The sequence below is a fragment of the Equus asinus genome, chromosome 10 (genome assembly GCF_041296235.1).
Source record: "Equus asinus isolate D_3611 breed Donkey chromosome 10, EquAss-T2T_v2, whole genome shotgun sequence".
In the NCBI taxonomy this organism is placed as follows: Eukaryota; Metazoa; Chordata; class Mammalia; order Perissodactyla; family Equidae; genus Equus; species Equus asinus.
Window position 1 is genome coordinate 103,498,923 of NC_091799.1, and position 143,446 is coordinate 103,642,368.

General features: G+C 46.4%; 2 protein-coding genes, 1 long non-coding RNA gene and 1 pseudogene across 4 annotated transcripts; 3 read left to right on the plus strand and 1 right to left on the minus strand.

The window, feature by feature from the left end:
• The first annotated feature begins 22,828 nt into the window (after positions 1-22,828).
• LOC139046449 (uncharacterized) lies at positions 22,829-41,193 on the plus strand. The gene is made up of 4 exons (XR_011506544.1): positions 22,829-23,087; positions 24,316-31,813; positions 33,834-33,945; positions 39,653-41,193. It is a non-coding gene; the product is annotated as an uncharacterized lncRNA (long non-coding RNA).
• A 3,075-nt stretch (positions 41,194-44,268) lies between these two features.
• SRD5A1 (steroid 5 alpha-reductase 1) lies at positions 44,269-66,678 on the minus strand. The gene is made up of 5 exons (XM_014828417.3): positions 66,158-66,678; positions 59,480-59,646; positions 56,099-56,200; positions 53,553-53,703; positions 44,269-46,218 (listed from the first exon to the last, which is right to left on the minus strand). The coding sequence occupies exons 1-5, from the start codon at positions 66,436-66,438 to the stop codon at positions 46,152-46,154; spliced, it is 768 nt and encodes a 255-aa protein (XP_014683903.1). The 5' UTR covers positions 66,439-66,678; the 3' UTR covers positions 44,269-46,151.
• LOC106822989 (small ubiquitin-related modifier 1 pseudogene) lies at positions 52,273-52,821 on the plus strand (annotated as a pseudogene).
• A 285-nt stretch (positions 66,679-66,963) lies between the features above and the next one.
• NSUN2 (NOP2/Sun RNA methyltransferase 2) lies at positions 66,964-96,081 on the plus strand. Of its 2 annotated transcripts, XM_014828416.3 has the most exons (19): positions 66,965-67,153; positions 67,273-67,430; positions 68,614-68,718; positions 72,821-72,926; positions 75,678-75,749; positions 76,826-76,910; positions 78,184-78,376; positions 80,192-80,266; positions 81,095-81,225; positions 83,780-83,853; positions 84,408-84,538; positions 84,908-85,004; positions 87,717-87,901; positions 88,249-88,341; positions 89,162-89,297; positions 90,121-90,201; positions 90,579-90,717; positions 92,181-92,220; positions 95,119-96,081. In XM_014828416.3, the coding sequence occupies exons 1-19, from the start codon at positions 67,058-67,060 to the stop codon at positions 95,399-95,401; spliced, it is 2,280 nt and encodes a 759-aa protein (XP_014683902.3). In that variant the 5' UTR covers positions 66,965-67,057; the 3' UTR covers positions 95,402-96,081. The 2 variants fall into 2 exon arrangements, with proteins under 2 accessions (XP_070375984.1, XP_014683902.3); XM_070519883.1 differs by lacking the exons at positions 84,908-85,004; positions 87,717-87,901 and having other exon boundaries at positions 66,964-67,153.
• The last annotated feature ends 47,365 nt before the right edge of the window (positions 96,082-143,446 follow it).

The window sequence follows — 143,446 nt, forward strand, 5'->3', positions numbered from 1 at the left end:
TGGATGGAACTCTTTGCTTCTAGTGACTCAGGCCAAAATCCTTGGAGTCATCCCAGCCTCCTCTCGCTATAACCAACGGATCTTCTTGGCTCCACCTGCGAGAAACAACTGCTACCCTTCCCTCCATCCCTCCACCTACTTCCCCCTTCAAGCCAGCACAATTTCTAGCCTATTTTAAAACAGTCCTCCTAGCTGGGTTCCTACATTCCATTCTTGCCCTTTGGCATCTTCTCCACACAGCAGTTTGAGTGATCCTTTAAAAAAAAACCGTTACTCTTTTTAAAAAATCAGATCACGCCACTCTTCTGCTCAAAACCCTCCAGTAGCTTTCTTTCTCACTCAGCCTTACTATGACCTGCAAGGCTCTACACTGGCCCTTCTCTTTCTTCCCCCATCTCGTCTCCCACCTCTCCCACTAACCCAGCCTGCTGCAGCCACGAGCACAGTAGACAGTCTCCTGCCTCAGGGCCTTTGCACTTGCTGTTCCAGCTGTCTGGAATGCTCTTCCCCTAAATATCCACATGCCTGCCTCCCTCCCCACTCTCAGGTCTTAGCGGGGACTTCCAAGTGCCTCTATCTAAACTACAGACCTAACCCTCGGCACTCCCTACTTCCATTCCCTGCTTTATTTTTCTCTTAAGCGCTTATCTCCTTTGGTTTCCTAGGACCACGTAACAAAATGCCACAAACTGTGTGGCTTAAAACAACAGAAATTTATTCTCTCACAGTTCTCGAGGCCAAAAGTCCCAGATGAAGGTGTTGGCAGGGCCGTGCTCTTTCCTAGGGCTCTAGCTGAGAACCTGCTCCATGGCTTTCTCTTAGCTTCTAGTGTTGCCGGCAATTCTTGGTATTCCGTGGCTCATAGGTGCATCACTCCAATCTCTGCCTCCATCATTGCAAGGAGGTCCCCCATATCTGTGTCTCTTCTATTGTTGCAAGGGTACCATTCATACTGGACTAGGACTTACACTGATGGCCTCATCTTAACTTTGTTAAACCTGCAAAGACCCTCTTTCCAAATAAGGTTTCATTCTACTGGCACCCAGGGTTAGGACTTGAACATATTTTGGGGGCACACAATTTGACCCACTACACCATCTAATATAAATTTTGTTTATCACCTGTGTCCCCTCACCCCATTAGAATGTAAGTTCCACCAGGAGAGGAGTTTTTATCTGTGCTTCTTCCTGCTGTGTGCCAACTCGAGGTCTGTGTCTGGCACGTTGTGGGTCCTCAGTGAACATTGGTGGAACAACCAGTGGTCAGTTGATAGACCCAACGGGAATGAAAGCAGGCAGGCGCCTTTCCTAGCTTCTGGGATCTGCTGCAAGGCTATCATGTTTACTTCTTTTCAACGTCACGTTATTTTCTTCCCTGTGGCCTCCTGCTCTGTCTTTGCAGCTGGGCTCCAGCTAATCCCCCTCCTTTGGTTCATCAGCTTCCAGTCAACTTCCTATGAGTAGATTGGGGTTTTGTTGTTCACCTATTTGGTCATAAATCTTTTTATGTAAATTAGAAGCAATATATTTCTTTATGTAAATCAAGAAACAATACTAAGAGTAAAATCCAGTCCCTGTGACTCTGAACAGGGAGGTCTTTCTCGTTGCTTATCAGTTTTCACAGATCAGCCCAGCATTTTCCCTCCTTGGCCAAAACCCACTCTTTTCTCTTGCTCTCTCTCCTGTTATTAGAGGAAGGGTAATATTAGAGATTACATTATGGTTTTAGTGATTTGTTCTCGTGAACAAATGGCTTCCAGAGTATGGACTACCATGGATTACCTGTGCCAGGATCAGATGTGCAGGTTAAAATGCAGGCATCTGGGGCTCACCTGATCTACTGAAACTTTCTAGGAGTGAGGCTCAGGAATCCATATTTTAGGTAAATTCTCTGGGAAAGTCTTAAGCACAGTAAAGTTTGAAAATCTCTGCCTAATCCAGGGTTCCCAAGCTCAATTGCTCACAGGAACTGAATAGGTACTGTATGTAACTGAAAAAAAATCAGAATGTGTGTATATTAGTCAGCTACTGCTAGGTAACAAAACATCCCCAAACTCAGTGGCTTAAAATAAGTGTTTAGTATCGCTTACAAGTCTACAGTTCAACTGAGTTATTCTGCTGATCTGGGTCAGACAAGCTGATCTTGGCTTAGAGATCACTTACATGCTGGCAGGTGAGCTGAAGTGTGGCTGCTCTGGAGTGGCTGCACTCAACATGGCTGGCAATTGGCTGGCTGCAGCTGGGGCACCAGGGTTGACTTGCCTACATGTCTCTCATTATCCATCAGGCTAGTCCCAGCTTGTTCTCAGGGTGGCTGAACAGGATTTCAAGAAAATGAGCAGGCACACATGAGGTCAGAACCAGCATGCCTTCACTTCTTCACCAAGCAAGTGGTGAGGCCTTGACAAGATTCAAGGGGTAGGGAAATAGCCTCCAACTTTTGATGGGAGGAGCTGCAGTCATATTGCAAGGGTGTGGCATGCTGGGAGAGGAATAACTTGGGTCACAGTGTGATGTGAAGGAGGAGTGGCGGGGACTGAAGAACACCTGCCTGGCATAAAGGGGTCAAAGCCACTCCTGTCCAGCCGGCAGGAATGCAGGACCCATCCACCATGCCAGAGTCACCCTTTTCCATGAGAAACTAGAAATGCACGTGGGAGCCTGAAATCTCCTGTTCTGAAATGTCAACCCCTAGGCAGATTCTGCTGGTTGCCCACCCAAGTTCTTTGGCCCTGCCGCCCCTCTCTGCTCTAGCTGGCAGAACCCCGATTCTGCCCAGGTGTCTGCATGGTGAGGTACATAGGAAGGAGCCTCCTTCCTTGGACCAGAGGGCGAATCATGATGAGTCTGTGTCGCTCCTGGAGATCTCATTCCCCCTGTGAGTGATGACATAAGCACAGAATGTAACTCCATCCTGGAGGACAAGACCTTCAGGAAAGGCTGACCGGACACTCCTGGGAAGGCCCACCAGGTGAATAAGAAGAGCCATACAAGACAAAGCTCCCTTCCTCACCACCAGACACAGTTATATCTGCATAGGCTGCCTGGCACTGCTGCAGCCATCCTGAGGCCGCAGAAGAGATGTGACCAAGGCCCCGGGGCCGGATGATGTGAACAAGATACCTTCAATTACCTCACGCAGCAGCAGAATTAGCCACACCATAGCCCCCCTCTCCAGACCCTTGGCATCTGAGGTGATAACCTCCCTTACTAGCTGAGGCACTTTCTGGACGGGTCACACTCTCATTTGCTGAGAAAGCACCTTGATGCAGCAACTAATTCAGAAAATGCTAACATACCATGAGAACCAGACTAGAACAGTCCAGGGGTTGCATCCAGCTTGTGGGTAATCTCTGGTCATGAGAAAGCAAATAATATGATGGGGGAAAAAGAGAAGGGAGGAGAGAGAGATCCACCTGCGCTGTGCCCTAGAGAGTCTATGGTCGTGAAGAGAGGTTTCCTTCAAAGTGATTATGTTCCTGCGAAGGTGGGTGCCGAACTTTGTGAGTACCAAGCAGTGGAGTCACTCATCAAAGGAAGTCTTGGAAGTGCGTTTTTCTGTAAAATGAATGATCTTCCTTTTATCTTTAATTATGGCCAGTGTCAAACTTGTGTCGGGCAAGAGAACATATATAAAATGAGCCCCTGTATACCCATTACCAGCTTCAATAAGTATCAACTCATGGTCAGAAGTGTTCACCAATATCCTTACCCACTTTCTACTTCTCCAATTATTTTTAAGCAAGTCCCAGATAATATATCACCCATAAATATTTCAGCATGTATTTCTCAGTTATAAGCACTCTGTTTTAAAACATAATTATGGCATTATTTTCACATCAAAGTATTAATAATGATTTCTTGCTTAATATTATCACATATTGGATCCATAATAAATATCTTTGATTATCTTATAAAATTTTTAATTGGTTGTTTTTTTTAAAAAGATCTATATATTGCAATTGGCTGATTTGTATCTTCTAAAGCTTTTATTCTATGGTTTATCCCTCATCTTTTTTCTGTCTTTTTTTGGCAGTCTGTGTCAAAGAACACAGATGTGGTTTGTGTGTCCCTCAGTCTGGATTTTGCCAGTGATGTCTCCCTGTGGTGTCATTTAACATGTTCCCTGTCCCTTCTATTTCCTGTAAGTTTGTCTTTGGACATAGAGTCCTGACAGAATTCGTGTTCAGTCTTTTTTTTGGCAAGAAAACTGCAGAGGTGGTGCCGTCTCCCACTGGCGGCACACAGGGTCTGGTGCTCTCTCTTGTGGTGACTCTTGTTAATGCCCTTGATGAGCGTTGCCCAAAACCCTAGGTCAGTTGTTCCGTCTGGGCTAATTCCATTTACACCGCACAGCAATGCCAAGACTGCCCCTTCTCCTGTCATTTGAGAAGCAGGAGACGGACTGCAGATCATCGAGTCCACCTGTTACTTCCAGGTGAGGATTCTGAGGCTTGCCTGAAACTAGAACCCCGTCAGGATGACTGGAGAAGGGGGCTCAGGAAAGCAAGTCCTGATAACTAGACCTCATAGAAATCAACTTCGTTATGTCCCATGGAATGGGGCCTGGTGGAATATAGAAGGAATATTCCCATGGAGGGAATGTGTGACAGAATTGGGGAAGTGGTCTGTAGGGAATCTAGAAATGGGGAGCCCCCCAGTTATGCTTTGACTCTGTTTGTCCAAGAATGCCCACCCTGACCCCGGCAGGCAGACATGGTCCTTCACCAGGAGGCGAGCTCTGTGGAAGAGGAAGATTTTCAAAACGCTCCTCAAAAGAAAGGTAACTATGTGAGGAGCTGGGTATGTTAATTAGCTTGACTGTAGTAATCGTGTCACTGCATATGGGTATATCAAATCACCATGTTGTACACCTTAAATATATGCAATTTTTATTAAAATAATAAAATAAAGAAATGAGATTTAATTTTTAAAAATTCATGCATGAGTCAAAGCATGTTGAAGAAAAATTTTGGCTTTGAGAAAGCAGAAAATATATATTTCAAAAGCCCTCAAAATTGATATGAAATAGATATAGTGTAGAAAATATTAGAAGAAAGTTTGTGAACATAAAAAAAATGTAAGCTTCAGTTTTTTGTAATATTTATGTGGAAAGTCTTACTAGGAAATTCCTCACAATGCAACATAAATGAAGTGTTACGCATGTTGTTCTCCATTTTAAACGTCTCTATGATAAATAATAGATAAATTAGTGGCAAATATTTGGAGCCAAATTTAAAAAAAAAAACAAGAGCTCTACCTAGACTTAGAAGAAATGGGCTTCATTTCCCACCAAAGCAAACTTCCACTGGCTCCCCTCCTTCCTCATCCTCAGAGGGGCTCCTGGGAATGAGAACCCCCAGTGTGAGTCCTAACGTGGCCCTGGGTTTATGAGTGCGTGCATCAGTTAAGAATAGTCTCATCTAAAGTGACTGCGAACCTCACTAACACTGGCTGTATTCGTTTCCCAGGGCTGCCTGTAACAAGTCACCGCAAACTTCATAGCTTAAAACAACAGAAATCTCCTCTCTCACAGTTCTGGAGGCCAGAAGCCCAAGATCAAGTTGTCAGCAGGGCGGCTCTCCCTCCAGAGTGCCTGGAGGATCCTTCCTGCCTCCTCCTGCTCCCGGGGTCCCTTGGCTTAGTGGCCGCATTATTCCCATCTCTACCTCTGTCTTCAAGTGGCTTTCTCCCCATGGTCTCTCTGTGTCCTCTCCTCTTCTTATAAGGACAGCACTCATTGGATTTAGGGCCCACCCTAAATGCAGGATGACTTCATCTTAAGATCCTCAACCAATTACATCTGCAAAGACTTGATTTCCAAATAAGGTCATATTCTGAGGTTCTAGGTGGATGTGAATTTTTGCAGGACACTCTTCAACCCACTAGAGGGCCTTAAACAAAAGCAGTGAGTTATTTTTCTCCCATAAGAAGAAATCAGAAGATAGAGGGCCCTTGGCATGGTGGTGCGGTGGTGCGACTCCAGGATGCCTGAGCTGACCGTCTGTGACTCCCCTGGCCTTTGCTCCATGGCTGCCCCAGCCCTAGCTGTCTTGTCTACAGTCAAGGATAGAGGGATGTAGGGGGAGGGGAGTGTCTGCTGTTTGTGACCCTTTTCATCAGAAAAGTGGAAATTTCTGAGAAACCCTCACACTGGATTTCCCCTTGTATCTTGTTGACTAGAACTGTTATAGGGCCACCCCTAACTGCATGACACGCTGGGATACTGAGGCACAGAATGATGGAGAATGGCCTAACTAATCTCAAGACATTGCTTAGGCTGGGCACATGGCCATGTTGGAAAACACTGGGGGCTGTGGGCAAAGAAGTAGCAGGAGGTGGGTATTGTGTAGGCCTGATGTCTGCCACCCCCAATCTCTTCTGAATTTAGTTCCAATGAGACTCCTTCTGAGAGCCTATTTTGACAAATCCAGTTTCAGGTCAACATTTACTGGGAGGACCCCACCAAGACCACGTGCCCTCTGATTTCTTGTCAGGGTTAGCAGATGGTCCCTTCTCCCACATGACTCTAGAGCAGGGCTCCTCAAGCTGGGCCGATTTTGTCTCCCAGGGGACATTTGGCAATATCTGGAGACATTTTGATTGTTGCAACTGAGGGGAAGCTGTTGAGCCCCTGTTGTGTGTCAGGTGCACAAGGATGACCAACACAGTCTCTGTCCTAAGTGCTTGCAACATAGAAAACACAGTGACATGCTGGTGTGCAGGTTACTAAGAAGAATACAGGAGAAGGGGACCTGCAGGAGGTGTTGCCAGACTGGTCCTACAAGATGCAGAGAAGTTAAGCCAATAGAGGGAGGTAGAGGGTAAGCAGATGGAAGGATGTTCCAGGAAGAGGCATGACAAGAGAAATAGCCCGGAGGACAGAAATGCCCAGGGCTCCCTGTGGCCAGGTCCCCTCGATGACAACAGAAATCCAATATGAGGCTGGCCCCATAGACAAAAGCCAGGCCTGAAAAGAACATATGTAACCTTATAGCACTTTGGAGGCACCATTAAAGGATTTACACTGAGGAGTGGTATGGTCTTGCTGGTGTTTTAAGAGGCTTTCCCTTAGCAGAGGAAATTGTGATGGACATGGTTGCAGGTGGAGATAGAGGTGGGGAGGACATGGCCTGTTGAGAGAAGTAGAAAGTCGGTCATGGGCACATGTTGGGTTTGGAAAGGATTATTTAGAAGAAGATAAATTAGTTGGAGTAAGCACTCCACATGGAGGAAGCGAAGAGGGGGGATCCAGAGAGCTCCCAGGCTTCCAGCGAGGAGCTTGGGGCGGGACGCCTTAGACAGTGGACGCAGGACCCACTGCCTCAGCAAGTAAGACAATGGGTCTATTTTAAAAGCACCACAGAACACTTAACGTTTACTACCTGTTTGTGCAAAACAAGAAAATTCTCATTTTTCGGTATTTCATTCTTATCTAGTAAAGCCCCCTTCACTTCATTATTTCTCCTCGTTCCCTGGCTTTAAACTTTACAACAAAGAGTGCTTACTGAGTGTTTACCTTACACACTGGATCCTCTGCTGGCACGGCCATCCCTGACACTTGCTGAGGCTGGAGTCGTCCCCAGGCTGCTGTACCCATCTCTGACTGAGGTCACTGGCAGCCCAGGACAAACCTTGTTGCCATGATCTAAGGCATTAGTCAGTTATGACTCTGCACACGGAAGTAAACCCAGACTGCTCGTGTCATGGAGTGTGCTGAAATTTCCCTCTGTTTTAGGACTTTAATTGGGGCATACAGCCCATCCTCAAACTCAGATCTGCTTCTTTGGTGAAGAATAGGGGCTGTGGAGCCAGTTTACTTTGTAATGGCTCTGCCGTTTCCTGACTGTGAGACCTTGAGCAAGCTGATTAACCTCAATGGCCTCTGCTTCCTCATCTACAGAATGGGGACAAGAGTTGTAAGAGTTATGCATAAGATTGTGTGTGGATTAAAAGAATGAGTACACGTAAGGTGCTTACCAGAGTGACTGGCACGTAGCACCTGACCCACATGTATATTCGTGATGTTATTTCTCTGAGGTTCTTAAAGAAGCTGGAATTTTGTTTGCATCTTTAGTTTACTCCTTATTTCCTGCTCTCACTGAGGGGAAGATGCAGTTGAGGGCACTGCTCCCTGCTTTCTGCTCTTGGTCAGGCTCCATCTTCCCCATTGATAGAAGAGAATAACTTTCTGCTCCCCAGGTCTGAGGAACTAATTAATTTTTCCATTTCTGTAACTGTTCTCCATTACCAGTGTGAATGAAACGGGACCCCGTTCCCTGATCTAACAGGCAAATCTAGCAGCGAGCTGCATAGGCTTAAAGTCGCTACAATAAAAATCCATGCTGTGCTGTGACGCACACGGCTCCTCTCTCCTCTCTCGCGTGGGTCCCCTACAGAATTCCTGATCTAAAACTAAGCGAGTGGAAATGGGTAAACTTTTGACATAATTTGCAAATATAATGGCCATTCTGGGGAACCTCTGTTTCAGATAAGTCCACCTTAAGGGTCACCTGTAAAAGAAAAGATTCAAAACTTTTCACAGTGGAATGCAGTCTTTGATTAATATGCAGAAGCTTCCAAAAGACAAAATGACTTCAAAAACAGCTCTAGAAAGGATCCTTACAGCAAGAAAAAAATAATCTTTAGTAAAAATCTTTGGCCATCTGAGCAAGTCCTTCTGCCAGAAAGACAATTTGGATGCAACTATTCTGTTGAGTTTTGTACCTGAGACATGGTTGAAATTTTTTAAAGATCTCTGTCTGTGTCTATCTGTATGTCTATGCATGTAAGTCCCTCTATATATCTTTCTACCTCTGGATAATTTAATTTCTAAAAGAGTTCTATTTAATTGGCTTAAAGTAAGCACTTATATAAATTATTTCTAAGTGTAATAGAAACTAACCCGAATGTCTTTCAAGTTAACATGATATAAAATAATCTCCAGTAAATGAAAGCTTATTGAAGTTTGTTGGTTCGATTAAAATAAACATGTTTCCAGAGTTAGCTGCATTGACTACGATACAGACATGTTATCTCTGTCATAAAGTTTGTCAACAAAAAATAACAACTTGGAATAATAGTTGATTTTATCTAGTGTCTCATGAAGTTTTGTAGGTAATCTAAATATAATTATTGGGAAACTAAATAGATGTGATAGGATAAAAGTTTTTGGGTGAACTTTTAAACAACAATTATGAGTTATGGTATATGTACTTAAAATAACTTAGAACCTCTCAATAACTTAAAACCTTAGAGTTTTGCTAAGTTAAGTTAAATGATAAAAATTTATTGAGTATGTAAGTCATTTCCACATAAGATACATGTTAGACTTAATTACGCAACATAGATTTATCTACCTTTGGCTTCTTATTTCAGAGAAACTGGCAAAACAAGTTTATTAATAAACATGTTTTGTGTCATGCTGAGAAACTTTCTATGAGAAAGCACATATTTCTATACACCCTGTATACAAGGAAAGTAAAATGTATGTTTTCAGCAAAGAAGGTATAAGGAATGGAAATATTTTTGTTGTTTTGTTAAAAAAAAAAAATTTATCCTCAAGTATAAGAAAGAAAGAAGAGAAAACACAGGACAAATTCTGAATGTAAAAAGAAAGTGATAGACAGTTTGTGGAAATAAAACCCTGAGGAAAGAGTTTTGTGCATGGTCAAGTTGACTAAGATTAAAATATATTTAATTAAGTGAACACATTTTAACATCAAAAGGAAGCTAGTCTAAAAATTAGAATTTGGTTTTCTTTCTCTTAAAAGGATAATTTTCTTGAACTTTTAGTCTACTCCTGATAAATAGATTATAAAAGGTTTTTCTTCACCTTTGATTTCAAGAGAATGTATGAACCAACTTTGCTCAAAGGAGATATCCTGCATGGTTGTCAAGGTCTTGTTAAGACACTAAAAAGAAATGAAAAATTGGTAGCAGATTCTTTTCACAGTGAGCTCCCAGGAAACAAAGACCTTAAAGATCAGGAACTACAACATGGAGGTTTTGTTCATTAAAAGAGACACCAAATTGAAGACTCTTTGCAGCCTTGTTGGAAAGGACCATACCAGGTACTCTTAACCAATCTGTGCGCTGCAAAATTAGAAACATAAATTCATGGATTCACATTGCTCATTTTAAGAAAAAGCTCATTCTCCTGAGTAGACTTCAAATTCTGTTACTCACACCCAGCTTCGACTGACTAAGACTAGTGCTACCAAACCTGGATAGAAAGAAGCCAACATCTGAGGTAGTCAACTCTCCCAAGTCCGGACCAGGCCAGTAATTAAGGGACAATATATCTTACTTTTTTTTTTTTACTGGACTCACCTACTCTTGTTGCAGCATTTGTCTTCCCAAGCCACTCCAATTCTAAGACTCTAACTATTGGTCTTAGGGAAGGTTACCACTTTGAGTCCAAGAAACAGTGAGCCCATAAGTCAAATACTCACGTATAACTTTCAAACCTAGCGTTGAAGATCTATCTTCCCCGAACCTGTTCTAAATCTTCCTATTAATTCTGACTTCACAGGATGCATCTACTATGCAGGGCATGCCCTGAGAAAAGCCACCAGGGAAATTCTGCCAGAAAACATTTTTGGGAAAGAAATTATAAAAACTGTATTCACAATTATAATTTTGATTGTATAAATTATCATGTTATTCTGATGGCATGCTAGTTGTTGAAAGAGGCAACAACAGGACAAAGCACAGATCATGTTAGCTGGGAAGGAGAAGTGATCCAGATGCATTTTTAATAAATGACTTGTAGGATAAGTGAAAAAATGAGAGAGACCCCACCATGTGGGAAAAAAACAAAGGAATACCTCATTGGTTATAAATACAACCGTGGGTTGATGACGACCAAAAGGTGGGGGGTTGTGAATGAAACTGAGACCCCTCTCCCTGGTCTAACAGGCAAATCCAACAAGTGAGCTGCATAGACATAAGTTCAGTACAACAAAGATCTATGCTGTGCTGTGACACAGCTATGCAGGCCTCATAAGCCTGTGTCTAAATGACCTTGAAACCCCTCAGTTCATGACTGAGCACACCAGCAGGATGAATCAGCAACAGCAAGAGTAACAGAAACCTCACTCTCACATTTCCCGATGACATTCCTGATTGAGGGAAAAAAGGGACAACCCTGGTCCTTGCCTTCCTCCACACATAGATAACACCAACATTACAAGCCCTGTTTCATGAATAACCAAAAAGCTCTTGATATGCTTGAAGTAGATGACTCCTAGATGTGTAAGCCCTTCCCTGCACAGACGCTGCTTTGTTAAAAGGTATGTGAACTATACTCAGACCCATGGACCTCAGAGCAGTTCCTCAGAATACTCTGTCGGACTGTTTTCTGGGATTCAAATACCTCACTTTGGTTACTGAATAAACTCCTTTAATTAACTTGTACTCAGATTCTTTATTTCAGTGAACACTAGCCAAACCCTCTGGGTGTCTGTTTTGTTCCTTTGTGCAAACTGACGCTGGTGGGGGTAGACAGGAGGCATCTCTATTTCTGATCATTGCTAAACCAGCACTTGGGTCATGAGCTTCTGTACCTGATGTTTAACAAGAGACGAGTGTGGCCTCAAGACCCGCAGACATGCCTATCCTTCATCACAGGCCAGGGCAAGAGGTGGTGAACTGTAGGATGCTGAGCTGAGCAATCAAGATGGAATTTACATTCTCCAGCAGATCACTCCACGTGCTCTGTGAAAGGTTACTGGGCGGGGGGAGAATTGAGGTGGGGAACCAGTTAGGAGCCATGGCAGTTCCATGGGAAGAGGTATGGGTGCTGGTACCGCGGTGGTTGGGGCTGAGGGGACCAGGAGGCAGATTCAGCCTAGAGTTTGAAGGTAGAGTGATCAGGGTAGACTGGGGAGGAAGGCAAAGGAAAGAACACAGTGTCCATCCTAGGTTGATGGCCTGAGCAATTGACAGAAGTCTTCCTCTCCCCAGATGGAGCACATTGTGGGAGAGCATGGAGCATTCCCTTTTGGAAACATCGGGTTTGAGACGTTCCTTGACATCCCAGGGGAGACGTTGAGGAGGCAGTTGGACACGCAATTCCTGCATTTAGAAGAGGAGTCGGTCTGGAAACGCACGTCTGGGAGCAAACACTTCGGTGCTGGCGTCGCCCGGGGTCGGGGTGGACACAAGGGGAGGAGCAGGGCTGGAACCAGCCTGAGAGCTCAGGGTGCAGAGGCTTGTCATTTGTCTTTGTGAATTAGCTGCATGGCATTTTAAACCTGTTTAAATTTCTTGGTAGATTTAAGATGTGTGTTGGCGTTTTCTGAAGCCCTATTCAATAAAATATTTGGGTAATTACGACACTCGGGAAACTGGCCCAAGTCCACCAAGGCCTAAAAATAGCTAGTTTACAGACCTGTGGATTCTTTTCTCATGACAGCGAGGCCTCGCAGGCCCCGCCAGGCAGCCCGGGAGGTGCAGGCCCCCCTTAGAGGCTCAGACGGGGGCTGGACCTGGACACTTGCTGGCAGAGACCTTTCCAGTGAATTCCGTGCTGCCAGGAAGACAGACGTAGACAATGACTGAGCTTGATTAGTCGCCCAATCAGCTGTCTGTTGAGAAAAAGTGCTTGCCATACTATGGCCTACCTTCTGAATTCAAGCAGACAGGACAGTAGCCAGAGCGCCCATCATGAGGGGTGGCCACAGCAGGACGGGGGGAGAAGCACAGGATGACCACATTCTGTAAAACACTGGGCGGCACCCTGAGATGAGTGCGTGATCGAGGAAATCCATTTCTGAGATTTCAGATCAGTAAATGATGCTACAGTGCTTCCCTAATAGACCACTAGTTGCGAAAAAGGCATGTATTTCACCCCCAGCAAAGAAATGATGACAAGCACCGTTGTTTAAGAAAAAAATGCAGGACAGGATCCTATTCACTGCTGTTGTTCATTCGCTGACCGGGGGCACGCCATGCTGTATGATCTGTCCTCGCACAGACACTTCAAGGGAGGGCAACACCATAAGGTGGTGGGGGAAGGAGCCCATCCAGCACCGCAGGAGGTCCCATTAGCCTACCTGGAGGAGGGGAGGGTGGTCATCATGTTGGAAAGAATACACTGGTCCAACACAGGCTTTGTTTGACCTACACTATGTTGTTTAACATTTTAAAATATAAATCCCGTTACTAGCTAGCTTTTGCTCATTTATGCTGTGGTGACAAACACCCCTCAGATGTCACTGGCCTACAGGACTGTCACGGTACACATCAACAGCTCCTCTCCCTGGCATTATTCCACATCATACCTTCTTCATTTGGGGACCCCAGCTGGAGGAGCAGCTGTATCTCAGTCACGTGGCCAGGGAGAAGAGAGGCAGAGACAAGCCACACATGGCTCTCAAGATTCTGCTGGGATCTGGTGATGTCACATCATGTCACATCAAATCACATCTCACTGGCTGAAGCCATGCCAGAAAGACACTTCCAACCCAAGGGGGAGGGCTGGATGGGTCATCCTCTGACAGAGGGGACAGAGAACAGTTGGGATAATGGGAAGCTCCAGTATCATCTCCAACGATACCTCCAGACAAAGGATGCCACCTCACATGCACCATGCCCTGTGACTCTCCACATCTCACCACTGGCCCACCCTTCTCGTAGACAGCACCTCTGTGGTCTGAGTTGGCACTTGAGTGTGCAGCCAAGGCTAATAAATGGAGGGCTATTTGTTGCCTTGGTCTAGCTAACTTTAAAAACAGCCATTAACAAGTCCACTTTTTTTTGTCATAAAAATATTTAAGACTAGTGGATGTTCTGATCTCACAATGTCGAGAAACACTGTCAAAGTTTTGCTTCGTCATGTGGCTGAGTCTTTCTCGGTTCTTCCATGGATGCATTCATGCACTAATGTGTTAACTAGGCGATTATTGAACAAATCTACATGGAGTCCTTCTTCCCAGGTGATGAGTGCAGGATGGGCAGCAGGGAACATGGCAGGGATCCAGCCAGGGTGGTGCCTCCCACCAGAAGATCAGAATGAGGACTTGGGGCACACAGTTGGGAGTCAGACACCTACCTCAGTCCCCAAGGAAGCTCCCTCCCCCTCGAGCAAAAGGCAAATCCTTTGGAGCAGGTGCTAAATGTTCTGGGTATAAAACCTCGGTGTGACCAACCATGTGCACAATGGATGGAATATGAGCCATCACAGACGGACGTGAACTTGGTATTCTCCGCCAATCATCCTGATGTAAAAGAGTTTCAAAGGAATAGAAACAGGAAAAGAGATGCCCCATTGGCACGCATTGGCATTTGCGTTGTGCCAATGTGCTATTTCACATTTTGGATGTTGGGTCCTTGTATATTTACTCACTTATTTTCCTATATAAACTGCCCCCAGCTGGGGACAGGGATAGTGCCAACCCTGTCCACTCTTGTATGGCAGAGCACAGCAAAAAGCCTGGCTGAGAGCCATGTCCCACACACACTTGTTGACTGAGTAAAAGAACTGACCCTCAAGATCCTCCCCAGTCAGACCTCAATCTCCAGACCAGCCTTAATTCCAACCACTCTCTGACTTGCTGCAGTCTTGGAATTCTTTGCTCGCAACCCCTGAGCAAGCCACAGGCTTTCTTGTCTCTGACCTGCAGTTCAGGGTGCACCAATTTTCTGGAAGCTTCTCTCAATGTCTTCTCTACCTCTCCCAATGCAACCTGTGGCTTCCAGACCCAGGTCCAACTGAAACCTTTGTAAGGCTTTCCTGGTCATGTCAACTTAAAGTGATAAGAGTTAGGAGGTAGAAATTAACAGTCATTGTGAAAATGACTGGAGTGATTTTGAAAATGAATGATGGGCTTCTCTCATTGCCTTGAATTAGGTAACAATTGAACTATTTGGTTTTTCACTCTTTTGCTCAGTGTCCCAAGAGGACCATAAGCTTCGACACAGCAGAAGTCTTACTTCCTGAGAATCTGAGCCCTTCGCTGGCCCCAGCCTGGCCTGCAGGCAGGAGGCGCTCAGTATACGTGAGTGTGACTCAGATCTACCTGTGAGCCTCTCTGTTCCTTGTAGCTTGTGGACAGGGCAAGGATTGTCCCAAGAATGCAGCAGACAACACCAGCATGGCCTGGGAAGAAACATTCCTAATAGCAATTGGGTAGAGATCTTTTCAAAGAGCAATAGAAGTTCCAAACTAACATGAGACAAACAAGTGCTCCAGAAAACAAAAAGAGGAGTCTGAGGACAGAAACACATTCGGATCTGTAAATATTTAAGGAGTAATCACTCCGTGCAAAGGGCACCAGGCTCTGAGCCAGGCACTGTCCAGAAGACCTCAATTTAGGGGATGAGAGAGACAGAAATGTTTTTCACCCTGGTTTGAAAATGTAAGCACTTATTAAGTAAAAACTAAAAGATTGAAATGGGTTGCTTAACTAGTCAAGTAGTATTCACAAATTCAACCCAGGTACTGACACGTTGGATTACCTGGGTGCTAAAACTTTCAAAGAAAATGTCACTTAGATAAAAGGAGATATTCAACTTATTTTGTCTTTATCTTTGGCTCAATCAAATAATATTTCTAAAATTCACTTCTATGCCTTTTGAAACAGAATGTGTGCTTGTTCATTGGAACACTTACATTTTGTCTTAGAGAAAGTGATCTTGGCTAAGTTGTTTTCTCAGAGAAGCTGACTATTTTCAGGACAATACACTCTTCATATTTTAGAGACACGGATCACAGCACATCTTCCACAAGGCACGCAGATATTGGAGGCAGATAGAAGAAACTTTCTCCTTGTTCTTTCACCACTAATTTCTAAGAACAAGTTTGTGAAATTTGAAACGTCACAGGAAATATCTGCATAAATGCTGTAATTATGTTATTAACCAAGAAAGGCTTGAGGAGTGAGACAGATGAATCCATTTCATGTCTAAACAATAAAATGACAAACCATGAGGGTGTTTCTCAGATTATTTCAGAGGGAGATAAAGAGTTCTGTTCCAAAAACATCTTATTTGTAAAATGCCTAACGCAAAGAAAGCAAGCTGCCAAGGCAAAGGCATTTCTAGAATTCACCATTTTTAAATAGCTGTGAACAATTATTGCCAAAATGGCACATTATTTGTAGCCTGCTAGTGAAAGTTTTTAAAAGCTGGACAAGTTTAAAATCAAATGGCAATTGCTTAAGACCTAGAATCCTGATGTCTAAAATGTGAAATACAATTTCATGGGAAAAAAATATTTATGGTAAATTTAAGCCCAGTGTTGCAAAATATCTTCTATGCTTGTGAACTTTTTATGAGAGAAACACCTATACTGCTTTTAACGGGTGGATCATGAAACACAAAATAACAGTTTGATGGGTTAGAACAGTATTTTTAGAATAATGACCAACCAAAATGAAGGGAAGAACTATTCATAGAATGCTTTTTCTGTCTGTGAGTCATGCTTAGAATTCCTTCACCCAACCAAATACGTATATTTATTTCCACCATCTGCGTTCATACTTTACATCTAACACTTGAATGCATTTTGAATTGATTTTCGTATAAAGTATGAGGTAGGAAGTCTAATTAATTTTTCCAAATAATTAGTCATTCAGTCCAATATACTATTTCTCTGGTTATTGAGATTATGACACACTAAATTCTTACAAACCCTCGAGTATGTTTCTAAAGTTTCTTTCTGTTCTGATAATTAGTCTGTCCATTCCTCAACCAGGAAAATCCTGTTTTAATTATTAGATTGTAAGCTGATATGTTTGGTGTCTGGTAAGAAGGGGTTCCTCTCCTCCAAAATTGGATCTTATTTTATAAGAAACGAATTATCTTGTATATTCCAGTAAATATATTGTTCCAGGTAAACCTTAGAATAACTTAGTCAAGTTCAAAAAAAAAAAGAAAACCATTGGTATTGTATAAATTTAAATGTATTAAATTGTTACCTTTTCAGATTATGTAAAATTATTCTATTAAATTGTATTAAATATATAAAAGAATTAATGTAAGTCTTCCTACCCAGAAGAATGTCTCTTCACTTATTCAAGAATTTTACGTCTTGAGGTAAAGTGTTATTAATGACTTGACAGTGACTCTGCACATTCTTTTTAAGCTTCTTGCTAGTATCTTTATTTTTTTTACTGAAAAGTATGTAGATGGTTTTTCTAACTGTACTGGTTATTGCTGCAACGTCAGAAAGATATTGATTTCTGGGTATTGGATTGCTAACCAACTACTCCATTCAAGTGTGTTATTAATTAAAGTAGTTTTAACAAGTTGATTCCCTTGCGCTTTTCAGGTAGGCAATCAAATTGCCTGCAAAGACAGATAATATTGTCTCCGACTTCGCGGTATGCTGCTTCATGTTTTTCTCATCTTATTTCATTGTCTAAAATTTTCAAATCAATGATGAACCATACGAGTGATCGTAGGCATTTTTCTTGTTCTTTACTTTAATGGGAGTGCCTATATTTTTCATTGCTAAATATACTTTAATTGCTGGCCTCCAATAGGGTATTAGATTATTAAGAAAATGGCATTCTATTCCTAGTTATAGAAGCTTCTTTTTTAAATTCAGCAATGAATATTATTAAACACCTTTTTTATACTTAATCAAAAAATCATGTAGCCTTTCTCCCTTCACCTACTTATTCACTCAAGCATTATAGAACAGATTCGTTTAGGTTAAATCATCCTTACATTCCAGCAAAAAATACACTTAGACATGGCAGATTATTACTAGATCAGACTACTAGACAATATACATCAATATTTTATTAAAGTTTTTGCATCTGTGAGACTCTTACATAGTTTAAATAACGGCATTTTTTCCTCAAAGATTTCATGATAATGATTATTGAAGACATTTTTGATAACTTTTAAAATTTCAAGAGCTCTTTCCTGGTTTTCTATTTCTTATCAAATCCATTTGAGTTATGTGCATCTTTCCAGCAAAACATCAATGCTTTCAAGTTTATAAAGCATGAAGTTGTGTTTCTATCCATTTCTTTTTTGTATTTCTGAATAATTTTTGCCTTTTTTAAAAGCACTGTTGGCTGGTAACTGAAGATTCATTACAGTTATATATTTGTTCTGAACTGTACAATTTAACCACATGAAATGACCTCCTGCGCTCTGTGCGGTCCTCTTTGTCTCGTACGTCAGTCAGCATTCTGTCAGAGAAACAGAGCCGCTGTTAGAGTTGTGAGAATAAGGCATTCATCCTAGGAGTTAGGGCTTCCAGGCGTGGGAGGAGCTCCAGGAGTGAAGCTCTGTAAAGGGAGGTGAAGATCAGAGAAGCAGCCGCTCACCAGCTCACCTGAAGCACCAGAGGTAGTGGACATGTGGGAACCTGCAGGTCTAGCTCCCAAGTGGGACCGCAAAGAGCGAGCCCGTGGCGAGGTCTAGGGAAACCCCCACCTCGGAGGAGAGGCTGTCTCTGAATAACTGCTGCTTGGGCAGGTCCACAACCAAGGGCCTGGTGGTGGCCTGCGGACATGGCTGGTCAGCAGGGTCAGCAGTCAGGAGGATAAGCTGGACCCGGAGCAGAGGAAAGCAAAGACAAGCTGGGGTATATCAGTTGTCTCTGCATTTGTCTGTCGTTATATCCGACCATGATTAGTGACTTCTGTTTCTTTTCTTTTCTTTTCTTTTCTTTTTTGAGGAAGATTAGCCTGGAGCTAACATCTACCGCCAATCCTCCTCTTTTTGCTGAGGAAGACTGATCCTGTGCCAACATCCATGCCCATCTTCCTCTCCTTTATATGTGGGACACCTGCCATGGCATGGCTTGAGGAGCGGTGCGTAGGTCTGCACTGGGGATCTGAACCAGGGAACCCCGGGCTGCTGAAGCGGAATGTGCGCACTTAACCACTGCACCACCAGGGAAGCCCCTATGACTTCTGTTTCTAAGGTTAATGATTTCTGCCTTCCAAATTTTGTGCATTTCTCCTTTGCTCTACTCTGATTAGAACCATACAGAGAAGGGGGTTCTCAGTCTTCACCAAGCTCATAGAACATAAACGAACACACATTGAGTTATATTTTGTCTGGCATTAATTTGTAATTGCTGCTTTGCTCACATCCCCAGGACCCACTGCAGGGCCGACCCCAGCAGGCATTCAATGAATACGAAAGATGGAATAAATCCACTGTGAAAGGAAGGGTAACACAGATGAGGGTTCTGAGGGCAGGAATCTGCCATCGTGTTAGCGCCCCTCCAGTCCAGCCCCAGGCACATGGCAGCAGGCAGAACCCCAGGAAAGCCTGTGTGACTGACAGTGGCTCCCGGGACTGTGGGGCGAAGGCAGCGGCGCAGGTGCAGGCCCTGTGCCTCTGGCTCTTCCCTCTGCTGGAGGAAGCGGGCTGGCCTCCCCGGCCGCCTCCAACAGCCCTTCACTCAGCCTCTGCATAATTCCCGAGGCCTCCACCTGCCCAGGAATGTTTTAGATCCTTCTTATGAATTACTCCCAATTAAAGCTGCGTACATTTTTTTGCATCCATGGTGATGTTTTCAAGATCTGGATTTCCTGAAGGGAGCAGGACACTTGCTGGTAAAAGTTACTGTGATGGTTAATTTTATGTGTCGACTTGGCTAGACCACGGCCCATGTGTTTGGTCAAACACCTATCTAGGTGGCGGTCTGTGGCCATCGTGGAGAGTGGCTCTACATTTGCTGGAGGGAAGCAAAGAGAGCACAGACGCTCACACATGCCACAAACACACAAGCACCTCAAGGCCCGCGCAAGTCCAGTCCTGCTGACTGGTCCTCTCCCTTCACCGTTTTGAAACAAATTGCCTGTAATATTTCACCAGGTTAAAAATGTTCCCCTACCTACTCGCCACCTTTGTTGGAAATTACAGCTGCCAGATCCAGCACAGTAAATTCAGACAAGGACACAGACATTTAAAGAAATTCAAAAGCAATTTCTCCTGAAAAGCAAAGAATTATTTATTCCTTGAGAACCATCACTGCTTAATTTATTGTGGGTGTCCAAATATTAGGTTATCTTATAATAAAATATATCTTGAGAGTACTTTTAAATCCTTTTAGAAATGAAGAGTAAGTTTAAGATTTCCCTTTGAATGCAGGCGTGAAATAATTCACAGCAAATGGAGGCCTCAGGCAAGTTAGCGAGTCCCGAAGTGGTTTAATATTCTCTGAGAGGTTATAGAGGGTCTTTGCTGTGATACCACACATACATACACACACACACACACCACATCCATACCACACACACACACACACACACATACACATAACCCCCACCGTTTCCCCACAAGCAGACACACAAACACACACGTTCATACACATCACACACACCACATTCATACACACCACACACAAGAAAACACACACATAGACCATACACACCACACACAAGCACATATAATTTTCACATATGTAGACACATATACATGCAGTTGACCTTCATTATTCATGGATCCCATATTTGTGATTTCACCTCCCTGCTAAAATTTATATTTCACCCCAGATCAATACTTGCAGCACTTCTGTGGTCATTCGTGGACATGTGTAGAGCGATGAAAACATTGAGTCACCCAAGTCACACCTTTCCAGCTGAAGGCGAGCAAAGCACACTCTGCCCTCTCACTTCAGCTCTCACCCTACAAATGAGGGTCCTGTTCTCAGTCTATTTCATACTCCATTTTTCTCATTTCTGTGCCTTTTGTTGATTTCACTGTTTAAGGTGCCCCCCAAGCGTAGTGCCAACATGTGTCTAGTGATTCTAAGGGCAGGAAGGCTGGAATGGGGCCTGTAGAGAAGAGGCAGGTGTTAGAGAAGCTTCGTGCAGGCACGAGTTATAGTACTATTGACGTTACACAGTACAGCCAACGTTAACTGATCAACAGGACGTATTAAACAACGCGTCCTTAATAATCAATTAACAATAAAACGAGATTATGTAAGGACTGGTTGATGAAAATGCTATGACCAGAAGCTCGCAGGAACCTATCCCTGCGTTTCCCGGAGGGGAGCAGCCATCCAGGACCTACCCATTTGGGGTTTGCAGCAGCTTCTAGAACAAACCAACATGAATGACAAGACCAACTGTACACAAGGATGTAGAACTCTGACATGTATCACGTCACAGACACAGTCCGGTGTGGTAGCCCTTCCCTGATGCTAATGAAGGCTATTCCACAGCGTGCCCTGCTCACCTGAATCCCCAGCCTCGGTCTTTGGAGCCCAGAGTGGAGACATTCATACCCTCATCCTTTTCTCTCTTATCTGTTTGTCCTGGTTGTCGGCAGGGTGAGGCACATGTCAGGTCTCTAACAACTGGTTTTGTTCTGTTTAATTTTCTTTTTATAATTTACAAGTGTCCCAAGGCCCAGGTGAAGCCCAAGGACATGTACCATTTGGCCTGTGCAGTGTTTTTGAAATTTTTGAATTAGTTGCTCACATTTAAAAATCCAAAGATTTTACATGAAATCCTGAGAGGCTCGAGCACACACCTCTCCCTCACCCTTCCCCTTGTTGCCGCCTTCCAATCCCACACCTTATCATTCTCTGAGCTTCCACACGAGTCAGTAGCTGCCACCCACGAATGAGTGTAGATCTTTCCTTCTGGTCATTCTCAATCTAGACAAAGTGATGAGAAAATGAGCTCCTTGACATTCCGCCCTTTGGGAAGCTTTCCCTCCAGCGCAGTCTTCCTGGGACTTCCCTGATTGGATTGGTGTGCTGGAGCAGGCCACTTCCCATCAGGTTCTCCAGGGTGTGTGGAACCAACTATCAAGCAAACATGAGGGCTTTTGCTTCCCGGTCAACTGTAAGGAAAAGAAGGCAACACAGCAGGGCCAGGTGTCAGAGTCTGGGCCGTGCGCTTATGCAGCTTGCTCGAGCCTTCTGTACCCGGCAGAGGCCAATTACACAGACACGTCATCCATTCGATAATGAAGGGCTGCTGCACTCGCCCAAGCTTGGTAGGTCAGAGAGCACCTGGTGCAAGATGGGAAGTTTGCGTCTCGTGGACACTGATCCCATGATCAGAAGTTCAGTATTTTCCAGGGCCTAGTCCCAAGCCAGGGTCTTTTATTCAAAAAGCAGAATATTGCTCTGCAAAAGAGAAGTCTTGCTCCAAAACTCTATGGCTGTCCTAAGATTCTCTTGTTGGGCTTGTCAGAGACACCACCTGCTTGGAGCATCATTTGATCTGCTGGGTCAGGAGGCTCAGGTGGCAGTGCCTTTGGATTGCAACCTAGAACTGCTACAGAATCTTCTCTTGCTCCGAAACCCCACCGAAAACTGGCAGTCTTTCAGGTTATTCAGTAAATGGGCTGGAGTAGCTCACTAAATGTGGTACACGTTGTCTCCAAAACCCAGAGCCCCCTACGTATTGAACATCGTTTTAGTTGTAGGAGGAGCAACCTGCAGCAACTTTTCTTTATCCTTGAGAAGAACATCCTGACGTGCTCCAGACCACTAGATGCCCAGGAACTTTATCAAGGTAGTGGGCCCATGAATTTCCCTGGCATTTCTCTCTCACCCTCTGGTAGTCATGGATCTTAGTAAGGCAGCTGTTATGGACCGAATCATTTCCCCTTCAAATTCAGATGTTGAAGCCCAACCCCCAATATGATTGTATTTGGATAGAGGGCCTTTAGAGAGGTAGTTAAGGTTAAATGAGGTCATAAAGTGGGGGCCTAATTCTCTAGGACTGATGTCCCTATCAGAAGAGGAAGATGCATCAGAGCTCACTCTCTCTCCCCAGGTGTGTACAAAGGAAAGGCCACAGGAGAACACAGGGAGAAGGCAGCCACCTGCAAGCCAGGAAGGGAGGTCTCGCCAGAAACCAAACCTTGACCTTACGCTTCCAGCCTCCAGAACTGTGAGAAAACAAATATCTGCTGTTTAAGCCGCTCAGTATGGTATTTCGTTACCGCAGCCTCAGCTGACGAAGACAGAATCTAAAGTACTTGTTACTTCCTGATGATCGGATCCAAACTGCATATTTCCAGCAATGTGTGTGATATTTCATAGGCTATCAAAATAATCGAGTTCCCTACAAACTAGATTACGGCAGAGAAGGAAAGTGGACACAACTCTGAAGCAAGGCTGTGGAGGCATATTGCTGACCCTGCCAGGTAAGAGCAAACTTCTTCTGGTACTTGCAAGTTAGAAATACAGATGTATGAAAGCATTTGTCAGATCAATAGCCATATATCAAATTCCAGGAGCTGTGTTGATATTTTCCAGGAAAGGTGCCACTGTTTGGAACAGCAGCTGCTATTGGAGTTACCATGTAATTAGTTTATGATCATCCAAAGTGCAGTTACTTTCCCAAAAGGCCCAACAGATAAATTAAATAGAGATGTAGCAATAGTACTCAAAATGTAATACTCAAAAAGAGTAACCTGGTCAAAGTTTACTGCAGAAATACTACCATTATCCCTACCCCTGTGTCTTTCAAGTCTTTGATGATCATACTAATCTCAGCAATCCACTCAGAGACATGACATATACATGTATATATATTTATATTTTTTTGGTTTACTGTCCTAGAAGGAAGGAAGAGTTCAAGGGACTTCCACCTGTTGCTTCCTACCACACAAGCATCAGGGACCGGAGGTGCATAGCCTTCTAGTTGTTGATTGTATTCCAACTAGTACTGTCAGGCACTCGGAAAATAACAGGAAAGTGAGTCCATGAGCCAACTGGACCCATGGTGAGACTTGGGCCAAACCCCATTTATTATTTTATCAACATAAGCCTTTCCTTTGACTAGGGAAACACAGCAGCATTATTAATCCTACAAATTAGCATCAGTTCAGAGCCAGTGTCCATTGTGCTACAAAAGTTTCTCCCACTTTTCCCATTGTACTTCCATCCTATTAAATGGATGCTGGTCCTTTTGGGGAAGACTTGCAGAGATATTTACAGAATATGCTTGTAGCAATGTCGCAGAGTCCTCGGTTGTGTGATTGTTTAATTACTCTACTCCCGTTGGACTCCAAGGTCCATAAACACAGAAGCCATGTTTGCTGGCTCACCCTCACGTTCCCAGAACCTAGCAGAGTGCCTGACACAGAGGGGGCACATGAATCTTTTCTGGATGAATGAAGCAGGGAAGGGCTGTGGGAAAGGCACACACTCAGGGCTGGACCAACCTCACACAGAGATTTGGAACCAAAAGCCCTAAAGAGTTGTCATAAAGAGTGCCCTGTATCTAAGCTTGTGCATCTGTCTTCCTGAGGCTCCTTGTTGGTGACAGCTCAGCAGGACCAGATCCAGTGTTCAGAGTACTGGATCTTGGCCATCTCTCAACTCTTTTTGGCCATAGACAGATTGTTTTCCCCCTACTTTACCTCACAGGTCTCCACCTCCAGGTTTCCCAAGTCTCAACTCCAAGGATGAATCTTGGTTGAACACAAAAAGGATTGAAGAAGTGACAGCCCAATTTCTGAGGTTGAGTATCAAGTCACCCTTGACATCTATTTGAGTCTGGACTCCTGCCCCATACATGTTCGTGGGCATCTGGTGCCCCAGAGTCTGAGGCCTTGACTTTGTAACCTGTGTGGTCATTTGATGGCTAGGATTCTACTTGCCTCCTCCGTCTACCTCACTCATCTTACCAGCACCCCCCAACCCCTTGCCAGAGGCCCTTCGACAAAATTCCCTGATACCTGCTCAGAGGTTCACTCTGATACCATACCCTCCAACATATTTCTAATTCGTTTGCTTTTGTTTTGTAATATGTTTAGTTGATCGCAGAAAAGTTGCACAATAGTAGAGACTTCCCATAAACTCTTCGTGCAACTATCAAATCAGGAAATTGCCACTGGTAGAGCACTCTTGACTAGACTGTAGATCTTGTTGAAATGTCACCAGTTTTTCTATGAATGTCCCTTTACTGCCCCAGGATGCAACCCAGGACCCACATCGTGTTTAGTTGTATTGTCTCCAGTCTATGACAGTTCCTCAATCTTTTCTTGTGTTTCATGACCTTGACATCTTTGAAGAATATCAGTAAGGTATAACAGAACTTCTCTCCATTTACATCCTGTAAAATATTTTAAAAGGTAATATTAGGGGGCTGGCCCCAGTGACCTAGCGGTTAAGTTCAGCGTGTTCCGCTTTGGCAACTGGGGTTCAGTTCCCAGGCGTGGACCTACACCATGCTGCAGCAGTGACCCACATACAAATTAGAGGAAGACTGGCAATGGATGTTAGCTCAGGGCCAATCTTCCTCAGGAAAAAAAAAAAGGTAATATTACATCATATTATTTCTGGCTTAAAATTCCTGTTTCCATATCACTTACAGAAGAACGTCTTAAGCTTCCCATCTGGACATATGGACTCTTTATCATCTGCTCCTGCTGTCATTTCATCACTTTTCCCATAAGGCCCCAGCATCACCCAATTCTGCAGCCATCCTGAACCCCTTCTAACAAACATGTTCCAGCATCTTTGTCCTCACCACACCTGAAAGGCTTTTTTTCCTTCCCTTTATCTACCATGCCAACTCCTAATCATTATTCAAGACAATGTTATTCAGGTAACTAATGCTAGAAGCTACAATGACCCCTAAGTCTTAGTGGCCCACCATAATAACAGTTCACTTCTCATTCACTCAAGGTCTCACGTGGATGCGCCTGGTTGGGTGGCTATCCTGGGAAACTCCCCTCCAAGTGGAGGAAACATCTTGGGACACTGTCATGCCCAAAACATACCTCCTAGGATCACCACTGAAGGTGGGAAAAAGGAGAAGTACATGTGGAAGTTTTTGTTTTGTTTTTTCTATAGTACAAGCTAATATAGGCTCACATCATTTCTGCCCGTATTACATTGATCAAAACCAATTACATGGTCCCACCCATGTGCAAGAGAACATGGAAATGTAGTTTCCTGGATCCCAGGAGGAAAATGAAGCAGCTTAATAAAGTTATAGCATGGTCTCTGCTCCTGGCCACCCTTCTGTTTATCAAATTCCTTTATTTTTCTTCCCACATAATACAACTTGCTCACCCTCTTCCCAAGAGAGAGAACTTGAACACCCCTCCAGTTACAGCATCCAACTCAGAGCCCAGGATCTCTGAATGGATCAGGCCTCTCCACGAAGAACAGGGGCAGCTCCTTTTGGTCTGGTCTCCTGTGATCTGAGAAATAAGTTTTCTGCCACACTGCTTCCCAGATTTCCAGTCTATAGTGGTGGATCAGGACAGGAGAACTGCACAAACCCTTCCATCTGAGAAAGCAAGGATGGAAGCCTTGCATCCATCCCTGGTCCATCCTTCAGTCCTGCAGGACAGGTGTGGTGATGTTTCCCTGCTTTGGATGCTGGGGAAATTCTAATTAGACCCTGCGTTCGCTCTCCGAAAACCCATGGTTATGTCCCCAGACTTCACTCACACACTGGGAGCTCCTCGTTGCTCATTGTTATTCACAGCCACATAAGAATAGACTTTGGGTAGGAGGTCCTCCTTGGGGCAGTACAGTTTTGGGAGCTCACTTCCTGTTTTGGAAAGACTGAGGACTCAAAGATTGTTTTAAAATTCCAAAAAACCAAAGGATTTTTTGGTCTAGACTCATGGTATTCTTGGCAGTGCAATTGTCGCAAAAACTTAGTGACTTCTGATTCATTTGCCTCCTGTCGATTCCATGTACCGATAACCACACCGAAGAGCTTTCCTGGACATCATTCTGGAATCTCCTTTGTTCCTCTGCCTCCTTACTCCTGTGATATTCTCTCTGAACGTCACGCAGCCTCTTTGAGGTCATTGAGCTTGGGTAGGAAGTCTACATGCTTACTCACACCTTTGCCCTGAGTCACTCTATTTCACTCAGAAAGTTCACCAGAACTTTGTCAGCTGAAATTATTCTTTATTCCCATATTTTACTGTTTGGGGACTAGAAGCAGTTACTTTTTACAACCCTACCAAGGCCCTGAATTTCTGCACTCTCTATTACCTTTTATTTTTTGCTGATGAACTAGCCAGTTATTTCCTGAGCTCATCTCTTTCTTTTATTGCCTTCCCAAACAGAGCCAATTCCAATTAAAACACATTTCTAACTTTCCATTTTCCAACAACTCTCCCAACCAGCCCAGAGTAATGGGGTCTGCCTTCCAAGTCTCTGCAGGTGACCATTTTGCCAGATACTTCATCACCACATGACATAGATGTCCAGCCACCTAACATGCTATGTTTCTTCCCCACCTCTTGCCCAACTGATAAGAAAACGGCCATATATGTGTTGTTAGAGCACAACCCACTGCAAGATACCAATTTCCATGTTATTAAATAAATCATGCTAGTTGTTGTAGACAACTTCCAAATTTCAGTGGCTCAACAAAATAAAAGTTTATTGAGGATTTTCCAGTTAGGGCACCGTCCTGCAGGCAGTGACTCAGCGACCCAGGCTCCTTCCATCCTGGAATGCTGCCATCTCCAACATGTGCCTCCAAATTTGCCACAGGAGAAGGAAAGAAAGGATCAGGTGTGCAAGGTATTTTACGGACTAACCTGGAAGTGTCGTCCATCACATCTCCCCATATTCTCTTGGTTGGAATTAGTTTCATGGCCCCACTCAGGATACAATGGGGCTGGTAAATGTCATCATCTTGGGTACTCAGAAGGGAATTAAATGGTTGACAATAATTAGAATTATTTCTGCCACAAAGATCAATCTGAAATGTCACCTCATGTCTTTGCAGAATCAGGCATTTCTCCCTCCACTTAACATATGTCTTGTACATATCTGTATTATGGTACTTACCACATTGTACTAAAAATTATTTTATTGACGAGTCAGGTAACGAGTGCGTCAAGGTTAAGAGCTGTCCTCTATTCATCTCCATAGCACCGCAGCCTGGCACTCTGCCCACAGCAAGAGCTGAATGAGAGCTTGCTGAGGGGATGTTGAGATGGAAAAGAGGCGGAGCTAAGAGTGGACATTGAGAGTCTGTCCTCTCTGCAGGGTCGGATGGGGTTTCTCTGTTAGGAAGAGAACAATTGGGGATTATTATGAGAAACATTTTCTAATAAAAATGAAAGTAACATTATACTCTTTTTCCTTTATTCATATGGGAAAATTGTCCCCGCCCCGCCAACCTCAGCATTCACTTTGTGGTTTTGTATTTCCCAATGGGTTATTCTCAACACAATGCAAGTTCTCAGTAGAGGTTATTATTCATATTTCTTTGAATAACATCTCCTGTCCTGAATTAAACTGTTACTTATAATAGAAAAAAATGGTTTATAAAATATGGGCATTGGACATTTTGAGGACCCCATTCAGAACTGGGAGGGTGACGTGCAGGGAGTCTGTCCCCTGAAGATTTAGGACTGTGGCCCAAGGCTTCTCTATTCAAGGAGCCCAGGATAGAAAACCTTCCTATTCAGGCTTCCTATTAACTGATGGAAATATATAGAAAAGCGGAACAATAGCCCATTGTTTACTCTCAATCCAAGAAACAAAGGGCTCCTGATGAGGAGAAGGGATTCTGAACATCATCTGAGATGCCATCTGGCTCCTAGGCTGGGCATGTGAGTGCGGAGAAGGAAGCTGCTCAGAGTCCTGGGGACAGAGGGAGTCTGCCACCAGGAAGGATGTGCCAGGACCAGATAGGTGGTGGTGGGGGTGGGGGGCACTACATCTAGGGGACAGCATCAGAGGCGTGGACAGCATAGGTTTATATTTATCTAGATGGTTTTCTAGCAGGTGGAGGTGTTTTGTTGTAAAATAATTAGAACATTGTGAGAATTTTCTGACAGGTAGACATGAAGTGTCTTGAAGAAGGGTACCTTTTTATAGCTTGCCCCAAAGCACCACCTGAGCTAGTTGCAGCCACAAGGAGGCAACCCCCTGCCCCTAACCAGTCCAGGGCCAGGCTTGGAGAGGGGTCAGCTGTGTGAACGGTGACACATGTGTCCTGGAATCCGACTCCTGGGAAGGTGACCCTTGGCTGGAGTTGATGCACCTGCCTTTGAGAAATCCATTCACCACAATGATCTGCTCTGTGAAGCAGATGGTGAAGTTAAATGCCCATTTTCCCAGGCCATCTTTGACAGGAGGGCAGTGGAACACAGCCCCCTAAAATCAGAACCTCAGAAACATCCTGCGGGAAACCCTCATGGGGCGGGGGAGGGGCGGGGACGCTCTCAACTGAAGCAAATGTATGTCCCAGGCTGACTCCCATCACAGGGATGAACAAACACTGTCAGAGAGCAAAACGTCCTCTCGTTCCACTCGGCTGTTTTTTTCTTTAATTAATAGATTTTACTTTTCAGAGTTTTTTTTTCTTAAGATTTTATTTTTCCTTTTTCTCCCCAAAGCCCCCTGGTACATAGTTGTGTATTTTTAGTTGCAGGTCCTTCCAGTTGTGGCATGTGGGATGCTGCCTCAGCATGGCCTGATGAGCACAGCCATGTCCGCGCCCAGGATCCAAACCGGTGAAACCCTGGGCCGCCAAAGTGGAGTGCGAGAACTTAACCACTCGGCCACGGGGCCGGTCCCTAGAGCAGTTTTATGTTCACAGAAAAGCTAAGTGGAGAGTACAAAGATCCCACATAGCTTCTCTCCCCACACAGTTTCCCCTATTGTTAACATCTTCCATTAGTGTGGTGCATTTGCTACAGCTGATGTTATAATTAATAATAGAATAATAATAGTTAAAGTAAAATCTAAGTAGCGTTTAAACTTAATAATTAAAATAAAATAATACAAAATTTATAAAATAAAATAGTACAAAAATTTAATAATAAAATTTAAATAATGAATAAATTAAATACGTTATTATGAATTAATAATATAATACTAACACATTATTATTAACTAAAGTCTGAAGTTTACATTAGGGTTTGCATTCTTTGGGTTTGGACAAACATACAATGACATGTATCCATCATTATGTATCATACAGAATAGTTTCACTGCCCTAAAAATCCTCTGTGCTCCACCTGTTCATCCATCCTCCTCAACCCTTGGCAACCACTGATTTTTTACTGTCTCCATAGTTTTGCCTTTTCCAGAATGTCACATAGTTGGAATTGTACAGTATGTAGCTTCTTCAGATGGGCTTCTTTCACTTAGCAATACGCATTACAGGTTCTTCATTGTCTTTTTCTGGTTTGATAACTTTTTTTTTTTGCTGAAGAGGATTTGTCCAGAGCTAACATCTGTACCAATCCTCCTCTATTTCATACGTGAGACACCTCCACAGCATGGCTGCCAACAAGTGGCGTAGGTCTGCGCCCAGGAACCCCCGCTGCTGAAGCAGAACACACCGAACCTAAAAACTAGGCCACGGGGCCAGTCCCTGATAGCTCATTTTTTAAAATCTCTGAGTAATAGTCCATTGTCTGGATGTACCACAATTCCTTCATCTGTTCATCTATTGAAAGGCATGGTGGTTGCTTCTAAGTCTTGGCAATTACAAGTGAAGCTGCTATAAACCTTTGTGTGTAGGTTTTTGCACGGGCATAAATTTTCAACTCATTTTAACTAGGTAGGTAAACATCTAGGGGCATGATTGATGGATGGAAGGACAGGTATGTTTAGTTCTGTAAGAAACCACTAAACTGTCTTCTCAAGTGGCTGCACCCTTCTGCATTCCCACCAGCAATGAATGAGCGTTCTTGTTGCTCCACATCCTTGTCAGCAATTGGAGTTGTCAGTGTTTTGGATTTTGGCCATTCTAATAGACATGTAGTGGTATCTCACTGTTGTTTTAATTGGCAATTTCCTGATGACATATGAGATTGAGCATTTTTTCATATGCCTGTCACTCAGTTTTTCTAATAGGCTTAATTTCTTAGTCAAAGCAGAAAGAATTGGCTTGTCGTTATGGGAGAAATATGTTTCTAGACTGATTGGGTTAAACATTCCCTTAACACATCTTTCAAAAGTGATGGGCAATGATACTAAGGCCAAGTAACATTTCTTTTCTAGACACTTGCTAATTAGATAGCTAGATCACTGCTAACACAACGGGGAATAACTGATATCTGCCCCAAGGAGCCTGTTGGGAGTGGAGTTGTCTCAGCCATGTGAGCCTTTGAGAACAGATTTTGCTGCTTTGCCATGAGGAGAAGCAACCAATCCAGACTGTTGAATACTTTGCAAAGAGCTAGACACTAATTTGAGATATTTCTATAATCCTGCCTCCCACGTGTATATTTTAGACCAGACCAGCCAGATAAGAGAGAAAGGAAATTGTTGCCTCACTGAGAGAACCAGCTTGTTTTTAATTCTATCAAACGGAAGAGGTTAAATTTAGTGCTTGCTCCAGCAAATTCTCCACATGCTAATATTTATTAAGGCATTGACACGTATCTATTAAGGACTAGCGTGTCAGCCACGGCGAGAGATGCAAACAGCAGTGGCTCACTCCTCCCCGTGATGGGAAGACAGGATTAATGTGCAGCCCACGGCAGGGATAGCAAACATCCACAAATAAGAATGGAACGGCCAGGAGTTTCAGTGTCTGCTTGACAGTGACGCTTGAGCTGTTTCAGTCTCTAGTTTGACTTTGACAATTAGAACTGTCTGCTCTGAGCTGCACCACCCAAAGAAGGAACTGCTAATATGGGACTGTGTGACAGACTGGTGACTGTTGGTGTGAGATCCTCAACAGGAGCCTGCAGTGCTCAGGGTGCGCAGATGGTTCCTGGAGGTCCCCTGACTCACAGCTTCAGTTATTTTCCTCCTTAAGCATTAGAGAATAATGAAACTCCAGTGCTCTGAAATGTCTCTTTAAGTCAATATTTTCAGGAATCCGGGCCAGACTCTTCCGAAGTTCACCCAGACCTGTAAAGCTTTGTTGCTCTTCATCCTCATGCTGGTCAAGCTCTGCCGAGCATCACTCCACGAGGTGAGATGGGAAGGGAGTTGTCTTTGCGTTGTCTGAGGCTTGTCTCTGGCTCAAGGATCCTTTATTTACTATGGTTTTCACTCACCTCTGAGTATTACATAAAGCTTTTCCAAATATTTTCTCTAAAACATAGAGTTTTAACAATCACAGTCATTCTTTCTTAACCAGCTTATTTGTAGATATTGAAGAACTGTTTCTTCCAGTGTAAGCCATAAAGCACCCTGGTTTCCAGCATCTTCCTAGAGGAAATGTAAAGTTAGGGAGGTAGTCTGCAAAAGGACGCTGGTGGGCAGGTTTCTTCTTTGACCAGGAGGGCTGCATACACAAACCTTTAAGAGATCTAGAATGTCACCTCCCCTTTTCCATCTGGGGCAGAAACAATGCTTCAGTGTGGGACGAGCTGCATGAATGATACAACCCCTTAGCCCTCAGCTTAATGCTAAGACCCTCCTTCAACTCTCCATGCCCCAGTCCCACTGCACCCATCTTGCCTCATCTCTGGTGGCGTAGAGGCCCACTATCCTTCTGGAAAGCAGGTGCTTGGTGTTTAAGACTTCATGTTCTGTTCTGCAGACACACACCAGTCCATTTGCCAACAGGTGTTCTGACGGACCACAAAAGGCTGAGGAATTTTTACATTGCTCCATTAGATATATATGCACTTTATGTAAAACTGATTGCTTCAAGAGAACCAGGAATTGAAGAAGTAACAACATAGTTCATTTGTATTGTATTTGACAGAGATGAGGTTTTCATAAATGAAAGGTGAACATTGTGAAATATTACCTTTGAATTCCGTTAGTCAGCGGTAACATATATATATGACTTTCCAGCCCCATTTTCTTCAGGGAAAAGTGGAGAATGTCATTAAAAAAATAAAACCTGGGCAAGTGGTCTGCTTTCAACAGTTTCTAAACTGGGTCACAGTTGATTGATAGTGTTAATTAGATCCCGTCACTTGAAGTCCTTGCAGTTCAGGAAAACTATTTTGCTGACTTAGCAGTGCCGTTTATTTTCTTCTGACAAACTGGGTTTTGAAATGACCTAAGGTAGCTAGGACAATGGGACCAGAGCATCCCACTGCCGCTGGGGTTAGAACACGAAACAGACAAAAGGCGGTCTTGTAATAAAAATGGTCTGGTTCTTTGCTAGCCAAAACTGATGTCCTGGATATTTGTCTTTACTGTTTTGAAAACTTTCCCGCCCCTGGTTAATGGTGGTTTTCAAAGAGAGCAAGCTGTCATACTCTTTATAATTGTGTTAATTATCTATTGCTGCATAACGACAGCACCATGAATTTAGAGGGGTAGAACAACACAGGTTTATGACTGCAGAGTTCTGAGGGTGGGGAGTCTGAGCGCAGTTTGGTGGGGTCCTCTCTGCAGGGTCTCCCCAGGCTGCGGTCAAGATGTCAGCTGAACCGGGGTCTCATCAGAGACCTACTGGGGAGGGATCTGCTTCCAAGCTCCTGTGGTCATTGGCGGCTTTCAGTTCCTGCGTGTGGGGCTGAGGGCATCGGCTTCTTCCTGGGAGTCTGCTGGGGGCCACTCTCAGCTCCTTGCCACGTGGCCCTCTCCACAGGGCAGCTTCCAACATGGCAGCTGGCTCCTTCAAAGCCAGCTAGGGAGTATCTCTCCACAGATGAGTGTTAACAATCTTACGTGTCGTAATCACATACACGTATTCACACTCCTCCTGCCACCTTTGCCCTGAGGAGGGGTAATGGTTCTTTTCATGTGTTAACTTGACTGGGACGTGGGGTTCCCAGATATTTGTCTAAACATTATTCTGGGTGTGTCTGTGAGAGTGTCTGGATGAGACAGTATTTGATTCCGCAGATTGAGTAAAGCAGATGGCCCTCCCGAGTGTGGCTGAGCCTTGTACAATTAGTTGGAGGCCTGAACAGAACAAAAGGCTGAGTAAGAAAGGATTCTCTCTCACTGCCTGACTGTCTTCCGGCTGAGATGTAGGTCTCCTGCCCTCAGACTGGAATTTTGCTGTTGGCTCTCCTGGTGTGCAGGTCTTCGGACTCAGACTGGAACTACATTGCCCACTTTCCCTGAGTCTCAGCTTACCAAGGGCAGACAGCGGGGCTTCTCAGCCTCTATGATTATGTGAGCCGATTCCCTATGGTAAGTTATATATATGACTCTAATGTATATCTCCTATTGGATTGGTTCTGTTTCTCTGGAGAACCCTGACTAATACAGGGGAGGATCACACAAGAGTGTGAACGCTGGGAGGTGAGGATCATGGGGGCCAATGTAAATTCAGTCTGCTACAATAACACATCTTGTGAAGTTATTAAATCTTCTACTTATGTGCAGAAAAATGTCACTTTAAGAGCACAAGACAAGGAAGTGAAGGTGCTCATGGACTTAAAAAGGAATCAGTGAGCTAAGACCATGGGGCAGCGGAGTATCTTTCTCGTAAGTGGAGGATTTCAATAGTATTTGTGTGCAGAGTTGAATGCACCATATTGATACCCCTCAATAACACAAATAGAATCTTTTAACATCTGTTAAGCACATCCATGTGCCAGACAGCATCTGAGAACTTTCCAAATCTTATTTCACTTACTGCTCACAACTGCGCCAGGTGGCCAATTCTATTATTAACCTTGTTTGGCAGATGAGGAAACTGAGGCAAGGAATTTAGGCGACTTGTTCAAGGTCATGTGAGTAAGGAAACAGTGGAGCCAGGATTCAGCCCAGTGCTGCTAACTGCTCTGCGTGTCCCAACAGCCCACTAAATCAGGGCTGGTTAATTTTAATGAATGGTCAATTCACGTCCCCTGAAACTCAGAATTTCTGGGCAGGTCGGGACACAATGGAAGATCAAGGCAGTGATGGGCAGGAGGAGAGGCATCACATCGGGCTGGGACAGAGGCAGAGGAGCCCCAGCGAGGAAAAGCACAGGGAGGTGCAACCAGGACTAAAAGCCAAGATGGCAGCACACCAGGTGCCCCAGGACGTCTGGAGATGGAGCGACCCAGTTAGAATGAGAGGTCTGTGCTGCCCATGTGACAAAAGGGCCCCCATCAGAGTGAGGGTCCGTGGCAGCAGCAGCGGAGACTCACAGAATGAAAGCTCCAGGGTGGCCAGGGGCAGACCGCAGGGCGTCATTCCCGGTGATGCATGTGGCTAAAGGCACCTAGAGGTGTAGCCTCAGAGGGCCAGCACACCTGAATCCTCAAAACAGCCCCCAAATATCTCCAGAAAAAAGCAAGATGTGAGTTCCTCTCTTATGAATTCTCCCTTTCATCTACATCAAATCTGATGGCTTCTGTTTTCCCTCGGTTGTTCTAAAATATAATTGGATTTCTAAACTATGGATTCAAATCTAAAGTTTGTAAAAAGTTGATTCAAATGAGTTTTTTAGAACTAAAAGTCTTTTCTCAGGCTGCCAACAGTAACTGCAAATCTCAGAGCGCCAGTTGCAAGTGTGCACTGGAGGTGGGGTTGGTCCACAGGAGCCCCCACCGGCTCCTGGCTGGCCAGGGGAGGGTGAGGCTGCCCGTGGGGGATGGCTTCGTCTCATGAGCTGACCCGTCGGGTATCCAGTCACTCTGGCATTTCTCTTCTCTGAGTTGTAATGTCAAGAGGGTACTACCCAACAGGACAGGGGGTCCTTGAGATGGCATCAGTGGGACAGAGTAGTCCAACCTGCAGTGCCTTGGAACCCAGAAGAGAAATCCCCCCTGGACCCAGCAGAGAGGGAAGTCTCCGGAGGAGATTGAGAAGAACTGCACCAACATGACGCCTGTGCTTCTCCAAATGGACAAGAGGGCAGAGGAGTGGAGGCAACTCCTTCAGTGCGTCCCCAGAAGGCTGATGGTGGGCGAGGACCTGGAGCAGACTGATCAGCATCTGGACAAAGGTGGACCGGGATTGGTCACCGCAGTGGCCTGGGTGGAGATTGAGACACCGCAGAGGGTTGTCATCCCCTCACTCGGCCTTGTGTTTATTTTTGTCACGTTTTCCTACCGGCGGCTATTTTAGGTACTTATTTATTTCTTGCCCGTCACCACGCCTGGGCAAGAACTGCTTTACTCGCCCGTCTGCCCCAGTGCCTCTGACTGCAGTGCTCAGTGAGGAGTATGGAATGCACTCCTGGCCTGGAGAAGCATCTTTTGAGGATGGCATGGGTACAACAAGTTCTCTGCGTTGCTGGATTTCAGTTTGGCCAGGACAGCCAGTGGGCGTGGTTTTTCCACAGGTAGCAGCCGATTGAGTGGACAGCAGAGAGCGGGGGACGGAGGCCGCACCCGGTGGCCCCTCTGAGGGAGGATCCTGGACGCAGGTGGTCTGGGTGAGAAGCAGGTGTGAGGTAGGGAGAGAAGTCTCTGCCAGATAGCGTGCCGGATGCTACCAAGCCGGGAGCCGGGGGCCTGCTGAAGGGGATTCTGAGTCAATGAAGGAAAGGGACGGACGAGCTGATGGGAAATCACTTGAGGTTAAAGCAGATAAGGTAGTGGGCAATTGTAAGAAGATTGCAATTTTGGGAACACGGCCTGACTTCAGCCCTGCATGCTAAGTCAGTCCCTCCCTCTGTCCCGCACCCTGGGGAACACCAAGGCGTAACCACAAGGTTGAGGTTGGAAGGAAGGCCCAGCGAGGCAAGAGTGGACAAGCTCGAGAAGCCCGCCCCTCGAACCTGGGGGCAGTGAGAGGAGGAAGGAGACGGTCTTCAGACCCTGGGCCAAGGAGGGGAGAGGGTCAGACAGGCCAGGAAAGCACTGTGGGAAAGGCTTTTGTCTCTGCCCCAGCCCCAGGGTAGCCACAGCAGAGTAATTTGGGCAGAGGGAGGCAAGGTGTGGGCAAGTGGGAGGCTCCCAGGAGCCTGCAGATGCCAAGAGGCGGCTCCAAAGGAAGCAGAGCTGTGGGTGGGGTGGCCAGCGCCTCACCAGGCCGTGGGAAGAGCTGTGGGCTGGGTGCCTGGACGCACCTGGTTCCCTGAGGATTCCAAACCATAAGGGACGGCTGTGGATGGGCAGAGCGAGCCAGGGGGCACTGGCCCTCACCAGCGAGAGAGGGTCTGGCACACAGGTTCCCTGAGGAGAGGCTGAAGCCCCCAGCGGGCGGTTTCCCTGAAGAGCAGCCTCTGTCTTGGACTGGCGGACAGCGCCAGGGGCCAAATCGAATCCCAGCTATGAGCTCGTCACGGTGGGGGTGGGACACATGTTCAGATGGAAAAACAAAGACAGTGGGCCCTCCCCAGGGGGGCAGAAGAAGTTGAAGGGACCAGGAAACACTGAATCACTCTTAAGCTGCAGGTTCTAAAGTCACAATTTGTATGGCAATCCTGAACCTCCTCACGGCCCAAAGATGCCCCCAAATCTCAACCTTGGTGAAGCCGGTCAGGGCTGGGGCAGCACTTTGAGAACAAGTAACAGAGTGGAGGGGCGGACGTGGGGGTTCCAAACTGGCTCACGGAGGGGCTTTAGCTTCTGGGAGTTACTTCTGCCCAAGAGGGCCCCCCGAGGGGACACCCAAACAGGTTGCCTTGTGCACCTACTAATTTGCTTCCAAGGAGACAGAGTTCCAAGACTTTTATGGGATGAAAATACACAGGCCAGTAGTGTTTGGCAATATGGACTTGAACGACCTTTAGCCAGTGGTAGCAACAGGCACAATGTTATCCAGACTGTCCTCTTGACTTTTTTTTTTTTTCCTTTTTGAGGAAGATTAGCCCTGAGCTAACATCTGCCAATCCTCCTCTTTTTGCTGAGGAGGACTGGCCCTGAGCTAACATCCGTGCCCATCTTCCTCTACTTTATACGTGGGACGCCTGCCATAGCATGGCTTGAGAAGCGGTGCCATGTCCGCATCTGGGATCCAAACCGGAGAACCCCGGGCCGCCGAGAAGCACAACGTGGGAACTTAACCGCTGCACCACTGGGTGGGCCCTGGAAGATGTCTGACTAATGGCCGTAAGATTTCTATCTATAGGAAGACTTACCTGCAGAAAGTGGGAAGGATAGTTAACCCTCTGAATGCTGAATGAGGTCATCTCCCGGCTGCTGTTATTAATTGTTTACGTCAGTCAATCAATGTTCTATGTAAATAATTAGCATATGACCGTCTGAACACTTTAACACGTTAACTGTCAGCCTTCCAGTTTTTCTTTTTTTTTAAAGATTGGCCCTGAGCTAACATCTGTTGCCAATCTTCCTCTTCTTTTTTTTCTTCTTCTTTTCTCCTCAAAGCCCCTCAGTACATACTTGTATATACTAGTTGTGGGTCCTTCTAGTTGTGGCATGTGGGATGCGGCCTCAGCATGGCCTGATGAGCGGTGCCATGTCTGCGCCCGGGATTCGAACCGGCGAAACCCTGGGCTGCAGATGCGGAGCACGTGAACTTGATCACTCGGCCATGGAGCTGGCCCCTAGTATCTTAATCATTTCTTGACCAGCTGCGAGTCTCTAGGAAGAGCAAAGTAGGACAACTGTACAGTAATGATTTTTGTTTGTGCATCCCATTCTTTGTAGTGCTAAGCCTTTGAAAATGAAATTATTTTTATTTATCCAAATTAAACATTTATTTTCTTTTTAAATACAGCACTTTAAGTCTAAATTACATTTTGCCTGCCGACTTGAACTGGCCTCTTTTATAAGTATTATGGTCTATACTTAGTGTGTGATAAACTGTTTCCAAACCCTCTAATATCACATTTCTTGTTCAGTTTGCCATGGGATAAGTACTGCTTTTTTTTTTTTTCTGCTTTGTCTCCCTAGATCCCCCCCCCCCCCCGTACATAGTTGTATATCTTAGTTGCAGGTCCTTCCAGTTGTGGCATGTGGGATGCCGCCTCAACGTGGCCTGACAAGCGGTGCCATGTCCGTGCCCAGGAGGTCTCCTTGCTCTTTTGCTCCTCTGGCCTCTACTAGCACGACTTCTTCCCTGACTGTTTCTCTCCAAATCGTAAAAATACTATATCCTCTCTGATTAGACTTGAGGGCCCCCTGCCCTTTTAATTTTCTGTAATGCAAGCATCATATTGTATTTCCTTGTTTGTACATCTGTCTCCATACTAGACCTCAGGTCTACTGAGGGCAAAATTATATTTTGCCTTTTATCCATTTGTCTAATGCAGTGCCTGATCACAGTGGATGTTCCAGAAATGTACTGAGAAACCAGCCCTGCAGATCTCCCTTGGGATATGGGGACTTAGGGAATATAGTATTTACCCTCTGTTAAACTCTCCACTCAGTGTGCAGGCACTGTCATCAAATCTCAACAGGGTCCATGAACTGCTGTGCTGCCTCCTATCCATCCCCCAACAACAGGAATGACCATAAAGAAACGTGGAAGACCCTCTGTCCTGGGAACGCGAGGGCTGCCCCAGGCGCCTGCGTGGAGCTCTCCAAGGTCCTGCGAGTTTCCCGTATGCAGACGCTCTGATTCGAGAGACACGTGTTCCTTATTGTCCATTTTCTCCCTCCCTGTTTATATCTTGGCTTCAGTTTCCTCACAATCTAGACTCCGTATTCTTTCCTTTTTTTTTTTTAAGATTTTATTTTTTCCTTTTTTTCCCCAAAGCTCCCCAGCACATAGTTGTGTACTCTTCGTTGTGGGTTCTTCTAGTTGTGGCATGTGGGACGCCGCCTCAGCGTGGTCCGATGAGCAGTGCCACGTCCGCGCCCAGGACTCGAACCAACGAAACACTGGGCCGCCTGCAGCGGAGCGCGAGAACTCAACCACTCGGCCACGGAGCCAGCCCCATATTCTTTCCTTTTTTTAATCAAAAAGTAAACAATATATGAAACTACAAAGTGTAATGTAACCATCCAGCATAAATACAAACATTTGAAAAGATAATTTGACATATTTGTTTCAGATCCTTCAAACAAACAAGACAGAAAATATACCCATCACAGAATGCTGCAGATGCCTAGATTCCTCTCCTCAGTTCCAGTCTTCTCTCATCTCAAACACAACCAGAGTCATGGACTTGTGTGTTTTCAGCCCATATTTTTCTATTTTTACTACACATATGTCTCCAGAGATACTATAGTTTTATGTTTCCCTTTCAAGTTGCAAACACTGTGAATTCTGCCACTTGCTCCCTTCCTTCACCAGAAAGACAAACAGGTCTTCCTGTTCTAGTCTGAGGCCACCTTTGTCAAGGGTCGCCTTGAAGCAAACCTCCGATCAGCTTTTGCGAAGTGTCTGAAGTCATCCAGGTTAGAGAAGGACTGGAGAGCGTGCTTTTCTGTAATGCCCATGAGTCAAATGTTGGAGCTCCTAGATGATCCTGTGTTTCTTGGTCTTTTGTTATATTTTCTAGTCTTGATTTTACCTTCTACTTCTACCATATTTTGGTTTCTAACTTTCTAGATTCACTGTTCTCAGATAATTTTGTTTTTGTAGCATCCCGTTTTGTGAGTGTAATAATAGCTTTATTGAAGTATAATGGAAAGTAAATGGACTGCATATATTTCCAGTGTATAATTTGATGCATACAGCCATGAAACCTTCATACTTCAACCTCATAATGAACATCAACCCCAAACATTTCCTCATACCCTTTTATAAACCCCTTTTTGTCCTCATCCCCAGGTAAACACTTATCTGTACACAATATAGCATGCACTCTTTTTTGCCTGACTTCTCCCAGGTACCATAATGATTTTGAGATGCGTTCATGTTGCTCCTGGTATTCATAGTCTATTCCTTTTTACTGCAGAGTAATGTTCCATTGTGTGGATACACCACAATAGGTTTAGTCATTCATCTGTTGATGGATAATAGGACTGTTTCCAGTTTTTGGCTATTATAAATAAAGCTGCTATAAACACTCACGTAAAAGCCTTTGTATAGACATATGCTTTTATTTCTGTTGGGTAATTACACACAAGTGAAATGTTTGGATCATATAGTAAGTGTATGTTTAACTTTTCAAGAAACTGTCAGTCTTTTCCAAAGTGGTTGTACCGTTTCACATTCCCACTAGCAATATGTGAGTTTCAGAGCCTCCAGATCCTCGCCAAGCCTTGGTTGGTCATTCTTTTTAATTTTAGTTATTCTAAGAGATGGGTAGTGGCATCTCATTGTGTTTTGTGTTTTTTTGTTTTTAAGATTGGCTCTGAGCTAACATCTGTTATCAATCTTCCTTTTTTTTCTTCTTCTCCCCAAAGCCCCAGTACACAGTTGTATATCCTAGCTGTAGGTCATTCTAGTTCCTCTGTGTGAGATGCTTTCACACAGGGACTGATGAGTGGTGTGTAGGTCCGTGCCCAGGATCCGAACCCTCGAACGCAAGGTGCCGAAGTGGAGTGTGTGAACTTAACCATTCGGCCCCGGGGCCGGCCCTTCGTTGTGGTTCGATTGGTGTTTCTCTAATGACTAAAGATGGTAAGCATCTTTGTCTGTGCTTATTTGCCGTTTGTAAATATTCTTTGGTAAAGTGTCTGTTCAAATCTTTTGTTCATTAAAAAAATTGTTTTAAAATATTTTATTATTGAAAGTTGAGAGTTCTTTACGTATTTGGATATAAAACCTTAACCAGATGTGTGACCTGTAAATTTACATCAGTAGTTCATTCCTCTATGTTGCTGAGTCGTACTCCAGTAGACAATGTCCCACAGTTTGTCTACTCACCTGTTGATGATGAGTCTCCCTGATGTTACAATTTTTTAAAAAACATTTCCCTTTTGGTCCTGGAATAGTATTTTCTCTAGAGGCATTCATTTTTCTTTCACGATGAAGACTTTTCTAAGTATCCAGTGATTCCTGTTCATCAGTTCACATTTTTTAAAAAGCATAGGGAAGCTGAGTGGGAGCCTGTGATGTGGGGGACCATGCCTCCCCACGCTCCTGTGCAGCACGAGGCAGAAGGTGACCAACGATTATGCTGGAGGATCCCTGAAAACTGAAATGTGGAGAATCCTTTCTTTCTCGGATGCTGACTTCTGGTTGCTCTGTTCTCCCCAGGGAGCTAATTTCTATTTATGAAAGGCCCTTGTTTCTTACCCGCACCCCTGCTCCCACCTTGCTTTTCCCTGGGAATGGGTCTATGGCTCATTTCTGGGCTTTATGGGCTGCTTGTGGGGAGCAGGAAGAGAGGAAACACTGTTGTCTGCTCTGTACACAGACTTCCAGTTGGCCCTCATTTTAAGGACAACATTTTGCTTCCTCCCTCCTGTCAGCCCTGGCATCTAGGACCTACCATCTCAGTAGGGCACACTGTGGGCCCCCCATCACCACAGCTCCTCCGTCCTGCTCGACCTGTCCCCGTTCCCTCGTGTGCTGCGGTTGTTCTGCAGTGACGACTCAATCTCGTTCTCTTCATGGGGCCATTCCTCCCTCGCCCTTAATTTCCTTCCCAGTGATCGTAACGGGGTCAGGACAGGGAAGGGAGAAGTAAACGCATATGTTCAGTTCATCATATTTAACTGAGTGCTTCTAAGTGTACTCCTAAAACCCATAAAACCATTCCGAATGTTACTTTTTTTTCTTTGAAAAGGAAATCTCCTTTCCAAATCACTATAGAAAGTAAACAAAGGAAGTTGCAAACAAACAATAAAAACAGAAAATGTGATAGAAGATAGAACATTTTGGTCTAGCAATTAGTAAGAGAATTAGAGCTAACTGGTTAAATGGCAAAGTCAATTTATTAGGTTGTTAAAGAGAACTAAAAGAAATTACATTTAAAAAGTTGGAATGAGAGGATATGTGAAGAAATGCCAGATGAATTTACCAATAACAAAAGCAGTGTGGCAGTATTCTTATCACAGCAGAATTCAAGTCACAATGTTATCTGATGCTGATAACAGATGGAGACTGTTAAGATGGAAAGTTTTGCAAAACAACAGCATCAAAACAGAAAGCAAAACCTATTAGAAATATAAGGAAAATCTGACATGGAAGAAAAGCAAGGGTGCAGAGAATTTTAACAATATAATTAATATGTTTGAATTAATAAACTATAGAACAAACAGGATAAACTTTTTAAAATGGTCTTGTTATTGTTATAAAAGGCTTGAGACTACAAAGGAAACTCAAAATCCACAGAGGAGAAATTTCACAGAAAATCTCTGCTACATCTACACTTGTGAAAAAGAGCAAAAAACCTTTAAATAAAATTCCCCAATGGCTGGAAAGCAAAATCACCATTCCAAACAAAAATTAGTTTCCTAAAAATATTTAGATCAAAGCAAACCTAAGAAGTGCAACTGGAGACGACTCAGGATCATAATTATAGGAATGTTATTAAACTTCAGGAAATGCTATCAAGGTTACTTAGCAGAAACGCGCGGCCTTAAAAGCTAAAAATACGCTTGCTAAGGAATGAAGCACTCCCCCTAAGCAGTTACGAGCACAACAAAAATCTCTCCCCCAAATTAGACTAGTGAAAATAAGACAAAAGCAGATATTAAGAAGTTAGGAAATACAGAGGAAATTACCATAATAAAAGTTAGAGTAAAACAAAAAAAGATAAACTTTGAGAATATCTAAGGAAGACAATAACCCACAAGGTTGGAATGTCCAAGTGGTCATGTTCTCCTCTATACCTGTTGGCAGACCTTCTTTTTCATTGCTGATCCATATGGAGCACATTTGAAAATCTCAAAAGAAATAGATGATTTTTTTAAAAAGCAAAGAAATGATCCCAATGGCTAAGGTAGAAAACAGACCAATAACCATGTAAGAAAATTAAAAAATGCTTAAAAATCACGCAAGAATCCTGACAATCACCTCTATGATTCAATATTGTTCTTGAATTTCTTGCTGTCATAAGAATCAAACAACTAAAGCACCAGCTTTGAATATTTCAAAAAAGAACTTATTTGCAAATGATATGATGGCAAAGCTGGAGAGCCTAAGAATAACAAAAGAAAAAAGCTGGAATTCAGAAATAATTTCAGTAGCATGGCTGGATATGCCAAATATACAAACATCAATAGGTTTGATTTATCCTAGTTATGAAACGTACTTGGGGATGCATTCTTATTCACAATAAACAAAATATCAATTATGTAAAAATAACCTTAACAGAAACACACTAGATTTACATGAAGAATGAAGAATGTTACACAGCTCTACCAAGATAGAAAAGAACATTTGATGCTATGAAATTGTTTTTTGAAAGACTGGCATCTGAGCTAACATCTGTTGCCAATCTTCTTCCTCCTCCTCCTCCTCCCCCCCAAAGCCCTCCAGTACATAGTTGCATATTCTAGTTGTGAGTGCCTCTGGTTGTGCTGTGTGGGACACTGCCTCAGCGTGGCCTGATGAGCGGTGCCATGTCCACGCCCAGGATCGGAACTGGTGAGACCCTCGGTCTCTGAAGCCAAGCATGCGAACTTAACCAGTCGGCCATGGAGCTGGCCAGACGAAACGTTAACATAAGTGGGAAGCAGATGTCAGGGCTGAAAACAATGTTACTGTCTGAACTTCTAGGGTGAAGAACTATTGACAGAGAAGAGCAAAACGGACGACTGACAAAATGACTGGACTTTTAACAGTAATTTTATTAATCTCCTTAATTACAATTAATACAATGACATAATTTACTAAATTACAGTCTTTAGGAAATGGAGGGCAGTGAGACGAGACAGATCAAGATTTATTCCTATGTTAATCATTCATCCAGTGCGTGCCAGGAAAGTAGAAACTATGCAGCAGATCTTGAGTTAAGGCAAACGTCTGTACATACCGGTCATTAAAATAAAAAGGAAGCAGTAACAGAGGGAAAATTCACAGTGAGCTCCTCTAGCTCTCAGATGGACATCCTTCTGGCCAGGGACACCTTCCAGAACATGTGGACCCAACTCAATCAGGACAGACTCAGAAGTTTGAGCTTTTTTGAGGAGATCCGAAATATTTATTGCTTTACGTTTTCAAGTAATTAGTTGGCCAGAAAAGGAGAAAATTTCCTGCAAAAACATTGTTTTTAGTTAAATTGAAGCATAGCCACATCAGGAAAAATTTTCTGAGTAATCTAAAACTAAGAGATTCTAAAAACTACGAACCTCCACAATACAGTTTCTCGTGAGGAAGGGAGCCCCTGCTTGGGAAGGCGAGCCAGGAGAAGAGTGGAGGGAGTCAATGGAGTATGGGGTGCCCAGGGGCCTAGGGAGCTGGGGTGCAGGAGGGCCTGCTCCCTCCCCAAAGTCAGCAGGCAGCAAAACGACAGGATGTGACCTCAGGCCCCCTAGCACCATTAGTGGATCATGAGTGAACGCAAATTCTCTTATCTCCAGTTCTCTTTCGTTTCCACCTCTGGAAAGGTGACAGCAACAAGGCAGTGCTGTCCTAGTAGAGGAGGGCATCTTTACCATGTGCTCATTAGATTTTCCCAGAGGGGCCAAGAGATTCCACAGCCTTCTCATTAGAGATTTCTTTTAAATATCTGGCAATAAGTAGTAAACTGTATCACTATCATTTATCTGCATGGACCTTTTGAGTGCATCTAAGTAAGAAATTCTTGGTCAAGATATCGTTTTGCAATATTGAGGGGTACTTTAAAAAAAGCCTTAAAAAATTCTAGTTCTACCTGGAAGGAACAAGAAAAATCATCTTATAGAAGAGACTAGTGATGGCTCATGGCAAAGGACCAGAGATGGGGGGGGCTGCCCTGCTGCACTATCGTGCTCCGACCTGCGGGTCTCCAAGAAGTCCCTTTCATGGGAGACAAAGAAGGCTGCTCCTTATGAACACTCCCAGCGCTGGGCCCTGCCAGTGAAGTTACCTGGTGAGCCAGGCTGGAGCAAGTTCCGGATGCCCCTGTCTAGGCCTCACCGGGGCCTCGTACATCTCCCTTCTCTATCCCCAAGTTTTCCATTTGCACAGCACCCAACAGTGAGAGCTCATGAGTTTCCCTGAGGCCATGACCACCCTGTGGGTACCACAGCCTTTCCGACTCAGCAGGACGAGAGGGAAGAGAGAACCTCTGAAGACAGAGGAGGGGAGGGGTAACATCGCCTTTGACCTTGAGCCAAGTGTTGCAGGGAGTTGTAGGAGGAGAGAAATGTTTGGTCCATACAGGCCATCAAAGATGGCTTGTAAATTCTGGACTTGTGCACATTTAACTGTGCATAGCCCCAAGAGGTAAATCCAAAATCAGAGAAACAGTCAGCAGTCATTACCCAGAGTCCCTGCTTCCTGACCTGATGTGCAGTGTCTTACTTCAACCTGCATTTCTGCTTCAGTAGTTTCTTATCAGGTAGCTTACAAATTTTCTAGAAAAAAATTCCTAGAGCAAATCTTAGAAATCTTCATCTTAGAAAAGACGAAGTAGAAAGAAAATGAGAGAGAAACAATTCATTTATATGATCCCCAAGGAAATATTGTCAAAAAGCTTCAAGTTGAAGATAACTCCATTGACAATGGACTCAGACCAAAAATGGAATTATACTTTTCCTGAACTTCGGATAATCTTCAAATTTCTCAAGGTACCACCTAAAATAAGAAAAAATAACATTAAACAAAAGAAATAATTCTGTCGCAAACATTTAACAGATGCTAACAAAAGGGACATTATTTTTCATTATACAGGAATACTGAGCTTCTTCAAAGTAGGAATAAGAGCTTTGGCATTTCAGATACATAGTTTGATTTTGTCCATATCATGAATAATTAAATATATCTGATTATAAAGTGTGACTCACAAGAAGGAACCTATATAGTTCACCTTTCTATTGGCAAGGAAAATGACTGACATGTGATATAGATGCTGATAGCATGTGCCAGCCCTGGGAAGCAGGCAGACGGCGTGGAGGAGAGGAGCTGACCAGGCATATCTTGAATATCTTCTGGTGACTCGGATAGCTTTCTCAGGCCTAGGAGAGAACCACGGCTCCAGACCTCTGGTCTATTGCAAAGGCACCCAACTATGCGCTGGGAAAATGCAACATGGGGTTGCTCATAATGTGGCCCAGCACTCAGAACAAACAGGCATTTTAAGTTTCTATATAAATTGCATCAACAAAGGCACATGCATTCGTTTGGGGGTAACAGCTCCTTGAAAAGAGTGGCAACTAGGTGGATGGAGTAAAAATTAAAAGTAATTTCATAAGATGGAGAAATAGGCAGAAAAAAAGGACTTTCCATAAGCACCGAAGAATGCGAAACAGACTAAAAATCCTGATGGAAAACGATTAGCTATTTGTAGAAAAGGCAGAAATGTATGACAACAACAAATGCAAGGTGAGCCAGCTGAATCCTGTCGACTTTACACAAGTTAACACTGTAATCCACAAATGCAGAAGGATAACATGTTAGACCGCCATGGGTAATTTCAGATGCTGTTCTGTGTCCTCAAAAAGGCACATGATGAGAAAAATCCTGAGAAGCTGCTCAGTGGACCTCTGGACCAAGCACCCCTCCCCTGACAAGAGGGTAGAGTAACAAGAGCTTTTTCTAGGTCAGTGATGCGGCTGGAGACCAGAGTGCCCATCTCAGAATGTGGCTACAAATAATGGCAGCGCAAAGCTTGTGCAGGTGCATAACACACGTGTTTACTCATTAGTGATTGAAAGTTTTCAGCACACCTGTGCTAGGCTGAAGGTGTACCCCCTAAATTAATATGTTAAAAACCTAACGCCCGAGGTGGTGGTATTAGGAGGTGAGGCCTTTGGAAGGTGCTTAGGTCATGAGGAAGGAGCCCTCAGGAATGGGGTTAGTGCCCTGATAAAACAGGCCCCAAAGAACTCCTTGCTCTTTCTGTCACGTGAGGGCACTGAGAAGTGTCGTCTGCAACCTGGAAGAGGACCTTCACGAGACCCGACCATGCTGGCACCCTGATCTTGAATGTCCAGACTCTAGAACTGTAAGCAATAGACGTTTGTCATTTAAGAGCCACCTAGTTGATGGTATTTTTTGTAATTAGAACCTGAATGGACAAAGACAGCCTGCTAGGGATCTAGGTCATGGACCACGAACAAGTTTCTAAGAGCTTCCACGTGGGTCAGCAGCACTGAGCACTGTGCACTGAGAGGCAGGGAGGCCAACTCCTTGAAACTGCCCACTGAAGAGGGACATACTGGTCCCAAAAGGGCGAGAGCAGAAGCTGATGACAGCTTAAAATCCACAGAGACAGGACAGCCATGTCCACACACACCTGCATGATGGTCCGAAGTGCTGTGCGCTGGCTGACTCCTCACCAAGTTGGAAAGAACGTTTGTCAGATCAAGAATTTCTCTCCCAATAAAGGGATGTTCTTCAAATATGTCAAATTTATTTCACAGAAATCATTATATGGGAACAAAATATACTCTGTTAAATGATTAAGTAGATTGAAATTTTCTCATTCATTTAATCACTGAGGTCACAAATCCACCTCAAGAAATTATATTTTAAGATTTATAGACATATGCGTATGTATAAATATTTTTTAAAGGGAAAGCAGCATGATTTCTACTATTTTTCTCACTCACCCTGGAATCAAACCTGACATGTGACACTGACCAGGGCTGGACACCAATTTTTTGTCTTGATTTTACTGTTGTCGAACCTGAACTAACAGTCCACTGCCTTTTTGTTGCAAGTGAAGTAATCCCCTGTTGGGGGATGCCCATTTCATCACATTGAGATTCTGCTCAATCTGAGATAATTCTTCAAAGCAGTTACTGTTTTTCTGGCTCACAAACAGCTCAGTGTTGCCAATTTTCTGGTGGAGACAGGTCACTGACAATTGAGTAAACACTTTCTGAGCAGCCACAAATCCTGCTTTTTGGATTCAAGTCTGATGAATGGGGCTGTGAGATGAAGGATTTCATAAACATATTCTGGTTAGGCCTTATTTTTAAAAAATCATTACACTATCAATCATAGTGTCTTGAAGACACACTGAATTCTTTTTTTTTTTTGAAGAAAATTGGCCTTGAGCTAACATCCATTGGCAATCCTCCTCTTTTTGCTGAGGAACACTGGTCCTGAGCTAAAATCTGTGCCCATCTTCCTCTACTTTATATGTAGGATGCCTGCCACAGCATGGCTTGATAAGCGGTGTATAGATTCATGCCCGGGATCTGAACCAGTGAACCCCAGGCCGCCAAAGCAGAACACACGAACTTAACTGCTACGCCACCGGGCCAGCCCCTGAATTCATTTTTTTAAGTGACATTAAACTTAACAAATAGGTAAATGTGCAGTGATTTTTTTATTTTAATAGAGTCCCTCCTCAAAGGTTGTCCTCAATGGCCGGCCCCCAGCTTCCACGATTTAGGCGTGAACAAGTACCTGTCTGGGGGCGGCTCCGTGTCTAAGTGGTTAAGTTCGTGTGCTCCGCTGCAGCGGCCCAGGGTTCGGATCCTGGGCAAGAACATGGCACCGCTTGTCAGGCCAGGTTGAGGCAGCGTCCCACATCCCACAACTAGAAGGACCTGCAACTAAGATATACAACTACGTAGGGGGCGGGGGTTGGGGAGATAAAGCAGAAAAAGAAAAAAAGAAGATTGGCAACGGTTGTTAGCTCCGGTGCTAATCTTTAAAAATAAAAAATAAATAAATAAATAAAAAATTAAAAAAAAAGTACATGTCTGTCCTCGGCTGTCATTTCACGGAGAGCTGCAAAAGCGTGTGCAGCCAGCGCATTGCCCCATTGAATAAGCATGGCTGCTAGAGGCTGGCGGGGAAGAAAACGGTGTGGAAACATGCCTCCCTATAATTCCTAGACCCTTTGCCCTCCAACCAGAATATCTGTTAGCAACTCAGCACAGTGGAACCAATATTTCCGATGTAGAGTCTAATGATCAACATAATCATTTATGAATTTAAATACTTCACTTCTAGCTGTTATAGAAAGAAATTCACTGTAATAAAATATTGCTTTGAGAACATTCTGAGAAATCAAATACAGTGCAAGGAATAGCCCCACGGATTGTCTTCTTTTAGAATCAATTTATCTGATGGTTTAATTAGTCGGGTTCGTTGGATTATTAACAAAAAAGGACAGCTTTTCTTTTGTCCTTGGTTTATAAATCCAACATTTCTGAACATACTTTCACCAAAGTGAACTGATTCATTGTTGATCCATTAGAATTGGCTTCGCACTGACGTCAATTTAAACAGCAAATGAATGACAAAGAGCCCTTTCAACTCATGAATCTTTCTGCAAAGAATACCTTTGGGCTTTCATTAACAGAGACTTCAATTTGCAAAGTGGAGTTATTTATTTTCTATTTCTCTAAGTTTCATACTCAAATGCTGACAGGGATCTGCCCCTTCCCTTTTCATTTGAGAAAACATCTTTGCAACTGACTTGGCATGCTCTTGCTTAATCTTCCTCTGATCCAATTTCTTAAAATATCAGTATTCTCTGGTTTGTTTTTATTATTAGAAACCAGCCAATATTCACTTTTTAATTATCTAATATAACCGACGTACAGAACTACATTTTCTCCCACAGGCGACGGCAGCGATGAGGTGGTGGTCTCGGGCCTCTGCTCTGTTGCTGGGAGGAGAAGGGATCCCCACATGCACAGGACATCAGGCTGGGCAGAGATTCACTGGTGGTTGTCATTGTTGTTGCATGAAATCTACCTTGGTGTTATGCATTTTGAGGATTTTGTTACACATATTTCGCCTAAAGTGGTAACATTATTTCAGTGAAGACTGTTTAGAATATGACTCTTTCTGGTTCTGAAAAAAGCACTCCATAGAAAAACAGCAGAAGATTTAGGGAAAACTCCAGTGTGACGTCCTGTAACAGAGGAGAAAACTGAGGGCTTCGAAACTAATACTGGTTGCCCTTACTATGGCCCAATCGATTTTAAATGGCCGAAAAGCTTGTGGGTTATTTCCTAGGGTGGCTATAACAAAGTGCCACCAACTGGGGGCTTAAAGAAGAGAAATCTATTGTCCCACTGCTCAGGAGGCCAGGAGTCCGAAATCCAGGTGTGGGCAGGGCTGCCCCCTCCAAAGCTGTAGGGCAGGCTTGGTTCTCTTGGTTCTCTGTCTCTGCCGTCGCATGGCCATCCTTCCTGTGTCTGTGTCTTCACACGACCTTCTCTTCTTGGTGTGCGGGTCTGTGTCCAACTTTTCCTTTTCGTAAGGACACCAGCCATGGCGGATGTGGGGCCCACCCTACTGCAGTGTGACCTCATCTTACTGATTACACCTGTGATGATCCTTTCCCAAATAAGGCCACCTTCACAGGTTAGCCAGGGTTACGACTTCAGCGTGCTTCTGGGAGGACGCAATTCATTAGCCACAGCAGCAAAGCATTCCTGAACTGCAGCGTTTTCTGTTACTTGTGACACTGCACCCTTTTCCAGAGCCCTTTTTGGTATGAATGTTCTTCACACCTCTGTCGTCTCAGCAGGTCGGCGAGGCAGACAGGTCCTGGCTCTTGGAGCTTGCTCGCCCCTCATTGTCTGTCTGTAAAGATGCCACACTCACTAGCACAGCCGAGCACCTCAAAACATGTGGGTTCTCCTCTTAGGATCTCAGTAACTCTCACGCTTTCAAGATAATGTCTTCGAATATTAGCTACCTAGGTGCTACGGCTCTGACCGCTCTCTGTCATTATCTTGAATAATCCTTAGCATCTTTCAATACGTGGTGAGCCTGGGCAACAAACTTAGGAATTTTCACTCTGAAAAGTCTGCATATTTTCCACTACGCCATGATATCTCTCTCTTCTTCTGTTGGCTTTTTACCTGTGTCCTCTTCCCAAAAGAGAGGACACATTCCGTGAAGTAGGACAACATTACAGATTTTTGTATGCCTCACAGCATTGGCGGCATCCGAGATTTTGACGTAATGTTCTGGAGTGAACGAAGCCAGTGAAGCGGTGCAATGCTCTCCCTAGCTCAGAGGACATGCAGGATCAAGGTGGGCACCAGGGCAACCCGCCCAGGCCAAATTTCCATCATCGCTGCAGCATCAGTGGACCACTGCAATGCTGAGACGGGGCTGAGGTCTCTCCCTTCTCAACGAGACCTGCCTTCCAACCTGTCTGAGACTTTGTTCCCTGAGCCTCAGTGTCTTCATCTGTTGGACTGGAAAGATGCTCTCTAAGTTCACTTCAGCTTCAACATCCTCTATTTTTTATTTTATTGGTCAAATGGATCACAGGCCCTTTGGGGCTCTGATAAAGGCTGAGGCCCCACGCTTTGGAAAATGATGTGATTGGGGGGTGTGCAGAGCCTTGGAGCCCATCAGGGACCCAGGTCCGCACAGTGGAGAGCCTCTGTGTGAATGAACACTGTGAGGGCCTGAGGCTGGGACGTCCCTCCAGCTTCGGGGTTTCCTCCAACTGCTGCTTTCTGTGGTCTGTCACTGCGCAGCCAGCATTCCCTGCTGTAGACAGCGCGTTCCAGGACAGATCCCAAATGCCCCGCTTGACAGTTAACTTCACCATTGAGTCCAGCAGCGTAAATTCAAAGAGGCTCAGAACGGGGTGGAGCCAACGATGTGCTGGCGTGTATCTGACGATTCCTTACAGGGCGGTCATTCTTCAGGTATTTGCACGGCTTTGTAACTTGTTTAGCTAAGAATGGTATAAACAGACCGGCAACTCAAATTAATATTAACATTTCAAAAATGTAACCTGAGGGGAAGAGAGACGGATTTGTAAACCCTGGAGCGAGGTCCTGCCTACCCAAGGGTGCTGCAGTGAGGGGACCTCGGGAGAAACCTCTGTCCCCATGTCTGACCAGGAGGCAAAACCTTCAGCTAACGATTTGGGGGATAAGCAGGAAGGAGAATCCATGAAACTAAAAGTCACTGGACAGGAGAGCAGTGAGATTCACTTCAAAGTGACAATGACGACACATCTCAAGAAACTCAAAGAATCCTACTGTCAAAGACAGGGAGTTCCAATGAATTCCCTCAGGTTTCTCTTTGAAGGCTGGAGAATTGTTGATAATCACACTCCAAAAGAACTGGGGATGGAAGAAGAAGTGATTGAAGTTTATTAGAACAAACAGCGGGTCATTCAACGGTTTAGATATTCTTTTCATTTCTTTTCTTTTCCTTTAATCCTTTTTTAAAAAAATAGTTCTTTTGTAATGTGGTGTTCAAAATGGAACTGAAAACTGGCACCCAGCCTCTTTAAAACATCTGGTGATTTGAATTCTAGTGCCCATTATTCATTATCGTTTGTTTTCAGTGTGCTGATTTTTGGTGATGAAACCTCAGCCCCCTTCATACTGCCCTCTTCTTTCTAAAAATTACACATGTGCACAGAGAGGGCACCTCTCCCAGGACTGTGCATTTTCAGGCTCGTGATAAATAAGAGCGACCAATGAGAGTGTCGATAATGACTTTCCAGTTGGCCCTGAAGTTCTAGCGTGTGACTGCTTCACTCCTGGGCTGTGCCTTTCCACGGGAGATGGAAGTTTTTCAGAGAACTGAACTGTGGAAAAACAACCTTTCCTTAACTTGAAGCTACTTTTAAAAGCTGAGAGTCTGGACCAAAAGACCAGCTTAGAGTCAAGATGATAGAGATGGTGAGAGTAATGACTGACTCCAAAGATGGCTTCACTGAAGAGAAAGCATTTTAAGATTAAAGAAAAATCTTGTCAGAAGATCCCAAAAAGGTTCTAATTTCATCAGCAGATAAAAAAGTTATTCATGCAGACGTGTATACAACAGAACATGCTTTTTGTGATTTTATTCATACTTTTTGGCCTGGGACATGGGTTTTAAATGGACATTGTCCGTACCAGCTTCATTAACAGAAACAAGAGGTTTGTAAAAACTGAAAAAAAATATAACTGGAAAATTGCTACAATAAGGTAGAAAACACATTAAAAATGCTAAACGTTATTAAGTGTTTTAAAACTTACTGGTGATGATGCTGTGCTCTGGTGAATAAAAAGCAGAATGAGAACAGAGCGAAGGCCCCACCCTGGATAGACCAGCTGGCCAGGGCGTAGCCACACCATTCCACCACTTCTCCAAAGTAGTTGGCTGCACTTATGTACTCAAATAAGCCTCCTGGAAGAAAGCAGACCAGGCAGTGCGTTCACCAAATGATGCCTCAGGAAATTCCGCCTTAAGAGATCCTTATTCAGAGAACATAAATTCCACTCTGGGAAAATAGAAGCTTTACAGAATTTTAACCGATGAAATATACTCAACCATACTAGCTTTACTAATTCTCATCACAATTTCTGGTAGTAACTAAATACCTATAACAACACCTACGATTTATCTGAATGTAAAATGCCACTGTTTTGGTATACTTATATATCACTTCGCTAGTTCATGGCTCAAGGACAGAGAATACAGAATAACAATGAACAAACTGCCTTCACAAAAGGGACCTATATAGAACCTTAGACCAAAAATTGAAGACAATAGAAATTTTCAAGGATAGATTCATTCATTCATTCCTTCACTCATCAAATCTTCACAGATTCATCAGGTCGACATTATCGGCCAGACCCTGCTGTAGGCACTTGGGGTACTGCGTGGACAAGACCCCCCCATCTGGAACAGTAAATCCAGTGTACAAACCAGGGAAGTACAGAGCACGGCAGAGGCCTCGGGTGCTGCGAGGAACAGAGCAGGGGAGAGGCCTGGGAGTGGGGCTGGGGGCGGAGGGAGGTCGTGGTCACAGACGGTGGTTGGGACCCACCTGGCTGTGCAGGGGAGGCTCCATCCAAGACTTTCAGGGACAGCTGGGCTGCAGCTGTTGGGGTGGGAGCGCCCCAGGCAGGAGAAGCAAAGGCCCCGAGGCCAGACAGCAGAGCACGCTCCCTGGACCACCTCAGGGCACAGGTGAAGGGATGTGGGGTTTGCAGGAGTTTGCGGTCATTTGAGTGTTGTGTTGTCCTCCCTGTATGGCTTCCAGGAAGATAAGTGGAGGAATTTCAAGCTAAGCACTGCCATGCGCTTTCTAGCTCCGCTGCAGTTTGACTTTACCTACAGAGGGCTTTTTTTTTTTTTGAAAGACTGGCACCTGGGCTAACATCTGTTGCCAATCTTTTCTTTTTTTTCCTTCTTCTTCTCCCCAAAGTGCCCCCAGTACATAGTTGTACATTCCAGTTGCAGGTCCTTCTAGTTGTGCCATGTGGGACACCTCCTCAGCATGGCCTGATGAGCGGCACCATGTCCGTGCCCAGGATCCGAACCGGTGAAACCCTGGGTCGCCGAAGTGGAGTGCACGAACTTATCCACTTGGTCATGGGTACAGCCCTACTGAGGGTTTTGTTTCTTCATTTTTAGAAGCTCTATTGCTTCCTATCTTATGTCTGGTTGGTCTTTTTTTTTATAGCGTATTACTTCTTTATTCATAATTTCAATCCTGTCTTATTTTTATTTATTTTTTATTTTCTTGAGGAAGACTAGCCCTGAGCTAACATCTGCCAATCCTCCTCTTTTTTCTGAGGAAGACTGGCCCTGAGCGAACATCCCTGCCCATCGTCCTCTACTTTATATGTGGGATGTCTGCCACAGCGTGGCTTGCCAAGTGGTGCCATGTCTGCACCCGGGATCCGAACCAGTGAACCCCGGGCTGCTGAGGCAGAATGTGCACACTTAACTGCTGAGCCACCGGGCCGGCCCCAACCCTTTGTTATTTTTTAAATATCTAGTATTCATTTTGTAATCTGCTTCTGTGAATTCTAAGACCTGAAGTCTTTCAAGTTCATCGACACTCATTCATCATCCTTTGTGCTGACATCTTTCCTCGTGGGCTCTGCAACCTTCCAGGTTGGCTCTTATTCCGTGGTCCATGGTCCGTCAGGCTCTCTATGGCCCGAGTTAAAGGCAGATGCTCCCAGGGATCTGGGCTCGTGCTGGCCGACGCGTGAGGCCACCACCCGCTAGGACCACACAGATCCTCGTGCACGGCTGGAGGTTTTTTGTACCATCCAAGCGGGGTGAATTTGGGCTACAAGCCAGCGGGAGGGCAGCCGTGGTTACGGACTCTCACCAGGCGCACTCTGGACTCCGGCACTTGCTTAGATGTTGCCCTCTGAGGATTACTTCCTTTCTTGATACTGACACATTTAAACAGATTTTTTAAAAGTTTCATCCAACATTTTTAATTGTTTTCAGAAGGAGGATCAGTCACATATCACTTCTATTACCAGAAACAAAGTATCGGACGCTCTTGTAAACCAGGAATTCTTCCTCATACTCTCTTTCCAAACACAGACATAACTGGAGTGTCCTTTTTGCTAACAACCATTTGGTTACCCAGAGTTGGTTCTTTTATCATTCTAATGAAACAACAATCATAATTACTGCTATTAATAATGGCAACTCACATTGAAAACTTGCAACTAACAAATACTGGACCTTACTTGTTAGATCTGGCAAAATTGACACAGCAAGGCACCAGGCAATGCCACTTGACAATGACTTCTCCACTCTCAGTACCTACCCCTGGGTATTTTGTACTCGGTCTCCCCTGGTTTCCTGAGATTTCTTAGGATATGATCTGAATGGATGTTTATCAGCATGCCTATTAACCACAGGACAAAACCTAAAGAAAAAAATACACAAGACTATTATGAGTAACGAACTACAAAATTTGAGAGTCCAAGCCTGAATGAATAGTATCACTGTAATCTTTCATATGATTGTTATTAGTACAACATCTTAGCCATAATTGATAGGAAAAAATCATTATAATAAACATTGCCTTTTATTTAAAAGATAATTTATAAGCACTGCTCTCAAGTATGCTAAATAGAGCTTAGTTTTTCTAATAACTCTAATAAATTATCTAATCCATTCAAAATACTTTGACCTGTTGGCCACAATCCATGGTTTTAGGATGACTGGTATGATTAGAAACAGGACTTCTGACTTTGGCACAAGGCTTCTTCCTAGAAAAAGGGGTTACTGTCATCAGGGAGCCAGCCCACGGGATTACTCATCCTCACGACAACTGTGGGAGGCAGGACCGCCCTCTCCATGTGCAGAGGAGAGGGAGTCCCAGCACGCGGTCTCATAACGAGATGTGTTCAGGCCCCTGGAGAGGTGGTGGTTCCTAAGAGACAATCCCTGGTTCTCTTCTTCCTTGGTCACCTCTTTGAGCAATTTAATGCACATGCACCACTTCCCCCACTACTAATTTCCTGCTCGCTCAGCGATCAGCATTCCTGGATCTGTTCATCCACTGCTGCTCCCGACAAAACTGTCAACTGCCAGCTGTCCGGCTCATCCGAGACATCCCAGAGCATCCCCAATGTCTCATCTCCCATTCTTAAACGTCTGCAGAGGTTTTCTATCACTTAAAGGAGTACCTTTAAGTTACTAGCATCTTAATAACTTACTAAGTCACATTCTTACTAGTATCACATCAATTAATTCCAATAAGAAAAGATAAAATGCAAAAATAATGTTTCATAAAAAGAACCACTTCATTTGATAAAAATTTAATTCGATTGTTCTCAAATATTAAAAGAATGTCAATGGCAAATTGTGCTTAACGGTAGCATTCAATTCAATATCAAAGAAACGTACACTTGGAGTAACATTATTATTAATTATCATCACTTTTCCCAGTGACCTAAAATAATTTTTCAGTTACAATGGGGACATGTAGGACCTTGTGGTCTACAGTAAGGGTCTCAAGATTTCTTCCTTCTGATTTCACCGCTGTAGGCAGAATTTCTTTAGACAGAAATTATAAACAGTTTGCACCAAATTTTGTAAAATGTTTAATAAGTCACTTATTGGATCCATAAATTTATGGTTGATTTGCTACCTTTTCGCATTTCAGTCTGTCACCTCTGGGTAATTTGACCCCCAATTTGAGGTTCCAGAAAGAAGCACTTTCCCCAAATTCCATGCTTACTTTATTTCTCTTCTAAGAGACAAGCTCCCTTAATTGCCTAGATTAGTAAAAAAAAAACTAGTATTTGTGCTCATCTAAGCCAAATATTTAATTCCATTTTTAGGGGTCTTAAAACCTTCTAGATCAACCACTTTTATTTGCTCTGAAAGACTTTTTGTTAGGATATTATTATTATTACTTACTTAGCTCTCATAGTAACTATGTAAGTGTAATTAATTATTCACATAATTTCATGTAGTCTCCTTACAAAAACTATAAACTCTACAAAATAAATATAATACACAAAAGGTAACCTAGTTTGTTTCCCAATTGGCATATTTTTTCATTTTCAAATCTTTCTGTTTAATTGTAGAAAATTCTAGAGGTTTGTATACAATTTATTGGTGTCTTGACTTTTAGACCAGCTTCAAGGCATCTGCAGGTGATGTGGTCTGTCTGCCAAGCTCCTTTAAATGACATTTAAATTCACAGACCAAAAGGATTCTTTGCTTTGTTGTTGTTTACCAAAAGTATCCAAACAATTCATCACAGTCCTGTTAGAATCTCAAATAAATATTTAAAACCTTTATCTTTTTAGTTAAAAAACAAAATCCCCTTCCTCCTTGACCTCGTAGCCTTCCTTGGGGAGAACCAGCGAGGTCCGCTGGTTTCAACTCAGGCTCTGCTCCTGCCTTGATTTAGACCTTGGACCGACGGCTCACGCCTCTGACCTTTCCCTTCTCACCTGAGAAGGGCCTAATTTCTGCCCTTTTCAGGACCGTGGGAAGCAGAATGTGTGTGTGGGCAGAAGCCAAGCCTTCTTCAAGGAGCTCCAAAGCCTGTTCTTCCTGCTTCTTCGGGGTCGGGGCAGAAGAAAATTGGGTCGTCAAAGGGCAGGTCAATGAGAAGACAGATGTGGCAGTGCACAAACAAAATTAGCCTAGCATTTCCTGGAGACACAGATGTGGAGCCAGAAAAGGATCTTAAAAACATTCCCCTCCATCCTTCCCGTGAGAGATGAGGAAACAGAGCTCTCAGTGCAAAATTTCCCAGGTCTGACGAGGGCATAGCCCTTGGAAGATTTTAATCCACAGAAAAAAATACGGCTGAGAAACGTGAAATGCTCTGTCAACAACAAAGGACTATGCAAATATTAGTTTTCTCTATTATTACAAATTCATACACATAGAGAAAAAGCCAAGTGGAATATAAGGTTGCTTCATGTAGCTTAAGGTAAAGTCCTGTGGGGAAGTTTGAAAATTTGATGGACTAATTTCAGACACAGTTTGCTACCAGGGGGCAAGCTACACCTGAATGCACTAGAATTTCTAAACTCTAGGACAAACTACATAAATATACAGGAGAACCTTCCTTATAAACAAGAGCCCCAAGATCACATATTTTTAATGCTCTTGCAAATATTTTTGATTGCTAATGCTTTATTTTCATTTTTGCTCAGAATTTTAAGGTTATCATTAGAACTCGGAAATATACATTAATTTACATTAATTGATAAAAAGAAAAACCAAACGTTTATTCAAGTTAGTGTAATCATAAAAGTCTAATTGCCTTCTTGGGAGATAATCCAGTCTGACTTTTTCTCATGTTCCGGAAGAAACCGCAGGAGGTTTAATGCCTGTCTTAGATTACATGGTCAACTGGTGGCCACGTCTCCTCAAACCTGGCACGCCTCCCACTCTGCTGGAGCTTGTTCCTATTTTTAGGCTTGCCTTTCAAACAGGTATTTGCACATTCAGCGCCTGAGTGGGCAGACACCAGGCACCTGCGTCATCGTCCACTGCTGATGGTGTGCTGGGACAGCCTGACTACCTCCGGTGCTCTGGCCCCCTGCTGCTAGGTCAGGGACCATCACGGACTCTTTGTTCTCTCGAGAAGAGCAGACTTTGTAACTGAAAACTACTGGAATATGAAAATTAAAGTTATGACTCGAATGACAGAGTGCCTCACTAAGACACCCACCTGTCAGGAATCGGGGGTCAGTGACCCAGTCATCAGTGTACACCGCATACTGGCTCAAGTATCTGCTTTGCAAGTAGCCGTTATAGGTACAGAACATGAATGCCAACACACACAAGTGCAATGGCATCGGCTTTCCTCCTCGGATCAGAAATGGGAAAATCAAGCACCTTCGGAAACAGGAAACAGAAGCAAATTTTAAAAAGCACAAACAACCAACAATAAGGAATATGATTGTTGCAATTCTATTTTAAATGTCTTGGACTTTTAATCTTGCTTCCTTGTACAAAAGTCATTCCCACTAATACTTGTATTGGTTTACTATATCTGTCGAAAGCAGAATTTCCCACATTTCAATAATCTACACCATAGTGCACAAACTCAGGATTCTAATTATACAGAATGGGAAACAGACACATGGAGTTAGAGAAAACAGGCTTCAAGAGTCTCCCAAAATTTCCACTACCCTAAAACCAGTCACTCATTCTAGTCTGAGCAATACAATTTGGAGGACACCATCTCATCCATCACCATCACAGAGGCTGTCAGTCACTGAGCGCCACTTGCAAGGCCTCCTAGCTTCCGGGCAGGAGCCACTGCTCCCCACATTTGACAGAGGACAAGATTAAAACTCAGAGTAGATAACTAATCTGCTCAAGGTCACAGGGCCAGTGAGTGGCTGAGTTTAAGCGTAAACCTTGGTAATTCAAAGATCATGTCTTCTTTTATACCACACTACTTAGGTGCACACTACCAAAAGCTTAAAGACAAAATATAAGGACAAGAAATTAGGAACTTATGGAAAGGATGCAAGATTTTATTTTGTGTTTGATTTTCTCTTTAAAATAAATGTGCAATACATTGAAAGAGGGGACATCACTACATATTCTATAGACCTTTAGTGGACAATAAGGAGCTATTACGAATGACTTTATGCCAGTAAATTTGACAACCTGGACGAAAATAGGCAAAATTCCTAAAAGACACAGATGACCAAAACTGACCCAAGAAGAAATCAACAACTTAAATAGTTCTCTAACAATGAAAGAAATTGAATTTAGACCTATGAAATTAGAGAAAAGGCAAAACTAGAGTCAGGAGAGGTGATGAAGCACAAAGAGATATTTAAGGGGAACACAACTGTTCTATATTTTGATCATGGCGATGATTACACAACTGTACACAATCATCGAAATTGATCAAACTATAGACTTAAAATGAGTGAATTTCATTGTATGTAAATTATACCTTAAAACAAGGAAAAAATGTAAAAGCTTACTATTTGTTTCCATTCTGGTCATCTACCCCAGGGTGGAAACATACTTAATTATTAACAGTAATAGTAGTAGCATGATAATCATAATATAATGTTGGCTGTGCATCTCCAAGGCGTTCTCTCCCCCACAATCTCACTCAACCCCTTGAGAGAACATTCACAAGAATCAAAAGCAGTCTTCAAGGTTCTCGCCTTGTTCAGACCAACTCCCCAAAGAAGACTTCATACAGGGTTAGGGCAAAGCAGTAGTTGGGTATGAAGCATCCATTTGGCTATGATGTCATGAGTGAGGCAGTTATTTATCTGGAAGCTAGAGTGTTGGCAAGCACCTAAAAAGAACAGGGAATCCCAGCCTCTTCCCTCTGCTTTGTGGAAACATGATCCTTACCTGGGCAGATAGTTGGTACAGTGGGCTGGCATTTGGGATGCAGGCTCACTGTGAACGCTTGCACTGTGAGAGGCCAACATTGCCTGTGGATGGAGAGGATTGGGTCTCGAGTGGGAAAGTGTGTGTGTCTTGGACCAGCGTGGGCTCCCTTAAAAACAGGCAGAGATTTTGCCTTGGGATCAGGCATTGTTGTAATGGTGCTTTTCCGGGCCCTGTTCCTCAGCCAGGGCAGAGGGCCTCGTCAGACCCAGCGGAGACACTCAATGGTGGAAGACAAAGCGGTTCTCACTCTATGACTGAGTGCACAGACCTGAGAAGCGCCCAGGGTGAACAGCCTCATTTCCAAAGTGAGAGGAGGGCATTCTTGAACCATGGGGAATGGACAAAGGAGAAGAGGATGAGAAAGTGGAGAGAAAACTCTCCTGGGAGCTAAGTTCTCAAGGAATTACCCAGGAGGCAAACTGCAGTATAGAACTGAGTGTGAGAACTCCCAGTTTGAAGAAATATAGAAGAAAGAGTAGGAAATAAGCATCATGGGAGAGGCAAGTGCTGGCCTTGGTTTTGAAAGATCCCTGTTAAAAATCCAGAGTACTCAGTTCATAAGAGACTGGGACTGTTGACCTGAACAAAATCCACGCTAAACTCAACACAGGATAATAGGAATGCAGGGCCAAAAGGGGAAAGGAAAAACTTTCTGATGCTGGAAATATACAGAATAGATACTAAAAGAAAATGATCTAGGGAAGAGCTCTGGGCTAGTTCTCACAAATTTCTAAATTATAAGTGAATGAGGTGTTAAAGAAGCAACTTGGGGAAGACATTCTGCAACTGTGGTAGTCATTCCCCTCCAGGAAATGAAAACACGGGAGATGTTCCCTCTGGGAGATGAGAATCATGTACAGCAAACTTTTGATAGATTTCTCCCAATTTGGTTTCAAGTTCAAGACTGACTTCTGAAGAACTGGCAAACACTGGCTGGCACCTTGTAGAGGTGAAGCCCAAACCTCTGTCGTTTGATCTTCACATCCCCTCCCTCATCTGCCACTCGTGATCTTTGCCTGTGATGGCAACATGAGTCTAGATCAGGTGTCAGCAAGCTGCGGCCCCAGGGCCCAATCCAGTCGACCACCTGTTTTAGTACCACCTGTGAGCCAAAAACATTTTTTACATTTTTAAATGGGGGGGGGTGAATCAAAAGAATATTTCATGATACGTGCAAATTACATGAAATTCTAGTTTCAGTGTCCATACATAAAGAAGTATGCACTCGGGGGGCCAATCAACACCTCTCAGTGTGGCCCCCAACCAGTCAAGGTCTGCAGTCACCTGGCCGGGAAAACAGGCTCCACATGCCCAAGCGGGATGCCTAACCTCTGTTAAGTGGAGGTGCAGTGGATGAAGAAGTAAGCCAGGGACTCTTTGCCACGTGAGCAAAGGCAGGCGTCCCACATATAAAGTAGAGGAAGATGGGCAGGGATGTTAGCTCAGGGCCAGTCCTCCTCAGCAAAAAAGAGGAGGATTGGCACCAGGTAGCTCAGGGCTAATCTTTCTCAAAAAAAAAAAACAACAAACAAACAAATAAATAAAAAAAAGAAAAAGGCAGCCTGGCTTCAGGTAATACCGAAAAAACTTGCTTGGCTGGATAGAATGCAGCAGAATCTGAGGTGAGGCAGCAGCTTCCAGGGGAATAGCCAGGGACTCTGACAAAGGCAGAGCAGCTCTGAGCTGATGTTGGTGACAAGGGGAAACCACTGCCCACTTCTAGCATGCATGTGTCCCAGGTGAGCAGGTAAGGGCTCAGATGCTGCTCCACACACAGCAAAACCAAGGGCGGCATGAGAAGACGCTGCCTGTGCCCTCAAGAACTCAGAAGCCTATGATCAGCAGGAGGCGACCTGGGGGCAGACAGGACGCAGGTGAACACTACAACTACTGAGGGCCTCTGGACAACCAAGTTGTTGCGTTGTGGATTAAAAACATTCCTACAAAGGTCCTTCGCCATCCTTGGGGGATTGGACAGGACCTTGTGCAGTTTTTCCTACAGCTGTCCCCTGTCCCCTTCCTGGCTGGCCTTCCCTTCCCTCCATGGCTCTTCTGCCAAAAAGATCCAGAAGCTGTTCCACAATCTGTCTGGCGCTCCTTGACTCCCTATGGGAATATCTTGTCTCTATGCCCCCAATAACGAGTACAGTTCCAGGTACACAAACCTCTCCTCAGTAAATGTGTGCCGAATAAACACAGGAAAACGCCCAGGCCTCCGTCTCCTATAAGCAAACACACCTTTCCGCCTGACCCTGGGAGGCCCCTCTAGCTGGCTTTGGTCCTCACCTCTCCCTCATGAGGCTCAAACTCCTCTAGGGCAGAGCCTTGCCTCACTCCTCAAAGCTTAGCATGGGGCCTCTGAAGACATCTGCCAAATTCCCGAAGTCAATACCTGCTTCGGGCTTGTTGGAGCTTGTCCCTAGTTGGTTTCTCTTCCACCAGCCCGATTCAGGCTGGCATTCATACAGTCTCCTTTCTCACTCAGCCTGGTGTCATCTGTGGCACGCTGTACAAACGGGGGGCTCTGTACACGTTGACTGGCTCAGTGGATGGGTTGAAATAAGTGCTCAGTGTTGTATGCGTTTCGGTCCTCCCCAAGCGCTCACTGACTTAGGTCAAATGACCGTTTAATAAATTAGTTGCTTGGGTAGAATGGAAAATGTTTATCTTCCTATTTGGAAAACTTAAATGTCCCCAAAACACACAGGCTATGAGTACAGTAACATGTACAACTTGAAAAAAGTAGCCCAGCTGTTTAAAAAACTACACCTGACACAGCAAATCCTCGGGAGCAGAGTATTTAAAGCCACTCATCTTGGAACTAGGGGTTTTAGTCCCAGCGATCTCGCGTCGAACAGCCTTGGGGAAAAGTGAATTCTCTGTCTCAGTGGCCACATCTGGATGAAATGAGCAATTCAAGTTTTATCACTCTAGAAGTGACTCTGATCTTTCGGGAGGCTGCATTGGGTCTCCCACCAGAGCGAGCCTAGATACAATTAAACACAGTGTCTTAAATTAAAAAGTTTCGACTCCAGGCTTTCAGACAAGGCCCTGTAAAGTGCTGCCTTTACCCCTTTCCGATGCCATGTCTTTACAAGTTCTTTATTGGAACTCAAAGCTGGCAGCAATGTACATGAGTGACATGAAGAGAATGTACATGGATGTGCCCGTTTGCATGGCAATATAAAACGGTATTATTTACCAATATTGACCATTCAGATTTGCCAGCACCATGCAAGCATTTTATGGAGTTGCCTTTATTTCATACGCATGCCAATCCCACAGGATGGTCGCATCACTGTGCACATTTCACAGATGGGGAAGCCCTGCTGCAGGGCAGCTCAGTTACTTATCTTAGTCCTGAGTGTTGGGGGTGGGATAACACCTGGCAGGCTGACTCCAGAGCTGGTTTCTGGCCATTAGAGAAATGGACAGGGACAGACACAGGTTCTGGCACATTTACAGCGAAGCATATACAGACATGCACATATTATTAATATCCAAATTGCAGTAATGCTCAATCACATTACAAAAAAATCTGGCAGGGTGACAATAACCTTGCTTAATGGAATACTCTTGGATTGTCAGGGACACAGGACTCAGAAAGCCTTTTTGAACACTGACACTGCCCATTCAACGTGCCTGCATAAGAACAGAGGGGGACACACGCTGAGCCAGGAATGCTAGTCCTGAGAAGCAGATGAAGAGAGGTTTACACAGACACACACACTTCTTCCTATGTCTCTACGAAGTGGCTGTTATAAGGGGGGGACCCAAAACAAGAGAGGTCAAGTAACTGGCCCACAGTCACAGAGGAAGTGAGCCCCACTCTCTTGGATGCAGAGAACATTCTTTTCACCTGTGCAGCCTTGTCAAGTCTGAATGAAAAATCTTAAAATTTTATTTTAAACTTTTCTTCAGCCATTTGGTTTAGGCGTATAAAAGTTAAAGCCTAAGGCTGGAGAGAGCCCCCAACTTATTAGAAGACCTGAAAACCAAAGATTTGGAAGTCACTTTTAGGACTTTATCTGTGTGTAAGGTCACTTCTCCGAAAACCACTGCCAGCGTCCTGGGGCCCCTGCACAAAGTCCAGGTGAGAGTCCCTGAGAGCGGCGGGTTCAAGCTGAGACAGCCCCTACTGTAAGGGGGAAAGAAGTCCTTTTGGGAAGCCAGGTTTCTAAGCTGCAGGTTATCACTTGGCTGGGAGAAAACACCTCTACCCACACCAAACAAAAGGGGAAACGCAGAAAAGGAGCAGAAAAAAGTTGCTTAGGGTGACTTGAGATCACCTGCATTTACCTAAGACACCACCCGATAAAAGGGATCCAAGTTCAGGATTATGAGGTAGTTACCTTCTAGATTAAGGTTTACAGAAAACTCTTTTCTATTACTGCCTTTTAATTCCTCACTAACCGTCTCCCTGTCTCCCCCACTTTTCAGACATGTTTGTTTCCCAGATAACTCCCCGGCCAGCAGACACAGGGAGACAGCGCTGGGGTGTTGGGAGGACTCCAGGAAGTCGGGGTGAAGAGAGAGGACCCAGGGAGGGGTCGACAAGACGAGGCTGCCTGGGGGGCGCAGGGTGGTGGCACCGGGGATGGCCGGGGGGAGAAGGCTACAAGAAGGCGCTGGGGGAGGGGGGGGGAATAAGGAGAAGACCCTGGGAGCGGAAGCCAAGAGCGTAGGCAGAGGGAGCTGGGCCGGTGGGCACAGGAGAGGCGCCGGGCAGAGGGTGCAGGCAGAGGGGGCCAGGCCTGGGGTGCAGAAAGAAGGAACCAGGCCGGAGATTGTAGGCAGAGGGAGCCGGGACAGGGGTGCAGGGAGAGGGCGCCGGGCCGGGTGCAGGAAGAGGCGCGGGGCCGGGGTGTAGGGGGAGGGCGCCGGGCCGGGTGCAGGGAGAGGCGCGGGCCCGGGGTGCAGGCAGAAGGAGCCGGGCCAGGGGCACAGGGAGAGACGCGGGGCAGCCGGCCGTTACCGTTGCACGTAGTGGACGAGGAACATGGCCAGGAGAATGCTGTTGGGCCAGCGTTGGAGGCGATCGGCTGCCGCCCCGGCGCACACGAAGAGCGGCACGGCCAGCGAGGGCAGCTCTTGCACAGCCCAGGCGGCCCGCGCCGGCAGACGAAAGCCGGAGCGCGGGGACAAGTGGCGCCCATAAGGAGAGCTCACCAGCTTCAACACCACGAAGCACAGGCAGGCCGCGGCGCACAACAGGTAGGCGAGCGCGTCCAGCAGGAAGCGCTCAGCCAGCTTCATCGTGGGGCACGGCGGGCGCGGTCCATGGCCCGGCGACTGCGGCAGGCAACATATAGGGCGGCGGCGAGGGGGCGGGAGGCGCGGTTACCTGAGACCCACGCGGGCTGCGAGCTCCCCGGGTCCGGATCCGCACGCTGGAGGGGGCGGTCAGGAGGTGCGCGGGGCGCAGCGGAGGGCGGGCCGCGGGCGGGCTGCAGAGCGGCCCGCCTCGCCCACTCGGCAGGAGCCCCGCCCCACCTCAGGCCCAGCACCGCCCACACGCCGGAGTCCCCGCCCCCTCCCTGGCCCGCCCCACCCCCGCCGTTCTGCGCACGCGCGACCCCGGGCTGTCCGCGGAGCTGCCTGAGGCCGCGCGGGAAACCTGGACGCTGGCGCGCAGGCACCTGTGGACTCCTCTTTGGCTCAGCTGTCCCACGCGGGGCTGGCGGCGGTTCTTCCCGCTCGTTGTTTTCCGGGGCGCGGGTCGCGGAGCTTTTGGCGCACTTGAAGGTCCCTACAGACCCCAAGAGGAGCAGGCGCGGCGCGGCGCGCGGGGGCCTCAGCTCGGCCCGGAAGTCCGGCGGCGGCAGCGGCGGTGGCTGGCCGGTGGACACGGGTGGCGTGCGCGGCTGCGGGGGCCATGGGGCGGCGGGCGCGGGGGCGGCGACTGCAGCAGAGGCAGCGGCCGGACGGCGCGGAGGACGGTGCCCAGGGCGGCGGGAAGCGCAGTGAGGCGGTAGGAGCCAGGCGAAGGCGGGCCGGGGCCCCGCGTAGGCCTGTCCGACCCCGAGGCCTGCGGGGCGCGGGGGGGAGGCGGCTGCACGGGCCTGGGTGGACGTCCTTCTTGTTCCGCAGGGCTGGGAAGGCGGGTATCCCGAGATCGTCAAGGAGAACAAGCTCTTCGAGCACTACTACCAGGAGCTCAAGATTGTGCCCGAGGGCGAGTGGGACCAGTTCATGGGAGCGCTCCGGGAGCCCCTCCCCGCCACGTTGAGAATTACTGGTTACAAAAGGTAGGGGGACCTTGCTTGTTTCCTCATGAATTGGTACGAGGGGCCCAAAGTTAAAAACGAGGATGTTTTCACCCGAAAGTGTTAACAGTATTGGAGAGCCGCTGCATGTCAGCGGTGTGGATTCTGGAGTCTGGAAGCATTGAGGAGGGAGCGCAGGGGTCCAACGGCATGGTGAAAAATAAAAATGGCAAGTAGTAGGATATATTGGAGTATATGAGGAAGCCACTTTGTGTAAACCTAATTCGGCCTGACCTTGTCTTGCGCCGTTGAGCATGCATTGTATATCTGCTTTAGAGATTCGTTATGGCAAGAGCAAAGGCCCTTGAGATAAAGGTGCAACTTCTCTCCCCCCTCCCAACGTTGGCATCTCCTTAAACATTAAGCATCTTTCTTTAGGCCGGGAACCCATTGCAGTGCTCATCTCTGGCAACACACCTGCCACCCCGCGGTGTTCACTGAGACAGCAGACCTGTCTGCCGTTGCCATCAATCGCTGTGCCGACAGAGCAGCCTCGTGACTGTTGTAAAAGGGACATTTCAATCATATGTGAAACATACTCTTTGAGGGTATATAACCACCCTGTATACGCCCACTTCTTTGGAGTGCTCTGTTCCTTTGTGGAAAGACTCTCCTGGGTTATAATCCTCAGATTTAAGCTCAGAATAAACTCACCCAAATTTTCATTTATAGATTGGTTGTGGATTATTTTCGTCGACAATGGGTTAAGGAGGTATTGCAAGTTGGGAAGCTAGAATAAGAAACAAAAATGAAGTCGGGGAAAGGGTTGACTCCTGGGGATTCGTGAGCTGAGGATGCCTGCCCCTTGAAACGCAGGAGAATTTGTGACATTACAGAGTTGCGTACAACTTCTGGCACTCTCTTCTTAAATCTTTGTCGTGATGTCTTTCCAAGATCAGCTGCAAGTAAAAATGGAACTGTAGGCACATTTAGGAGGGAAGGAATATGGTGGTATTGTATATAGTTTATCGCCCTTTAGTGATTAAACAATGAAGACTGATTAAATTGTAAAGGAATAGAATAAAAAGGCAGTGATTAGGGAATGTCTTCTCTCATGTAAAGATAATTTTAGTTTTAAAACCTTTGTAATCTTAAATTTACAAAAAGATAAAACGTATTAAATTAGCCTGTCAGATCAGTTTGAAATGTGCTTATTTTTTAATAGCCATGCAAAAGAGATTCTCCATTGCTTAAAGAACAAGTATTTCAAGGAATTGGAGGACCTGGAGGTGGATGGTCAGAAAGTTGAAGTTCCACAGCCCCTCAGTTGGTAGGTACAACAAAGCTTCATGCTGTTGGATGTTTCCCTGGGATTTTAATCTTTGTCACTTGAATGTATTTCTTGGTAATGCATTTGCTGTCAGCGCGAAAGAACGTGAATATACTTCCCAGACATTCTCTTGTTCTTTTACCTGGTGCTTTTTATTGATATTAATTTTTTTTTTTACTTTTTTTTTTTTAAAGATTGGCCCTGAGCTAACAACTGTTGCCAGTCTTCTTTTTTATTTTTCCCCTGCTTTATCTCCCCAAACCACCCCCCCTCCCGCCCCCACATAGTTGTATATCTTTGTTGCGGGATGTGGGACACTACCTCAACGTGGCCTGACAAGTGGTGCCATGTCCGCGCCCAGGAACCGAACTGGTGAAACCCTGGGCCACTGCAGCAGAGCATGCGAACTTAACCACTCAGCCACGGGGCCAGCCCCTTTTGATATTACTTTACGCTGGTGTGCAAGTTTTCATGTATGAATTGTGGCTCTCTATATTTGAATCATGGAGTTCAGTCAATTTTTCCAGGTCTGTCCAGCCTCTTTCCTTCTGTGATGTTGCCACTTCTGTCATTTCCATTTAAACCCCTTGTTTTCTCATGTCAAAACTGTTGCAGAGTGGCTTCTCTACCTTCAGAAAAAGGACAGACTTAAGCTCACAAGGTTCGCCAAGGCTGCCCAGCTGATTGTCTTCCCACTGCCTCCAGCGCCCAAGCATACTCTGCACCCCCGTGCTAACTCTTTCTTTACCTGGGCTGGAGGTCCTTTGTTCCCATGGCCCAGTTCAAGTCTCAGGTGTCTGAAGACAATCCCTTGTGTTGACAGTGTAAGGCTGTCCTGTAAAATACCTGAAATATTCAAGCACAAACTGTTGGGACGACAAGCCCTGGGTTAATTTGTAGATATGAAAGTCATTAGGGGCCAGCATGGTAGCACAGTGGTTAAGTTCCCGTGCTCCACTTCCACTTCAGCGGCTTGGGGTTTGCTAGTTCGCATCCCGGGTGTGGACTTACCCACCACTTACCAAACCATGCTGTGGCATGCGTCCCACATATAAAGTAGAGGAAGATGGGCACCTATGTTAGCTCAGGGCTGGTCTTCCTCAGCAAAAAGAGGAGGATTGGCGCTAGATGTTAGCTCAGGGCTAATCTTCGTCAAAAAAAAAAGAATCGTTAAAGTAAATTGTTATAGTTCCACATTTCAGATTATCAGCTTTGAGACACTGAGAGTCCTCACAAAACAGAAAAACTTATTTTAAATGATTGCTGTAAAAAGGTGAATTTTACCAGCATTGTCTGGCAGCTTGTAGAGGTTTTGACTATTCAAGTGGGTGATGTTATCTTTCCTCTCTAGATACCCTTTTAGTGATCACAAACCAGGGTCAGGTTTTCATTAATCATGGGCTTTAGATTTGCTTACTTTTCTTTTTCGTTGGCCATTTGGGTTTCCAGTGTCCATATCATAGATGTGTACAGCATACACATTTTGCGTGAATACTGAAGGGCCAGATGCTAAAATTGTATCCAGTCAAGGTTGTCTGTGGTCGAAGAATGAAAGTGAATCACTGTCTGATAACAACCAGTCATTCTGTTTGTGTGATTGTTTGCTTTACTTTTCTGTACACCGAGCTGAAGGGTGTGAACAACATATTGTATGATTTGGCTTCCTGATACTTAGCTTTTTTCATTATCAGTGACAGTTGCATGACAGTTTTACTGTATAAACATTTATTCAATCAAATTCACTTGGCAGATGTGGGATACCCCTAAATCTCTCAGCAAGCAAGTAAAGCAGAAACTTACGAAGATGTCTGGTGGTTTTCTATGTTGTTCAAAAAAAAAAGATCATATAATGTGTTTCTTAACTTTTTGGTACATTTTAGAATAAGATTTAGAGAAGTGTTTTTGGGGACCATGTTTTCCAGAAGGAGTTTTAAGTATGGGACTTAGACCTTAGGCGGATTTCATTTTTCCCCTTACTCTTCACAGACGCAGAACTGTAAGGAATTGTCCTAAAATGTTCTTCTAAAAGCCTTGTTTTGACAATATGTTGTTAACACACCTTATCATTCTTTTTTATGTTTTTTTAATGTCTGGATTGGAGCTGGTTTATCATAGATGTTGTGTGTATTTACAGAGATTTTATTTTTCCTTAAGAATTTTCGAGTTGTAAAGGTGACAGTGGTGCTTTTAAGTTATCCTGTAGAGACTTGATAAGTTTCCAAATAGGGCTTTACAGACTCGAGCTAAATTTGAATTACATCGCTAAGCATTAAGTACATTTCTTTGTGCTTATTTTGTTTGATGTTAAAATCTGCAAAGATTTTAATAAACATTTGTTGGCTCAAAAAAGTTGTTCCTAAAGTTATATATGAAACATTCTTTTTATTCATTTTAACTGTCAGTTTGTTTTTGTATTTAAGTCTTTGAAAGTTGTTAAATAGTTTTTTCATAAGATTAACAGCTTTCACAATCGTAATTACTTGGAGTAGAATTTTAATCTTGTTACAGTAAATTTACATTTGAACTCTTAGAAACTATAAGGCACATAAGGAAACATTCACTCAGCTTATATCTAGACTGCTTATCTATGTTTGAAAACGAAAACTCAGGTATTTACAATAACTGATGGCATGCAGCATTCAGACTAATGATGTTTTGGTGAATTGGTAAGATGGTAACTTGGCATGATTATACTGTCATTGATCACAGCCGGTTCAGGGTTGCCAGAAATTAAATAAAAGTAGGCATTTCTCTGTTCAGCCTTGCAAAGGTTGCAATGGGATGGCAGACTTTGCAGAATACTACAGCTAAAGCCAAAGGTGAGTGTATCTGTACCATTTCACCTCTAATGAGGAATATTTAAAACTAAACTCTTAGTTTTTTGATTGCCTGATAAGTATGATTGTATTTTCCTTTTATATTTTTGAAACAGGTTAAATATTGAAGAGGGTACCTGGCATAGGAAATAGAATGAAAGCACTGGGGACATTTGGAGGGTGCCCGTGAACAGATCAGCCAGTTTAAGCCTCATTTTTTGGTAGAAAGAATTTTTCAAATGTATCTCATAATATCATGACATTTGAGTAGTGTCTCACAATCTAAGGCCTGGGTTTGTTTCTGTCAAATGGGCTCTCAGTTTCATAGTAGTCAAATGTGTTGTTTTCCAGACATTCTGGTTTCGTTTTCATGGCTGTCACCTTAGCTGTAGTTTGACAATGGCAATGTTGTAACCTTGCATTGTTAAATTAAGCTCATTATTCCACCTAGGACTTAATATAAGGGCTGAAATTGCAGTAACATTTATCACCGAGGGACAGGTTGTGTTTACCTTGGCAGTGGGTGAGTTGTGGGCGTGTGTTGCGTCAGTGTACTGACTTGTGCAAGTGGACATCAATGGACGGGCGCGAGCCAGGTTTAAGAACACATTTGCTAATCAGTGACCTTATCATTAACAGAAAGGTCAGACACATTTACAGAAGTGGCAGGGGGTGCTTCATTCTTAGGCCTGTGTAAACAACAGCCTAGGAGATCAAGTTGACGCACTGGTGCTTTCCAAGGTTTTTTAATATTTAAAATATTTTAGTGCATTATAGGACTGGTTTGTTTTAGAAATAGTGAAAAATACAGTAAAAAGGATTGTAATGACATTTTTGTCAAATGTTCTGATAACCTGCCTTACCCCATTATTTTATTCTGTATGATCTGTACTTCTTTAAATTTAAGTAATTTATCTTATGTCTCTTTTTCTGGTGACCTCTATACCGTTGTTAACTTACCATATGTAGCGAAGAGCAGAGGAGTCTCCACTTTATCTGTTCTTGAACATTCATCATTAAACTTTTATAATGATAGCACATGCGAGTGTTTCTTGTAAGCCCCGGCTCTCCTGTTTTTGCTGGGCCCTGGTGCAGGTAGAACTGTGCTCCTTATGTCCCGGGGACATCATGCAGTGTCGGCTGACTGTACTTGAGAGGATGGTGCATGTGAGCAAGTAGAACAAAATGGGTGTCTCATTTGGTATGTGACCTGTATAGGTAAGAAGTTGTCAGGAGAGCACTTTAATATATCTAATCCCTAAATGTTTTACTTTCTTTTTGGTCAGGTATCCTGAAGAACTTGCCTGGCACACAAATTTAAGTCGAAAAATCTTGAGAAAGTCTCCCCAACTGGAAAAGTTTCACCAGTTTCTGGTTAGCGAAACTGAATCTGTGAGTAGATTTGTTTTGATTTCTTGGTTTCCTTAAAGCTTTACTGCTCACTAGTATTATAGCTATCCTTTAACCATGCTTGTACTGGGAGCAATTAGGCAGGTAAGGCATGCAGAAAAGACACCTGTAAGTGTCTGTGCCAGCTGTAATTTCTGACTATATAGCTGTTACCTTGTTTGGCTCATCTAATCCTGAAATTTAGTGAGGACGTTGTGACAGTTGTCGCCTTGGTTTCTCGTTTCTCGCCCTCTTGGGTTTGGGTGGCTGCAGGGCTGGGGTGAGCACAGCACTTGCCCCCTGGGTGGGGCGTCCTTCAGGAGACCACTGCCCATCCACTCTCACTTCCTGAGGTGCACCTGCAGGGGCCTGTTGGACAGGAAAAGTAATATGTTCTCATGGCCATGTTATTTATTTTATTAAAAGTGAGATTTTTAAACTCACTTTTTATTGCTTTTGTTTTTTCTTGCTTCTATCTATACTCCACCTTTGCTAAAACAAACATACAGAAAACACCTAAATATGACAACTTTGGTTCTTGTAAAATGACCTCTCTGTTTCTTTGCCGTCTCAAATTCCTCGATTACAGTTCCGTCACTAGGCTGCTTACCTTTAACATCAAACTGTCCCCAACGGAATAATTGTTCCCTCAGGCGATATGTGATTAAATGAATACCCACAAAGCCTGGAGATTTTAAGCTTTTCTGTTTCCTTTTCATTCTTTTGGAATTCTTAATCATCTCATGATTTAAATTCAGAAATTGCCTCTTCCTAGTTTCTGGTCTCCTTTTTCTAGCCAAGGATACCTCTGTGTGTCCCAGATGATGCTTATTTCGTTTTCGTTCTGAGCTTCTCTGTCCACTTCACAGAATTATTGTGTTTCTCTTGTTTCTTCCCTGAAGCCATAACCAATCTAGAAACCCTTCACCTTGCCCAGTTCTGACCTCTGCTCAACCCACAGCTGTTTCCTACTGTGCTGGCTTTCTGTCCATTTAGGTAACCTGGTAAACTGAGCTCTTGTGTGTTGTGTCCGTCCCACCTCCCCCTTCCCCCCCGCCCCCCCCATTAGTGAGGAAGAAACAGAACTAAATACTGCCACATACCTGATTTCTGTGCTTGGGTGACTACAAGAAAGTATTTTCTGGCTTAGCTTTTAATCTGGAGGGAAGGTCAGGTGAGGATGAAGAGATTGCTGGAGAATGGTTTAGGTTTGAGCTTCGGCAGAGCAGAGGCTTCATGGGGATGGAGTGATGCATGGTTGGGTAGGTTGTGAAGAGCCAGATTTTGGTGACTCCACAAGGTGCAGGAGGTGGGAGTTCAGTGTTGGTCGCATACATCGTAAGGAGCCAGTCTAGGTTTTCATCAGGAGTCAGCAGGGCCGGATGCTCTCTGGGTTCTTCAGACTGGCTGTGCATCAGGTGACTCACTGCTGGCGTGTCTGTAGTAGAGGGCCTGACATCTCCATCCTACTTTAATGCTTTGGGTGAAAACAGGGCAGGCTTATCAGAATTGCAGGTATAACTCAGAGCTTGGAATCAGTGTGCGTAGTGAGCTGATCAGGATTTAGTCTTCACAGACTCCTTCCTGGCCAGAAGCCCACGAGGTGAAAATGAGCAGGTATGAATGTACGAATTAGTCAGATCCTGAAGTATCAGATGATGTCCGTTGACGTACGAAAGACCTGTGTTGTAAAGGGGCAGAACCTTCCTGGTAGCTGTATGTTATGGCTTTTTTTTTTTAAGGCATTCATTCTTATGGCTGCTAAAATAGAGTTGTGGTTGAGGCATGTGCTGAACTTCATCAAGAAAATTTTGTCTGCATCTGAACAGTTACACATTTTAACAGTTGCCCTGGCCCACTAGTGAAGACCTTAAGGAGGGATGATTTAGTGAAGAATTTTCGATATTTATCGTTGAGAAGGGAAGAGAGGAGCAGTGGTTGATGTCTTCATCTTTTTTGTTTTTTGGTTTTTTTTTTGCTGAGGAAGATTGTCCGTGAGCTAACGTCTGTTGCCAATCTTGCTTTTTTTGCTTGAGGAAGATTTGCCCTGAGCTGTGGCACATCTATGCCAGTTTTCCTCTCCTTTGCATGTGGGTTGCCCCACAGCATGGCTGCTGCCAAGTGGTGTAGGACCATGCCCAGGAACTGAACGCGGGCCACCAAAGCTGAGCCTGCCAAATTTAATCACTAGGCCATGGGACTAGGCCCCGTGTCTTCGTCTTTTTGAGAGGCAGTTCTCAGGAATAGAAAGCAGATGTGGCCTGTTCCTGAGAACAGGAGGACTAAGTGATAGAATCTAAGGGGGAAAAGCTTCCCAACAGTGGCTTTCTGTCTTGTGCGTGCTTCGGTTGTTGCTGTTACTGAAAGTCTTTCAGAGGCATTGTCTACCTTTGAGAGATGCTCGTCTAACTTCCTACTTTCCTAAGATGGCAAATTGGGACTATGTGAGCTTCAAGTCCCCTTTTTAAATAAAATTCAGTATTATACCTGCATTTCTGGTACTTTAACAGTAACTTTTAGTATTAATGGTCATCCCTACCTAGGCTTTACCTGGCATTTTTTATCTCCTAGTATAAAACCATTGATCTCTTAGTATAAAAATCTGTCCTACTTATTTAATGTGCATGTGATATGACTTTTTTTCGTGTATGAATGTATGGTCTTTTTCTGTTGCATTTGAAATAATGCCCAATATTGGGATCTTTTCCCTTTTCTAATGTCATTGCTGATTTCTTTAAAATTTTGTTTTCTAAGGGAAATATCAGCCGTCAAGAAGCCGTTAGCATGATTCCACCACTGTTGCTGAACGCCCACCCTCACCATAAGGTGTGTGTCACGTGGGAAATTGCGGTGGGTGGGCTGCCTCTGTTTTGTTGAGACCTTTCTTCTTTTTTTTTTGAGGAAGATTAGCCCTGAGCTAACTATTGCCAGTCCTCCTCTTTTTTGCTGAGAAAGCCTGGCCCTGAGCTAGCATCTGTGTGCATCTTCCTCTACTTTATATGTGGGACGCCTACCACAGTATGGCATGCCAAGTGGTGCCATGTCCACACCTGGGATCCGAACCGGCGAACCCCGGGCCGCCGAGAAGCAGAATGTGCGAACTTAACCACTGCACCACCGGGCCGATCCACGAGACCTTTTTTCTTAATATAATTAATCCTTGGTTTTGTTTTTGTTTTTTCACTTTGGATAAAGTAGGGAATGATATATATTTTGTTTTAGGTTCTTTTTTGCATTTTTGTCCTGTTTAATTTTTACAACTTGGATAACTGTTTTCTTCCCTTTTCAAGTTTGTTTATTAATTTATTTACTACACAGACTGTCGTCAATGGTCTTGACTAAGTCAGATTGAAATCCTAGTGAGTGTGTGTCTAGAGCTTGTTCTATGCCGAGCATTGTTCTGCATTCTTTTCATGAATTAATTCATTTGTTATCCACACATCCCTGTGAGAGTAGATGCTATCACTATCCCCATTTTTCTGGATGAGGAAAAGGAGGCAAAGAAAAGTTGAAGTCACTGACCCGAGGTCACCGGGCTGGTCAGTGGCTGAGCCGAGATTTGAACCTGGGCAGCTCTGCCCTGTAGCAGTATGTTACACTGCGTCTTATACTTAGTATCTTTGCTCGTTCTTCCCTAAATTTATTGCTTTCACTGGGTTCTGATGCCATTCTGTTCCCATCCCCTGTGGAGCGAGTATCTGTATCCTTCTGTGATGTGCGGGCAGTGTATATTGAGATCTATGTAAGTTAAATACATCCTGCTATAGGTTCATTCTATAGAGAAATGTATTTAGGTCTTGGAATAGAAATCAAAATACTAGAATGACTCATAAAACTGTCTTAAATGTAGAATGTTTGATAATTCTTAAGATAAAAACATCATTTTCTTGCTTTGTTAATAGATCTTAGATATGTGTGCGGCACCTGGATCAAAGACTGCACAGTTGATTGAGATGCTGCATGCCGACATGAATGTCCCTTTCCCAGGTATGTGTGGGGCTGGCTCTTCGGAGGGTAGGAATGCTGCCTTGGTGGGTTGTAGATGAGGAAAAGATCACAACATTGCCTGAAGCCGCCTGTGACAAGCAGGTGGGTTTTCTGTCTCTGAAAGTGGAACTGGACATTTGGCACACAGCCTTCCCTAGTTCTCAAACCACATTCACACATTGTGGGAAGGGAGCCTTTAGTTTAGAATTATGTGTGTTTTCTATAAAAGCAAATGGTGTTTATTTATTAAGCCATACTAGAGAGATTTCAGTTTGAATTTTCAATAGTAACAGTTTCATGTTGGTTTTCTTTTCTTTTTTGGTTATTTACTGCCTATGTGAGAGGCAGTAGAGTATAGTTGTTAAGAGATGCTGTCAGACTTCCCAGGTTCAAATCCCACCACCATTTAATAGGCAAGTTATGTGACATTACTCGACAACACTTATGAAATGGATGTCAGTTCTGAACTTGGGAGATGTTATATAAAATTGCAAATTGCTTAGAAAATGGCAGTTATTACAATATCAATGCTGCTCCTTTATGGAGATTCCATTAAGAAGTGAAAAATACTGTTCATAGTGTTTGTTAGTCTTGTAATAATTTTGTCTGCCTTTGTCTCATTCTACTTGCTTTTATTTAAGCCAGCTGCTCTAATTCTGTTTCAAGGGTCGTGCTTGTTAGCACTGTTTTTTAAAAGCCCTCTTTTCTGTGGTAAACGTCTTTATCACAGAAGTCAAACTGAAGGAAGTCAAACTGAGAAGAGGCAGCACCCAGAAACCTTCAGAAGCGGCTCTTAGCTGGGAGTGTAGCTTAGAACCTCCTGGGGAACAGCACAGACGTTCAGGAGACTGGACCCCGCCCCAGGAGTCTGATCCTCAGAGTCTAGCAGGGGGCCCCAGCACACGTGCAGGCTTTTAAACACTCGTCCAGTGATTCTTTTGTTTTCTACACCTTTTTTAATCCCCTCACGTCCTCCTTTTTAACAAATAGTTATTAATAATAGAAAAGGCATTTTTGGCACAATAGTTTGTACGAAGTGAATAATTGTTAAACAAATGAATCTTGAAGTTTGGAAATTTTGAAGTGACCAGAAAATCTGTGCCAAGCCACCTGGTTCCTTTTTGGACCACCTACGTAGTTCCTGCAGATCTTAAGCTGTGGTCTTAAGTTCAGTGGATTGCCATTTCTCATCTGCCAGCCTGGAGTTTATGTATTTCAGGAAATGATTCTCCTTATGCCATGTTTCACCTGACCCTACGTTTTATGTTCCCAGAGGGATTTGTCATCGCTAATGATGTGGACAACAAGCGCTGCTACCTGCTCGTTCATCAGGCCAAAAGGTTGAGCAGCCCCTGCATCATGGTGGTCAACCACGACGCATCCAGCATACCGAGACTCACGATAGACGTGAACGGAAGGAAAGAGGTTCTCTTCTATGATCGCATTTTGTGTGATGTCCCTTGCAGGTATTTATATTGTTAAGAGCCCAGAAAGCCCAAAATCCACTAAGGAAATCAAATCAAATATAGACTGAAATGAAGCTGCACATGAACACATGCACAAGTTTACATGTGATTCTTGTGGCAGCTGGTATGAGAGAGACACTGAGCCTTAGGCAGAAGACAGACACTCACAATCTTAGTGACGAATAGCACGGCAGACGTAGGATACAGAACGACAAGCTACAGAAAGGGATGGTTTTCATAAGTAATTTTAGTAAGAGATAAAGAAAATATCTGAGAGGAAAATAGCACCGTAGCCGCTCGCTGTGGTGCATTTCAGGCTAGTGCTGGGAATGATGTGCTCATCCCAGGTATTTCCCTCCGTCCTTCCCACACGCGCGTAAGACGCTCCATCGTAGAGTGATACCTCATCACACGGGGGCTTTATGGTAAGGATGTTACTTAGCATCGTGAAAGTTAGGAGTTCAAACCTTTGAGAAACTCGTTTTACCTGTATTTATACAGATCTCTTTCTTCAAATTTTACATACAAGTTTTAGAGTTTTAGAATTTACCCTAAAAGAATTTCATGGCGTAACTGAGTTTTTCCACCAAAAACGAGAATAAAACCAAAGATGTCTGTTAAGTTCTCAGGGGCGGTGACATATGTGGTGATCACAGTTTAATGCCTTCTGAACACATGAGTTTATCAAGTGCAAAATGGCCACAAAACTCTATTAGCACTAAACACGGTGTTTACTACGAGACATCACTGTTAAATGTCACCTTGTTTAAACAAGGGGCGTATTGCTAGTGGTAGAACTCAGTTTGAAAATTGCAGCTGGTAGCACGGAATATAGCTGCGTTTTAAAATACGTGAAAGAGTTCCCCTTTAAAATTTAAAATAGGTCATGGACTGCATTCCTTTGTCTCTAGGTTGCAGTTTTCTAGTTTTCCTTTGAGTCAGTTACTTTCTCACTCCTGTGTTCCTTTGATCAGAAATATAACTCACTTGTATGTTTTGTGAGAATGAAGCGACCTTGTGAGCACTAAGCGGTAAGCTGAGGAAATTCCTAAGATTGTGGTAGAATTTTAAACCACCAGCATACAAGTGAAGGGAGTCATTTGAAAGCCGTTATATCTCATAGGACATTTCCATCCTGTAGACCCTTTACCTCAAGGACATGTGACTAGACTGCCAAGGAAAATAGACTTTACAGAGAAAGCCAACAGATGTAGGAATTCCCCCAGAAAAACTGGGCAGATAAAATTAGATGTGGACAGAAAGATTAAGGAATCAAGTCTGGGTTATAAAATTTACGTGGAAATAATTTCCAGTAATAAAAGTACAAAGTCAAAAATGTTTAACTGTGATATATAGAAAATTCTTGGTAAAGAACTTAAATTGGCTTAATTGAGTTTGCTGTGGAAGGTCCTCTGTGAGTCTGAGTTTATCATTCATGTAATTCTGATTAAAATGCCACTGTTGACTAACCAGGTTTCTAAGTAGCAGGATATTTGTGGTCTATGCCCGAAAATTAATTTTGCTAGTATTTCTCTCAAATGGAAGCAAGTTACTCTCTAAGTGTTGAATGAGGTTTCTTTTTCAAATCTATTATTTCCCTATTGAATTTAAAAGTATAATTAAAAGTTTAATGTATCAGAGTGTCCCCAAGACAGAAATAGAAAGTCACTTGTAGTTTGTGAGAATTTGGATTGTCTTCTAATGGGTATTAATAATAATACCTGTTTTGTAACTTAGCTTGAACGTAATAAGTTTGTTAAACTCTAATCATCTACCTGTACAGAGTGTTAAGTTCTTCACTATCTTTCTTTCCAGTGGAGATGGCACTATGAGAAAAAACATTGATGTTTGGAAAAAATGGACAACCTTGAATAGCTTGCAGCTGCATGGGTAAATACAGCTCTGTGACTGGGAGTGTTTGACAAATCGGCGAGTAAAGGCTTGTTATGGAATTACCTAATCGAGCATGCAGATCTCTCAGGGACCGACTGTAAGCATCGGTGTTAGTGGCCGCCTGCGTGAGAGTCTGCTTGTCTGTCAGAAGTAGTTGTTTTTAAAACCTTCGAAGAGTCGTAAACAGAAGAGTATACTTTTCAGGTACAAGTGTAGATAGTACCTTTGACTGTACTATCCACAGAGCTTTGTATTTATTTTTCATTTAACATTAGAAGTTATACATTCTTAAAGGTGGGACTGTGGGTGATCTAAAGCGTGCTAATGAGTATTCACTGTAAGTAACTCCAGCAGCTGATTTTGTTGCTGTATAAATATTTAGCACTGTTTTTGTGAAACAGGCATTAGGATTAGAATGCACAAAGAGGTACAAATTGTTCATAGAAAGAAAAATCAAGTATTTGTACAAGTTTAGAGGCTTTTTAATAGTGAAGTTCATCTAATATACTGAATTGGCATTAATCAGCTTTATGCTTTGCTCGTTGACATGTTGAGAAAGGTACACAGAACAGCAAAACCATTGTTTATTTAAATAGATGCTTTTTTTATTAATACGAACCATCTCATATAGGTTTACTCTAATTCCATTTAGAACCTTAAAAAGTTTTTTTCTTTATGGGAATTGTTCATTTTACCTAGAGTATTTTGTGCTTTATTATGTCTGTCATAAAAGCTTGTAATGAATGTATGATATAATAGGGGCCTATGATGTGTGTGCTGTGTGGCTGTGTTTGGTCTTAGGGTAACCTAGTATTTAACCCTTAGCTTACAGCTGCGGATTGCAACGCGAGGTGCAGAACAGCTGGTGGAAGGTGGTAGAATGGTGTATTCTACGTGTTCTCTAAACCCCATTGAAGACGAGGCAGTCATAGCATCTTTACTGGAAAAGAGTGAAGGTAAGCATGCTTGACGAATTTTTAATAAAAGTAAATACTTTTCAAAAAATTTTGTTTATTGTTATAGTATATAGTCCTGTAGATCTTATTCTGAGCATTTGCTTATGTGGTTAGTCTGTAACTATAAATCTAAAATGAGATTCCCCAATTGAAAACATGCTTATATAATGGATTTGTTGTATTTCATGAATTAAGAAGTTTGCCCATTTTGTTTTAATAAGTTTGAAAGATTACGTATGATGCTTATCACACTGGGTTTTAAAAACAATTTTAATTGTGGTAGAACGCAAATAATGTAAAATTTACCACCTTAACTATTTTTAAATATACCAGTTAGTAACATTAAGTGCATTCACATTGTTGTGCAGCCATCTCCAGAGCTCTTCACCTTGCAAAACTGAAATTCTGGACCCAGTAAACCGCTCCCCATTTTTGTTTTTCCACCATTGTATTTTCTGTCTCTCTGTTTGACCACTCTAGATATCTCTTATGAGTGGACTCTTACAGTATTTGTCTTCTTGTGACTGGCTTATCCCTTGGCATGATGTTTTCAAAGTTTACGCAGGTTGTAGCATGTATTACAATTTCCTTCTTTTTTAAGACTGACTAATATCCCATTGTGTGTGCGGACCACATTTTCCTGATCCATTCGTCCGTTGATGGATGTTTGAGTTGCTTCCTTGTTTTTGGCTGTTGTGAATAATGCTCCTATGAGCATGGCTGCATGAAACAACTCTTTGACGTCCTGCTTTCGGTTCTTTGGGTGTATCCCCAGAAGTGGAATCGCAGGATAATGTGATAATTGTGTGACCGAGGAGCCGCCATGCTGTTCTCCCAGCAGCTGCACCATCTTACATTCCCACCAACATGCATGGGCTTCCAGTTTCTCCACGTCCTCACTTAACAACCAGCGCTTGTTATTTTATGGTTTTTTGATAGTAGCCATCCTAATGGGTATGAGGTCTTAGAACACTGTTCATGCTGAGGGACTGGACAGAACGTATGAAATGTTCTGAAACAGTAACTTCCATAATATTTTGGTATGAAATATTATTTCTCCTTTTAGGTTTTCACTGAAATGTTAACCTTTCCTCTCATTCTCCTTGAAGTAAATAATGAAAAGTTTCAAACTATCTATGTTTCCAGAATAGAGTGCTACCAGATTTCTGTACATGTGCGTAAGGAGTGAGTTGAAACATAAATACTGGAACAAGTGTGTATGTCCTGGGGTCTGTCCACAGCCGGCCAGGCTTCAGGTCTGCTCTGCTCAGTGCTTATAGTCAGCCCTCTAACTGTTCGCACCTTTGGAGTCCTTTAGACCCGAATTTAGTATATTGAGTTTATTTTGTTTTGCTATACTAATGTAGGCATATATAAAGACATGATTTCTGAATGGTGTTTTTTGCATGATCATCATCTCCACATTTTCGGGGCTACGTCTTTTCAAAAGGCATGTGAAGGGAAGGACTGTGGGTGATGTAACTTAATAGTAAGTTTAACAATGGGTGTGGTACTCTAATTATTATCTTACCGGGCAGGCAGGTTTCCAGTTGCTGCTGCAGCCATCTTTCTGCACGTGGTTGTTTCAGACCGCAGTGTAGACTCCTCATTTCCACCGGGCTGGGCATCATGTGTACTCATGGCTTCCTGGGAGGGTTAGACCTTTGCTGAGCCTTGCACTTCATACTTGCTGGGATGTTGACTGGAGGCGGGGTGGTCCCCACCCGAAAGTCCCTGGGGACTTAGCTGGAGGAAGGGCGGCCAATGAACATTCAGTTTACAATGCAGGGGCAGCCCTGGCAGCTTCTGACCAGATGGCGGCAGGAAGTCTCTACTGAGCCCTGGGCGGTGTTTGATCAAGAAAGCTGGTTTCTGTGTGCCCGCACTGCTGTTGAGTGTTCGCTGTTAGGGGAGGAATATTCAGATGTGATAGCGGGAGTCAGGGTGACACTTTTGTCAGAGGTTTCTTACCATCATGTGTCCCTGTGGGGGTTCTTTTGATTTGTTTTTATAACTGTCTGTGTTTTTCATGGCTTCTCTCTGGAGCTTTGTTGGATTTTCCTCTCCTGTGAGGCTGTCACGTCTTTGTCCGTGATCTGTGGGTGGTAGTTCATTTAAAGTTTGCTATAATGGCCCCACCTTACAGCTGGTCATAGGATTGCTATTGTAGACACAGTGTTTTAAAACTGGACTGATTGTCCTGATGGGCAATTTTAGAAAACTAACTGGGGCCTAAATCTGAATGTTTAAAAATTCACAGGTCACTTTAAATTTTGCTTTTTGGTTCTCAAATGTTTGTTAGACATAAAGGCGTGAAGACCCCTGTCATCTAACTGGTGCACATCTGGAAACCACGAGTTGACTGTGCACTCAAGTCCTAGCCCCGTGTTGCACATGAGGTTGCCTTTGCATTGGCTCTTAGTCTAGGATGCAGTGGGGGACTCTGCGACTCCTTAATTCACCAGCTTTATTGAGCTGTAATGTACATGCCGTAACGTTCACTTGTTCTAATTGTGTGAGTGAGTGATCTTTAGGAAGTCTTTTGGGTCCGTAGGTGCTTTGGAGCTTGCTGATGTGTCTTCGGAGTTGCCAGGACTGAAGTGGATGCCTGGACTCACACAGTGGAAGGTAATGTCTGAGGATTCCGGCTTAACAGGCTTGTTAGCGTCTTGACAGTTTTGAAGCATCCACATTTGGATAACTTGAATAAATGCTACGTTTGATTATACATTTTAGAATCAATTTCTAAATGGTATTTAATGACAAGTGGTATGATTATATGTTTTTCTCTGGCCATAGAGGAATTTTTCTGCCTTTGTTCTGTAGTTAGAAATCAGCTTTGTTTGTTCTCATCCCCACAAGTATAGCTTTGCTTTATTTTTTATTGTCTGAGGATTCAAGCTTCCTTTCCAGTATGAAACAGTTCACTTTTCAGTTTTAAGCCTGAAAGAATCTGAGGCTTGTTTAAAAAAAAAAACTACCTAGAAAATGCCTTTTGTACAATGATTGCTCTGTTTTATGGAATAAAAGATGATCTCATTTTTATCTTTGCAAATAGTCCTGGTTTTGGAGAGAAATGAGAATCACCATTCACCACGTTTGAGAGCATTTACACTACCCCTGTGACTTTCTTTCTATTATATGGTGCTGGTGATTGAGAATCCTACCCTTTCGTTTTGCAGGTGATGACGAAAGATGGACAGTGGTTTGCAGAGTGGGACGATGTTCCTCACAACAGACATACCCAGATTCGTCCTACCATGTTCCCACCAAAGGATCCGGAAAAGCTGCAGGCGATGCATCTAGAGCGGTGGTGAGTTGGTGGGGTGCTCAGCGTTGAGGGAAGGTGGAGAGGTCGGGCCCTGTGGCGTTCCTGTGAGGCCTGGGCTGCTCCCGCGGCCGACCTCAGGTGTGTGAACTTTCCAGCAAGTAAGAACTTTCCAGTGCCTGCTAGCTGCTGGCATCGGGCATTTGTGAATAATGAAGGTGGTTAGGACTGAATTGATAAGACTGGATCCTTCATTAACTTTAGACACAATACACAGTGGCCATTCTGTGAGCGACGGTTGTGTGTATATTATAGTAAGATGTGACTTTCCTATCACAAATCATCGTTGTGGTAAGATACTAAACGAATGTATTTTGGATCAGTTAAAAAGTATGAATTGTGTTTTTTTTTTAGCCTTAGAATATTACCACATCATCAAAATACTGGAGGGTTCTTTGTGGCAGTATTAGTGAAAAAATGTTCAATGCCATGGAATAAACGTCCACCAAAGGTAAATGACTTCAAAATAACGTAGCATACCATGTGATCTTTTTGTACATTTCAGGCAGAAACTGACAGAGGCCAGTGGAAAGAGTTTTGGAGGATAGACGGGGGCTGACCCTGAATGTGTGGTGGGGGAAAATGCATTTAAATTTTAAGTTTTCCAAAAAGAGGCAATTTCTTATAATGGAGAGAGAAGTGGGAAAGGCGGTGTTTGTGGAATATGTTCCTTCTAAATCTTAAGTCTAATTCTTTAGTAAAAATTGAAAAGATGTAAAGACTGCTCTGTGGCTCTGAATCAGAGCCCCCCGGGCTGGCGTCTGTGCTCGTGGACCCTGAGGGTTGGTTCACTTGAACCTGCTGCAGGTCAGCAGCTCTGCTAACCTCAGGCCCGCCGTCCTCACCGTCTGTGAGGGACAGTGACAGGCTTTGGCCACCCTGGTTGAAAAGGAGTAGAGAGAGCCTGACTATTGCCGTGAATCTCAGCTGCCTCCTGGGTGGATGTAAGGGAGGCGGTGAAGGCAAGTGATTGAGAAAGAGGGCAGCCTTCCCAGCCTTGAAACGAAGTGGCCGTTTACCATGTGCTGTCTTTATCAGTATGTGCGTCCTCTTTATCAATGCCACTGGTGGTGGTAGTTCATATGTCAGCCTTCCATAGTCATAGAACATGGCCCGGCATCAGTCTGGAGGTCTGTTTCTTCCATGTCTGTGCTTTAAAATTAGGACAAATGGTGCTTCGCCTTTAGAGAGACAGAAAGGAAACAGTTCTCTGGGATATGGCTAATCCAGATTCACATGGAAGGTACAGCCTCAGGCTGGCGCAGGAGTGAAATGGGCACTTCTTGGGCAGCCCCCCTGCTATTCGTGTTGGGCTAGAGAGCATTTCCCTTGGAGACTGGACGTCTACTTGCGTGGTATTCTTGGCTCTGCTGAGTCCTGGACTTCCTGGTCAGGAGTAGCACTGGGGAGCTGAGAGCAGTGCTCTCTGATAAAAGTGGAACCCAGCCACAGATGCAGTTCACATTTTCTTGCAGTCACATTTAAAAAAGTAAACAGGAAAAAAAGTGAAATTACTTGTAATAATGTTTTACTTATCTGAGTATATTTAAAATGTTATTTCCATGTGATCAAACTAAGAAGTTATTAATGAGGCATTTTACATGCTTTCATGCTAAGTTTTTAACAAGGTGTGGGTTTTACATGCTAAGATGCATCTGACTTAGCACCCTCACCTTTGAAGTGGTTAGGGTGCGCATGTGTCTGGCGGCCTCTGTCCTGCACAGCACCGGTGTAGAGCTTGTTATACATACGTGTACTTTAGATTTACTTGCATGTGGGGCTGCATAGACTTTTTTGTCAGGTAACCTGCTATGTAAGTGGGCTTTGAACTTTTCCTTCAGTCTGTCTCCTCTGATGTGGTGTCGTACTTTTTAAAACAACTTGGTGTTATTTGCTCGTTTAAATATTATTACTTCTCCCCTTTTCTGTTATTATGTCAGTTTTTTATTCATTTTGCTGAGTAAATATATTTTGGTGGCCTGCTCTGTGAGCTAGCACAGCTTGGCGCTGCTGGGGCCACACGGGTAACTCAGATGGACTCTTCGTCTTCAGGACGCCCTGGTCTAGTTGAAGTGATGAGGCATGTAGACAGAGCTAGAGTTCAAGCCAGGGAAAGCCATACTGATGAAGTGCTGTTGGTGTATTGACAGAGGCAAGGTTAGATCCCTGACGTGGAGCAGGAAAAGCTTCCTGGAGAATCGGGCATTGAGATGGGCCCTGAAAAAGAAGGGAGCAATTCCAGAAGCAGAGATGGGGCTAGAAAGGGAATGTACTGTCACTCGCCTTGTCAAGAGGTTTGGAGTGGTGGTTTTGTTTTTTGCTTTTTTTTTTAACATTTAAATAAAAGAGTTTTCTGGGAGGCAGTGTTGCATAGCATTAGTCACTTTACAGTCTCCCCAGCTCGTCTGCCTTGTGGCTTTGTGACCTTGGGGAACATGTTTAACTTTTCTGTGCGTGAGTATCCTAATTTGTAAGCTTCCTTCATTAGAATTGGGAATTATTACTTTTACCAATCTTGTGACTTGTAGAAAGGACATAGTTTTAAATAATTTTTATATGAGATTTTATATAAAATACATACAAAAATTTTAAGTAGAACATTTTGCTGTTCTCAAAGCCACTTTGTACTGTTGCACAGTTCAGAAGACCATTCGTTATTCAACAGGTGTTTCCTTGGTCCCTGGAGGTACACTGTGTCCTCCTCATTTCCACAGCAGTTTATCCTGGTGCCTTGGATGGCTTTCACCGTCCTTCTCACATCAGTCATTCATGTACTTGTCTTTTCGGCCTTGCCTGCTGTTTAGGGGCGGTGTTCGGCTCCTTTGTGTCCCTCAGCGAGCCTTACACAGAGCAGATGGACAGGAGCTCTGTAAGCGAAGACAAGCTGGCTGCGTTGTCGGCCTCTGCTAGGAAACGGGCCAGCTCTGCTCCTCATGGGGTGAAGGTAGAATCGAATTTAACTTCGAAGAAGCAGTGCCCATGAATTCTGTTTATGATCGAAAATAGGTTTAAAATACTTTTTAAAAGGTTGTTGTCTTTTGTATATAAAATACTATAGAAAAATAGTTAAGATTGATATCGTGAGCTTGGTGTTCTTAATTTTCTTGTGGCAGTGTAAAGTGGGTTGCTCTCTGAGTGTGGACAAACTTGTTGCCTGTTACAGCTGCAGGGCAACTCTGTGCAGTCAAGGCAGCCTATGCAGGCAAACCCTGCAGACCCCACAGCAGGAGGAGCTGCAGACCCCTCCGAGCTGGAAAGCAAACCCGTAGCAGGAATTGGCGACACAGAAATAATTGAAAGAACTGAGAATGTAGAGAATAATGGAAATAGGAAAGATGGCGTGTGTGGGTAAGAAAAAGGGTTATGTCTTGATCCTGACGTTCCAGTGTCTTCCCAGCCCTTGTAGATTAAATGGGATCCCAGAGCTGTTCTGTGGTGGTTTTGCAGAGGGTGGGTGTGGGGCGTCCTCACTGGCGTGGGTCGGGGCTCGGTGCTGATGAACTTGTGGCGTGAGTGCTGCGGTCTGCCATCTGGAGGCGCGGAGGAACACCTGCCTCCGCAGAGCCTGCGGGTGTGAGACACCCCCCTCGTGGAGCCGGCAAGGGGGCTTGGGAGGAAAGGAAGGGTGTGCTTCTGGCATTTGACGTTATTACTCAGGTTACAGATGGATTCTCTCATCCCCATTCCCTTCTTAGTCCTCCTCCATCTAAGAAGATGAAGTTATTTGGATTTAAAGAAGATCCGTTTGTATTTATCCCTGAAGATGACCCATTGTTTCCACCTATCCAGTAAGGGTTAATTCAACCTTTTTAATTCTTCATTTAAAGAAGTTTACTGTAGAGTTTTAAAATCACAACTGGTCACGTTTAACTGTAGTCTTTTATTTAGCTGTGTATAGCATTTGTTTTTCCTTTAACTGCATGTTAGAGCTGGGTGAAACTTGAGAGGTTGACTGAACCTTTCAATTTGAAGTGAGCAGTAATCAGAGAAAGTAAACTGCCCAGAGGGGAGCTGATACAGAGATGGAGAGCCCTGGACTGTCATCGCGGATGTAATCAGCTGGTTGAGTTTAGAGCTCAGGGGCCAAGGCTGCCCGCCTTGTCTCCTGCCTGGGAAATGAAGACTAGAGGGTCCAGGTGGGAGGTGGGGGACCCTGATTAGGAATTTCCCAGGCAGAACAGAGACGTAAGGTGCGAGGATAAACACTCTTGGGTTCATCTGTTCTTTATTCATTAACTTTTAGTATATATTTACCAGAGTGATCACTTGATCACTTATGTTGTCCTCTGAGTAATGATTCTTTGCATATGTTTGTAAAAATCCCTCAAAAGTAGTATAGGTGTTCTTAGCTCATTGTCCTTGGGCTAGCAGTTGAGGGAGAGAGGTTAACGTAGGTCCTTGATGTAGTTGTGCCTCAAATAAAAATTGCTTGGAGGTTCCAGGCGAAATAGATTAAGTTTAGAGGATGGGAGTCCATGGCACAGCTCGAGCACCCTTGAATCACATTGAGTTTTAGAGGTGGGCTTCTGTCGGGGAGAGGAAGATTCCTAGAGACAGTCTGTTAAGTTTTGAACTAAACTCTTGTAAACAGCACGATCTTGTTTATAGGAAATTTTATGCTTTGGATCCTTCATTCCCAAAGATGAACTTGTTAACTCGGACTACAGAAGGGAAGAAAAGGCAGCTCTACATGGTTTCTAAGGAGCTGAGAAACGTGCTGCTGAATAACAGTGAGAGGATGAAGGTACGCCTCTCACGGACAGGTGACGGTGCACCGCCAGGGACGTGGGTGTTGCTCTCCATCTGCTTGGCTTTCACTCGGGGGGAGCGAGTCCTGGTGTCTGCTCTCCGTTGTGGGCTGCGGGCATCCGAGCCTGCTGCCTGGTTTCAGAGCCCTTAGCAAGCACGGGAGGCACAGCCATGTGCTTCCTGCCCCACTGTGTTCACCAGGGCCGAGTGTCAGTGGTGTTCCCACCATGTGTTTCACAGGGCAGGGACAGAGGGTTGGGAGGGTCAGACTACTGCTGCCCCGTGGGCCTCTGGGAGTGTTTGTTCTTCTCATTTTCTTAGACATTTTCATTTTTAGGCCCCCATTTTCATTGCCTTTACTGTTTTCCCGACTCCTTTTTCCCTTTGCCTGTGTCATGCAACACCTCTCCAAGTGTGGTCTGGAGCCCGTGGGTTCAGGAGTGTTTGCATAATAGCGCTCGGGTATTAGGTGCCTTTTTGTATCTCCTTTCGTGGGGTCCTCTGTGGCTTTCAGGGTGACAGCATCCTTGCTCCCGATGGCCTATGGAATGTGTGCTTACATATTCTTGTCTTTTCAGAGTTTCCCGGTTTCCTCTGTCGTGGTAACTCTCAGTCCCTATAAGCCACATAAGCCCTTGCCGTCTGAGAGTGTGAGGCGGGCCCTGAGAACGCTTAGTCAGACGCCTCTCAGGGTTTCTTCTCGCTTCTCCACGTCAGCAGCTGCTTACTGCTCTGCCTCCTCGTGTTTGAAGGGATTATTTTAATTGATTATCCTGTGACTTTGATTTGTGTGTTTCATCTCATTTTCTCACGTACAGGTTATTAACACAGGGATAAAAGTCTGGTGTCGAAATAACAGCGGTGAAGAGTTTGACTGTGCTTTCCGGTTAGCCCAGGAGGTAATTTGGGAAATAGGCCTGGATAGCAGTAGCTCCTCGTAAATGTGAAGCTGTCGGGCGTAGGAAGGTGTTTCCAAGCCCAGCCCGATGGGCCCGGATGCCTACAGCTTGGCTGGCGCGTGGCGGCTCTTCACCGCCCTGTGGGCACTGAGCTCTGCAAGGGCAGGTTTCCTGCTCCTGCTCCTGCCCCAGGGGCATGCTGCTCACATAGGACAGATTCTAGGCAGGGGGCCACACCTGCCTGGAGCTGTTGGTGGCGTGAAGGCTGGACAGGGACCCCAGAAAACCCCTGAAGATGCCTGACGCTCACTTTACACTGGACGGCAAGTGGTTGTACCATTTGTAATGGTGATCCCTCTTTCTCTTTGTTCCCACAGGGAATATATACATTGTATCCATTTATTAATTCAAGAATCATCACGGTGTCGATGGAAGATGTTAAAATTCTATTAACCCAGGAAAATCCATTTTTTAGGAAACTTAGCAGTGAGACATACAGCCAAGCTAAGGACCTGGGTAAGCTATTTGACTTGCACTGAGGCATACCTTGTCCTTATAAAGGCTGCAAAGATGCAGCTGTTCCCACTCGTTGGGTCTTTCCCAGAGGCTTTCTTTTTATTGACTGTGTCAAATTCCAGAGTGCTTTCTGGAAACATAATTGACATCTTGGTGTCTTGAAGGTCAAGGGTCACCCTGGGGTTGATCTACTTCTCAGGCCCTAGTGGAGCCGTGGGCTGCCAGCCACCAGCGGGGCATCTGTGCAGGTACTGGGGCCTGGCCGGCCCACCAGCCAGAACTCCGAGTTACACCGTTGAGCAGGCCCCAGGGAGGAGCCCCGTGTGGAAGCCCAGGGCGTGTCTGGTGCGTGGGTGTGTCAGCATCACGAGGTGCATGAGGCCAAGTCACATAGGCCATCGAGCCCATTTGGCATTTGGCCAACCCCGTCCTAACGGAGCATGCAGTCCTGTCAGCATTCCCACTGCTTTGCTGGCAGCCAAAGTAGATTATCGTCACATTGTTGCTCTTAGAATTCATTAACTTCCACTTCGAATCACTCTTAATTCCACTGAGGATTCTGAGTTTGTTTTTCTTTTTATTCTTGTTTATTTTTTATGACTTACTGTTCAGTGTTTCTGGCTCAATTTGATGAGAACTGCACAAATCAATTATTGCAGTTACGTGAGGGTCTTTCTTACTCATGTTTAAACTGATGGCCTGAAGAGGATGAAACGTTCCATGTCAGATGAGAACCACCGTTACAGTGGAGATTCTTGTACAGGATAAAGGAACTGTTTGTTTTCCTTTTGATCCTACATTTACATGATTGCCATATAATTTTTGACAATTTTATTTCCTTTTTTTGGGGGGAAGATTATCAGCGAACATCTGCTGCCAATCCTCCTTGTTTTGCTGAGGAAGACTGTCCCTGAGCTAACATCTGTGCCCATCTTCCTCCATTTTTCTATATATGGGACGCCTGCCACAGCATGGATTGACAGGCGGTGCACAGGTCCACACCCGGGATCTGAAGTGGTGAACCCTGGGCCGCCAAAGCGGAACGTGCGAACTTAAGTGCTGTGCCACTGGGCTGGCCCCAAATTTTTGGCAGTTTTTGAGTGTTGTTTCTTGCTGTTTCCGGGCTTTGGAGCAATTATTTATTTAATCTTGAATTTTGAGAATTAACCAGTGTTGAGTCCCCACCTCGCTGCTTCTGAGAGGCTTGCTGTGGAGCCCCACTCCGTCCCCAAAGGCCTTTGCCTGGTCCTCTGCCACATGGTCTTTACTGCCCCACTTGGCACGTGGCTTGCTGATGGCTTCGTTTTTATAGAAAGAAAGGCCTCCCTCCTCCACTGAGAGCCTTGAGACTAAGAGTAGAGATGGTTTGTTGCTCTTTCTACAATGCTGGACACGTGACTATGCTCAACAGAGGTGTCCACGTACTGGAGTGCCTGGCCAATGCACGTGTGTTTCTCTTCCAGCCAAGGGGAGCGTCGTCCTGAAGTACGAGCCGGACCCCACGTAAGTGAGGATGCTCTGCATTCGGGCCTTGGCCGTCTCATCAGTGGGGGCGCGGGTGGTCTGAGATGCCTTTTATGAATGTTCCCCTAAAGGTAGGATTTGGGGAGTGTAGAACAGAAGTGCTGTTCTTGTGCATCGTAACGAGGGTGATGTTTCGTAGAACATTAGCTCAGGCCAAATGTATTTTTGTTTAGAGAATAAAATACATAGTATTTGTTCTCTATGCCTTAGAAATCTAAGTCTCATTTCTGTCTTAAACAGAAGTAACGTAAAGCTGGAACAGTCAAGAGAGGCTGGGTTGCTCCGTCTCTCCTGGTTCGGGCAGTGTTTGTGCACTCCCTGTTAGCTTCAGGCAGGGTTGCTCTAGGGCAGGGTGTGGGGATTCGCTGGAGAAGACGCACAGGTCCAGCCCCCTGTAGGTCACACTGGCGGCCACCACGTGACCCCTGCCCTGTGGTGCTTAGCCGTGTGTCTCCAGCCCCTCAGGAACCTCAGAGGAGTGGTCCTGGATGGTCAGCACTTGCCAGAAATGGGACAGAGAGCTCAGTGGTGGGCCCAGGGTGCCTCAGCTAGTGAAACATAAAATACCGTTCCCCACAGGAGGACATGAAGCAGCGTGCAGGGCTCGAGCGGGGCCTGGGGCAGAGCTTAGGTAGAGCTGTGGCGGTTTCTCTGGGAAGGTCGAATTTGCCCGAATTTGAGGGGTGAGAAGGAAGCTGAGAAGCTCATGCCCTGGGGTGGGAACAAGCCGCGGGCACCGCCGAGGAGGGCAGGCCCGAGCACCCTGAAGGTCTGCGGGGCGGTGGGAGAGCAGCGTGTGCGCAGTGCTCCCCTGGGGGCACGCGGGGTAAGACAGCAGGGGGTTGGGAGGCAGGTGCAGGTGCCCGAGGCCCTGATGGGAGTGGTGCCCGTGGGCCACTTTGGGATGTGTTTTGGAGGCAGAGCTGACGAGATGGATGGTGGGCATTGAAGGGACAGGGGCACTCAGTGATAGCTTCTGGGCTTTTGTGTTATGCAACTCTCCCCTAAAATGGGAAACAAGAGGGAAGAACTAACATATAAATGTGAACTGCTGGGAGAGACCTCCAGTGGACCTGGGTAGACAGCTAGATAGAAGTTTTGGGAATTGAGGGAAGAGGAAGGTCCAGATAGAGACCCTGGGGATTCATGAGCACATCAATCCTGTTTAAAACCGTGGGGCTGGATGAGAAAACTGAGGAAGATGCTGCCAATGGTGAAGAGAAGGGTTTTGCTCTGGGATGTGCCAGCTTTAGAGGAGGAGAAGTCAGGGAAACGGGAGCAATGGGACTGGGGAGACAGAGCGGAAGGGAGAGTGCTGCAGAAGCTGGGGACCCAGTTGAGAGAAGAGATGACGTCCCCTGCAGAGTTGGGGAGGACCTGGGCAGTAGCCCAGCGGCCGAGGTCGCAGTGGGCGTGGTGGACGTGTAACTGGACACAGCATTTGGGTGGGGCAGAGCGGTGGAGAGCTGGCACAGATGCCGCTTTCCAGACGTTTGCCGTGGAAAACAGCGAACAGGCCTTTCTAGGATGGGTGGTCAGGTGGAGAGAAGGTCTGAGCTGGGAGGTGTTGCCGATGCTTCTCCACTTTCGGGAGAACCTGGAAAACGAGGGCCTGCCGTGTGTTGGGCGTGTGGGTGGTGGCGCAGAATGTTTGGACGAAGACCTCGAAACAGCTTTCTAAAATGACTGCTCTGTGGCTCAGGTAGCAAAGTTCAGGATGATTTAAGACGTGGATCTGCTTTCCCCCATACAAACACTAGTTTCTGCTGGTTGAAGTACACAGGTGGAAAGACCGTTTCAGGAATTACTAGATTGAGAAAAAGAAACGAGAAAGATAGTGGGAATCTGGGGCTTTCTTGTGTTTTCCTCTCATCATTTCTTATCAACTTGTTGTCCATGCTTTACCCCAGGAAAAATGGAAAGGTACTGATGTGTTTCCCTCTCTGTTTTTAGTGGTTTGTTTCTCTCTTCTTGGTTCGGGCCCTTCTCTTCTCTTTTACTGTTTGATTTTTAAAAATATAATTGAACCCTTCTGCATTTGTTCCTTTCTCAGCCTGTGTCACTGATGCCTACAAAAGTAGGTTTGTGACATTTAATTAAATGGGGCCTTTAAGGACCCAAAACTCGGCCAAAGTCCCATTTGAAAGACATTAGTGGTGTGTATAGTAAACAACGATGTGCAGAAGCACCTGATAAGGGGAAAGGCACATGAGTAACACAGACAGTACCCATCCTCCCCGTTGAGGAAAGGGGAGTTGATGCGCCTGGCCAGCAGGTAGGCGCATCTATAAGGTGGAGTCGTACAGACTTGGGGAGGCAGGGGTGTTCTGGACCCAGATAGCGCTGCATGCTGGAAACCAGTGGGCAGTGTGCCCGCCGGGCACTCATGTTGTTATGGGAGTGGGTGATGAAGAGGTTGGGGTCACTCAGACCAAATTATTGAAGCATTGAGTGTCAGAAGAGTGGGCAGTCCTGGGTCCCATCCTGGTGCTCCAGCCTGGTGGCCTTGTTACCCTGGGCCACGTTATCCAGCCTCAGGAGCCTCAGTTTGTTCATCTGTGAAAACGGGCAGTGAGCTGTGAGGAGCAGTGAAGCCATGGGGCAGAACTGCCTGCCGGCTGGCATAGTAGAGCAGATTTGGGGTTATTGCACTGTGAGCTCTTAGAAGGAAACACTTGCCAAGCTGAGGATGTTGGTAATACTCAGGACGTGGAGGAGGAAGCTGATCTTCCTTTGAGCAAACCCGCCATGGGATCACAGACTAAAATGCCTTCCCAGTGGTTTTGGGGTATTTTTTTGGAGAGGTTGTGTATTAATCCCTCTTCAGATGCAGTTATGAGGACTTATAATACTTATACAAAGCCATTTTGTTAATAGGAAACCAGATACCCTCCAGTGTCCCATTGTGTTATGTGGATGGCGGGGAAAGGCCTCAATTCGAACTTTCGTGCCCAAGAATGAACGGCTTCATTATCTCAGAATGATGGGGCTGGAGGTGTTGACAGAAAAGAAGAAAGAAGGGGCCGTCCTGACAGAAGAGAGTACAGCCAGCTCTGGGCCGCCAGAGGATGAGATGAGTGCGGAACAGCGAGCAGAGCCGGCTGCCAGCCCTGATGCCGCCCCCGGCAGTGACCCCGCAGGGGCTGCCCTGCCCCGGTGAGGAGACCCAGGGAGACCCCTGAGTCAGCAGCACTGCAGGGGCCTACATCTTGGTGTCTAAAACCAAATCCAGAACTTCTGCTCAACTGCAAAGTACAGATTTTTAAAGACTGGACGCTTGCGGGATGATGGGGCGCCGGATGAATGGACTCCGTGCTGCGTTCACGAGGAGGCCTACGAGAAGGCGTTCTTGTTGCTTGTTAGAAGTTGCTCCTGTCGTGGTTTCCTCGGCAAAGCTGGGTCCAGGGTGCCTGCTGTAGGCAGTAAACTGTTGCTGTTTAAGTCTCCTATCAGGAAGTGCGGCTGCCCTTGTGGAAGATTCCAGGTCCTTTTTGTATGCCTATATTGGTCTAAAGGTCCAGTGTTTCTTTTAATTATTATTTATAGAAAGAATCTATAACTCCTTATGAAGTGTTGGAGAACTGTACTCTAAGCTTAAATAATTAAGTTGCACATTAGCAGTGCGACATTAATATGCAGTGGGGTCAACATCTGAGGTCTCAGATGACTTCTGTGCCTTTGTAATAAAGGGTAAAATAGACTTTCTCAGAGCAAGAGTCATATTGTGAATTGTGAGGGTTTTATGTGCTTTTTTATTGAATGGAATGCTTTGCAATTTTCATTTTTAAACAGGTTTTGGGCTCCTTGAAACATAAATAAAGAGTTATTAATGATAATGTGTATGTGTGTGACTCTTGGTTTACTCTTCATGAGGCAGAGGGAACAAACTTACTTTTGGGGAAATGGAAGTGTTAGAATTGAAATGTCGTGCCTTTGCTGGTGCAGGCTGCTCAGGGTAAAGTGGGGGTGTGCCGTGCTGGCATCGGAGGACTTCCTGTGGGTTTACCCTTACCCTCTAGAGGGTGATGTTAATGCTGCAGCTACAAGGAGACGGCTTTGGGTGGATGAGGGTTCTCGGAGCAGTTTGAGAACAGACTCCAGTGCTGAACGGGGCCCTGGGGCACTGCTGTTAAGGGACCTGGGGGTGATGCTGATCAGGCAGGAGCTGCGTGACTGTTTCAGCTAGTCACTTAGTAGGTTCCTGCTGTGTGCCAGGCAGGGTTCTTCAGGCTGGTGACACAATTTATCAAGACAATTTCCAATTTTCAAAAAAGTATATTATGGTGAACCTCCGTGTCCTTGTCACCTAGCCTTCACAATCATTAACAGTCTCATTTTATCAATACCCCACCTCTTTGTATTATTTTGAAGCAAATCTCATCCCAACAACATTTCAAAACATGGACCCTTTTTCTTTTTAAAAATAATCTCATAACTTCCTACCAAAACCAGTTACAGTTCCTTAATATCAAATAGCTTATGTGAACAATTGATCTATACTCTGAAAACTCTTAAGACATCGATGAAAGAAATCGAAGACACACAGATGGAGAGAGACCCTGTGTTCATGGATTGGAAGAATTAATATTGTTAACTGTCCCTACTACCCAAAGCAGTCTATAGATTCAGTGCAATTCCTGTTAACTGTCCCTACTACCCAAAGCAGTCTATAGATTCAGTGCAATTCCTGTAAGAATTCCAATAGCATTTTTCATAGAAAGAGAAAAAAATATCCTAAAGTTTGTATGGAACCATAAGAGACCCTGAATAGCCAAAGCAATCTTGAGAAAAGAAGAAAGCTGGAGGCATCAAATTTCCTGATTTCAAACTATGTTAGAAAGCTGTAGTAATCCAAACAGTAAGGTATTGGCACGAAAACACAGATCAATGGAACAGATTAGCCCAGAAATAAACCCATGCATATGTGGTCAATTAATTTATAACGAAAGAGTCAAGAATATATAATGAGGAAAGGATAGCCTCTTCAATAAATAGTGTTGGGAAAACTGGACCCCTATCTTAGACCATACACAAAAATCAACTGAATATGAATTAAAGACGATGGTAAGACCTGAAACCGGTTATAAAACTAGAAGAAGACAGGCAGTAAGCTTCTTGACATCAGTCTTGGCAATGATGTTTTGCATTTGACGTATAAACAGAAACGACAAAAGCAAAAATAAACAAGTGGGATGACATCAAACTAAAAAGCATCTGCTCAGGAAAGGAAACCGTCAACAAAATGAAAAGGCAGCCTATGGGATAGGAGAAAATATTTGCAAACCATATATCTGATATCCAAAATATACCAGGAACTCATACAACTGAATAGCAAAAATGTGGGTCTACTCTTACCCAATTAAAATTGGGCAGGGACCTGAATAGACATTTTTCCAAAGACGACGTACAGATGGCCAACAGATACATGGAAAGGTGCTCAACATCACTAGTCACTGGGGAAATGCAAATCAAAACCACAATGAGATAGCACCTCATGCCTGTTAATACAGCTATTATCACAAAGACGAGAGAGAAGTGGAGGATGTGGAGAAAAGGGAACCCTTGTGCACTGTTGGTGGGAATGTAAATTGATGCAACCACTGTGGAAAACAGTATGGGGTTTCCTCAAGAAAGTAAAAATGGAACTTCTGGGTATATATACAAAGGAAACGGAACCATTATCCCCAAGAGGCGTCTGCACTGTCGTGTTTACCGAGCATTATTCACAGTAGCCAAGGTCTGGAACCAACCTTTAGTGTCCATCAGCAGATGAGTGGATGAAGAAAATGTGGTGTATATATACACAATGGAATATTACTCAACCATAAAAAAGAAGAAAGTCCTGTTTGTGACAACATGGATGGACCTCGAGAGCATCATGCTAAGTGAAATAAGCCAGACGGAGAAAGACAAGTACTGCCTGGTATCGTTTATATGTGGAATCTAAAAAAAAGTCAAACTCACAGAAACAGAGGAGAAAAGTTGTTGCCAGGGGCTGCGGGGTGGGGAAAATAGGGAAAAAATAAAGAACAAAAAAGCCCCGCACAGATAGCTTAGTTAATGTTCACTTGTTTATCTCACTTATTTTAATTGGTTTGGACAAACACCACACATTGCGTTTGGTTGGTTTATCTCAGTCTCTTTATTTGAAATACGTTCAAACTCTCATGTAAAGAGCTCCTATTTACCCTTCACCTGAATTCCTGTGTGTGTCTGTGTGTAACTATTTTCTGAACCATTTGAGTTAAGTTGCAAACGTATTCCAGTACCCCTTAATACTTCAGCATCTCTTTCCTAAAAACAAAGGCCCCTCTTGTGTAATGGCAGCACAGGCAGTAACATGGGTGCCAGACAACCACCGCCCCCTCACACCTGCTTCTGTCTGTGGCCCCGTAGTGCTCTTCACAGGTCAGCAACATGTGTTCAGTTGTCGTGTCTTTTGAGTTCACTCCGGCCTGGAATGGTTCTCAGTCTTTTTTGGCTGTGACATTTTGGAGGAGGATAGGTAAATTACTCTGCAGAATGTTCTTCAGTTTCGGTTTGTCGAACCCGTCCTTGTGATTGACGCCTTTTTGACGAGTCCTACAGAGGCAGTGCTCCGTTTCTTTCACCGGAACGAATCAGCAGGCTTGTGATGTGGATGCGTCTCCTTCCTAGTGATGTTAAAGTTTTACTGGATTAAGATGGCGTCTGCCTGCCACGTTTCTCCATGGAAAAGTTAGGAAGTATTTTGTAGGGAGAGCTTCAAGACCGTGTGGATAGCTGTTCCTGATCAAACCAACTACCAGCTTCAGCATCTCTTGGTCATTTTTGCCTCAACCAAGTTTTGCGATGATAACTGCAAAACGATAATTTCCAGTTTTATCATTCTTCTACATTATTAGTTTGCATTCTATATTAGGTGCTCTTCCCTCTCTTCTGCTTACTTCTTTATTCATTTATTTATATCATATGGATTCAAGGATTCCTATTTTACTCAATAAGTTATATGTTACCGTCATTATTTTGTTGCCCACATTGTCCCAGAATTGGCCAGTGGGAGCTGCTTCTAGTTCTAATGTCCTGCCACATGTCCCCATCATTCTACTTTCTGCTGCAACCAGATGCTCTGGCCCTGGAGCCACCCCAGGTGCCCCAGCTCCTTTTGGTACAGCATCGTTGTTAGAAACCAAGAACTGGTATTAGGTGTGCTCCCTGCACTGGGGTGTCATTTCTTGGAGACCCTCTCAGCAGACAGAATGAGGAAGTAAGTGTGTCTGTGCGTGTGCACACGTGCATCCATACATACGTATGTATGTGTGTTACCATAGTTGTTTAAGACCATGTCACACCAATACGTCTGATTCGGCCCCACGCTCTGGGTTCTGTGTACCCTCTCCCTTCCATATTTGTCGCTCCCTTCCCTGACAGTAGCAGCATGGCCCTGATTTCCTCACTGTATTTACTTGTTGTTGAACCTTGGCACATTCTAACCTCCCCATTTTGCTGGCTGTGAAACCTCAGGCCCTGGCCCTCCGGAACCCCACTGGCTGTGCCGGGGCCAAACTTCCCCATCCTTCCTTCCACTCCTTCCCTGAACATGCTTGCCGACCAGCCAGCACAAACTTCAGCACCAACCGAAAGGAAGAAGCAGCTCTTAGTTCTCCCAAGGTTCCCCCCCAGGGCGCCGTTAACACGGGGATCTCTGGCCCTGCTTCCTGGGGACGCGATTTCGTATGGCTGGCGGGGAGTCTAAACCGCGTGTGGTGCTGATGTGCGGCCAGGTTGGGGGACCACGGGTTTAAATAACCTTAGCCCATCCAGCATTGTCATACCGTAACGACAAATTATAACCCTGGCTGTTTGTTTTTTTGCAGTAAAGACAGCTAATGCTTGTTTTGTTGAGGTGCTTTACAAGCATTATCTTGTGTAGTAAGGATCTAACTGTAGGCATGGTCAGATTGTCGAGACCAAACATTGTGTGGCAGAGCCAGGATCCGAGCGCAGGGATGTCCCCACTGCATCCTAGTTACCATGGGCTCATTTGGACCTCAAAACACCCCTAGGTATTTAAGTAGATCTCTTCCCAATTTGACATGGAAGGAAACCAAGGCCTGGATAATCACAGACGTTGAACAGGACAATGCCTGGCCACAGCAGATGATGTTTAAGTGATTTACTTGACTTGTATCAGTCAGGGTCTGATCAGGAGAAACCACACTGTAATTTAACAGGAAATTTCATAGGATGACTAACTCTAATGTGGTTGGGGTAATGAGGGATTGGCTTGTAAAAAGTAGGAATGCTGAAAATATAGGCAGGCAGAGGGGCAGCTGTTACCCCTAGGGCTGAGATAGAGCACCTCGGGGGAACCTCCACCCCGACTCCACACCCAGAGATTTGTTGGGAAGGGTGTGACCACGACTCACTGAATGGCGGGGAAGTTGCTGTGGTTCTGCCTTGGCGGAACTTGCTGGAAACCTGCCCCCTAGGATGCTGGCGACATCTTTTTATGGAGGGGTATCTCAGCAGAGGTGCTCTGCTGCAGAAGCATGAAGGCAGTGCTGGGGAAGGCTGCTGGCCCCAGGGTGCCGCTGGCCAGTGCCCTGCAGGAGCTGGCACCAGGAAGCTGCGTGCCGTGGAGTAGCCTGGGGGTTGAGGGCGCCAGAACCAAGAAGCAAAACCCCCTCTTCCTTCCATGTGTCTCTAGTGCCCACTAGTGACAAAGCATGGCATTGTGCCAAAAATAATTCAAGGGCCCAGATCTGTTTTGACAGAGAGCAATGAGGGGTGAGTTTGGAGCCATGAGAGAGTCCGTTGGTAACTGACGTGTGACTCGTTTAATCTGACACCCTAATGGAGGGAAGGTTACCAGTGTCCCTACTTACAGATAAGAAGATTGAAGTAAAAATTAAATAACTAACCAGACATCACATCGAATAAGTGACAAAGCCAGAATTCCAAATAAAAAAATGTCTTGACCAACAGGAGCAGAGCCAGGAGTTTGGCTGTGAGTGGGGGTCTCTGTCCTGGCGTTCCTCCCTTTTAATGGACCGTTGCATTGCAACAGCTGCTCTTTAGTGATCACATTTTCATGATTTTAGCAGCCCTTCGAAACTGCCAGAAATCAGTGGACCTCCAGAGGCGCAAGTGTGATGTTTGAGTGTGTGTTTCCTTCTTTTGAAATCAAGGCTATCCGAAACCTCAGAGCTTTTTTCTCAGATGTGAGCTTGGGAAGTTTTCTCAGAGCCAGTGATGATGAGGAGGGTCTGTCTGGGTTGAGATATGGATTGAACCCATGCAGCTAATTTCACTGCCTCCCAGACCCAGACCCTACAGCAAACAAAGCAGAGAGAAGGGGATTACTGGAGCAGCACCATTTTGCAAGCTGGCAAGCAGTGGCCGGATGGTAATAACGGAACCAAGAGGAAACCCAGAGCGAGTGGCGAGAGCAGTGGGGAAGCCGGCCGGCCGTCGTGCTCCCCGGATTCACAGAAGGCTCAGTTCTGGCTAACTCGGGGCTGGCGGTTGGAGGAGCAGCTGGATTCTAGCTGTCCCTCATCTGTGCTGCCAGGCTGGGGGCCAGGTCTGGCGGAGGGCTGGGGGCCTGCGGGGGTTGACTTGTCTAAGGGGGCTTAGCAACCCTTCGCTGCTGCCCTTCCCTCAGCTCCCAGAGAGTTTGGGGCGGCCAGACCTCGGGCTCCCGGCTGGAGATTATTGGAAGAAACCTGTCCAGCTCCAGAGAAGAGACCTGAAGACAGTGGCCTTGGGCTTCCAAGAAATGGCCCATGCGCACGCCGCGGTGATGACGAGCCGCTCCAGCAGGGCTGCCAGTGTGCCTTGTGGTGCTCGCTTCATCAGGAGCCGACCACCGAGGATTGCGCGACATCGGAAGGCAGCCTCTGGCCCTGAAAACAGGACCAGAGCAAACAGGCAGCAGCACAGGTGACACTGGGAGAAAACGACTTTACAAAATCCCTTTTACTGAAAAATAAGCTGGGTGACGACGCTGTATGGCTAAGCCTGAGGAGACTGTTTAAAAACAAAGGGCGCCCCGGGCACCAATGGTTACACTGAAGCTTTTTTCTCCCATCTTAGTTAACATTTTGGCGATTAGCTTCTGCTCCAGAAAGAGGGCATTGCAGAGTGCAGGAGAAGAGACAGGTCTGGCCGAAGAAGGGCTTCTCGCCCGTTCGCAGACGTGCCTGTGTGTGCCTGGGGCGGCTCGGATGGGAGCCAACAGTTGCCTTGTTGCAGGTTGGGTATAAGGGAGACAAATTTTCACTCAAAGCCCTCTGTTCCCTTTGAACTTTGAAATACCTGTTGAGAAGATGAATGATACATTTTCTAAGAAAGAATGACAAATAGACATAACTTTGACCCAGGCTGTGTGACCCAGGGCATGTTTCTTAACATCTCTGGGCCTCCGTTTCCTCATCTGTGAAATGGGCATAGTGATAGCACCCACCTGCTAGGATGTGTGAAGACTGAATTAGTGAGACACACTGAGAATGGCATCTGGCAGCAATGGTTTCCACATGAAGGCTGATCTTTTCAGGCTGCTAAGACAAGACAGTCACTGGTAAGCTCTTGTTTCTTTTTGCTATTGGATAAAACCTTTTGATTAGGGGAGACAGTCATCAGGTGGGCGAAGTGTATGCCCACGCATCCTGCCGCTGTGGCAGTCCTTGGTCTCTGGGGTGACTAGCGCAGTCATCACAGAAGCACAGCCCTTAGGGCCAGGTGGCACTGCATGTGCTCCTGTTCAAATTTCTTTTCTTCCGTTCCAGGAGGGTCATTTTCTGAGGCTTCTCCTAAGCTGTAGGGGATGGACAGCCCGGGAGCTGTCGCAGCAGGTAATACGGAATTGCATAACGGACCCCACTCTTTGATTTCAAATGCCAGGTTCTACCACCTGCACCCCCGTCCTCAAAGTCGACTTTAGTGTTCATGATTATTTTAAACTAGTGAATGATGGAAAACTAACAAAAACTGGAAAACATTGGCCTCACATCAAAAGTATCAAGCACCTGGGAAATGATGCAAATTCGTGTTCCAATCAGATTATTTGTGAAATGGCTGTTGGAGTCAGAAGGACAGCTGCACTTTTAAAAATAAAAATAAATATCTGTGGTTTGTTTTTCCAGGTGGTTTTGTTTGCAACAAATAGCATTTCCCAGTAACAAAATTTCTAAATATTGAAACCAGTTTTAAACAATGACAACTACAAACGACCTAAAGGAATGGTGCAGAGCATGCACTAACACGGTCTAACCAGCGTCAGCGTACAGCTACGACTGCGAATAACAGCTACGACTGCGAATAACAGATCGTCTTTCGCTGTTAGCATTGGACCTATCTGCATGTTAGAGTGTGTTAGAACTTGTTAGACAAACCAATCTTTGGACAAGAAAAGACAAAGTAAATATAAATCTATAGCATGCAGGGCTCTACTCCTCAGTGATTTCAATCGACTCTGCGTAGGAGAGGGAAGGTTGACTGTCCTGCTTGGGAGGGAGGCGATAGTGGTGTTTTTTTTTTTTTTTTTTTGAGGAAGATTAGCCCTGAGCTAATGTCTGCCACTAGTCCTCCTCTTTTTGCTGAGGAAGGCTGGCCCTGAGCTAACATCTGTGCCCATCTTTCTTTACTTTATACGTGGGACGCATGCCACAGCATGGCTTGACAAGCAGTGTGTAGATCTGCGCCCAGGATCCAAACCAGGGAACCCGGGGCACTGAAGCAGAGCGTGTGAACTTAACCACTGCACCACCAGGCCGGCCTCTAGGCAATAGTTGTGATTAACTCTAAGGCTGATGAAACAATGTTTTAGTCAGCTTCCCTGGAAAACAGACCCAGGCTGGAGATTTGCATGCAGGAAGTTCGGATCAGAACCCTGAGGCTGCAGGAAGGAAGCAGGCTGGGCTGTGTCCAGCAAGACGAGGAGTTCAGTGGCCGGCTCTCGGCTGCTGGGAGAGGAAGGCTTCCTGCCTGAGCGCCGCTCGTCCACCACGCCGCTGAAACACAGTTGTCGACGTGGTAGAAAAACAGAAACAGGAACTATGACTTCCTCCCCACTAGAGGAAAAAGGTAACAAAATTGTATCAGTCTAAGGAAAGAGAAGAAAGGGAAAAAAGGATAGAAATAAGGAAACACAGTAAACAGAAAATGCAAAACAGCTCAAAAAAGTGGAAATGAGACTGACACAGGCAAATGCTAATGAAAGAGGCAGGCGTGGGTTTGAATTTTAATTATATTTTGCAGAGTTCAACATTTGAGAGGTTTCAGATCAGTGGGCTGCCTCCCTCCTGCCTGCCCGCAGGCTCTTCCATGGAGGCCGCCAGCCTTAACAGTTCCCGTCCTCCTTCCGGAGAGCTTCCGTGCAGACACAGAAACGGGTGGGTATCCTCCCCTGTCACGCCAATGTTGACATCTACACAGACTGTTCTGCTCCCAGCATTTGTTTTTGTTACAGCCTGGAGATCATTTCATTTGGCACCTCAGTAGCCTTCCACTTGGTTAAGGCGCCGAGGACCTCCCATTCAGCCAGACCCTGGGAACAGGCACTGGGGTTGTTTGACCCAAAAAGCCTGCAATGAGTAACGGAGGACCTTTCATTTCAAATATTGCATATGCACATGGATTAGAATAAATTCCTCGAAGTAATACTTCTGGGTCAAGGAGTATGGGCATTTGAAATTATGGTACATATTAGATGTGTTAATATTAATAGCAGATGAAGTGGCATTCATGGCCAGACATATTAAATGGGAAAAACAGGGCACTTTACATATTTTATATTATAAAAGAAATAATCTACCAAGTACATGTAACAGCCTTTAACCTTAACAACAAAATATTGAAAAAAGTGAAAAATATTACCAATAGAAGAAATGGACAAATCGAAAGTTATACTGAGAAATTTTAATGACAGCATCTACCAGAAATTGACGAGTGAAGTAGAATATAGGGATTTGAGTATCAATTAACAAGCCTGAGTAAACACAGAGTAACAAAATAGAACACATACTGAGGAGGGGGTATCAATAACTAAAAAGCTTTTGAAAAGACCAATAAAATAGACATATCTTTGGTAACTCTCAAGGAAGAAAAAGACAAAGAGAAAAGACTGTTACCCTACTGGGGAGACTCCTAAGCTTGCAAGAGCACATTCACCTCCTTCCACACCAGTGGACCGAAGACACAGATGAAATAGGAATATCCAGGAAAGTGTGAGTTACTAGCACTGTTCCAAGAAGAGGAGAAAAGCCTCAGTAGGAATAATAACCACAGAAAAAAGGAAAAGGCCTTGGGGATCCACCCACTTCCATACCCCCCCAGAACAGCCACTAGGCCCAGGGGGGTTTTCAGACACATTTTGTCAAATTTTCAGGAAATGCCTATTTCCTGTGTTAAATTCATTTTATAGAAAAAGTTATTGGAATGTTTCCCCAATCTTTCTATGAGACTGGTGTACCCAGAAGGCCAGAAATGGGCAAGGACACAAAAAAGGACACACTACTCTGACACCAGCATTCCCGCTGATGTAAAAAGACCCAAGTAAAACATTAGTGAAACAAGCAGGAATTTAACAAAGAAACACAGCATGTGTTCATCGAACACAAGGAATTATATTCTTATATAATTACATATTTATATATGTTATATATTTATTAGATTTATATTATTAAAAATATGAATATATTTAATATAACTACATAAAGAATTATAAGAATATTAAGAGGTTAAAGGTGAAAAATTAAAATATTGATTTAATAAAATTCAAGACTCATTCCTTACTTTAAAAAAACAATAAGCTAAGAATGGAAGGAAACATTTAACTTAATGGATATTTATCAGAAATCCTATATCAAACATCATACTTAATGGTAAAATATTAGAAAGAGGAACCAGGTAAAAAGATATTGCTCACTTTCATCTCAATTAGTCCACAATGGAAATCCTCGTCAGTGCAGTAAGACCAAGAGGAGAAATGAGGTGTAGCAATGGGAAAGATGAGACCAATGCTGCCATTGTTTGCACGTCAGATAAGTATCTATGTATGAAAATCTAAAAGAATAAACTGGAAAGATATAAAAACTCATAATAGTTTAGTAATTTGATAAAGATGAAAGACATCATAAATATAGATTTTTAAAATGACACTTTAGGAGAAAATATTTGCTATATATATGTATATATATATTAGACGACACATCACATTGATAATAGGTCAATAGCTTCTATAAATCAATAAGAAAAAGATGAACAATTTGAGAGAAAAGTAGACAAAGGCTATAAATAGGTAACTTGCAGAAAAAGACACACAGGTGACCAGTAGCCCTACCTAGACTAAAAAATGAAAAGTGATAGTATCAACGGATTTCAATTTTTCACTCATCCAAAGTGACAAAGGTCTCAGGAGTAATAATATCCAGTGACAACGATGGTGTGGGGCAGGGGGTACTTTCAGGCTAGCGCCGTCTTTCTGGAACCTGGGCTTTCCCCGAGCTTCTGTTGGCTCCAGGAGCGGTGCTGCTGCTGGCACCAGGGACGTGAGCTCAGGTTAAGTGAAGGTCTGAGTTCAGCCCAGGGGGCTCCCTGCATCCAGGTTGCTCTCGGACTTGGCTCCCAGTAGCTCCAAAAAGCCAGGAGTCGGGTGGATGAGGAACTTCCCCCTCAGCAGCCTTGTCCTCTCACGGGGATGAACGGAGGCCAAGCGTCTTTGGGGGGGGGGTGGTGTTTAGTCTCTGCCCCGCCGGCTGTGACACCTCCACAGGTGACAATCCAGGTCACCTACTGTGAGATGCACAAAGAATCAAAAGCCACTATGGTGTCCTCAAGTGTCACCGAAAGGTCTGAGAGCTAAGACGTTTCCCCGGCTCTTCCACCACCTGAGGTTCTGGGGGCTCCGCCTGCTCATGTCTGCTCATTGTAACTGGTGAGGGCAACATTCATACCTTTTCTTCAGCATCTTCTGTATCAACAAGTTTGTTTTGCTGACTGTCTGTGCCCCTCCCTTTAGAAGGCAAACTCCATGTGGACAGGCGGGTTTGTCTTTGTCCCCAGCGCCTGTGCCAGTACCTGGTGCCCAGTGGGCACTCAGCGAGTGTTGGTTGAATGAATGTTGGTGAAGGAATTGCCAGCACCAGGCATCTCGTGTGATGACAGCCTCTCGAGGGGGACACTGAGTTCTCTGTCCCCGCCTTGTGCAGTTGGATCTGACTCAGGCATTGCTTGTTAAACAGCTACCTGGCCGGCCACTCCCCGACTCCTCTTAGCAGACATCTGTTGCTGCCCATCACCCTGCTTCAGCATGGAGACCTGCCACAGATGGGCATCCTGGCGGGCAGGTTTTAGGATGAGGAAGCAGGAGGAGCTCTCAGAGGGCTGTTCAGGGACAGAGCTGAGGTTTCCCCCCTGCCTCGCAAGGACAGCACGAGGAGGGAGAGCGCCTCCTTTTGGAGTTTTGTGGGGACATAGTTTAAAAGGTCTACTTATTCAGCATTATGACGATGAATTTTACATTTGGAAGGTGACACTAAAAACATTAAAAAAAAAACCCAGTAATTGCAGAACATTAAGTTCATTATAATTCTCTTGGCGGGTGGAGCTGTATAAAAGAACCCCCTCCCAGGCCTAACGCACCCCACCCCCCACCCGCCCCGTGGAGAGTGGACCAAATCTCAGGAGGGGAGCGTGGGGGACAGATGCTCAGTTTCATCGAGAGGGTTTTAAAAGGTCCAGAAACACCCAGAGCCATAGAACCAGAAGGGTGGGCTGGGTTTTGCAAGCACGCAGGCTAGGTGGGTCTCAGCCCGCTCCGAGCCCGAGGACAGATGACCGCCTCTCTTGCTTTGTGGAGGGGCAGGGGATGGAGGGTAAACGCCTCCCAGTTTCTGCGAAATGGGGACTCCGCCTGCTGGGGTTTTTACCTGTGATCGACATGCAAAGTCCCGCTGTCTTTTCCTCGCCAGGCAGCGCGCATGTGCGGTTGTAACTGGTGCGTCTTCCAAACCTGAATCTCTGGGAACAAACGGCGCACCAACCGCAGGAGCTGCAGAAGGATGCGCAGAGCACTCAGGTGGACCAGCCCAGCCCGCGGACGCCCCGCCCGCCGGATCTGTCCCCGCAGGTCCCACAACGGCGGGCTTGGCTTTCCGCGGGTCGGCTCGCGCTGCTCTCAGGCTCATCAGCCAGGGGACAGCAGGCGGCAGCAGGCGGCAGCTCGGAGTCGCGGCCAGGTGGGCGGGACTGGACGAAGGACCGGTGCGCCCAGGTCCCTCGGCTGCCCCTCGGAGAGAGAGGGGTGAGCCGGGAGCGGTTGGTTCCCTTTGCATGGGGCAGGGGCACGGGGGCGCGGATGCATTCCGCGGCTTCTTCGGTGATGACCAGGGTGAGCCATCAGCGCCTGGAGGGTGGGATCCGCAGGGGTGGTGGGCAGAGGCTCAGCCTTAATCTAGGGGGCCGCGCAGGTCCGCGGACGTGTTCTTGCAGCGGGCTAACTCCTGCGCGGACCAGCCACAGACCACATGATACCCTAATATACAGGGAATAATATGATCAGAACAACAGGGGATAGACGGTGCCCTGTGAACATACCCTCCACTTCCCCAGTACCCTGCTCTGTCCTCCCCCCGGGGTTCCAGCCTGCCAACCCATTTTTATCTTTGCCCCGTGGGAGCAGAGCCAGGGAGAATCCCTGAAGATGCTTCCTTCCCGGGCCAGAACTCCCCTGACCACGGCTCCTCATGTGGGAGGTGGCTTTGCCGTCCCTTTACTGGAGTTGGGGCGTGAGCCCCCCCTCTGAGTCCCGGCAGCAGGAGTTAGGGTGTGGAGCAGAAGGTCACATGGATCTATTTGAGACTGTGTACCAGACAGAGGGTTAGAGAGCACTGCTCTTTGATTTAGAGGATTAGGAACGCTCATATAGGGTGGGTAATGGATGACTCCATTTTACAGACGAGCAAAGAAAAGCATGCCAGCAGATCAGCCACCTTCCAACCCCAGTCAGCGGGCTTCTCTTAGACTAAAGCTAGGTGACTGGTGGGCTGGGCTCCACTGAGCTGCAGAGAGCAATAATTAATTTAACAGCTCTGTCCCTCCCTTCTGCCCCGCTCACTCCCCACCCGTGGCTGGTCAGGTGCCCAGGCATCTTCCGCTGGGTTCTCCCCAAGGGCCACGGGTGAGTGGGCACGGAGTGGGGGGGGGGGAGCAGCGAAGGGGAGGGGGCCCCTCCTTTCTGAGCTCTTAATCCTGGGTTGTTATATGTCTTTCTCCCAGGGAACACACAGCCAGGATGAGCTTTCTCAAGAATATGTTTTTCTATTCCCCTGAAAAAGGATTGGCAGGAAAAGCATTTCTCCTCTTTGCTCCCTGGAATTTTATCTGTATCTCAAAATTCCTGCCAAAACCGATAATCTAAGGCATTGCGTCATTTTGGAATCAATTGGATTTCAACCAGAAACTGAATGTGAAGATTATAAAGTGGAAGCCACTCTTCCACTCTTCTCAGGGCATCCCCCCAGAGGCCAGGTGTGGAGGTGATGTGGGGCTGGGCAGAATTTGGGAGAGACTGAGGATGGGTTCCCTGAGGCCTGTGCTCACACAGCCACAAGGCTAGCTAGCTATGTGGCTTCAGGGTATGAGAGTCACCCCAAGGGGTCTCAGTTCTCTCGCTGCTCCAACAAGGGGGCAGGACCTGCTGATCTTTGATCTCGCTTCCGGCCTAGAGATCCGGGTTCTGTGGGTGGGTGTGAAGCAGTATAACTCTGGGGAGCTCCGTTTCCTGCAGTGTGTGCCTGTGTGGAGGGAGGATGTAAAGGCGGCTGATTTTCACAATCGTGAAGTGGGGAAGGATTTCTCAAATATGACCCCAAACCCAGAAACACGAAAGACAAGATTCATAAGTGCAACTACATAAAAATCTCCTGTATGGAAAAGCAAATCCTCTAAAATAGCCAAGACAAGTTGAAAGGCCTGCCAAACCAAAGGGGTAATTTCTCTAATAAATAGATTGCCTCCAAATCGAAAAGAAAAAGACAAGAAACAAACAGAGAAAGAGGCAAAAGATTTAGGTGCTAATAGCCAATAAACGTGAAATTTGCTCAATCTCATAAGAAAATGCAAATTTAAGCAAAGAGATACAATTTGTCTCTTCCCTGTCACCCTGCATCGGCAAGGCCCCCTCGCGCATTGCTGGTGGGGATGCACATTGATTAAAGCTTTCTGGATTCGGTTGGACAGCCCTGGTCCACTGTAAAGTCTCATACCCTTTCACTTGGGAATTATACCCCCAGGAACTTGTCCAGCAAATATTTTGGTGAGTGCGAAGGATGTGTGTCCAAGGATAATCATCTCAGCATGGTACGAGCAAGGGGCTGGACACCACTGGCTAACAGGGAATGGATGAAGTCAATTGTCCTGTGTCCATAGTGGACCAACACTACACAGTTGCTAAAGGAACAGGCAGCTCTGTGTTGATGGCCGTGTATCTCCAGTAGATACAGGGAAGGGCAAAACGGCAGGGTGCAGAATGGCCACACAGCCTGCCAGCATCGATACTTTCCACAGGGACGTCTCTGGATGTCTCCAGAGCAGAGGCTGAGTGTTGGGGGGACCGGTATTGGAGGGGAATGAGCTGTATACTTTTAAATTTTGTTCTGTGCTAAAAATAAATAGAACACTTAAAAATGTTAATGTTGCTTTGGACTGAATGTTTGTGACCTCCCAGAATTCGTAGGTTGAAGCTCTAATACCCAAGGTGTTGGCATTAGGAGGTAGGGCTTTGGGGAGGTGAGGAGGTCATGAGCGTGGAGCCCCTGTGATGGGATTGGTGCCCTTATGTAAAGAGACACGGGAGAGCTTGCTTCCTCTCGGCTCCCCGTCCCGTGAGAATACTGCAAGAAGGTGGTCGTCTGCAAGTCAGAAGGGGGTTCTCACCAGAGCCTGACCTCTCTGGCACCTGCTCCAGCCTCCAGAACTGTGAGGAGTGAATGTCTGCTGTTTAGGTCGCCCAGTCTGGGGTATCCTGTGACCGCAGCCCTAGCAGACTAAGACGAAAGTGAGCTCCTATGACGAACCGCGTCACGCGATCAAGATGACGCATGAGAGGGAAGGTGCCAGCGAGGAGAGGGACAGAACCCTCCCCACACCCCCGTGTGGGAACAGATTGCTCCTTCCAGTGTTGAGCCTCAGATGAAGGAGAGGCTTGGGGTTAGGAAGACACCTCTCAGGCTCTAGAATAACCTCCCAGGTGGTTTGATGCCCACGTGGGACCTGAGGCCCATTCTGGCTTCCAGTGCCATGTGCATGCTGGGCGCCGGCTCGCGAGTCCCAGCACCGGCGTTGCTGTGTGCCCTGCTGATCTTTGCCTGTGGAGGGACGTTGAACGTACATGGCCAGTTTGTGCAGGTGTGTGTTTCATGCTGTCCTGTGCCTCACCAACATCCTGGCTGCCCGGGCCTGGCCTGGGGCGGGCTGCCTGGATAACCACAGGCATCAGGCCCCTCTGTGGCCCCTGCCCACCGAGACTGCAGACTGAGACTGCCCGAAGTGACGCAAAAAAAAAAGTACGGATGGAAGCCATTGAAGAGCCATCAGAACTGCAGGGTCCCTGAGCCGCGGTCCCACCCTCACTGCCTGACCCACCACATCATCTCTGTTTCAGCCTAAATCCGTGATGCCCTTTAACCCCACTTTGCCAGTGGACACCAGCTCTTGTGCAAGGACAGTACCTTGTGCCAGGACTGGCGGGCACTGTGGCTTGGGGAGATCCTCCTCTGTTGTGTGGAAGGATCTTGTCGTCTTCTAAGGATGAATACATGCGGACATTCCAGACCCACGTGATCACCCCACGAGGGTTGATCTCAATGGCGGCAAGTGTGGTGGCTTTGAGAAGGACTGCAGACTTTCAGAACACTGTAAACAGAGCAAGTCCCCGCAGTGCCCTTACCTCCCCGTCACGGCGTCTGAGGCAGCATGGAGACTCAGAAGGCCCTGTAGCCCGGGCCGCTCTCCTCCCAGTCCCTCCATTCCTCTGTGCCTTGGGAACCCCTGCAACCACCGCTGTGGGGAGTCACAGAAGGCCGAGAACTCTCAGACCGGCCTTCCTGGCCATGGCAAAGCTCTTTCCCAGGGGACCAGGAGAGACGACGTGCAAACACTGCAGGCGTTTTGCTGTAGTGCGTTTCTAGAAACTGCTTTGGAAGGCAGGCAGCGTTTTCCCAAAGCAGCAATGGGAATAATAGATGGTATAAAATGATTGGAAGTCACCTGTCGTACCAAGGACCTGGCATCAAATAAATCACAGCTAAAACCAAAAAGAAGCATAAAAACAAAAATATGACAACTATAAACTTCTGTAATCACAGACGAGATTGTCATTATCCACCATGGCACAGATCTCAGAGCCCACTTAGCGCTCCCTCCCATTTGCAGATGAGGAAGTGACATTCTGGACAGAGAAGGCATTTGTCCAAAGTCACAGAGCTGGGGACGGCAGGGCGGCCCCGAGACACACAGGTCTCCTGCAGATGCAGAGCAGTTCCACGTGGCACCAGCTTCTGAGCAAAGGCGTGCAGAGATCAAGTGCGGGGGTCCTGTGTGCCACAAAGCTGTGCATCCCACACGTGGAAACGTCCGTCCTGAGGATGGCACATCCCTGCATGTCTAAAATCTGTATCCTGGCTATAGAAAAGGGCAAATGCTTCATCAGTCCTTTTTCTTACATTTCTTACATCTGGGTGTAGAAGGGTTTTGAGGTGGGGGCAATGGGGAGCCACTGGGAGAAGCCTCGTCCCTTCTGACTCATCCGGAATGAAGAGGAACTGACGGCGCGTTGCGTGTAAAGTCACGCACTCCTGACTCATTCTGTAGTTCTGACGTCTGGTCCCGGGTCTGCACTCCTCCTGATGGTCACTCGGCTCCCTCGGGACCTCGGCTTCTCAGCTGTAACAGTGGGGGCCGCACAGGGAACTAGACGAGCCGAAACCTCTCTGGGTGCCCCCCCGTGGTCTCTCGCCCTGGGTGGGAGGTTGGGAGGACTGGGGTCTCCTGGTTTTGTACTCTTGACCATGCACATTCAGAGGGTGGCCGAGGGCCTTTGTGTGTGTCCTATAGTCTGGGAGCAACTCACGCACCAGCACTCCTGAGGCCAGGCAGCTCACGAAGGCGAGAATGACATGCACTCCACTGGAAAGGTGAATTCTACCGTGTTTGTGATGGTCAGTTTTGTCGGTCAACTTGGCTAAGCTGTCATAGCCAAGCCTAGGTATTGTTGGCAGGTTAAGTCAAGGAGATTAAGTCAAGGAGGTTGATGATGTGGGTGGGCCTCGTCCAATCAGTTGAAGACCTTTAGTGCAAAACTTGTTTCCCTGAAGAAGAAGAGATTCTACCCCAGATGGCAGCATTTGCTCTTGCCTGACAGTTTCCAGCTTGCTGTTTCTGCTGGCCTGCCCTAAGGATTTCAGACTTGTCAGCCCCCACAACTGCAGAGGCCGATTCCTTTAAATCTCTCGCCCTCCTCTCCCTCTCACCTCTGGATATAGTCTACTGGTTCTGTTCTCTGGTTTCACTGCTGGGACCCTGGGTGAGAGAGCCCCCCAAAACTGGTGAGCAGTTAGTCTTCATTTGTAATTCAGGGTACATCCTGTTTATTTCTTGTGTATTTCCACGCCGGACTGCTTTTGGTATCACTTAGGAGGAGAGAAGTAAGGAGGCGAAATGTTTTCTTCTTTTCATGTTACTGTGAATCAAACAATTCAACAGAGGAGGAAGTAACTGGAGAGAAAGAGAAATAGACCCAGGAACCTTGCGGGAGGCCAAGGGGCCGAAAGAGATGAAGTGGCTCGGGCGCTGCTTTGAGGAGAGGCTTTACTTTCCAGTGTCTGATGGCTGAGGTCCGTGACAAGCCCATGCTTTTGGGGGATGCTGCTCGCTCTTTATTTTGACTCCTAGTCTGGGGGAGAGCACAACTCTGCTTCCAGGGCGAGTCTGAAATCGCCTCTCCCCACAGCTGGGTCTTAGGGCTCCCCTGACCCCTGCTTGTTGTTCAGAGAGGGACCAGACTATACAGTGTCCGGCTGGGCCTGACTCGGGGTCCCCTGAGTCCGGGCCCACTGCCCACTCCGTGGTCCCTGTCGCTTCAGATAAGTGCCTCGCTTTCCCCTCTGGATGGGGTCTCGCTGGATACACACCTGTGGGCTGCTTGCTTGTCCCATCAAATCAGGTCACCTGCGTGGCCTTCATAATTCCTGCTCCAGGATAGGGGTGGCTCCTCTGGGCTTTATGGACAAGGAGACACACCACTGTCACCGGACGTCGAGATGTGAGGGTCACGCTCCCAGTCAGCCTGGCGGTGACGTTCCACGGTGGAATCCAAAGTCAGTGGACGACCTTCCAACTAGAGGGCAAGTTCAGGGCTCTGTCTGCGGCCATTTGCCCCATGCCCCAGCAAGCTGTTTCTTTGTTTAAGAAATAATACTGGTGGAGCCAGCTCCGTGGCCGAATGGTTAAGTTCGCATGCTCCACTTCGGCAGACCAGGCTCTCGCTGGTTTGGATCCTGGGCGCGGACATGGCACTGCATATCAGGCAGTGTCCCACATAGCACAACCAGAAGGACCTACAACTAGAATCTACAACTATGTACTGGGGGGATTTGGGGAGAAAAAGTAGAAAAAATAAAAGATTGGCAACAGTTGTTACCTCAAGTACCAATCTTAAAAAAAAAAAAGAAAGAATACTGGTATTTGAGGACAAGACAAATATTAGCCTATAGACTAATCATAATGTTGGACCTTTACTGAATATATATATATTTTAAGCATAGCTTGATTTGCAGCATATATAATACTTGGTAAACACAAGTGTGCCATCATGAGGTCCAAGTATAATTTCAGAAATTTCAAAACATGGTTCTGAGACAAGTATATAGTGAGCACGGATCACAATTCATTGACGATCCATTTAACTTGCCCGCGAGGGAGCAGCAGGACGGCCACACTGGATTAATGAGCGTTTGAGGAGCAAAGACTGGTGCAGTCGATTGGGAGAGAGATGCTGGAAGAAGCTTGACAAGGAGAAGCAAAACCGGGTGACACCCACCAGGGCCAGAATGGTGTCACCGTTGGGGTCATCTTTTCTACCTGACAAATGTCATTTGCAGTGTATCAGGTTAAGAGCTGGCATCTGGAGTGTGGCTGTAATGAAGGCACAAGTGTGCACGTCCCTGAGTGCAGAAGGTGACCTTTGGCAGATGAGTTAAACTAAATCCTCCAGATTTCCAGGCTTGGAGGAATTCTTCTGAGCAGGGTCCTCCTGCCTCCCCGTCTTCTCAGCTCAAGGCCTCCATGCATCGAGAAGTGGTGGGGAGGGAGCTGTGGCCGGAGTGGGGATCGAGCCCCGCTGTGACCTCAGTTTCCTCATCTGAATGGTGGGGAAACACAACCACACAATATTGGTTTGAAGATCAGGTTCACGAGACGTGTGTGACCGTGTGACTCTCAGGCAGCAGGCAGGGCCCCTGTCCCAGCTTTGGGAGAGCGCAGACGTGGAGCGATTCCAGCAGCTTCTTGGTGGGGGCTCTCCTCCCACACTCCCCGTGTGCCGCGTGGTGTGGGCTCCGCTGCGCTGGGCACTTCCACATCCTGCCTCCCTGCTTCCTCCTTTGAAATCTTGCGGGTAGTGGCCCTGTTGCCAGAGGCTGTTTTTTCTTGTCCAGGTCCCCTAGGCTGGGGGTAAGTGATGGCTCTTGGCGTGCTGAGAAGAACTGTGAGGAGCACAGGGGAAGCGGCTGAGTGATGTGTCAAGAAGGCAGATGGCCAGGCCAGAGTGGTCGCACGTCCATGATGTCTGGATGTGGCACTGGCAAGCGGGCCCGCTGGGGAAACCCAGGGTAGGGTCGCCAGATTGAGCAAAGAAAAATACAAGACACTAGCTAAGTTTGACTGTCAGATAAACACAGGTATATTTTTTAAGCATAAGTATGTCCCACTCAATATTTAAGACATACTAAACAATTATTTATCCGATAACCCTGGCCCAGAGACAGCGAGGGCAGAAAGAAGAACAGGGCTGTGGGGGCAGAGAGAGGGAGGGAGGGAGGGAGTATGGGTGCTTCCAGAGGATGCCCCAGGGAGGGGGGTGTGGGGAAAATCATCAAAGCACAGTGTGACCTGCAGAGAAGCAACAAAGGAGGAGCCTGAGGGAGCAAGGCCAGCCAGGGGCAGCCCCCTACCCCCACCCCCATGTGCAGAGGTGGGGGAAATGGTCCAGGGTGAGTGTTGTAGAAATAAATGACCCACCAGATGAGAAAAGCACAGGCTGTTCACTCAGAGCCTGGGAGTCTGCCACTCACTGGGTCTCCAGACACTCAGGCAGGCAGGGGAAGCTCATGGGGAGAGCAGGGTGGCTCAGGGGGCCCTGATGGTGGCTGTGAGCTGGGGGATCTGGAGGAGGGCTGGCCAGAAGTAGGGCACGTCCTTGGTTAGGATGCACATTTTTCTTTCTCTGCTTGGTCCTAAGAAGGAAATGGCAAAAAGAAATTAGGAGAGCCATCAGTTATTCATCAAGTGCCGGCCCTGTGGGCCGACTGTTACGTGGGTTATGGTTTGCCTTCCTGGATCATCACTAGAGACGTCAGGCGAGCTTCCTGCAAGTCTGACGGCAGCAGGCTGGCCTCCTGGGGTGGATGTTGTAGACAGGGGCTGGGCTCCTGGGCTGGGTGCTGTAGACAGGGGCTGGGCTCCTGAGCTGGGTGCTGTAGACAGTGGCTGGGCTCCTGGGCTGGGTGCTGTAGACGGGCTGGGCTCCTGGGCTGGGTGCTGTAGATGGGCTGGGCTCCTGGGCTGGCTGATGCAGGCCGTGGGTCAGAGTGCTAGCCCCACATGTCCTGTGTGTTTCTTCAATCCCCCTTCAAGATTCAGGCTCCTGGGCTGGTTTGCATCCTGCATCTTCAATACGGCAATTTAGCATTCCAAATCCCAAATGGTTTTCGTAATCTTTAAAAGGTCTCCAGTGAAGAATATGCCATGACTTCCCAGAATGACCCTCCCTCCCTCCCCGCTCCGTCCCTCCTTCCTTCCACAACATAGCCTTATGTGCCCAGCATGGCGGGTGGCGTGTGCTCGGGATGGCAGGTGAGAGCAGGCGTGATCTCTGCCCCGTGGCGATGAGCCCTCAGCAGCGACCTCTAGCACGCCTCTAACGTGGCTCATCCCCGTTCCCAGAACAGAACCCGTCTGTCTTCTGCTGGGCACTCTGTGGAGAAGCAGCTGTCCCCATCCTGGTCAGACCTGCACAGACCCACTCACTTTGCTGCGTGCCTCTGCGCCCTCGGCTGAGGCGTCTGTTTCTCGACATCTCAACCCCTCCAACATGTTTACATCTCTCAGCTGGAAGCAAACTAGATGTGTTTTCCACAAGGGCCTGATCGGAACTAGTAGAAGAAGAAATCGAGTGCTCGTGTTGGTTCATTTCAGTTTTAATTATCCAGAGTTCTCAGGCACTTCTCGGTGCCACACACTGTCCCAAGTGCTGGGGGTGTGAGGACACACAGAGCCTGACCCTGCCGTCCACCAGCACTGCTCCGAGGGGAGGCCCATGCCAGAACGGCCATCTCTGTGTCATGAGCCAAGGGCCCCCAGCCCAATCTGGGATCTCACAGTTGTGTCAAGTGACGATGCGCGTCAGGTAACAGTTAGTACTGCTAAGGGACCTCACACAGCCGTACTCTGCCCCACTTTGAGCACTCAGCTTTTCTTTTTAATTTACCTTTAAAGTTGTAATAGATGTGTTATTCTTTTGTCTCTTGATTCATCCATTTAATTTAACTTAATTTTGTTTACTTTTTATTACGGAAAATTTCAAACATGCAGAAGCGAGGAGAATGGCACACTGAATCCTCCCTATGCAGCTGTTGCCCAGCTCGGACAAGGGACATGAGGGCTGATCTTGTTATTTCTACACAGTCCTTCCCTGACACACACACCCCCGCCCCCGATGATGTTAAAGCAAACCCAAGACATTCTATTATTTCATTCATAAATTCTCAGAAGAAAAAAGAGACGTGTTTTAACATACCACAATGTGATTTTCTCACCTAAAAAGTGCAAGTTGGCAGAGTTGAATCCTGCTGCGCTCCAGTGAGAAAAAAACCCAAAACCCAGCCAGGGTCCTACCAGCTCTCAGGACACGTTGGGTTGCTACTGTACGTTCCCAGGAGCCCGTCAGCCTCGCGTGGGGCCTGTGTCGATCTTGTGCACTGTTGGCTGTATCTCCAGCACCCGGCCCAGGGGAGCGCCCCTAAATCCTCATCAAACGACTGTCAGCATCCTCAGACACGCCATTTCCTCCCCCATTTGCACAAAACCATTTCTTCCCAGACTGCATCGCCCACCCCTGAAGGGCTCCACTCCTCGCTCTACTAAGCTTAACGCCAGTTCAACGAAATCAGCTCAAGTTCTAATTCTTATCTTACTGGGGACTTTTTTCCCAAATGGTTGTCCAACCTAGTGGTTCTCCATTGTGGCCGCCCCACCGCTTAGGATGGTCTGGGTGGGTGGAGCCCAGACACCAGGGTTCTTAAGGGTTCCCAGGGGGGACCTCTGTCCACCCATCTCCAAGCACTGACGGTGCCAGAGCACAGACATGATGATCAGCAGGAAGAACTGCTCCCAGTACCCGAAATCATTTGTTTGACCCAGTTTTTTACTTTCAAGTCCAGGCAACAGCTGGAGCCAGACTATGAGCCAGCAAGCGCAGCTAATTGAAACCCACAAGGGGCTCCCTTTCCCAGAGAGATGGAGCCGCTCCAAGTGGCCCTTCCCACTGCTTGCATCTTGCAAATGATGCTCCTGAGGTCTGCAAAGCAGGCTGAGCCCTTCAGAAGAGTAAAGACTCGTTTTTATTCCTTCTACATCCCACAGTAACACTTTCTTTCCCAGGGGGCTCCATGAGCCAAGCCGAGAACTCAATAGGCACCCATCATCATGTGGTTTTTCCAGGTTAAGTCGGATTTAGTGGGACCTCTAATACGCACAGGAAGGTGCGGTAGGCAGAACTCCAGGATGACCCCCAGGATTCCTTTCTCCTGGTGGGCACGCCCTTTATAATCCCCTTACCTGGACTGCAGGCAGAACCTGTGACCATGGTTGGATATCGTCCCCGTGAGTAGGTTATTAATCACTTGACTCAATGTTAAGCAAATGCTGGGCCTGGCCTAATCAGGGGGGACCTTACAAAGGACTGGGTCCTTCCTGGGAGGAGAGGTTGGAAGTTGGGGGGTCCTCTGGAGGGCCCACATAGCAAGGGTCTGGGAGTGACCTCTAGCGGACGAGAGTGGTCCCCGGCTGACAACTGGCAAGGCCACGGGGACCTCAGTGTTATGACCTCAAAGCAATAAATTCTGCCTGCTGTCTGAGGGATGTCGGAAGCACATCTTTCTGCGGTCAAGCGTCCAGGTGAGGACACAGCTGGCCGGCACCTTGATTTCAGCCTGGGGAGATCCTGAGCTCCGTGTGCCCAGACTCCACGGAAACTGGGAGACAGTAAATCTGTGGGGTTTGTTTGCCTGTTTAGGTTTTTTTTAATTGTAGTAAAATATATATAATATAAAATTTTCCATTTTAATCGCTTTTAAGCATATGATTCAGTGGCGTTGAGTACATTTTCGATCATGTGCAACTCTCACCACTATTTCCGGAAACTTTTCATCTTCCCAAACTGAAACTCTGTCTCCATTAAACACTGACTCCCCGTCTCCCCTCCCCCAGCCCTGGCAGCCTCCATTCTACTTTCTGTCTCAGGGAATTTGACCACTCTATGTACCTCATATAACTGGAATCATACAGTAGTTGTCTTTTGTGACTTTTTTTTCAGTTGGCATAATATCTTCAAGGTTCATCCATGTGTGGCATTTGTCAGAATTTCCTTCCTTTTTATGGCTGAACAATATTCCATTGCATGAATAGACATTTTTCTTTTTCTTTTTTGGTAAGGAAGATTGGCCCTGAACTAGTATCTGTTGCCAATCTTCCTCTTTTTGCTTGAGGAAGATTGCCCCTGAGCTAACATCTATGCCAATCTCCCTCTATTTTGTATGTGGAACGCTGCCACAGCACGGCTTGATGAGTGGTGTGTAGGTGCCCCCCGGGATCTGAACCCGTGAACCCCAGGCTGCTGAAGTGGAGCATGTGAACTTAACCACTATGCCACTTGGCCGATGCCTGGATAGATCACATTTTGTTTATTCATTCATCCCTAGATGGACATTTGAGTTGCTTTCCACCTTTTGGCTTTTGTGAAGAATGCTGCCATGAACATGGGGGTACAAGAATCTGTTTGAGTCCTGAAGTTGCTAAGTCTTTTTGTAATTTGTTGTGCAGTGATAGAAAACTAACAGGAAGAGAATCCAGATTCTAAAAGGAAATCTTCATTGAGTATGTGGTGTCTGCAGGCCATAGACAGTGTGAATGCTTAAGTGCTTTCCTGTGTTGGTCTTGGTTTCCCTTCACAGTAGCCAACGGTGAGGAAGACGGAGCTGTCGTGACCCAGGGCCGGTTCTGGCCCACACTGGACGGCACAGTGTAAACCTCGTGCAAATGGCTCCTCTGTCTCCGACTCCCCTTCCTCCAGCCTCCTCCAGACTGATGTCCCTGTGACCCAGTGCCTGTGCTGGGGACAGCTGATGCAATGTCTTCTTTCCATGCTCAGTCTGTCAGGGCTCACAGCCCAAGGGGTCCCCGGTGTGAGCCGGGACCTGCAGGAAAAGAAGGGGCAGCTCGAGGGTTCCACCGGGTGGAGCACAGGAAGCCTGCAGGGGATGGTGACTCCCTCTCTTTGGGTGGACACAGAAGTACCTGCCCTTCGTTTCCCAGGGGGATTATGATTATAGGTTTTCGAAAACAGTTCTTTTGAATCACTTGGAAGCAGCCAAGGGATATGCATAGCATGCATTTTAAAATCAAATGGAGAGCTTGCTCCTAGAAAATATTTCTACGATGCCTGCCACCCTTGCAGGCTGATGGCTCTGACAGCCGGTGACATTCCTTGAATGAATTCTGAGGGTGTCTGTGCATTTTAACGCAGACTAAAGGTCAGTCTATGGAGTTTACATCTGTGAGGATGGAAATGTTTTTAGTGCAACAGTTTTGTTTAGGGAATTGCTGCCCCGCCAAAAAGAGAACAAGGCAGAAAACATGAACGTCGGTGTGGCATTAGGGAAAGTCTCTGTCCGGTTCTGTTGCTTCAGAGTAGCTTAGAAGCTATTGGTGTCTGCCCTGGCCATGTGCTGGGGGTACGTGGGTCACTAGGGCTGGAGAAAGCTGCATTTAGGGAGCTCTTTTTTTATTATTATGTTTATTGTATTCGTTTTTTAATTGAGGTAACGTTGGTTTATAACATCATATAAATTTCAGGTGAACGTCATTATGTTTCAATTTGTATAGACTACGTCATGTTCACCACCCAAAGTCTAATTAGCACCCATCACCGTACACCTGTGCCCTACCACCCATTTTTGTCCTCCTCCCTCCCTGCTTCCCCTCTGGTAACCACCAATCCAATCTCTGCCTCTGTGTGCTTGCTTCTTGTTGTTGTTATCTTCTCCTCACGGTGAAATCATACGGTATTTGACTTTCTTAGTGAGCTCCTGAGGGTTGCTTGGAGAGATTGTATGAATGTGGAACAGGATGAAGGTGAGGTGGAGAGGTGGGCCGGGCCAGTTCAGAGATAGCATCTAAGCCATGTGACATGGGCACATGAGGGTCACCACCAAAGAGTGGGAAGCAATTGGGTTCAACAAACTAAGCTTGTTCCTGGACTCTGCTCAGGGCCTTGAGTGTGCTCGTGTGTCCATGGACCCCAGGAGGGGCAGGCAGGGTGTCTCTTTCTCCAGATGTGTTGGACCCAGAGTCCTTTCTCAGAGAGCATCTCCTGGGAATAACATTCCACGACCTGCCTTGGGACACATGGCTGCAGGTAATGGGGAGCCAGGGAGGGGCTCAGAGATGGGGGCCGGCACTGTCACCTGGGGAGTTTAGGAAGGTCTCTGTGGCAATTTGGATGACACGGGCCAGGGTGGGTTGGGAACTTGAGGCAGGCCTGGCATCTCAGAGGTCAGTGCAGTCATTCAGAAGAGACCTGGAAAGGTCCTGGCCCCAGGCAGTGGCTGTGGGAAGGGAGAAAGTGGACTCAAAGGTGTGCAGGAATGGAGTGGGGAGCCCGAGGAGCTGAGGATGGCCTGGCCTCGGGGACAGTGACACCTCCTTGTGGAATCCCGGAGGAGCACATGCTCAAGGGGAGGGGCTCCAGGGTGCACTAGGGCTATGTTGAATATGAATGTGGAGGTGGATATGTGCCCCCAAGCCCCTCAACCATGCCCCTCATCTGTAAGTGGGGACAACCGTGGCCTCAGTGGGTCAGAGAACTCAATGGGTTAGCGAGTACAAAGGCCCTTACTGTCCTGGTTCAGAGCCAATGCTCATGAAAATATTGGAGTTCCATTCTGAGGAGAGCTGGAGAAACAGGCTCGCTCTGTCTCTCCACTGAGGATACCCATCTTTGATTATGTCCACACATCCAGCCTCTGTCTCCCTGGGTCCTGCTGGCTGGGACAGTAAAACCCAGCTCGTGGTGACGCTCAGTGAAGGCAAAGGTGCAGGGCGGCCACTGCCCTCCCCAGCCTCATGCTTGTTGGCTGCACAGACTCACTGAATAAATGAACCAGTTTATTCGATCGTGTATTATCGAGTGTCTGTGTTATTTATGCTGTGATCAGCACCATTGTTACCACATAGAAATGTGCCAGCAGTTGGCAAATACTCACTGGTTGATAAAGTAACGGACTGGCCCATAAATAAGATGAAGATCTGTGAGACCACATCATGGGAAGGAAAATTCAGATTCTTAGGTGCTGGTATTTCTAATCCTAGCTGCAGATTAGACTCACTCAAGGAGGCTTTTTGTAAATACAATGGCTGGGCCCAACCTGGGAGATTCTAATTTAATTGGTGTGCGTGCGCCTGTCATAGGCATTTAAAAGAAAACACTCTCCAGTTGATTCAGATTTGCAGCCAGGGTTAAGAAATACTGAAATAGGCTGTCTTTATAAAACAGGTGCTGTTCATATCTTGTAAAAGGCTCCACTTGCCTCTTTGTGAACTCTGCCCCATCCTGCTTGCTGAGACAGCCAGGTTAACTTGAGGACGTCACCCAGCAGGGATAGAAAATTGATTTATTTGAGATAACTGTCCTTTGCTCATTTTAGGTACGACCTTGAAACCAAAACTAAACAAGGATAGCCCAAGAAAGCCAAATTGCAGGCACATATCACTTATGAAGATGAATCTCTAACACAATATTAGCAAACTGATTTCCAGAGTGTATAAAACTGATAATAACTAATACTTAGGAATTGGCTAAGAAGGCAAGAAATATTTACTGTTAGGAAATCTCAAAATTGTCATTATTTCGCAAAAGAAAATCATCTCAGTAGATGTAGGAAGACCATATGATAAAATTAACCATTCATGATGAAAAATAAAAAAAACCTTCCTTATTATACTAGGACTAACAGTAAATGTTCTTAATCTGATAAAGGGTACCTAAAAATATACAAAATGAGTCATTCGAATAATGAAACATTGGAAGCATCCACTTTAAAATCAGCAACAAGGATGTCCCATTTCTCTATCCTTCTTAACATTGTATAGAAAAATGAATTAATAGCATATGATAGAAAAAGGGGGAAATTTGTTGTTATTTGCAGATGGTATGATTATTTACAGAGATAACACAAAAGTCTATAAGTTATTAGAAAAAACAGTTGTTTAGCAAGGTGGCTGGATATAAAATGGATACACAAAAGTCAATAGCAAAAACAATATAATAGAAAAAATCTGTAGGTTTCTTTGGAACAAATCTAAGAAATCATTTCTAAAAGCTGTACACAGAAAACCTGTACCCACAAAGACATTGAAGAAGGACCAAATACAGTGAGGGAGGTCCTGTATTCATGAATAGGGAAACTTAAAGTCACAAAGATATAAATCCTCCCCAGTAGACCTTTAGATTTAATGCAGCTCCAATCAGAATCACAACAGGGTTTTCATGAACTTGATGCTGGAACTCTAACAGGTGTAGGGGAGATCAAAGGACTGGGACTAGCCCTGAATATTCTAAAGAAGAACAACAAAGGGAGGAGGATTTGCCTAGCAGACATCCAGCCTTGTCAGGAAGGTGTGTGGCATTAGGCTAAGGGTAACAAATCAACCAGTGGAACAGAATAGGGAACCCAGAAACAGAACCACAGGTTCATGACAGAGACGGAATGTCATTGGCTGATTGGGAGACTGTTCAGTGAATGGAGTGGAAAGGCTGGTTTTCCATTGGTCACATGGAAGAGAATAAAACGGGATCCCTACCTCACACCATACACAAAAGTCAACTCTACTTTGATCGAAAATAGAAATGTCAAAACAAAACTTCAAAATTTTTAGGAGAAAATACAGATGACTATTTTTCTGACCTTGGGATGGGAGAAGCTTTCTTAAGCAATCCACAGAAAGCCTGCCCTATAAACATGGATGAATTTGGAAAGCTAGAAAAAGGAAGGCATTAGCAGCACATGTAACCAACACAGACTGTATAAAACAAACTTCTACAAATTAATAAGACAAATAATTTTCAAAAAATAGGTAAAAGACATAAACAAGCATTTCAAAGAAGAGGAAATACACGGGGCCAATAAAGTATGAGGAGATGGCAAACCTTAGAAATCAGAGGCATGCCAGTCACACAGTGATATACAATTGCACGCCCCAGTTTGATTGGCAAAGCTACGAAGTCTGACAGTGCCAAGTGTTGGAGGGAAGTGGATCAAGAGTATACTTTATACACTGCTGGTGGGAGTGTAAATTGTTACAACCACTTTGGAAATCGATCTTGCAAATATGAACATTAGCATACCCTATAATCTGGCGATTCCATTACTACTTATATAGCTAAGAGAAACACTCACAAACACATATAAGAAGCCACAAGCAAGACTAAAGCACTGCTGTATCTAATAGCAAAAAAACTGGAAACATCCCAAATGTCTATATAGATTGGGGTCTATTCACACAATAGGTTACTATACAGGGATGAAAAGGAATGAACTACAGCCACATCAAATACATGGATGCTTTGTGGTAACATAAAGTTACTTGAGAAAGCCAGCCCAAAAGACTTCCTATAGTGTGAGATCCTTTTTATATAGTTTAAAAAATGCACAGCTAAACAAAATATGTTTAGGCCTACATATGTATGTCACAATATATATTTTTTAAAGCAAAGAAATGATGAACCCCAAATTCAAGACAGGAGTTGCCTCTGGGGAAAGAGGTAAAGTGAGAATGGAAAAAGAGTGCGTATGAAGGTATTCATTATCTGCAATGCTCTCATCTTTGGGTTGCGTGGTGAGTTCAGGGTGTTCATTACATAATACAGATATACATACGTATGTCACAAAGACAGCCGTGCATGCCCAATGATGATATTGTAACATGAATCTTGGATTATGCACAGACCCCAATTCTGTGCATCTGAGGTCCAATTTTTTAAAAAAGAGAGAAAAAGAGAATAGATACCTTGCTTTAATTGAGCTACCACATGTCAAGATGCCCAGGAACAAATGCACTCTTTATGTATCTTTTGCGTTCGCCTCAGTTTCCAGATCTATCTTCTAGGATTGACAGGCACTCTTGATTCAAGGGGCGTATTGTGAAAAATTGAAAGTTCTTGAAATGTAATGCTATAAAAATCTTTCAGACAATCTTGGTTATTCCCACCCCCAAGCAAGTACACCTTTTGTTCTGAGCTGTTCTAGAATCTATGTGTAGAGACTGCATGGAGCCGTCATGCAGCTGTCAACAACTTCCTTGAAGCTGCTTTGGTTTTGTCTTCCTGGCAACAGGAAGTAGCACTGTGTTCCCAGGCTCGCTATAGAAGGGGCTGAGTCGGAGCTCTGAACACTCGCTGTTTGAAGGAGTCCCTGCTGCTGTGCAAAGGGCTTCCTTCCCAGATGCAGCCTGCCCCTGCCTGTCCCGGGCTCTCGGCTGACACTCCCTGACCTTCTTTAGCGAGTGTGAGTGACTGGCTTTTCTTGTCAAGCAAACCTTGCCCTGCTTGGCACGAGGAGGCTATTAGCCTCCTTCATTCTTCTTCCTGTGTTGCCTCGTGTTTCGCTTGACCTCTATCCTATATTGAAGTTCTTTAATTATCAATTATTAAAGCAACCTGTTCATGCTCAAATATTGGGTCCTTGAGCAAACAGTTTTATGTTGCTCAGAGAAAGAACCTGGCAGAAACCACTGCGTTAATGAACACACAGACTAGACTCGCCGAGGTGTTTGTTATGAGGAGCCTTTAGGGCATGCTCTGCAAATGGACATTTTAAAATTTAAGGACCCCTTAAATGATCTAGCTTCTTCGCTCTGGCACACAATGTTAGTGATGCCCAGTGGCATCTCTCAAAAGAGATTCAGAGTGATGAGAAAGCGTTCTGTGGATTTGCCGAGAAGAGGAGCACCTTCTTTCTAGGGAGGTGGAGCAGCTGGGAGGCTTCTACGGTGGATGGTGACGAGCTGTGGCCGTCGTTCCAACGCTTGTCAGTGGACTGTATGTTATAGCTGGATAGCGAACCGTCCTAAAACTTAGTGGCTTGAACAATGCTTTCATTAAGATTTGCATTCATGTTATTGCCTCTCCTCCTTCGGGACTGGCTGGGCTCAGCTGGGTGGTTCCCGGGTCCCTTCCCTGATCACACTCAGCTGGAGATGGGGCAGGGGTCGTCTCCGAGCTGTCCTCACTCACACGGCTGGTGGTCAGTGCTGGTCGTTAGCTAGGACATCCATGAGTCCTCTGCCTGTGGCCTGGGCTTCCTCCCCATATGGCCGTGGGGTGAGACCAAGTCCCAGGACACAGGAAGTAGATGCTCCCTCTTTCTCAAGGCCTGGGCTTGGAAACTGGCATGGGGGTCCTGCTGTGGCTCCGTCCAGAGGATGTGAACACAGAAGGGAGGGAAACGGGTGCCTCCAGGGAAGGAGGCATTTCCACAGGGCCTGAGATGGGGGAGGGCTTCAAAGTCGGCAGTTAAAGGAGGAGCCCCCCCACCAAAGGAGGTGGAGGAGCATGAACAGTGCAGCCAATGGCTCTGGCTTGATATCTTCAGAGAGTTCAGGGCTTCATTCATTCATCCATTCGTTCACTCACTCTCCCAGTCACTCAGTGAGTGCTTGGTGAATATGTATACCTGGCCCTGGGCCAGGTGCTGAAAAGACAACAGTGACGGGACACAGAGCCAGTCTGGGTGGTCCTCAGATGCTTAATGTCTAGTGTGTGAGGAGACAGTCGTGCTTGTGCTGGCAGGTGAGTTTAAGTGCCTGTGAGAAGGGCCCAGTGGTGAGGCCTCTGGAGCTGGCAGCAGGGGGTGGCCTTTCTGGGGGGATCCTGGGAGCCTTTACCCCAGCTCAGCCTGGAGGGCATCTGCTGCGGCCCCATGCTGCCTTCTGAGGCTGGAGCACAGTCAGCTTCTCTCCTGGCATCTTCACCCCATTTTAGGAGGTCAGAGGCCCTCAGATTGACACTAAAAACTAATCAGGTGTCAAGGTGGTCAGTTAGACCAAGGAGCTAAACAGAAGCAGCCGTCAAGCCCTCGTTGACTCTGTGGGACAGTTTGGGAGGTGGAGGGAGGCATCGGCTGCCCAGGGTCCCACGTGCTCCCCAGACGCACCAGGTGGGGGCAGGTGGATCAGTGCAGGTAGGGAAAGTCATCCCAGGCTGAGGAGCCCCAAACCAAGGGCTCCTGCCTCTTCAAGGACCTGAGGGGCTGGGGCAGGGAGATGGGGGCCAGGAGTGGGAAAGTGTTGAGCCCGGTGGAGAAAAGCGCTGAGTGGAGGCGCCTGGGCTGGGGGTTCAGACACTCGGACATGAGCATGTCTGGCTTAGGGGCTTCAGTCCTGACTGCAATTCCCTCCAGAAAACTCGATGCGCTTGCTGCTCACCAAGTCTGGTGTGTGAGGGAGCTCCGCCAGAGGGCCACCGGGCAAAGCCTTGCAACCGCCTAGGGTCAGGCCTGAGAGATCACACGTAGGGTTTTGTATGGACTCAGAGACCAAAGCAAGTGCCACAGAGCAAAGTGTAGCAGGTGGAGCAGGGAGGGAGCCCAGCTCCGGGGCTGATGGCAGCACTCACCCCTACTTCAGGCAGGGAGTGGGGCGGGCGGGCAAGACCCCGGGTCCTGTTCAGTAGACCTGCCCCCACGAGATATATCTGCCTCCACTCAGTTCCTGCCTCCTGCCCTCCTCTAGGGCGGTGGTTCCACGGCCCCTCCATCCTTGGGATGTTATTCATCAATTTACCACCTCGTCCCTCCCCCAAACAATCTCCTCCAGCACCCTCCCCCCACGGAACCTGGGAACATCACTGGCACCCACTGCTGCCCTAGCCCTTCCTGGCCCCATTCAGTCTTCAGCTTAGCGAGCCTGGCATCTCTGTCCCCTGCACTGCCACAGTGTCACTGGGTCACCCACTTCCTGCTGAAGGACCTTCTCCGTGTTTGGGGTGGACCATGCTGCCTGCCTGTCCAGTGTTCACTAGCCCCTTCTTTACTGATGGAAACCCAATTTCACATGAGGCAACTCCGTCCCTTTAAAAAATCAATGTATCCAGTGCCCCTTGCAGCTAAGTTGGGAGGGATGCTGACCAGCCCATGCACAGCCTCTGGGAGAGGCAGCACGTTCTGCTGGGTTCCTCCACTCAGGCCACTAGATGCAGGGCCAGAGCCCTCAGCTGGCAGGGGCTGCAGCCCAAGGGCCCCCCAAACACCCCATCCACCACATGTGGCACCAATCATGGAGGGAGGGGCCACCTGGTCCCTGCAGGAGTTTGGCAACCAGTTAAGTTTCACCTCTTCAATTTGTGCCCTCACGGACTGTCTGAGCCAGGGCAAGATTCCCAGGGAGACCGTGCTTCTGAAGGCTTTGCTGGAGGGAAACCCTTGCAAGTGAACTGCAGCATCAGTGGCTCTTCAGAGCCTTACTTGGCCATGTTGCAGGCAGCCATTGTCTTTCATCTCTGCCAAGAATGCCATAAGCTCTTTTAGAAAGCAACTCACCTTGGCCAGAGCCTGGCGGCCAGACAGCCAGCTCGCCAAGCCCCAGGACCTGCATCAAAGGAAACAAAGGAGGTGGCTGACGGGTTTGGATGGGAAGCAGCACCTGGTGCTGACTTACCTGAAACCCTCCAGGCTGCGAAAGGTGTCCCAGTGGGCCACCTCCTCTCCCAGGGAACGGGAACCCTCCGTGCACATCTGTGGGACACCAGTTTGGACTGGAGAGAGGTCAGACTTGAAATGTTAGCAGGAAGCCTCTGGACCCTGTGGCTTGCTCTGTGTTCAGCCAGAGAGTGTTCCCAGGAGCCCCCAGGGCCAGGAAACTGCTCCCCAATGAAGGGATGCCAGTGGGAAATGGTCATTCTGGAGGCGGCTTCCCTGTGGCCTGCAGGGAGGTAGGGTTGGGGGGGGGGGGTTGCCCAGAAGATGTCCTCACTGTCATTCACTCTGAGGAGGAGCAGCCACCATGGTCCTTGACCACCAGCCTGACCTGGGAGGGGCCTCAGGAGCTGTTGGATTGTTCTAGAAGCAAGGAGAGTCAGTCTTGATTGTCCTTTCCTATTTCCCTCCTGGCACAGAGCGCAGGATCAGACAGGGACAACCAGGAAATGTGAAAAGCTCACTTGGAAATTAATTTTCTTGGACCATATGCAAGCATCTCAGATGTAAAGCATTAAATATTTAATTAAATAATAAAATGTCAGTATTAAACATGTAATGCTAACTTAGAGTTTTCAAGATTGTCTAAAAGTAATGACCTAGCTTCTCTTGGGAATTTAGTCAGTTTTTCCTAAGAATCATTCATTTTTCCTGAGAACTTTGAGGCTCTCGTATGCCCCAGAGGGCTTGCTAGATGCACTGTCCGCCAGGTGCCAAGTGAGCAAGGCCTGGCCCCTGCCCCCTGAGTCCAGGTTCTTCTGGGGAGGGGCAGGGAGGAGACACATGGAGTGGTGATCAGGACCCAGTGTGTAAGGTGTGGACAGAGGCATTTACACTCTCCTCTTGAGGGGATGGTTTTGGTAGGAGGAGAACGGGAGTCCAGGTACTGCCTGAGGGCAGATACAAGCCTGCTTAGGGCTCTGAGTGTCAGGGTGAGGGGCCCACAGGACGTGGGGATGAGGAGGGTGTGGCTGGGGGGTGCCCGGGCTCTGCTGGGGAGGGCGAGGCAGGGTGATGTGGACGGGCACGCACTGGGTGGAGAGGAAGTTAGGTGTGGAAAAGGCGGACCCAGGAAACAAGAAGGCCTTGGTGGTGTCCATGGTTGTTAGCCATGAGGGAGTTGGGATAAAGGGACAAGAGGCTGTGCAGAGCGGCGAGGATGTCCCATGTCCTCAGAGGTGGAGCACAGCAGAGGAGAGGTGCAGGTGGAGATGGCCTCACCTCCGAGGTGGCCCAGGGAGGGCAGGGGTCCTGGAGAAGAGGAAGGTCTCCAAATGGGTGCCAACATCCTTGGTGACGAGGAGGAGCGCCCTGGAGACGCTGCTGTTCCCTGAGCCTGTCCTCCCTGAGTCTTCCCATCGCCTCACATCAGCAGGGACCAGATCTTCCCTTGTCTGCTTCCAGGGCAGCTCCTGCCTCTCCTGATGGAAATCCTGCCTGAGGCCAACATCATCCCTTTCCTCCCTCTGCTGCCCTGCCAGTGACACACCCATCCTCCACAGATCGTGTGGCATCCTGCCTCGGCCCGCCTCCTCCCCACATCCGAGCAGCTCTCTCGCAGTACCCCTTACCTGTCCACATGGGCCTCATCCCCAGACCTCCCTCCAGTTCAGGTTCCCCTCATGCCTGGCCTGGTGCTATGGACTGAATGTCTGTCCCCCCCAATCCCTGTGCTGAAGCCCTAACCCCAAGTGTGATGGTATTTGGAGGTGGGGCCTTTGGGAGGTGATTAGATTTAGAGGAGGTCATGAGGGTGAGACCGCCATGACGGGATTAGTGCCTTTGTAAGGAGAAGAAGGGAGTTTTTCTCTCTCTGCCATATGAGGACACAGCGAGAAGTCAGCCATCTCCAAGCCAGGAAGAGAGCCCTCACCAGGACCTGACCATACGGCGCCATGGTCCTGGACTTCCAGCCTCCAGGACTGTGAGCTACAAATGTCTGTTGTTCAAGCCGCCCAGCTGGTGCTGTGATGTGGCAGCCTGAGCTGACTAATGTACCTGGACTCTTAGTCCCTTAGGCCCCAGCCCCGTCCTGCCCACTGCCAGAGTCATACACGTGGGACCCTTCCCAGCCCTGCTCCAGCCCTCCCATCTGGATGGGGAGGTGCGTTTGTCAGCTGGGGCTGCTGTAACAAAGGACCGTAGCCGGGGCGGCTTAAACAACAGACATTTATTGTCTGACTGTCGGAGGCTGGAGTCCGAGATCAAGGAGTTGCCAGGGTTGGTTTCTCCTGAGGCCTCTCTCCGTGGCGTGTAGACAGCTGCCTTCTTACTGTGTCCTCACATGGTCTTCTCTCTGTGCACGTGGTCTGTGTCCTCATCTCCTCTTCCAATAGGGACACTAGTCCTATAGGATTGAGGCCCATCCTTTTGACCTCATTTAGCCTTAGTTATCTCCCTAAAGGCCCATCTCCAAGGACAGTCACGTTGGGAGTTAGGGCTTCCACATAGGAATTTTGGGGGGATGCATTCACTCCATAACAGAAGGGGATACTGGGCCTCCTGTGACCCAGAGGAGGTGCCTGCAAGGACACCTAAAGCAAGGACACGGACTCTTCCTTCCGAAGCCAGAAGTACTGAAGTGGATGAGTGCAGATGTTCTAAGAACACCCTTCCTGGGCTATAAGCAGCCCTGGAACGTCTCCAGACACAGGGAAGGATTTTAGAGCATTGAAAGCAGGGTGTACAACCAGCTGGGGGGGGCAGCTATGACCTTGGTCCCGGCTTCCAGAAGCTTCTATGTGTCTGCACACATGCGCTTGTGCCCTGCTCCAGCCCTGTCTGGCCTCTTCCACCCTCCACACCCTCTGCTTTGAAAGGGGAACCCATCGCCCCACCCAGCCACTTCTGTGGGCATGGGGTTCTTGCAATCACAAGGGCGTTGTTGCAATCACAAAACACCCTCACCTGCGCTGAGCTAATTTCATCATATGTTCCATTTACCTGGAACAAAACCGCCAGAAGCACAAACATCAAAATAATCCCCAAAACACATGAGGGAGAGAATATAACAAATCCAGGGACTTCTAAATTTCAGCCTATGAACTCTACCAGTATAAATATTCATCTCCAAATAACAAGATGCCAAATGTCCCGGTAGTTTGAATATGTAAAGCAGATGGACAATGTCCCCTTTGGAGGCAATGACCAAAGAACACAGGTCCGGATGGGGGCGGAATTTCTGGGGGAGGGCAGATGGACTGCCGGCACGAAGCTGACAGATGGTGGTGGTGCTCATGCAGATGTGGAAGGACGGATGAGGGCTGGAGTGCCCTGTGGGGGGAAGAAGCGGTGCCCCCTGGGGACAGGAGGACACCCTGCCTGGTCGCCGACTGTCAGCATGAGAGAGTGGTGTGTGTGGCTCCATGAAAGGAGCGTGTGCAGCACAGAAGAAACTTCTCCCTCATCTGGTCCCTCACACCCGAACCCCAGCTCCAGCACCCACCTGCCCTGCCTCCACTCCTGCATCCTCTTGCCCCAGACCCTGCTGAGCTGCTGGCTCTGCCTCCTGCACAACCCATCAAAATGGGCCCTCCGATTCTGCGCACTAAGCAACCAGCGGGCTAATTAGAGAGAAAAAAGGTAACTAAGGAGTTAATGACTGGTGGTTATTTCATGTGCTTCCCCCTCTGGTATGGGTTAAATCTGGGTCCCCAAAAGATATTGAAATCCTAACCCGTCATACCTGCGAAGGTGACCTTATGTGGAAAGAGGGTCTTTGCAGATATACTCAAGTTAAGGTGTCATACCGGATTATCAGGGTGGGCCCTAATCCAATGACTGGTGTCTTTATAAGGAGAGAGATATCTGGAGACAGACACCCAGGAGAGAAGGCCACAAGAAGACAGAGGCAGAGACTGGAGTGATGCTGCCACAAGCCAAGGACCGCCAAGGATGGCCAGCAACACCAGAGCTGGAAGAGGCAGGAAGGACCCTCCTCTAGAGCCTCAGAGGGCACACAGCCCCCTTGATTTTCAGTCTTCTGGCCTCCAGGGCTGTGAGACAATATATTTTTGTTGTTTCCATCCATGCAATTTGTGGTAATTTGTTACTGCTGCCCCAGGAAAGGAATACACACTCTGAGATGTCATGGGCAATTTAATAACATCTTTAGTAACCTTCATCAAAAGAACAAGGAACGTGTGAGTGGGCAAACATTTTAGGGACATGGAGACTTCGGTACCCCCATGGCACTGGGCATGAGGCAGGCTGCCTGGGATGGTTGTACCAGGGGACAGGGTCCCCAGCCAGTACAAGGCTTGATGCTCCTCTCAAGTCCTGTCCGACCTGGCTCTCGCCCCACAGTGCCAGCACGACCATCCAACTCCCTGACCTCGAGGCACCTGCTCTCCTTGCTCCTGCTGGTGCTCGTGTGGATGGCAGTGTACTCGGGGCCCTGCAATGGCTGTCCCTGAACCAGTGCTGGCCAGGGTTTTGCAAACAAGCAGCTGAGTCCAGAGAGGCCGGGTTACCTGCCCAAAGCCTGCAGGCTCCTCATTCCCCAGGCTCTTCAAAGCCCTGTGCCTGAGCCCAGGGACTCACGGGCCGTCAGCAAGACCTTCTATCTGCTCGACCTCAGCTAAAACCTGACAGTTCCTGGAAGGAATCGTTCTGCCTGGGCTCCTGTTCTCTGCCCTCCCAGCTCGTCTGGTGCTGGGGCGGGGGCTGTGTCCTCCTTGCTCGTCAATGACTCATTGGCCCCTGCAGACCACACTCTCCCCCTCCGCTCCCACCCAGTTCCTCGGAAGTTTGTGTCATTGCTTCTGACCACAAACTCTGCACTGCAGTCCTCCACCCTTGCTGTTGGAAGTGGGGTCCCGGCACCAGCAGTGTTAGAAACGCCCTTAGATCTGTTAGAAACGCCCAATGTCAAGCTCACCCCAGAATTAGTGCCTGTGTTTTGCAAGGTCCTGGGTGATCTGCACACGACTCCCCCCAGACCCCGGGTCACACACACCCACTGCCCCTCCCTCCGCCAGTGTGAGTGTCAATTCTCCACCGTCTCAATACCTGGTGAAATCCTGCTCTCCCCAACTTGGCACCTGAATCTGGGCAGCTGACTGTGGCTGGAAAAATCATTCCCACCAGGCAGGCCAGCCAGTGGCCTCATGACCCCATGACTTCGTGGCTAGGAGCCTCCAGTTAGCATCCAAACTCCCAAACTCATTCCCTCCTTGATGCCAGCTCCCCGGCTCCATGGCCACGTTCCTGCCCTCCTGCCCACAGCTGACCACCTTGCACCTTACCTCCTGGAGGAAATGAAACCTGCCCGCATCGTGCCACTCACTTCATGCCCTGTTTGTCCGGGCTACCTGCGCTACCCCATGCCCCTTCCTTGCCCAAGGCCCTCCTTGTCTCCTCCACATAAGGACTCCCCATGGCTCTGTCATTGTTCCCTCTGTCTGCATCATGCCCAACGGCACGCACACGTGCTGGGAGCTCCCTCAGCTGGAAACCAACCAACCAACCCCTTCTTCCACCCGGACTGTCTCGTTCTTGCACGTTTCTCTGCTCCCATTTGCAGACACATTATCTATTCTTGCTGCTTCCACTTTCCCTCCTCTCATTTCTCTGGAAACCACACTAACATGGCTCTTCTTCCCATACTAAAGGTGTGCTTGCTAAGTCCGATGGCAGATTCAGGCCTCGTCTTGTCCACACCATCAAGCAGCATTGGCTAATGACCGCTTTCACCTCCCACCCCTTCCACACCACCACAGGGGCCGGCTTCCCGGGCATGTGACACTGGAGGTCATGCAGGACCTGCATTTAGAAGGCCCACTCTTGGTTTAGGGCACTGCTGTCACCATCTTGAAATTCCTAATCATTTTTGCCCTGGGATCCCACATTTTCACTTGCACTGGGTACACAATTTACGTAGCCAGTCCTGCCACCATCCTCCTTGATGTGAAAGTGGACACCTGTCTCTTCATTTCCACCCTGGTCTTCTCCCACGAGGCCTGCTCTCCAGGACTCACTGACAATAGAATCAACGTCTTTACCACGAGCCCGCCTGGTCAGGTCCCTCCCACCTCCTGACCCCGCTCCACCGCATTCCCCCCATCATGTCATTCCTTTCAGCCTCCCCATCCCAGGCCTGGACCGTGCCCAGCACACTCCATCCCCAGGGCCTCTGCTTGTGCTTCACCCTTTGTAGAATGCATCTGGGTCTCCACAGGCACCCGCCTCCCTTTCTTCCCAATCCCTGCTTCGGAGTGCCATGTCAGACCTGCTTTCCCAGCACACTGTCTAAATGCGCCTCCTATCTTCTCCCTGCCTTTGTTTTTCTTCCGAGCCCTGACCTCGCCTAAAGCAGGGCTGCTGTGCTGGGATGGAAATACTCTAGATTTGCTCTGTCCAACATGGCGGCCCCAGGAACTTGAAATGTGCCATGAGACCCAGGGGCGGGGGCGCCAGGCTCACCTGCCTCGCTTCGAGTGCTCACGTGCTGGGATGAGCGAGTCTCAGACTTGCTCCTTCCCTCCGCTTTTCGCTTCCACACATTCTTCACTTTACTAAGCTTTGTTCATAGCTGCAGTAAAAAAGGAAAATTTGCAGTCTGGAAAATGTTGAGGAAAAATTCCCTGCCTGCTCCTTCAAGTGTCCTGTTTTTAATGAAAGTTTCTCCACTTTCTTCTGCTGCTGTTCTGTAAAAGGTATCATCAGAGACAAACGGCCATGACCTTGACACGGCTGTTTTATTAGCACTCAGCATTTTTAAAGACTTGACAGATATAAACGCTGTACGATAACTTTTTTTATTGTGTTCTTAGCGCAGACAAGTTTCTGAAAATGTGTTTCTGTGGCGTCCAGTGCACAGCCTGGGGTGGAAGATGGAACGGCTTGTTCCAAGCCAGAAAGCAGTAGTGACGTGGTGGCTGTCCTTGGGATCCATTCCTACCAGGCTCTTAAATCTACGTGCCACTTTCAAAGTGCTTTCCTGCCCAAATCTGGGAAACATCTCAGACGAGTGGGGAGGCCTTGAGATACACACACTGAATACTAATGGGTGACTATGGATTTCTTCTCTCCCTCTAGCTTTCAAGATGCTTAAATCCTGCTTTCAAAGCCTTACTCTCACCATTACCTTTCAGCAGGTTCATGACTGTGTGTATTCCTGCTACAAGCTGATGTAACTTAACATCTCCTGCTCTGGCTGCACCTAGGCTGTTCCTGGCTCTCTCTCCTCCCATCCTAAGCATCATTATTCACTTTGGAGCCCAGAAGGCCAACAAGGCCCAGTGGAAATGGAGGAGAATGAGACAAGAACAGACTCCTCTGACCAAGATACTGTACCTATATCCTAGTTGGATTTCTCTTCCCTTTTTTCATCGCCCATATCCAGTCTTTCAAAAGATTCTGCCTATGCTTCCACTGAAATGGCTTTTTTTAAACAGCTTTGTTGAGATATAATTGACATACAATACAATTCATCATTTAAAGTATAAATTTCAGTAGTTTTTGTGTATTCAGATATATGCAACCTCAATCAATTTTAGAACATTCCATCACCTCACAAAGAAGCCCCATGCCTGTCAGCTATCGACTTCCTGCCCAGCCCCTCCCCATTGCCTCCTGCTCTGAGCCCATAATCTACTTTTGTCCCTATAGAATTCCCTCTTCTGGACATTTCACATGAACAAAATCTACCATATTTGTCCTTTTGTAATTGCTTATTTCACCCAGCATAATGTTTTCAAGGTTCATCCATGTCCTAGCATGTGTCAGCACTTCACTCCTTTTTATGGTCAGATAATATTCCATTGTACAGATATGCCACATTTTGTTTATAAATGCAACAGTTGATAGACATTTGGGGTGTTTCTACCTTTTGGCCATTGTGAGCAGTGCTGCTATGAACATTCAGGCGCAAATGTTTGCGTGGACGTCTGTGTTCATTTCTCTTGAACATATACTGAGGAGCAGAAATTCTAGGTCGTGTGGTAACTCTGTGTTTAACCAGTTAAGGAACTTCCAGATGGTTTTCCTAAGTGACTTCACCATTTTCCATCCCTACCAGCAGTGCATGAGCATCCCAATTTCTCCATCAAGTGACTTTAAATCTCATCAAACACTCACTCCCAGTGCCAACATCTGAGTTGTGTCCTTCAACCTCATATTCAGATGATTGTTATAGTGACTTTGCCATCCTGGACTCAGCATCCTCTCCTGCAGTCCATGCTCCCAGCAGCTCCCTGCTGCCATAGAGCGGCCTTCCAACAGCAGAGCTGCCACCCTGTTGGGTAAAATGGCCACCTGCCACTTATGAGACTCCATAATCTAGGCCAAGGCTCGGCCAAGGTCACCCAAAACCTTCCCTTCCCAACTTACTTCTTCCTCGACATGAACCTTCACCTCTAGCCCACCCTCAAGGTCACCGTATCATGCCTCTTGGAAGACCCCACCCCCCAAGACAAGAAATTCCTAGCATCCCAGAAGCCCCTTTGTTTCTTCTATCTCAACACCCCTCCCCAAGAGTAACCCCTCTCCTTACTTCTGTCTCTGGAGCTGAGTGTTCGCTACCCTAGGTGTGCAATGCTCACATGGTTTCTTCTGCTCCCCTCTGACCTTGGCTCCTGACCTGTGCTGATGGAAGTGTCTACCCTCTTCTCTGCCTGTCCCAGCTCACGCCGTCCATGAGACTTCACAAATCTACCCCATCAACGATCCCTCTCTCCCTCCAATTTCCTACTGCACTTATTTCTACCTCACTATCTGCTTTTAATCCTATGCCCTCTAACATTAGTGCACAAAATTTTATGGTGCTCAAATCGTTTGTGGTCCCCCATATGCCACGGTAACCCGCTGGAGGATGAAGACTGCCTCTCATGGGAACTCTTCTCCTGTCACGGTGATCAAAGTGAATACAGTACGTCTGCAGTGGATTGAGTTGGTTTGCCCCAAATTACATCAAAATGAGCTGAATGCTGTATGGAAGAGTTCTAGAGAGAGACCTCAGAAGCTAAAACACGGCCTGGCTCCCAGCTCACCCTGAGCCCCGCTGGCCTCCTCCGCTGCAGCCAACTCGTCTTCTGTGAGTCTCCAAATGCACCAAATTGTCCCCTCTCCCGGCCTTTGCCCGGGCTGTGCCTTCTGCCTGGCCTGCTGTTCTGCCTGGCCTCGCAGAGCTGACCTCGCCCTGCCTGAGCCTCGCTTTCTCCATCTGCACCATGGCCGGTGTTCACACCACACGTTCGAGCCCCCTGGGTGCCTTTAAAACATACCCGCCCCAGAGAACCCAACTTCGTGGGCTGCTTGAGGCCTGGGCATCAGCATTTCAAAACCGCCTGTGCAACCAGGGTTGAGAACCACAGGCTGGAGGAGCTCAGGCTTCCTCTAACTCGACAATTAGGCATTGTTCTAAATTTTCTATCCAGAAAAACAAACGGGTTCCTCGAATAGCTGATCTCATCTGCCAAGGGAACAACACCAATAAACTTATTTATTGAACAAATATTTATTAGTCATCTCTTACGTGCAAACCCTGTGCTGGGTGCTGGTGGTGGGAAGGCGAAGGTGACAGCTGATGTTGACCCAGGGCCTTCTGAGTGCTGAGTGTCCTGCCCAGCACGACAGGGCCATCGGCTCGTCTCCTCTCCCAGGCCTGGCGGAGGAGCACTGGCTCCCGTCACCACTTCCCCAAGGAAATGCATCCCTGCCAGAGAGTAGGCAATCTCACGGGTATGGGGCCAGTCCTGAGGGGGCCCAGGGGTGTAACCAGTGTGTCAGCAGCCCTGGAAACCTGAGCAGCGAGCTGCTGCTCCCCAGCCAGACATTTATAGTTTAGTGTAAGGGAAAAAGTTATTCCAGAAGAGTTACCAAAAATCTACAAGGAGAGGGGTGTTCACCTTTCTGAAACTGGAACCCTCTGATTCCTCTGGGCTGAGTGACTCTCATCCTGCAGGAAGGATGATGGGCGGGATGGAGGGAAGGAGGGAAGGAGGGAAGGAAGGAGAAGAGGAAAGAGGGAGGCAGGAAGCGAGGGAGGGAAGGGCACCCAGGGTCACTGTGGGGACAGCTGGCCCCGCAAACCAGCAGGAGCAGCAGGGATGGGTGTGCCAGGAGCAGCCGTCCTGGCTGGAAGCTCAGGGCTATGAACGAATCAGAGACTTTCCAGCCAGATGGTCTTGACTGGAGCGCTCTTCTGCTTGAGCCTTGGGGGCCCAATAGTTCTGCTTTACTTACAGACGTCCAAAAGGTACACGATGCTCTTCCCATCAAAATCCCAAACCGTTCTTCCAGGGCCAGGCCAGGGCCCCTCAGCTGGCTAACCCTGAGACACCTGCAGAGAGCCTGGCCCCGCTTCTGAATCAGGGGGTTGGGGCTAGAGCCCAGGAATGCCCAGCAGACACTGAGGGAAGACAGGCCACACTGTCCCCCACAGGATATCAGTCCTTAAAATATGCCCCTTCCCCCAGCGTGGGGGGCTGTGTGGTGACCTCCTGCAGTGGAGGATTCGCTGTGCCACTGTGGCCACAACCAGCTCTGTGCCTGGCAGGCGAGGCTATGAGCATGTGCCTGCTGGGCTTATGTGCATGGAGTGATGGGAAAGCCTGTTTTGGATTTCACTGTCCTCTGGAAAACAACGGACAAACCAAAGCAGCCAGCAACACACAATGTTCTGAGTATCACTCATAACAGCCAAAAGGTGGAAGCAACCCAAATGTCCACCAAGCACCAATGGACAAATGGACAAATGAAAGTGGTCTATCCAGACAAGGGAATATTATTTGGCCTTAAAGAGGGAGGATGTCTTGATATAACATGGATGAACCTTGAAAACATTATGCTGAGTGAAAGAAGGCAGGCACAAAGGTTGCATACCGAATCATCCCATCTCTGTAATATATCCAGAACAGGGAAATCTATAGAGACGGAGAGAAGATTAGCGCTTGCCCAGGGCTGGAGGGGCTGGGGGTGAGAGGTAAAGGGCACAGGGTTTCCTTTTGAGGTGATGAAAAAGTTCTAAAATTGACTGCATTGATGGTTGCGCACGAGCGTGAATATACTAAAACCATCGAATTGTACACTGTCAATGGGTGACTTGTATAGTAAGAGAATTCTATTTCAATAAATGTCAAAAAAATGCAGAGCAATGTCTCTCTTGGGCATGCAGAGCCATCTCTACAGCTCTGTCACATTTCTCAGGTTTCTGTCTACTCTCCCGGCACCACTGACCCTCAGCCTCTCACAGGACACGAGAAGATGAGGAAACCATCCGGGAGGTTGGGCTGAGCCTGGCGTGGCCCCTCTGCCCCTGCTAAGGCCGGGCTGAGACTTGCTGAGCTCCTGGCAGCGTCTGCTCACGTAGGAGAGAAAGTCTCCACTCCTTCACTCACTCAGTGAACCACCCACTGGTTCAAATGTTGCTCAGCGTCCACCCTGGGCCAGGAACCGTGAACCCATCTTATGCCTGCATTTTGTGGCAAACCTTAGTTCCTGGAAGTTGGTTGTACAACTCAACCTGCCAGGCCCCAGGTATCCACCGAGAGCCCAGACTGCGGCACGAGGCCTCGGTGGGCATCACACGGGATTAGACACTGATGACCATCCACGTTCCTAAAATTAAACTGGGGAGCTTGGTCTCAGGAGCACTCTCTCTGAACAACTAGATTACAGAACAATTCGATGCAGCCAAGAAAAGGAAATACAAATGAAACCAAGTCAATGAGAAATGAGCACCACATAGAGTACCTACAGTGTATAATAACAGCAGATAACTCGGTAACTAATTTAACGTGACTAAGTAAAAAATCCCCAGGAAAAGGGATATGAGTGTGGGAGTGTGGAGGAAGGCAGGGCTGCTGAGGGCAGGGGTCATGCCCAAGGCTGGCAGCTGTGACATGGCCATCCCCACCCCTACTCCCTGTCTCTGGAGAGAAGAGCTGGGCCGGGCAGAGAGAGGTCACCCAAGCCTGGAATGGAGCCCCTGAGGCTCCAGACCACAGCAGAGGCAGCACGTGGAGGCCACAAATGGAAACCTGATCAGCTTCAAACAATGGGAACCACCGCCTGTGAAGAGCATGGTAGCAGCTGATTTCCAGGATGGGAGGTGCAGACTGAGGTGGGGCGTTGGGGTGGTGAAGGCAAGAGGCGGGCAAGGCTTCCTGGAGCAGGTGGGCAGACCTGGATGGGTGAGGGAGGAAGCAGAGAACTTCTAGAGAAAGAAACAGCAAGACAGACATGGTGGCAGGAAATGTGCCAAAGATGACACAGGCCTGGAGTAGGAAGGTCCACAGCTCAGCAATAGGGTGGGGCCTCAGAGGTGGACGAAGAGCATGCCCAAGGTCACGGGAAGCCACACAAAACAACTGGTTCTGTTAGAGGAAGATTGATCTCACTCTGCCCTGCAAGGCAGGTTGGCAGGGGCACAACTAGGGATGCCTCACCCTCAGCCAGTTAAGAATGTTGTTGGTACTACTGCTGCTGCTGCTGCTGCTGCTATTGGTGTTGGTGATGCTGCTGCTGATGTTGATGCTGCTGCTGATGTTGATGTTGATGCTAATGATGACACTGATGTTGATGACAACGCTGCTGCTGCTGATCCATCTGCTCATGCTCATTTATGTGTATGTGTATTTTTAACAAAGAAAAGTCTCTTCAGCTCTTACTAGGAATCTGTTTATGACTCCGAATTTTGGTAAATTTCCAATAAGTGTTGCAAGCTGATTTTCCAGGTTGCCACAGGCCGGGTACCAGAAATCAGAACGGCGCAGAGGAGGAAGATTCAGACTGAAAGCTGCAATAAGAGATGAGAGCCCCGAATCATCCAAAGCAGACCGAGAACTTGAAAAGTCACAGCCGCCCGTGCACTGGGGAACTCCCCGGCATACCACCACATTGCCGGAGACTGGGATTTGGGTGATGTCAGGACAACTGGCATTCTAGAGGCTCACACTGGATCAGCACAATGTTTAACGAGGGTCAGAATTCTTGATCCAAGAGTAAGGTCATGAGCATCCATGTTTGAGTGCTTTCATCAAAGATGGCTAAAACACTTAAAGTTTATCTAAACATTATTTAAGATTTTTTTGATGTGGAAAACCACCTCTGTGGATTAGCTTAACTTGCAATGATGCTGGAAGATAAAGGGTCATTGAAAGTGAGCTCATAGGCTGGTGTACCAGGATAAGTCTAAGGCTGGCCTGACCAATGGTTACTGAAGGAGTCCAAGACTGGAGTCCTTCAGGACCTGGTGAGGGACAGGCATGGCAGGGCAGTCCCAGGAAAACTTGGCTGCTGAGAAGCCCTCTTCCCAGCCAGACTGACTCAGAAGGTCTACACCAATGAGTCCTCCATTTCTGCGTTCACTTGGTTACGATTGTGTCTACAACAGATCATGGCCCGTGTCCAGTCTCCGTCCACTGCTTCCCATCCTCACTCTGTGTTATAGCCCTGCGCCTGCACAGGGGCACAGCAGCACACATACCTGCCAGTCACGGCTTTGGTTGGCAAGTACTGACGAAATCTACTGGAGATCCCAACACTAATTTGAAACGCCAGAGTGTGAGTACGAAGAAAAGAAAGAGGGTACAGAGTAACAAGATTCATCGAGTCCCCTACACATCCATCAATATTGTCAGGGTTTTACAGAGAAACATCTGGAAATATACGTTTGAAAAAAATGTACTCATACTCTGGTGTTTCAGATCAGTGCTAGAATCTCCAGTATATACATATCTCCATATATACACGTACAATTTATTATAAATGTTGGCTGACATGATTACGGAGGTGGAGAATTTCCATGATCTGCCATGTGCGAGCTGGAGACCCAGGAAAGCCAGAGGTGTGGTTCAAAATCCTGAAACCCAGAGAGCTGATGGTGTAGATTCCAGTCTGCATCTGAAAGTCTGAGAGCCGGGAGCTCTGAGGGTGGGAGAAGATTGATGTCCCAGCTCAACAGTCAGGTGGAGAGC

Bases quoted from the DNA above. Each gene is read 5' to 3' on its own strand.
- SRD5A1 (XM_014828417.3), bottom strand. From the start codon at position 66,438: ATGAAGCTGGCTGAGCGCTTCCTGCTGGACGCGCTCGCCTACCTGTTG. The intron at 59,647-66,157 runs GTAACGGCCGGC...CTGTTTCCGAAG, and splicing joins CTCGTCCACTACGTGCAACG to GTGCTTGATTTTCCCATTTC. The intron at 46,219-53,552 runs GTAAGTTTTAAA...TTCTTATTTTAG, and splicing joins AGAGCACAGCATCATCACCA to GTGGTACCTTGAGAAATTTG.
- NSUN2 (XM_014828416.3), top strand. From the start codon at position 67,058: ATGGGGCGGCGGGCGCGGGGGCGGCGACTGCAGCAGAGGCAGCGGCCG. The intron at 67,154-67,272 runs GTAGGAGCCAGG...CTTGTTCCGCAG, and splicing joins GCGGGAAGCGCAGTGAGGCG to GGCTGGGAAGGCGGGTATCC. The intron at 84,539-84,907 runs GTGAGTTGGTGG...TTTTTTTTTTAG, and splicing joins GCGATGCATCTAGAGCGGTG to CCTTAGAATATTACCACATC.